This window comes from Poecile atricapillus, chromosome 1 (genome assembly GCF_030490865.1).
Source record: "Poecile atricapillus isolate bPoeAtr1 chromosome 1, bPoeAtr1.hap1, whole genome shotgun sequence".
NCBI classification, from domain to species: domain Eukaryota; kingdom Metazoa; phylum Chordata; class Aves; order Passeriformes; family Paridae; genus Poecile; species Poecile atricapillus.
In genome coordinates, this window is record NC_081249.1 from 162,901,604 (window position 1) to 163,045,782 (window position 144,179).

Genomic DNA, 144,179 nt, shown 5'->3' on the forward strand with positions numbered 1-144,179 from the left:
AGTTAAGTGTTAGACATTCATCAGTATTATAATAAATAAATTTAAAAAACACTAAAAAGAAAAACTACAAAGGTTTTCCTTAGCTATCATAAGCCCCCCTGTCACAACCATATTGATGAAATAGTCATGGAATCATAATCATAGAATCATAGAATCATAGAATCGTAGAATCGTAGAATCATGGAATTCTGGGTTGGAAGGGACCTAAACAGTGATCCCGTTCCAACCTCTCTGCCATGGGCAGGCACACCTTCCACTCTATCAGGCAGCTCAATGCCCCATCCAGTTCAACCTGGCCTTGAATACCTTAAGGGATGGGACATTCATGGCTTCTCTGGGCAACCTGTGCCAGTGACTCACCACCCTCACATTAAAGAATTTCTTCCTAATATCCAATCTAAATCTAATCTCTCATTTTGAAACCTTTCCCCCTTGTCCTGTCACTATATGCCCTTGTATATAGTCCCTCTCTGTCTTTCTGGCAGGCCTCTAGCCTTGTAGGTTCTCCAGCCCTCTGATCCTCATCATGACCCCATCTGGACTCCAACAGGTCTAAGTACTTCTTACACTGGGGGCCCCAGACTAGGATGCAGCACTCCAGTTGGGGTGTCACAAGTGGAGAGAGGGAGAGAAACACCTCCCTTTACCTTCACTTCCTTTGATGCATTTTGTTGGTTTTCTCAGCAGCAAGTGCATACTGCCAGGTCATGTTGAGTCATCAACCAACATCCCCAAATCTTTTCCCAGCTCAGTCTTTAATGCAGATGAAGGACAGTACTCAGCTTCACTGAGGAGCTTATTTATTGATATTTGACAGCATAGATAGCATGACAGTCAAGAGCATCAGTCTAACTTTTCCTCAAACCAAATGAATCTCCAGTAGAACCATGAAAATTATACCTTTGCAACACACACATGCACCTTCCCCACAAGACAGAAGTATGAACATGGTTAAATTTTCTTATAAACTGAAATTTGAATACGTCAGCTATATTATAATAGATTTCATTGTCTGGATATATCAACCAAATTTCAAAGTCATCTTTGCACTTTTAATCATGATTGATAATAAGTAGATAGATATGTAATAATTTAAGTATTACAATTTTCTCTTTAAATACAGAAAAAGTGTTTTGAATTTAGTTTCTGAAATCTACATTAATTTCTAAATTCTTGTCTTTTTCAATCCACTCAAACAGGCAATAAAATTCCTTAAGTTTCAGACTTAATTCTCAGAGGGAATTAAGTGATCTAGAGGTCAGCTGAAGCCAATTGATGGAATGTGCTAGTTCACACCATTATAGTCACCTTGTTGAGAAGCAGCATTCTTACCAGGCAGCCCAAAGAGAGGTCAAAGGATCTCTAGAGAAAGAAATCTCTTTCTAAGCTGATACTTTGTTAGCCTTTATTTTTAAATTCTCATTGACTCCGTTAATAATAACACCTGCAACAATTCTGTGTCTTTCCAGTACCAGTTTGGCTTGAGAACAGTAAGAGAATATAAAAAAATGGACCTTGCTTTAGTTTTGCTGTTTCCAAAGTTTTATCTGAAACTGTAATATTCAGAAGTATCACATAGAAATATTAAGAAATCAAATTAATTATTTCAGTGAGAAACATAAGATCTTCCCATGAGAATTCCCAATACTGTTTGAATTGCTGATATCTTACATCTGGTCATGTCCTGTATCTTGCTACTTTTAAGGGTTGCAACCTTACTCTGAATTGTATATACATGTCTTTAAAAAAAAAAAAAAAAAAAAAAAAAAAAAAAGAAGATTTATTGTAGCTGAGGAAATGATGTACTCAAAAGGAAGAGGGCCAAAGAAGTGAAAATGATTTTGCAAGCTAAATGACAGGATTTGCAGTCTCCTTGCAATAAGTCGCAATCAGGGTATAAGTTTAATCTCTTGCTTCTTAGAATATACATGTCTGTCTTTGGAAAGTACAGCTTTGTGACTTTCTACTTATAGCTGTCATTAATGATTGACTGATTATTTCTCCATCAAGAGAAAAGTTATAGAAAAGTTATTTACAATTTCAGGATATTTTATGTAAATAGATGTCAAGGAAAAGAGTAGTTTTGTCTCACAAACTCTGTGGCTGTATATTTAGGGAGTCAAATATGTGATATAAAGTTTTTGTGATTTCATGGTACATGGGATTGAATTCAGATCTCCAAAAATGTCCCACATTTACTGGATTAAAATATGCTTTGTAGTAACAGGCAATTGAAACAGTCAATGCAGGTTTATATGTTCCAGATTTGCCCTGTCCAGTTTTTAGTCTAAACCCAGGGTATTCCTGATTTTTTAGGTGTCATTAATTGTGATCTTTTAAGTATCTCATGTCTTGGAGTCAGATGGGCCAAGCTAGGCAGCTGAAAGCCAGGGATGAAGCCTGCACCTGCCTGCTCCTACTGACAACTACGTAGTTGTTATCAGTTCATTTTTGTTTGCAGCACAAATGGGAAAACTTGTCCATGTTGAATGTCACTTTTTAATATGCTGTAGCACAGAGACTGCATAATTTTAATACGTAAATGAATGAAGTTTTAGGGCAATTCTTCAATAAAACCCAACTACCCAAGAAATAAGTACCAAGAGAATTTTCATATAAAAACATGAAAGGAAACAATCCCTGCAAATTGTAAAGAGCAACTGTTACTTAACTTAGCTTAAATCTGTCTTTCACTGTCCAGAAATAAATAAAATAATTAACTGGTTTGTAATTACTTTTTGTGTACCATTGTGTGTGGCCAAGAATAGAGCCTTTCCATAACAGAAAAGATCCTCAAGCACACATAATTTGATTCTGATTGCACATTCAGGAAGATTGATATACTTATATGTTAAGATTGTGTACATTTTTAAAAGGAAACACTACTAATAAAAGTATTTGCAGCAGTTATGCTTGATATTCTAGTTCCTAAAATACAATATTTTAATGTGAACAAAACATATCTCATTTGAAAAATATTTCTCAGCCTTGCATAGGGAAATAAAAATGCACACAAAGACATTAAATGAGTTATTTTTCTTTGCGTCTTTCCGTCAAATTTAGCAATTTAAATCACAACTACATCTTTTTCTCACACTTCATTCCCCCTTCTTACCAATGACTTTCATTTAAAACTGGAGAAAATTATTTTTAAAAATATTTAGATAGAGTCTGTATAGCCTTCAACCTTAGAAAATGACAGGTAATTTTAATGCCATGTAAAAAAAAAAAAATCACTGATTTAAATGTGATTATAATTAAATTCCTGTTATATTTTTAAGTTTCACTTTAAGTAGAAGATTATATTGAATATCAGTGAAAAACAACAGAAAATGCTTGAGCCAATTATGAAATTGGTCAACATTAATTACTTTTGCATTATAGTAAAAATTTACACATTTTGTCACACTACCACAGCATTGTGTGCCAGTCTGCAACTTGAAGATCATTAATAGTCATTGCAACAAAATGACACCATTTTATTAATTTGTTTATGTTTGGGTGTTTTTTTAAGTTCTGAAGTTTTCCTACTGCAGGTAAAAATGATGGGCAACAGTATGCACCAAAACCAGATGCTATTACCTAATATTTTCTAAGATTATTCTCCCTTCTCTGTGCTCCCTTAAGCAATGCTAATCAGTGCAAAAAAATTGAAATTAGCTAACCGTAGAAAATCAGAATGAAGAGAAATAACTGAATGCTTACCCTTTCCTTCCCCTCACAAATGACATCAGAACAGAAAGCTACTGACTCCTGATTTACCTGTTGGATAGTGACTACCTGAAAACTCAGTGCTTAGCTGGTGGCTAAGTTTATAAACCCATTCAACAATCTACAGGACCTATGCAAGACCCAGTACTTAGAGAGCATTGTGGCTCCTTCTGCAAACTCTTTATTTTTGTTATCACCCCACCTGTTCTCCATGAGGCTGCTGCTCCATCAGGAAGCAGGTTTTGATTCAGGGAGAATCCTACCCTGCAGATTCCAATGCTGAGCCGGCTGTGAAGTGGGGGCAGTGTATCCCAACTCATGTGTGGGAAGCCTGGAGGCACCCTCCACTGAGGACTAAGTTACAGAGACACATATGCTTTACACATTAATGTCACTGATAAAAAACCTTGCTCTGTTTTTGATATGTTTTTTCTATATGTTAGGGGACCTTTATTGCTAGCTGAATATACATTATTTTCTCCATTACCCCATAGGTGCATATGACAGATTGAATCAGACCCATAAAATATAATAGTGTCAACTGTTCAATGGCTGGGGGTTTGGATTAAAACAGTGGAGCCATTTTTATTTTCAATAGGTCTATCTGGCTTCTGCTGAGAACGAAGTCAGTCAATTTGCCCAATGAAGAGAATCCATTCTGACAAAGAAAAAGTGCCTAAGAGGCTTTTAAAACTCAAGGAAAGTACATTTATCTACACCCATATGCAAACACCTGATAATGTCCCATTAAGAAGTACTATATTTATGTTCTGTTGATATTTAAATCTGCTAAGGCAGAAGAGTAGGCTAACTGGAAACTGCAGTTTTGTGAGTTTTCAGCCATTTTGCACTGAGTTTTCTTTGCATTCACTCTTCTATTTCTCAATATGGAAAAAATATCACATGTGCATCCAGCCCAAAATCACTTTTGCTTGTCATATATCACTAAACTACTGATGCTGAAAAATGTAAAGTGAATTAATGAATCATATCTAATCAGTTGGCACTCCTAATTTATTTTTTTTTTCTTTTAAATTAGTTTTCTGCTTTTGAGATTTTTTGAAAGAAATAGGTTCCTATCTGGAAATTGTTTTCTATTGTTTACTATTACTAATAGTTACTAATTTGAAGGCAGTTTCTTACTTGTTGGAAACAAAAAGAAGAAGGCCATTTCAAAGAATTTGCTATGTCTAAACAGTGTTACAATAACTCTAATACACTTGCTATGAAAAAACGTGTAGACACTGATTGTACTGAAATCTAACACAGAGCCTCTAGATCAAAGTTCTCAACCTTTTAAGTATTCCTGTAGTCCATGTGTCACTTTAATAAGCTTCCTGTGGAGTTGACTTTCCTGTGTCTGATAACACGAAGGAGTTGGGATGCAGTAGATCCAGAGAAGCGCTGCTATTTTTTAATAATCAGCATGTATTCTGTGTGGATCTAGGCTTTTATGTCTACAGGAGAGGTAATAGTTCAACACTTTGTTGGCCATGCAAAGCATAGAGATAAGGAGAGGGGATTTTGCACTGACAACAAAGTAATTCATTTTTCTTTCATTTGACAGTGACTTCTGTACCGACGTATGCATTTCTCTGTATGCATAACAGAACACACAGATCTTTGAGAATAATGAATTCTAATGTACTGTATCATTAAAACTGCATCTTTCAGACATGATGCCTGTTTCATATGCTTCAAAGCAGAACATAGGATAAACTTCAGTATAACCTTTCATTCAGTTTTACAGAATAAATTTGTATTAATTAACCAGCACATAAATGAAATTCATTCCACGGTGCTGTGGACAAGGACAATAGATTTATAGCAATGATTCATTCAACTTTCAAGCCCCCTCCCCACCCAAAAAAAATCAAGTATATAAAAGAGAGTTGGAATAATCCTTGAATTAGGAATTTTCAACCTCATTTAAAATAAGTGATCATAGAGACCGGTTCTCAAGTAAGACTTTTGTCTATTCCATGCCACAGCCTCAACAGGAAAGACTTCAGACTTTTTTCCATCTGGAGCAGACAATGCTCATTGGTCACTGAGCTCACCAGAGTCATCAAAAACAACCTGAGAATCTAAACCGTCACAGTGGGTGCCCTCTTTTTGATTTCCATTTATTATTATAACACTTAGGGAGGAAAAATCAAGCAATTTTTCATGTGGAATTGAAGTGTCCAATACACAGATTGAAGGCTCTTCTGCCTGTTTTACTGAGGGTACTGCTAAGCTTCAGTTTTCATGCCTTGACACTTATTGTCAGGCTTTCTTAAAATAACAAGAGGGGATTCAGAGAGTGACAGCAGGCTGCCAGTAGCGATTTGGTTTCCCATCTCCTACAACAATTTAGGAAGTTGAAAAAGCAACAGTTGTAACAACCTCAATAGTCTTCTGGTCATCATGTGTACAAAATAATGAAGGTTATTAAACATAGCATGACTTTTCCAGGAAGTGTCCATTAAAAACCTATTCTATTGGGTTTTTATTTTCTTTTAGAAAAAGATCCTCAAAGAATTATCAGCTGATATTTTGCTTGGCTGAAGACGTACAGAACTTCTCTTTGGTAAGGACTGATGTAATCTATTTTCTATACATACTGGGCCTTTTTTTATAGAATATTCAGTAACTGCTAGTCTTTTGTACATTTTTTAGCACAGTTTAAATCTCCTTAAATGAAACGTAAAGTTATAACTGCATAACTGAAAGTCAGCTTGTAGACAAAAAAAAACACCAAAGAAACATAGCCAAAAAAGCTCAGGAGAATCTGAGATTTTTATTGGTTTTAAAATTGTTTATGCCATCATAAATTAAGAATAAATCTACAGATTTCAGTGCACTTTAAAGTAAGTGTTACATTAAAAGAGTGTCAGTATTTAAAGTAATCAGCTTCTGAATAGCAGCTAAAATGTGTGATCGCTGAAAAGATCATTCATTCATTCAGTTTCATGTTTCATTTAATAAGAGAATGTCTGGTTCCCACAAACATTTATGGTATGATTGGTCTTGAAATAGTCTTGTTATTCTCAGTTCAGGAACAGATTTAGTGGATTTTTTCGGGTGTGCCCAGCTGAGTCCCATGTCATGAGTCCTGGTAATGATGCCACCCACAACGTCCTTTCACCTTTGTGGACTACAGTCAGCCCAGCTCAAGTTTTCTCCTGACCTAAAATGCTGAAATTTTGGGTATTTCCTGACTCTTGCCAGCACAAAAATGAATGTTGTGTATTGCAATGGAAAGGTGTCTAGCAGTGGTCACAGCTTCACAGGCATCATCTTATTTTCAGCCCCTGTTAGATGAAAAGGAAAAACCCTGGAAGAAGTAGTAACCATGAATCATTCATCCCCTCAAAGTAGAGTTGGAGATCTGCTGTCCCCAGGATTAACTGAGCATAGTTCACATATTTCTGCATATTAAAAAGGACAGCTTTACTTTTATTAGATATGGGTTCAAGTCCTTATTCCAAGTAAAAATGTGTAAACATTTATATTTCAGATTTATGGACACCTTTTTATTTTTCATACTTTATATTGTATATTTTTTGTAAGTATAATGACCTTCAGAGCTGGAGTGGGAATCTATTTAGCCTTATGCTTAATCCAGTCTTTCCTACAGGTAAGCAGAAGTTATTTCTGGAACTGCTCCTCCTGGCTTATTCATATACAATACTCTACTATATTTTCTATCGTCTCAAATGATTTTCCAGATCTTCTGGCACTCCACAGTGTTGTTTTAATGCTCTGTTGGCACATTCTTCTCAGATGGTTCCTTCTGTTTCTAACTCTTTAAAACAAATTCCTTTTCTTGATGATGGCGTTTGTTGAGTGATATCCTATTTATAAATACACATCTTTCTCTTCAATTTTAACAGTAACATTTGTTATACCAGATTACCATGAACTAAACTGAAAGATGCTTTATGCCTACTGACAATGCCTAGAAAATTTTTGATTGTATATATAGTAGTCAAGGACTAATTCTAGTTAACTCATGCTACAGTCAATGATAAATATACAAGGAAGACTAAAAAACGGCATATAATCCTAGTGCACTTATGCTGAACTACAGCTTAAAAGTAATTAAAATAAAATATTAGTGGGTAGGATGGTGTAAATATTATGTAATGCATTTAAAATATGTAGCCCTTTATTATGACATTTCTCTGGCTTTGATTCTATATTCAGGTTATCTGGGTTGGTAAACAAAAGGCACATTGACTGCAATGGATTGAAAACACTCATCTATGCAGTAGAAGCAATCTGGCATACCTTGGTGCATGTCTTTGGAGACATATGACCCCGGACATATTTTGGATGGATCAGCAAATTGTCAGGAGAATAACAGAAGTGGTAATATAGAGCCACCAGCTTATCAGTTGCTAGTTCAAATTTGGCTAAGTCATGTCTGACAGCTTCAGTTTCATGACTATATGATCTGACCTGCTCAAAGCCTTTCATGTAATTTGTTGCTGATTGCAATCCAGGTCCCAGTGGAGCTGTGTCCAAGTCACAACAGAGATCACTCTAATTGACATTAAGTGTCAGTTTCCTTGGCAGGCATGGATGGCAGGTCAAGGATTAACTACAGAGTAAAGACTGAATTCCTTTCACAAGAAAGTGTTGACAAAGGATACTTTGAGTGCTTCAGGGGAAGTCTCATCTTTTGGCTTTTGTGAAAGATTAGATCATTTATATCAGCAACATGTTAATTACCAGATAGTTCATCCAGCAATACATTACGTTTTAGGAGATAAAATCACCTGCCCTCATACACGCAGTGATATCTTCTGATTTTGAATCACTGTTTTTTTTAAATTGAGATGTTCCCCAAAATCTATATTCTCAGTTTCTTGTTTCAAATGTTTTCTTTGATATATGTCTTAAGTTTTTTTCTCATTTACTAGGATCTTGGAAGTCACATTATGGGGATTACTACAGTATGCTTATGTACAGTGCTTTTGTACTTTCATCTAAATATGTAATATATCGAAGAGATGTTATTTATATTGAAGATCTCATGTATATATTGTCACATTCTTTATAAGTTCGTATGCTTTGAAATTTAATTAATGGTTAGCCATGTTGTTACTATTTTCTCAAGAAGTAACATATCCTACATAAAGTGCTATGAAGTCAGAAACCCAGGAATCATTAAATATCATTAAAATTGTGATATTTTGAAATAAAATATATAACCTCTTTTTATTATTATGAATTTTATTTACACTTTCATGTATGTGCCTTTCTGAGATAGTAGGTCATCTTTGCAATTTTTTTCCTCTCTAGGAAGGTCAGACATTAATCCATTCCTTTAAAAGGATTGTTCTTTCTGTTCCTGTGTCTGAAGAATGCAGGTAACTAAGATCACTAATGATCACCTGAAAAAATACTAAAAATTGCTGTCTATTGCTCAAAAAGCTATAGTAAGAATATTACAGAAGCATTTTTAAGCTATTTGCTTTTCTTAACTTGCTACTTTTTGTTGTCTCTTTATTGCCACAGTTCACTTAAGTTACCAGAATCTGTTACTGCCTCCTGATAAGATGATAGGAGCAAAACACATCCTTGAAGAAAATTGCATAAATATATTTTTGTGATAATTTTTTATTAAAAAATGTAATTTTTTTTTTACAGTAGTCAGAAAATCATGCCAATGTATAAACATTCATGTTTCAATAAACTGCATGTTTATTGGTTCTTTCATTTTCGTTCATCCCTCCACCCTCTTGTCTTCCCACTTGGGACTTTCAGACCACGGTAGCAGTATAATAGATTTTCCAGTTCTTTATCTCTTGCTTGAAAGCCTGACATTCCTTACAGTACACAGCTTCTCATGGCATGTATGCTTCTGCAAAATGAGCTGGAGACTTTTTCCAAATGGATAGTCACAATTGAATTGTCATGTGAGCACTTCGCTGAAAACTGAGATGTTTGCAGGTAAAATATGGACTAATTGCCTCTGATTTCTGTAGTCATATGACTTCATAAAAATGTGATGGGAGTTTAAAGAGGAAGAGAAGGACATATAAAAATGTGTTGGGAGCAGGGAAGCTGCAAGTTGTGAATTTGTAAAGCCCTTTCCTGGTTGCTTTGCATCTGCATATCTTCAAAAACATCATGTATCTCTAACTTCTTTGTGCTCTGAGTACAGTGGGTCAAAGAACTTGATGTAATGACACTAAAGTAAAAGAAATTATGTACAAGTTGAATCCATTTTTTGTTTATCATATACTATTCCCTCCTATTTCATTTGCAACTCAACACTTTCTGATAATTTTTTAAATATTCTTACTGGAATACATAAATATCAGAAAAATAAAGAATGTTCTTATTACTATATTTCACAACTCTTATCTCAAATTTTCTCCACATTCATTTTATGAAAAAAATAAATTTAAGAATTCCTCAGATGAAGAAAAGAAGACAGACTCAATGAAGTATGAAAAAAAAAACCCTGAAATGAAGTCTATAAACGTTTTTCAAAGATACGGAAGAATACCCATATAATGTACACATCTAAACTGAAAAAAAAAAATAAAAATCAGGTAACAGTCTCACTGTGCAGCAAAAAAAATATAGAGGAAGTTTGTTACTAGTGCAAAGAGGGAAAGTGTGTCCAGTACCTGAGCTGACAGTTTTATAATTACATTTTTAATGTTTATCTGTAGGCATCCTAGAGGCAGAATATTAGTGAATACCTCTTAAAAGCTAAGCCCCAATTTTTTTGCCTAGTTTCCTTAGAAATATTTTCCTTTCATGGAAATTTTTACACTCATTAAAACTGAAAAATTTATGGGAAACTATGAGTTTCAGCAGATCTTTCAGAGAAACCTCTGGGTTTCACATCAGCCCTCCCACCCCATGGCTTCTTCAGTCACACCACGCTCTCCTCTTGTTAAGCACGGCCCAGCCGCTTTGACAAAGAGTTCCCTGTGAATTTCAGCCCCAGCTTTTAGCACATTTACTTTCCACAATAAGTAGAAAAAAGACAGCTTCTTGGTCTACAGGCATCTTAAAAAGTCTTATAGATTTATATTTTCCTTTTTCTTATACCAATGTTTGAAAGGCTGAGGATTAATTTCAATGCAGAGAACTTAAGGCTTGAAGATTTTCTATGCTACAGAGTGCCAGGGATGAATATCCTCAAGCAATCCTCAGAGCCTTTCAAACATTTAATTCCAAATGCTTATACTTTTGTAACATACTTTATTATAATCCTTTTTCATAGTGCTGCTCAGAAGAAATGGCACTAGTTTGCTACTACATGCAATTTGAAATACAGTATCCTGTATTTTCAATAGATAAACTTTACTGTAATATGAAATCTACTTTTCCAGGAATTTTTGTTTCTTTTCATGGTATCTCACTGCATATGGTAGAGAAGTAGAAAAAAACTAAATAGACTGCTCTATTTTTAAAATTATTTCATATTTCTTCACTTTCAACATGAGTGCCACCATTTGTTATTTTTCATTTATGTTTAACTATTTCAATTTAAATTCTTGCAGTAAATACTTGGACTCTGGGAAGGATATTTTCCTGAACAGAATTTGTTTTTCTTACTCTGCTTGCTTTTTTTTTTTTTTTTGGATACCAGTAAATCTGTGCAATTTCAAACACCCTGTGGTCCATTACTCTTGGGATGTACACAAATTCCACTCCATGCTTCTGGCTGCTTGAAATGAGACTCCATGTGAGGAAATTTTCTCTCTAATACCCACACTCAAGCAGAATGTGAAATGGGAGTTTGAGTTCTTCCTGGCCCACACTGCTCATGCTGTTCTTCATAAATTTTGTTGTTATTTCTAGACCAATTGTAATTATATTTTCATTGGCCTTCTTCATGTATGTTTTGTTTCCACATAGTCCTTAATTTGGTGTGTTGGCTTACCTTTTCATGTAAAAAGAGAATACTACCCTGTTTTTTTTATCCTCAATCAAATCTCAACAGGCTTCTCTATCAATGGATAGACCCTAAGAATCTACTCTTGAGATACTTCATATCGTAACTAATCTATTATTTGAAGTAAACATTTCAGAGATCTAATTTTTCACTTCTGACCTAACAAGTCATTGTTAGGTGATCTGATGTATTGACTTGGAAAAGAGCCGCAGTGCTTTGTCAGCCTTTAATAAATTTAAATATATCTGGATCCCAATGCTGCGCTCATGAACTCTCGTCTGTGTGCCAACTTTCAGCACGATGCTGAAGCTGCTTTGCATTACAGTGCAGCAGCAGTACCCCATGGAAAGATAAGAAGGTTAGCTTTTGCAGAGTGTAGGTTTTCATGTCACAGTATATTGAGAAACATTAATCCTTCTCACTTGAAAGAAACCATTCCTCTAATCTGCATCTGTGTCATGTCAAGATTTTTATTTTTTTTTTTTTTTTTTTTAAATTTTGGCATAAAAAAAAAAGGCTTGAGTTACAAGGTTTCCTACAGCAGCTCCTATCAGCCTGAAAATCCAAGATGCAGGAAGGAGTAATTTTCAGGGTCTCGTAGTATTTTAAATCTCTAATTTAAAATTACTTAATATTTAAGTTAAAATGTCTTTAAAAAAAGGTGTGTTTTTTTTAATTTCTAGCTAGATTCAATCTAGCTACTTAAAAATTCTACTTATTAGAATTTCCTATACTTTTTGAACTGTTACAAAGTTTTTTCCAAAGTAAATCCTCAGACCACTCATGACATTTCTCTTGAATTCTCGTTCTAAATTGCTCTGTATCTTTGCTGTCTGCTATTAGAATAGCTGACAAATTTGACTCCAGAATGCACTTCAGTGATACACGAGGGAATGTTCCCATGAACTGGATTATGCTGTATTCCACTATAAACTTGGCTCAAGGATTTGAATGCAAATCAAAATCTTTCCTACAGCTTAACAGGCTCATGCAAAAAGTAGGAAAAAAAAAATAAGGCAAGTTTTTAATGATATAACAGAACTGTTTGGGAGATTTTTTAAAAAAAATTCTACTCATCAGTCTGGCCAATGTGTAAATCAGTAGTCATTTGGGTGTAAGTCTGCCGCATACAGCTTTCATTTCCACTAGAAAGGTCTCATTGTAGGTAGCTATTCTTACTTGTGTCATTCTTTGTTAATATATTTTTTTTTTTAGCAACACATAGTGAATATGTTTGACATATTTTGGTCTTTCTATGTAATAATTTATTAATTATGTATTCTTGGAATTTATAGATTCTTGCAGTTTAAGCATGTAATTGGAAGAGATAACCCCAAGACTCATCTATTCTGGGGCATATATATATATAAAGTAGAATGAAATTTCTAATTTTGAAATTTATTTCAGAAAGAGAGATCAAATAAAAATACCATCACTTATCATGGTTGGATCATATTGATTGAAAGTGCAAGTATTATCTTAATTGTAATTGTAGAAACATTAATTGTAGAAAAATGCAGCAATGGTCAATATGTTATAGACAGTAATCTTGACTGTGGAGTGAACTGAGGTAATTTCTGAATACACTTAAATTCTGCCTGATGGATGAATTGCCTTTCAGTTCTATGGCTTTAAAAATTCAAATAGAATCCTGAAGAAGTTACCCTAAAGCCAACTCTGCAATGTCCAAGACCATGCTTGCACATGCAGCCTAACAGTGAACTGGAGAATGAAACCCCAGGGGAGGACTAGTGGTCAGAAAAGAGAATTTGTGTCCAGATTCAACAGATCACCATTGACTCCTGTGAACATTAGCTGACAATTTGCGTGTGTTTTGGTTATCCACCTAGGGACATTAGTGTGTGTCTGGTTTTTTATTTAACATTTTGTCTCCAGTATTCTTTCTTGCAGTTGAGGGATAATTATTGAAAAGTGAATGAATTCAGTTATGAACAGACATCTGGAGGACTGAGAAGTGCCTCAATTAAATTATTTCTGTCAGCAAAACTCTATTGGTCTGAAATCTAAATAATCTGTAGAGGAAGAGAAGTGCAATGAAACACAGCTAGTCAAAAAGTTGATCTCAGGAGATTCTTATTAAAATATTCAGAATTTTGTGAAAGCAACATTATTTAATCTTATTGATTGATGTATCAAAACACATCAGACAGAGAAATAGTGTAAAGAACAAACAGCTATTTTACTTTGATATATTAAGCAATTGCAAAAGTGCCTTTAAAAACTGCACTGTGAAGAGTTAATGGAAAAATTTGGTGAAGGTAGAATATTGAAGCGTGGCCTTCTCTGGTAGGGAAAGAAGTAGATCCATTAACATGACAGCTTAATGTTCAAGTTAACATCTCATTCCAACATATTCTGCCCTGTTTCTGTCTATGCATAAAGAACAGACATAGATTTATTGCTTCACTGCTCTCTTTGCTGGAAGAAGTGAGTTTAACTAATCAGCAAAGTGAATGGACAGAAATCTGTGCCTTACTGTTTTGCACAGATGAGTCAAGGGACCATCAGAAACTTTTCTCTGTCTATTCTCTTCCGTGAATCCCATACATGTATCCTGGTTTCTGACTGTAATTGTTCATTGATTATCTTTAGAAAAATCAAAAAGCTGAATCCCACTACACTATTTCCATCAATGCATCAAAAATAAGAAAAAGCTGTTCATTTGGCCCAGAGTCTTCTATTTGGCTAATTTGAACAAGAATTTTCACTGTGTTTGGGAAATAGTTATGCAGAAAGATGCACTTCCTGTTGCTGCACAGTAGAGCCCATATTTTAGTCAGACAAGATTGATAGAAAGCATTAGAAAAATACTGCTGTTGCCATTTTTCAGGTAGAAAGCTGAGGCAAAGAAATATTAAATTTCTTGCCCAGGAGGAATTCTGTAGCACAGCCAAGAACTGATACATTTGGAAAATATTTGTATATGTTTGTTTTTTTTCTGCAAAAAGGTATTTTTTCTCGTTGTAAACTGAAAACGTTTTTACTCTATGTCATGGTATTACAAAGCACCATACTCAAACAGTTTTAAGTGTGAACAATAGTTATATTCCAGGAGACTGGAAGAAGGAAGACATTGTTATGAAGCATGATTGCAGTAAGACAGTTTTGGGCCAAATTTTAGGGTAACATATATCCATACCACTCTCCTGATTGAACAAATATATCATGGTATTTCCAAGTTAAGAGTAGGCTGAAATGTGACTACTGCAGTGAGCAATACACTAGGAAAGCCTTGCTTTGACAGTCTTCCTCAAGAATTCTGGACTCCTAACAATATGTTTCCTGTGGTGTTTGTAGCAATTTTATCAGTTTTTATTCATAGGTGATAAAATTTAAAATAGCAGGTGCAGACAGAACAGAACATTAGGAAATAAGAAAAACACACCAAAACCTAAGAACCATGTCTGGGAATTTTACAATTAACAATGCTATATGATAAAGTAGAATTAACAACTTGTAATGATGACGAAAAATGCAAGCCCAGATTCTCAAAAGTGAATGACAGCTTGTCCTTGTACACTTGTTACAGGTTAATGCTTATGTCTTACAGCTTTTACAGGATCCCTTCACTGTGACTTCCCTGTCAATTGATCATGAGGTCATTTGGTCAGAAAGATATTCTCCCACATCACGTGTATGTCTGTACTTAATCATATGTCCAGTTACTCACCAGAGTGAAGTACATTAAAGAAAGCATTTATTAACTTAAAGAGTGATCTATTATGTTAATGGATTCACTTCTGGACATGCAAAAGAGGATTATAAATTAATAAATCATAGCAAATGCGTTCTCTTAAAAAAAAATGCAGCTACTATTTAGTGCATGGTCTCTATTGCTCCAATTAAAAGAATAGTCATTCCAGGCTGGCCTGGATAGCTTTTCTGCTTTAACAGTCAGCCAGCTCTAGCATAAACTAAACAAATCTATTATTTGCACAAATTCAGTTTAGAAATGATTTGTTTGTTCAAATTTTAGAATAAAAGTGTTTCTATATAAAAAAAGGTAGAATAAATAGATTATTTCTAATGTTTCACTGCTTTAGTCATTATTATTCAGACAGTAAAGGGTGGGCCTGAAAAAGAACCAGGGCAAGGCTGTCTTCATAAATCACACAGTTGGTTTTGGATTGGGTTTTGGCAATGAAAAAGTAAAAAAAAACCTGCAGCTAGCAATTCTCTTTCATTAAAAAATGATAAGCGTTTTTCTTCAAACTGGAAATATTGTTGGTTAATTTAATTTAGCCAAAAAACATCATAGACCTAAAAATTGATATGAAGAGGAACCACATTCAAGAAAAATATTGGTTCAGATCCTTCACAGTGGAATTAACACAGAGAAACTTTGGACAAAAATTATTCCTAATTTATGAGACTGCACCATATGTATGGGTGTTGGCAGCCTGACCATTTGCAATAGAGTCAAGCACTTTGGAACACCTAACAAGTACAGCTTGTGACATAATGGGATAACATTTGTGATTTGCTTGAATGTGCACGTTGGCATGTCTTTGAGATATTCATGGCACAAACACACGAAGGATCGCCCTTTCAAAATGTGAGGTCATATGTGTAGATGATTGGCGTGCAGTGTTCAGGCATTGGAGAGGAACAAATGGAAGTACTCTAGAACTTTATATGGTTACTGAGTCTTTCTCTGTAATGTTTCCCAGCTGTTCCCTTTCCCAAAGAGAATGCATGACCCAAAATCAGAGGCACTCTCCAAAGATGCCTCTTCAAAAAGGGAGCCCTACCTCACTGCTCCACAAAAATCTTCCACATCCTGAAAGAAAACCCCAAGTCAAAATCCCAAGGAAAACAATGATCTTAGTATTTGGTCCAAGCATCGTGCAATACAGAAATATTTTATTATTAAGACGGAAACATTGCTGAGGCAAGCTGTTGAATTTTGAGAGTGTTTAAAATTTTAGTGTAGCTCACTCCCTGACCCTGGTCATTGGCCTGGGTCCAGACCAAAGCTCCAGACCATGAACTTTGGAACGCAGACAATCCTGTTGCAGCTCTGCACTTCACATGTTGGGGTTTTTTTTTTTTTTTTCATGAAAACTTTAGCTAATTTAGGACAAATTTAAGGCTAAATTTAAATACATTAACACAATCCACAACTGAAATACAGAAGTTAAAGTTGATTTGAAGCTGATTTGAAGTTCATTGAAAATATAGGACTAAGTATCTTAGTTTTCCTAAGATAAACTTTCAAATTATGCTCTGACAGAATGCATAGTATGAACCTGTTTATCAACTTGAGCTAGCATTAATAAAGTGATTTAGGTAAGCAATCAGAACTACTCACTGCAGTTTAAATTGTGATTGCAAAATACTTAATAAATTAATGACAGAGTGCAGAGTCTGACTCTTTTCAATTTTAAATTATAATGACCACAGTTAAAAATGAAATATTTTATAAGCATCTTATGAGCCAAATAATGATTTTAAAAGTTTTATTATTATTTAATTTAAAATATGTTGTATGCATTTTAATAGATTTATTCTGCTCTTTGCAAACATGGTGTAATACGTCAAAATTAAACTTACAGTTTTCTATGATTTTACTTTCATTGTGCCTAATAATTGATCAGAAACTGAAACAATACTAAAATTTGTATTCCTCTACAGTTGGTACAGCTGCACTTTAAAAAGCAACTAATGAAGTATTTCAAACACTGAAGCTAAATTTGATGCTTCCTTATTTTGTATCATATTAAAAATATTACAAAAACTCTTGGAAATAAGAAGGAACTGACAAGGTATACAATGAGTGCAACCGCTTGAAAATGTCTACCAACAAATTTCATGTAACATGAGAAGTGAGGACCTGTTCTTTAGCTCATCTCCAAAAACACATGTAGGTAAATATAATTTTTTACCACAGATTCTAATTTAAGAACTGAACAAATAATGGAGATTGAAATGAATCAAAGCATTATTTCTTTCATGTGTTATACTTGAAACTTTTTTATAACTACCCTAATAATCCAAGAAATCTGGTTAGATTTGCAGAAATATTTTCTAAAAGCCAAAAGTGATTAAAAAAAAAAAATTTAGTTGGAAAAAAATTTGAAATAGAAATTTCCTTATATAATTTCATTTTAAATTTATAAACAAGATATTAAGAAGAATTAATAATTATTAAAATTATTGTAATTCTCTGCAAATAAAGTTTTCTTTTTAAAGAAAACCTTGCTGAACGTAAGTTTGAATTATAATAATTTGTATCATGTTTAAGTAAACAAATAGAAATCTTAGGGAAGATCTTATCAATGTCTGTAAATATCTGATGGCTGTCCGTAGAGACTGAGCCAAGCTTTCCTCATTGATGTTCAGTGGTAGGAAAAGAGGCAACTGGCATAAATTGAAGTACAGACTATTAAATTTAAACATAAGAAAAATAAATTCTTTTAAGACTTTCCCAGAGAAATTGTATAGTCTGGCTCAGGGATATTCAAAACCTGGCTGCATCTGGTCCTGAGTAACCTGTTTTTAGCAGAAGAGTGGGACAGGGCACCCTCCAGAGCTACCAACCTTCCTCAACTGTTCTCATATTCCATAAACCCTGCACAAAAATTACAACAATTTTTCTTCTAGTCAAACATATTTAAAAATAAAATAATTATAAAATTACATGTGCATATTTAATTTCCACAGAAGCCAAGAGAGCCTTCCATCTCCCCTGGTACCAAGATCTTACTACATAAACCAAAAACTACAAGCTCACTAACAAAGACAAGTTAGTTTTTCTTTCCAACTTCATGTTCTGTGTATAGGTAATTTGTTTACTTTTGCTGAAATATTTAGAAGTTCCCAGTGCCTATTTTCATACCCCAAAATGCTGATCTATGTGGAAAAGACAGAAAGCAGAAATATTGTTGTCATACCTAAGAGTTTGAAGGGCCGAATGTTGGAATCATGAGGAGCCAGCTGTGAATCTGTAAGTTTCCATAATATCCGTGAGGTCTGAAAGTCATTTGTGAAATTCTCACTTCGTATTCACTGCCTAAATTCCTACAAGAATCACCCACAACAGATAGAATGGGCAAGAACAAATGTTTTCTGGATCTTTTTCTATCTTTATGGAAGCTTATTTGAGTCAGGTTTGATACATCAATATATCTTTACAGTAGCTTAAGCTCACTAAGTTCCCCATACACAGAGAGAACCTTTCCTTGAGCCACATCTGTGTAGACATTAATTTGATTTGACCAGATCCTAGGTAATCAAAAATGTTATGTGAACCTACTCTGCATATTTTATTTTATTGTTTTAAGCATAGACACCAGTAGGCTTCAAAGGTCTGCATTTTATAAGGGTGTGTATTTTGGAAGTCACAAGCATATATATGGGAACAGGAAAGCAGCACTTTAAGCAGCATAAACCTGCAGCTGCTCAATGAGCCAGAGTAAATAAAGTTCTGAAGATAAGTCTTCACTTCCTTATCCTCAAAAGATGGGTCCTCTTTTTTTGACTTACTTTGCAGCTGACTGTGTTTAGTTCTGTCTTACACAAGCCTCACAACACTTTCTAGGTCACTAGAAAAGCATTTTGTTTTTTATCACTTTTGAGAATTGGTGTTAGATTTATTTGTTGCCAGGAATAAGAAAGACCCTGTCAGGCTGGAGCTGATCCATCCAGATCTAAATAACCACCTCCCTTCAGCTGTCTTTTTTTATAGTGGAGACACCTCAGTGCTTTTACAGTGTGATTCATGTCCTTAGAGATGGGATTCATCTATACATGGTTAGAATAATGCACCACCTTTAAAGACTGTCTGTTGTGCTCTGTTTATTTTAAAGAGAGATGAGGGTACAGAGCTCATAAGGCTCTATATGCATCCCAGATGTCTAAAACCAGACATAAGGAATATATATATTTCAGCCTGAACTTCTGCTGCAAGCTTTCTGCTTTCCTCAAGCTTACCTGTATTTAAATGGTGGTCCCACTTCCACAGCCTTATTGCCCAGAAAAGCCCAAATTTTTCCTCCTCACAGAAGGTTTCTGTAGAGCTGCCTGAAGCTCTCAGGACAGGAGAAGCCCCAATCTCATTTGGTGCTGCCACCTTTCCCTCCAAGTCTGGGAAAGCAACACCACAGCACATCACACCACAGATTAAATGATGAGAAACTTCTAAAACCTATCAGCCATCAAACATGAATTTAATTGTTCTCCATTGCATCTGCCATCACATGGTAGTCTTTACTTTATTAGATAGATATTTGTGCCAATTATACATTTGCAGTTACCTAGTGGTTTATTACCAGCTCCATTTTTTTTGGCTATTGCTGAGTTCATGAACAGAATAGGCAGAATTATTAGTGTGTCTCTTGACAGAAGCTGACTTGTTACAAGTTTTTTCTGGTCTATTAGATCATACAGAAATGAGTTTTAAGATTCTCACATTGATTTTGGAATGTTTATTGACAGAAATATTTACTGATATACTATTTAGTGGAAATTATGCTCATATATCTTGACGCTAATTTTTTTTCTCTTCCTCTTTATTTGTACAAAAGAGCACTCCCATGAAAATGGTTTCTTTTTTCTTTTCATGAAACACATCTGAACTTTCTACTGTTTCCCACTAAATTTTCCATTCTCAATACAGTATTTTAGTATCAGAGTCTGAAATCCAGCAGAAACAACAGCTTCAAAATCTTTACAATGCCAGACCCTAATAGAAGAGGTTGGTAATATTCCAGTGAACATGTTTGAGGATATATATTAGGAGACATATTGGATTCTCTAAGTCTCCATCTGCTCCAAAAAAAATTATTTTAATTTTCCTTCAAAGATACCTTAGCAACATTTCTGCTGTTATCTCTTTGGCTTTCAGCTGCCTTCTCTGCTTCGTATTTTTCATTAATGGAAACATATGGTTACACAATAAAATAAATATGCATCTTGCTTTTGAATTTTAAGCCCTGGAAAACTCCCCAGTCCACATACTTCAAGTCTTTCTCTGCCTTTGTCATAATGTTCTTTCATTTGAGTAATTGTTTCTGTTGTATTATTATGTAAAAATTGATAATGACATTTCTTAATTTAGTCAAAAAGAAGGCTGTTACTTGAACAGATTAATTTGCTTCTTTCTTTTTAAAATGGACACATTTCTACAATGTCATCCTAATTGAAGTTAGGTACATGTTCTGTCAGAACCACAGAATCCTGGAACAGAATATGCTAAGATGGAAGGGACCCACCAGGATCATTGAGTCCAAGCCCCAGCCCTGCACAGGACACCCCAACAGTCACACCATGTGTCCAAGGATATTGCCCAAACGCTTCCTGAACTCTGTCAGGCTTGGTGCTGTGACCATTTCCCTGGGAGTCTATTCCAAGGCCCAACCACCTCTGGATGAAAAACCTTTTCCTGATATCCAACCTAAATGTCTCCTGACTCAGCTTCAGGCCATTTCCTTGTGTCCTATTACTGGCCATGAGATTGAAGAGATTGATATCTGCACCTCCACTGTCCCTCATAAGGAAGTTGTAGACTGCAATAAGGCCTCACTTCAGTCTCCTCCAGGCTGAACAGACCAAGTGACTTCAGCTGCTCCTCATACAGCTTATTCTCCAAAACTTTCACCATCCTCATTGCCCTCCTTTGGACAATCTTTAATAGCATAATGTCTTTTTCATACCGTGGTGCCCAAAACTGCACACAGGGCTCAAGGCGAAGCCACACCAGTACAGTGCACAGAGGGAAAATTCTCTACTTGCCCTGTAGGGTGATGCTGTGTATAATTCACTCCAGGATATGGTTGAACCTCCTTGCTGCCAGAGCATTTTTCGTTTTTCATATATTTGTCTTTTTTCCCCTCCTAGTCTTTTCTCATCCCTCTCTAAAAGAGGTTTCTCTCATTTTCTGTTATCTAACAGAACAATCAAAGATGCTGGAATTTAGCCTTAACATTTAGTCAAATTTTCCTTTATCTCCCAGGAGATAAAATCTAACTTTTCATGTCTTTCTTTCATAAAGGTTGAGATGTTACCCTGACTTCAGGTAAATGACTCAAATCTGCCCAGACAACCCAACCCACTCTGTTTTTTTCCATCAGGAAACTTTTGAATATGATCATATTCATTTTGAATATGCATCCTGTACAATTCCTTGATTACAGGCACCCAGCCAACACAATATCCTCTGGAAAATGCCTAACATTCAAAGCATGTTATCCCTCAGATTCATGAAACTCTAACTTCCTATAAAACCTTCTGTCATCTGCATGGGCCTGATGAGAAAGGATTTCCACATCTACACTTCCTTTTCTCTAGAGAGTATCCCAATAGGGAAAAGTCTAACTTCTGAAGTTGGAGATATTATTGGTTGTATAACTCTGGGTGTCTGAGTCAGGGTGAGGAGAAAGGGACAACCAGCATAGGTAACAGCCTACCAGAAGTACCCCAGACAGTGAATTTATGTGATTCATGAAGTTAGAAGTAAATAATTAAATTCTTAGCACCTTTAATAAGGCTGTGGTTTTTTTGCAATTGATAGACGGCAAACAACTTGTACTGAGCCCAAAATTAATTTAATAGTGTAAGTAGTATGTGTTAAAATACAAGATTATCCTTTGAAGTTCAGTATTGATAGTTGAAATCTAATGGTAGAAAATGCCATATGAACATTTGTTTTACTTTTGTAAAAGAAAAAATCAGAGAATCTGTTGAACAAATACCATTGATTTTACAGGGCCCATATTTTAAAGTGACCTGAGAGTGCATGTTTAACACACGCTGAAATACCAGTCCAGGCTGAGGGTCTGGATGAAGCATTTTGTAACCTCCTGTCTATTCACCCACCTGGCCAAACCTTACCCTGGTATGAGAGTCAGGATACAGGATGGCTGGGAGCCCAGAAACTCTCCTGGGTCTCAGAGTTCACACATAGCCTGAGACAACACAGAAATGCCAAAAGTGATCTCCAAGACAAGGGATATGCCACCTTCTCACCCCACAGAGAGAACTGAAAAAAGATACAATAAAATTAACTTCTAACAGATAACAGTAATGGTGAAAAACAGCCACAGTCCTTTGTCATTATATAGGGTACTTTCAGCCACAGTGCACAATAGTGCTCATGGCAAGTTTTTCCCATTTGGTTCTTTATTGTGGTGTGAATATTTTCATGGATGTTGTAGTCATTATATTAATATTTATGGGTCCTTTGCATTCTGAAAAACAAATCTGAAGGTGTTTCTGAATATCTGAAGAACATAGATGTATGTTCTCTAATGAAGAAGGAGAAATGTCAGAATCAGATTAGATCCTTTACAATCTGCCAGTATGAGTTCATAGTCTGGGCCAGATTCTAGTATCTTTACACCAGACTAATCATAAAACTTTGGTTAAAACATGTGGAAGGTGAAAAGAAAGTGAGCATTGACACTTAGGTGACTATTCCCTTTAAGCATCTGAGGTTAGGTTCAGAAGGCAGTTCACAGGTCCTATGTTAACCTGTTAGAGATGGTAAATCACAACAGGAGCTACGCTTTCTCCCTTGAGTGCAGCAGGAGCCCAGAGAATACTAACCTCAGTTAAACTGTGGTTATATGGTCACTTGAACTCTGCATAAATCTCCATGAATATAGACAGACTGTCTGTGTGTCTTCCCCAAATATTACAGAAGTCCACATCTGAGCTGGTTGAAAAGAAAACTGATCAAAGTGGGGAGATGGATGGGGAAGGGGGCAAAGTAAAGATTTGGAGGTTAGTTTTAGTCATGACAGTTCCTACTCTGAATCCTATTCTGGGAACAAGAACCTGCAAGGAAGCCTTTGCTGACAGAATCAAACTGGGAAGTACACAAGGATAAGAGGGAAGAGAGGCCTGCCTCTTTAGACAGCACCATGGTTTTATGGTTTTATAGTTCTGCGGATGTGTAAGACAGACTCAATTTACTTACAGGCATATGTAGCACTGAGTCATGCTAATAATGTACATCTTGTGGAAATGATTGTGGAATAAATTTCCAAAGTACCAGAACAATGCTGGTGTTTCATTACATTTAGGGAGTAGGGCCAAAACCTTGTCCTTGATTAAAGACTTCTACCTGGAACAGAGGCATATTCATTGTATTAACCAACCTTGCTTCTGACTGAACTATCAAAACACTTCATGCAAAGAAGTGTTTCTGTAACTCGAAAGAGAAGTGACAAAAGGTATATGAAATGCTGCAGTCTTTGTGACCCAGTTAAGAGAAAAATGTTCAGATGTTACAGAGCTGGGAAGCACTTCAATCCCTTAAATACAGTATTTGCTTTACAACTACTCCTCTTACTTTTGGTAGAGTGACTCAAAAAACATGCCTCGGTATAAAAAAGTATTTTACAAACTGTAACTAATATTTCACAGTGTGTTACAGATGTCACCAGGCTTGCCTTTGTTGTGCTCAGTTTGAGATTTTTGTGGTGGAAAGCAAATTGTGAGCATTTTGGCTTTTGTTACATACAGACATTAATCCACGAGTATGAGGTCCTAGTCTACTGTGTTCACAACACTTAGGAGGACTCAGATTACTACTTTAAATTCATAAAATAAATATCAGATACTTGCAGACCAGAATCATGCCTTGAATTCAGAGTATCCCTGTTTAGTTCAGGTATCCATACTTCTTTTCCTGCCACAAGAAACTACAGTTAGTATACATCCCTACATAGATATAAAAATAGATATTTTGGAGAAATTTTTCAAGCTTAAAAAACCCTAGAACCCAACATAATAATTGATGAAGGTCAATACAAGCAGTTTGTGTATACTTGTTTGCTAAGGGCTGAATATGACAAATAATATATGCATGGTGTAAGGAAAATATGGAGTTTAGCTCCTGTTCATCTGTCTTCTAGGCCACAAGTTCAACACCAGAATATAGATCTTTCATACAGATATTATGATTATTTATTGCATGTTTTGCACTGGTTTTTACTGTTACAAGCAAAATCTGGGCCTTGTAGTCCTTAACAGTTATGATCTCATGGTTAAAAATGGCTCCAGTCTCAAACTCAGCTGAAGAACCTTCGTACATTGCTGAACAATTTTTTATTATCCTCAGCATTATGCTTTTATGATTTAGGATTAAATCCTTGTGTTCTTACATTTTTTCCCTTTATTCCTTTTTACTCCCATTACAGAAAGTGTGATTGTTTTTCTTCCTGAGGGATTAAATTTTAAAATATACTGCTTGAGTTGGCCTAGCAATAACAATGTAAATGTTCACCCAGTAATGGAAGAATAAAACATTAGCCCTTTCTCATTTTCCTCAGAGAGTTCAGCAGTCCTAATTTTGCATTTGTACCTTGAAATCTTGAGCTCTTTCGAATTTTAGCATCTAGTGACTTTGTTCTATTCAGTCTTTTCTCCTTTACCTACTGCTGAATTCCATTTGTTTCGTTTATGGAAACTTTGAAATAAAATTTAAATTGATGTAGTACTCTAAATAAATGGCTATATTCTGTTTTTCTGTATTCTGTACTTACATAAATTTAAAACAAACATAGTCTAAACTCATATAAGCAGAAGAAGAATAAAATAGCTTCATGACAGATAAAGAGAGTATAAAATCAAATAAACCTTTAAAATAATTAAGTGTTTGTGTTGAAATATGCTGTTAGTGTAGGAAGCGGAATGTTAAATCACTTTAGAAATCCTTAGAGGTGAATTCGCTCAGAGCTATTGCAAAGATGGAGTAAAATACACACATGCACAAACACACTAAGAAATAGTGATTGTTATAGTAAGAACATAGATGTCCATGACGAAAATGCACCCTCTTATTATAATTTTTCTTTAAAAAATTCAAATAAATACAGACCTATCCAAATTCTGTCAAGACCAAAAGCTGAAAGTGTTTGAAGTCTTAACCTTTCAAGCTGTCTATTTCTAGGTATACACTGTCCTCTACTACTTTTGGAACCTTTAAGGTAAATGGTTTCCATTTTTTCCCAGGTCTCACACTGAAAACCTCAGGGTTAGATATCTGGCCAATTAAGATGTATGGAGGGATGGAAGGACTGTTGAATGGGAGGGAGAGACAGAAAAAAAGTGAGAAATGGGAGAGAATAAGAAAAAGGAAAATAAGAAGGAGAGGAGAGTCAGGAACAGCATTACATCTGTATTACTGTGGTTAAAATACGTGGACTCCTTGCCATGTGCTGCTGCATGCTAAGCTCAGCACCTTACGTTTCTGAGTGGGACGTTATTTACAAATTTGTTCTTGCTACTGCTTCCTTTTTCCAGTCTTTGCAGACCAAAATGAAGATTATTAATAAATAATCTGAAATGAGATGATGCAGACCATTAGATTGTCCTGTCAGTCTATATCTCTGTGTGCCATAAACATACAACTGTAAGATCATCTCTGTGAGCATCTGAATGGCATGCTGATATTTCTAAGTACGATATATTTAAAATTAGAAAGATTGATGGTGATAAACAGAACATTAATTAATATATTTTTATAGGGAATACTTGTTTCTGCTAAACACATATAGGAAATGTTAAGCTTTTGTATTTATATTGATATTCAAAAGCTACATAATCAACATAATAAAACAGGAACACCTGCAAAATCTAAACTAATTGCTAGTCAGTAATTTAGGATGTCAAGGCAAGAAGCTGTTTTATACAGTAGTTTTTGTGATTTTAAAGCAGCAACATGTTTGTGTCTTGCCCATGAAGAGAATAAGGCACCTAGAAAGTCCTCTCATTGCCTAACTCCATGAAAGTGGTGTAGAAACAAGGGTTTCTGCCACTTCACTGAAGCAGAGGTGTCTCCCCCAGCTCTGTGAGACAGGTGCCTGCATCATCCCTTTCCTCAGATACATAAAACTGGAATGCCTGTTCAGATAATAGTTACCAAGGTCAGTGAAGGTCTGGGCTGAAGTCCCATTTGTGCTTATTTGAGTTTTCACTGGCGTGAATTAGTCTGTACTGTCAGACTGCAACAAAACCCAGGCTCTCTGCACGCTTCTTCTGGAGGACGACTCATAGGACTGCATAATTAAAAGTTACTCTGTGATCCAGTGACAGGAGAGTTCATCAAAGATATAGAGGACAATTTAAATTATTTTCCCTTCTGAATATTTAATCATGAATATCTTTTTATATTTCAGGGAGTGACTCCTATGGGTATGATGCCAATGCAGAATAATTAAGGAGTTAGTGCACTTTGGAGGTCAGGAAAAGATTCCTCCCCAGGTTCAGGGTTAATTTAGGCAGTGACTTGACTGAATCCTAATCTTTCATATGCCCTGCAGGTTAAGGTACCATTGAACTGTGTCACATAAAACACAATCCTCTTGTTTAGTCCAAATATGCCATACTTACTGAAACTTAGCAAGCTATTATGTCTGACAAATTAAAGTTGATTTCTAACATAACAGGATATCTCATTTCAGCTATGATAAAAGAATCTCATCTTTCCCTATGTTTTCATAATGTTTTTTTCAGGATTTTCTTTCATGAGCTGTTTTTTTTGAACACTGTTTTTTCCTTCCCAAACATTCATTTGAGGAGTCTTCATATGCAATTGGGCATTGAAATCAAGAGATGTGTACATTTATTAGAAATTGCAATTTAGTTAAATAGACACTAGTTTACATTACATATAAACACTTTAAAGTATTCTTGTTGTAAGAGGGAAATGAGCTTACAGTTCTTAAAATATGTCTAATTTCCTACGATTTATGGAGAATAATGGAAGCTACTCCAAGAGGAGACATTAAAAGAAGAGTTTCCTGTCAAGGTGGAAATGCAATTGTTCAGGGCAGGCACTTGAAAATTAAAATAGATTTCTGTTCTTATCCACAGTGTTTTAAGCCAATTTTCTGCCATTTGACTTAGTATTTAACCTTTTTTATTAACAAGAGTGAGCTTTGCTTTCTATTTGATTTCTTTTTCAAAAATAACCCAAAGTGCCACAGTCATGATATAAATTGCTCCTTGGGGGGTTTTGCTCCTTAGGGGGTTTTGACAATACAATTGTATTTAGGATTCTGTTAGGAAGACTACAACACTATCTGAAGTTGTCTTCAACATCTAATGATCTTACAATCTGATTTCTTGATGAAAGTCAAAGCAAAGTGCTCCTGAAGCAGGCTTTATAAAAAAGCATTCCAACTTTAAATGTTCAGGGTTCATATCACTAAAATTTATTATCATGTTTGAGGTGATTGCTTCAGCTCCTTCAGGCACTTTGTAGGGAATGATGTGTCTAATACAGATATAGAAAGAACACAGATCTATTATGTGGTGGAAATTTCCAGTGAAACATCAATTTGGCATAGAGAGGGTGTTTGACAGCCTTTGTATGAGCTTATGTGAAGTGCTTGGCATTTTCATCGTAAGCAAATCCCACATTGTCATTCTTATAGAATGGTAACTTAGGGATTTTTTGTACATGGCAGATTATTCCTATTTTAACCTTATTCCTTGTTTATTCTTAATAATAGAGCAGGACTCTGATAGTCATTCCTAGAAGATTTTACCTAACTAAAACATCTGTTTTTCTGGTGGATTTCTGTTTAACTGTGTCAATCATGGAATTTGCATGCTTCTCTACTGTATAGTAAGGTAGGTTAAAAAAAACCCCAGCAAATATAATGTTAAGATCACAGGAGACCTTTCTAAGAAAAAGCACTTTGCTTACCTCCAGACGTTTAGCTACCTCTATGAACACATTGTGGGCTTTTTCCGGGCTTTATTTTTTGTTTGTTTGTTTTTGTTTATTAGTTGAAAGACAGTAGAGCTTTTTAATATATAATTCTACTAGAAAATCTTTAAGCATCTTAAAAGATAAGGAACCATCCTTAAACATTCAATCTCTTTTAAATTTCCGTAGAGAAACTATTCATTTTTCTAACTCTTTCCACAGACTTGTTTGAGATTGTTACAGATTTTGGAGCTGACTTACATCAGTTAAGTCAACAACACTCCACTAAACAGCACATGACAGCAATGCAAGAGGACCATGAATAATACTTCATATTGGATAATTAATTGCTTCTGCATAATTGTGCACTTAGCGATTTCAGCATTCTCATGTCGTCTGTAAAATCTGGCTATTTGGAATAACTAAAAGGGAGTGTGGAATTTTCTTAACTTTGAAATCTTGATTAGAATATCTCTTCAAGATGTAAACCCATAAAAAGATATGGGAAAGTATAAAAATATCAAGTTGATTGTCCTTACATGTAAATTTGGAAGTAATTATAAATTTAATAGAATTATATAAGAGATGTCCCAGTCTAAATATTCACACATACCTAAGTAAATAGATTAAAGATGGGGCCACCCCTTGCAATAGTATATTTTTAGATACACAGTAAAAACAATGGATAGCATTACAAAAAATGACAGAGCATGTGTACAGAAAGGCTTCATTTTATTTCTTAATGAAGAGATGTGAGGATAGGTCTGAAATTGGTGTGAACTTTCTAGTTTGTGAGCTATTCATTCAGGCTCTATCACCATCAGCTAAGCAGCTTCTTTCTACTTGCTATTGTGGCCTGTATCACCCAACACTGTATTTACCCAACGCTGTGAACTTACCCTAAAAGTGATAGACCTGCCAGTGCCCTAAGATCAATCTGGAAATGATTCAATTTCGTGAAAAGAATTTAATCTCCTGGTGTTTAAAACACCTTAAGAACCTGGCTAATAAAATACCACATAAGGGTCCAAACTTCAACCACTTTTGGCATGCCCACATATGGATAATGATATCATCTCAATTCATTCAGAGGCAAAATAAAGACTAGAGATGACACTCAGGCACAAAGGAAAGTGACCACTCTTTTCTGTCTCAAGCAGCCACTTACAGACATATAAAGGAATCATAAAGTGACTGAAAAACAGTGTTGAATTACCACATTTTCCACTGACATAATGTATGAGATTATGGGATTTAAGACAGCAAAGAGTCAAACCCTCTGTCTTTTCTCATACTTTTTTGTTCTTCCATCCCTTATATTAGCAGGTACCTGCTCCAGGCAGGACTCTTTTAACCCATTTCTAATTAATACTTCACCTAATCTTCTTGTAATACTGCTAATTGCTCACAAACAGGCGATTTAATCAACACTCCGCTAACAGGCGAAGCTTTATTCTCTCCTCTGTTTTGTGCTTTGACACAGGAAGAACTGAGGCAACTAGGTCCCAATTGCTTTGTTTCCATGTAATTTAACAGCAAGACATTATTTTCTCATAAGAGATGCTTTGAATTTTTACTGCTAATGAATAAATTAACTAAAAAGGTTAATCTGCCTACATGTTTATGAAACATTATGCAAATTGCTCTCAAAAAGGTTTAATGGTAATTGAAAGCAATTGAAAACCATGGTGCATTTCACTCAATTTTAACTTTTTTTAATTTTAAGTATACAAATTGCACTCACTTTAGATTTTACAGATGCGTAGGGCAAAAGATCCTTTTAGTAATTTAAAGGAGCTTTCTTATAAATTTTCAGCTTTCTAAATTTGCAAGGTTATGGACATTCACCTGAAAGTAGATGAATGAATACTGAAATACGATTTTCATTTATTATTTTAGTCTACAAAATCACAGAATATGCTCTGTTGTTACTAACCTAATTATATCAATTTAACACATATTAAAGAAAATTTAAAATTGTCATACTTTTTTTTTTTTTTACCAAGAGATGGTGTAGGATCTACTATCTTCTCCAGAGTAGTGTGGGTTTAAAGAGGCTGAGTCTTGCAACTGTGAAATGGCAAGTCTTTAACACTTTAGTTGTTCAGTTTCCATGGCACTATTCTAAATTCAACAAGGGAATATATTATATGAGTTCTCAAGGAGATGAGACATGTTTAAAAGTACAAAGCAAGCCTAATTTCTGTCTTTGTCAACAAGTGGTTCTGTCCTTTGATTGAAAAATAATGAAGAAATAGGGAGAGGGACAGGACATAGAGAAATATATAGTTTGATCCTCTAATTGATTAAAAAGGCACTAATGGAAAACAAAAAAATAGGTCTATACATAAAGGCTTGTATTCCAAAAAAAACCCTAAAACTAAACCCAAGAAAAAAGAAATACTATTCAAACTGTGAAAGGAGATAGCCCCATGGCTTTGGGAATTTTTATTTGCGGACAAGTTTCCTCCATTTATTTCATCACTGAGCTTCCTTGTTAAGTTGAATTTCAAAACAATCTGAATATTTGTTCTGTGACAGAATGAGATGCATTTCCTAAAATTCATAATAATCTTACCCGAGAAATTAATATTTGATTTTCCCAGCACTTAAACTATTTTAAGAGTTTATATGGGCGTTATGTTATCGAAAAAAGATGAACATTTTTTCTGCTTGGGTTTTTTTGGGGGTTGAATTTTTTTCAGGGTTTTTCTTTTGAGATTTTTTGGGGTTTGTGTTTGGTTTTTCTAGTTTTGGGGGAGGATGTTTTTGGTTTTGGTTTTGATTTTGTGGCATTTTTTGTTTAGACTTTCCCAAAATTGTATAAAGACACACTGATTCTAACAAAGATTTTTAATGTTAACAATGTTCTTTCATTAATTTTTGGGTGACTACTTTTCTTAATCTGCTGTGCTTTTGAAAACATTCCCTTTTTAAATTTGATAATATTTTTTTATTTAACCTTTGTTTTTAGTTATCATTTCTTTTCTCTGCTTCTCCTTTTTTTGGGCAGGAATTGGTGAATAAAGAAAGTAAATAAAAGACAACCAGTAGCTTGTTGTGAATAAATTCATTGCTGTGCAAAGCGAGTACGTCTACATAAAAATGTATTTAAAATTTTTCAGCCAGCTCTGTTTGCAGCTATTTACTTCTATCATCCCTGATGAGTGTAGAAGATTAGTTAGCTGCATTGAATGCTGCTCAGACCACTGCCTTGGATATCTTTTGGAAAGTGAAAATAGTGCAGAACGTGTTTTTGCAGCAGATGCAGTCTGTGCTGACTGTCAGCAGACTGGACAGTGAGGGTCCCTCCTGGATTCAAGAGTTCTGGCCTTGGCGTGGCTGCAGCAGGAGCCAGCAGAGCCCTGGAAGAGAGCACAGCGCTGACACGGAGAGCCAGTGGCTGCTGCTGCTGTCCTGGCCTGGTCTGGCAGACCCCTTCTTCCATTGCCTCCAAAGCTGCCAGCTTCTGCATTTCAAAACTTAGTGCTGCTATGGCATCATAACTTTCACTGAAGGGCAGTCTTGCTTAGAAGCTCAAAGCATCTTTTGTCCTTTTACTTCTATTGGTCATTATTATTTGAAGAAGAGAACAATTTTTACTTTCTACTATCTTAGTTAAGTAATGAGGGTTCTTTAATTTTTTTTATACTCTAGTATGTCTAGTATACTCTGTCATGGGGTTACTTTACCTTTAAGGAAGTTAAAGTTGCTGGGGACTGAAAGGATTCTCTTCTCCTGACCAATTATTGGTCATTACTGGAGATTGACAGCAATTTTAGCCATTGGAAAGGGAGATCAACTTGTGAACCCTACCTTAAGATGTAAAGTCAGGGCAGTTGGGTTCTCTTTGTTTCCTGGCTGTGAAAGGTAACTGAGCTCCGGCCTCTCGCTCTCTGCCAGGCCATGCGGCCGGGCGGGGGCTGGGCTGGGCCTGCCGCGTCTCCCGGCTGGGAGATGGGGCCTGCGGGAGCTTGCTCCGAGCTCTGGCCGGGCCAGGCCGGTTCCTGGCTTGGCTGCAGGTTTTGCTGTGATGGAATTCACCAGAGACTGCTGAGTGAAGAAGGAGAGAGGCTCTGGACCTGCAGCGGGCTGGGGCAGCGACTACACTCTCCAGAGCAGCTATGAAGAACTTTCCATCGCAGACGGCTCCAGCTCCTGCACCTGCCGAAGCTACAGAACTATCTACAAAAGCCTGGGCAAGATTTTAACTCTTTCATTACCCAGATGAGACTTGTGGATTAATCTTTTTATCCAGAGAAAGAAAGAGAGTGATCAACATGAAAAGAGACTTTATAAACTACCAGTGACAAGAAAGAAAAGAAGCTTCAGGAAAGGTAGAGAATTAAGAAGATGCATTAATTAAGATGAAATATTTTTCTGTTAAAGCTATGGAGATGGACAATGAAGTCCTGAAAAGAACTCCTTTAATTCATGACGGAGTATGGGGAGGAATAGAGTGTTCAACGTGTAAAATTTGAGTAAAAAGTAGAGTAATTGTGATATAGTGAAGTGCTGGAAACAGTAAAGCGAAAATTGGAAGCCTTGGGGGGGGCAATGAGAAAAACTGTTTTCTGGTGAAGCTCACAGAAAACAGATGAAGAAGACTTTTGCTTTTGAATAACTCATCCTTAAAAATGCCATCCCTAAACTCATGACCCATACACACCTCAGGGTGATGTGAAATGGGAGAAGTGGGCTCTCATAACAGCAGCTCTGGGTAGCTGATATCAGGGAAAAGGAAATCTATAACAAAAATAGTTTTCTTGTGAGAAACTCCATAAATTAACAGAAAGAAACTTCTGTTTCTCTACAAAGACTGGTGAAAAGACTGTAGAAGGAATTGGGACTGTTTAAACCATCAAAGTTCTGAAATTTTTGTCTCTGTTGTCATGTGAACGAAGGAATGGTGGGTAGTAAGAGATGAAAAGGTTTTTCTGGAAGTTTATTCTGGTGGTCTTATTATTGTAGTTTGTTAATAAACTTTCTTTATTCCTTTTAAGTTTTGTGCCTGTTTTGCTCTTGTTCTAATCCATATCTCACAGCAAAAAATAAGCAATTTTTTTTGTTAATTACTGGTTTAAAACCACGACAACTCTCATAAATATCATATTTGCTTAAAAGCAATTAACATTCCTCCTCGTACTTCTCCTGTGTGGTGACTTTCATATCCAAACCTCTCTGACAATGTTTTTCTGATATCTCCCATAAATGTTTTCATGGATATTTTATAACCTTTTCTTCTTGAACTTCAATAGGTTTTGTAAATCACTGGTGTACTCTGATTCCCTCCATGTAGTTATAAACGTAAATCTCCCTTCCTTAGCCTTTGCTGGCTGCTTTTGTTCTGCTCTTATAAATTTTGCTGTACTGTACCCTGATAATTCCAAAATGAGGCTTTTTGAGCACAAGGAGTTAGAAATACTTAAAAGAAAATAAAACCAATACATTTAATATTAGTAATACTTTCTTTAAATTAACTGAAGTTGATCAGCTGGTGCATAAAATCTGTACAAAATAAAAGTGAACTTTGAGTAGTTTAGAGATTGGGGAGCAGATCCTCTTCCTTCTGCTTGGGTAAAAGTAGGTTCCTCCATTCCCCACATTGCAAAGCACTGATCTGTCTGTGAATACAAATGAGAGAGGGCTTAGATATGCTCAGAGTCACAACATCTTGTTGTGGCAGGTGGTGAAGATTGTTGGTACACTTCCCACTTCGGCAATCATCTCATACCTTATCCAAAAAGATAGATGCAAAATCAAGGTGCCTGGGAATCAAACCCCAGCTTCTTGTACAGTCAATATATTCCTAAAGGCTGTCTTCAATACAAAGGCCTTCATGTTTGGGGTGCAAACAGCCCCAAAATATTTTTTTCCTCATAAAATTTACATCATTTTCTACTTCTTTCTACTTCAGAGAAATACCATATGAGAAAATGTTCTTTCAGCAATTTTCTTCCCAGAACTGGCTTGGAGCCAAATGTTCACAGTTCCACATTAGTGGGAAAACAAGCTGCCAAGCATGTCTCCTGTTTCAAGAGGGGGAAGAGAAGTTTACTTAATATTTCTGCTTTTAATCTGGACAACTCTTGACTGATCATAGAGGAGTTTGTCACCTGGGTACTCCTACCTCTTTTACGACTGTCTGGGAATCTGGCAGAAAAATATTTACCTGTTTCCAAATCATGAGCATGATTTGTGGTTTGTGGTTTATACTTTGTCTTTTTACACTAGGTGCAATATACAACAGCTCTCTGTGCTTTCCCAGGAGTCAGTTGTGTCATTACTCATCTCAGTAGCAATGTAGCCCAAGGAGCAGTTAAAGGGTTTAAAAGCAGTATTGCTCAGAGCAGAAGGATTGTTTTCCACCCCATAACAGTGTTTGGCACACCTGAAAGACATGGGAGGACATGGCCACTTTCCACCTAAAGACCAGGGCAGAGGACCAGACCAACCCACAGTTTCCAGCTTGGAGAGCAAGGAGAGGTCATGGCACTGGTTAACAGTTCCTAAAACACACAGCAAACAAGTGACCTTGTGGCTGTAATATTTCTTTGCTTCCTATAATGTTTCTGCTTCCAGTATTAAGAAACCCAGACAGCCAACAAAAATCTGCCAGTAAGGTTTGTTGTGTAATGATAAACACATAACATGTGCTCTCAAATATTTAATAGGCCTGAACTAAAATATCAGAATTTCCTCATCACTTCTGATCTAATGTCATACCTCAAAGGCCTCAACAAGACCATAAATTCAGTTGGCTGGGACTTTTTACTACCAAAATGTTATTTTTACTAAATTAAACTCTTATTTCAAATTTGCAGAAGCAGACAAAAAAGTGATTGCTTTTTCTGTATCTTCTCATGTCTCAAAGTATGTAGAGAATTTGGATGCTTTATTTTCTCTCAGATCTGAGAAATCTTATGCCAGCTTACCCCAAGGGAGAATTTTTACCTGTTGTAATGGGAAACCTGGCAGCTTTAACACATTACTCCAGTGTTTGCCTTAATTATATCTTATTTCTGTGGTTACTGGACACATTTCAGATAGTTCTTGACCATCAAACCCTTATAAACTCACATTGCTCACAAAGTTACCCAAGACAATATTATTGCAGAATGATTTAGCTGTCTCCAGATAGAGCACATTAGCAAAACATGATTTATACCTTTATAGGCATTAAAAAAGCGACTTGAATAAAATAAGAAACAGCTTTCAGTTCAAATTTTCTTTTCAGATTTGAAACTGGTTAGTTAAATTTCCAGGAATTTTGTCATTTTATTCATACTTGTAACTCTCACAGGCCTTCTTCCACTTCAGTGGAATATTGTTTGAAAAAAAAATTGGTATACAGAGTGACATAAAATATTTTTCAAAAAGAACATCCATAAATATGCTGGGCATAAACATTAAACCTTTCTATACATTTTTTTCCTATCTGTAAATGATGAATTGTCTAAGTTCAAACACAAGTAGGGATACTAAGAGAGAAATTTGGATAACCCAAAAAGGGACCCAAATTTTAATGCACATAAATTGCCATTAAGAATACAGAATACCTGTATACAATACCCACTTCCAAACTTTGGTTGATAACTCCAGGTCCAGGCAGTTTCACCCAAACCAGTCAAGTCCTTCCCCTAGACCTGACTGGGCTGTGGATGGCAGGTGGAGTCGAAAGTAAATTTCTTAATTGTATGAGCAATTCCAACTCATATTTTTGTCACTGAGTTTGAAGTCTCTCATCTATTGTCACTGAATGTTGATGGCAGCATCTGTCTGTCATTGAGTACTTTGATAACCAGAGCCCTATAGGTCAGTGAAGTTTTCCTCCCTGAGTTGCCTAAGAGTGGATATCTCCCACTTCCCAGAAGGCAGGTAAGCAAAGGAGTTCTAACTTGGATTGGATTGGTATCTAAGGGTTCTGACCAGGTTTTTGCTCCTGCTTTAAGGCTTGAGCATCCATATACAGGTTAAATACCAAGGAGTTAGATATAGCAGCAAATCTTTGCTTAACTCAGACCTGAGACACAAACTGCTTGGACTGTGTATTTATTGTTCAAAGACTGGATCTCGATCACTCATCTTTTTTTTTAAAAAAACAAATTATCTTTCCTTTTGTCTTCAAATCCTGAAAATGGACCCAGCTCCTCTTCTCCTCCATCTCTATTACTGTAATTCTAGAATCAACTTTGACTGAGCTAATGTTATGGCTCATAACATTACAGAAAACAGGCATGGCATAGAGATGGAACTCCCTGGAACATAATTCACAGATAATCAATGTATGGAATTTAACACTAGTCTAAAGTATGCAATTAAGCACCTTTAAAAATCTGATGTGCAATTAGTAAGCATTTCACAGTAACAATCAATAAAAGTAAATGAAGCTAACAGTTCAGAGTAATCATGTATCAGCAAATCAAATGCAGACTGACATGCTATAGCAGAGTAATTTATTTCTGCTATTGATTTCAGTGGAAGTTTTGTCTGATGACCTACATATGCTATGTAGAATTTAGTCCACAGAGATTAACAGCCATATAGGTTGACATAGAATCAAGTAATCAGGTTCCAAATGAGCATCAAGGAGTGAATCTTTATTTCTGAATACTTAAGTACTCAGGAACATATTAGCAGTATATTAATAATGGAAGGCCACTGAAAATAAATTTTGAACTTTGGATTTCTGTTTTCCAGGAAGTCATAATCCCAGAACAATTCTCCCTTGCAGCACTCCATGTGTTAACACAGTGAAACAATTTGTTTCCTTGTTTGTTTATTTGTTTGTGGGTTTTTTTTCCCCGCTATCATATTTGATATTTTGTTTGAAGGTAAGTAAAAGAAAAACAGAAAAGTCCATCACCTTTCAATTGAAAATTTTCAGAGCAAATTATGTTTTTGGTTCTGATTTCTCTTACAGTAAAGTTGACAGGCAGGACTCACTCTCCTCTCACCCTAAATAAAGGAGTATAAAACTGGCCTAAGCAAAATAACACTTGAAATGAACTATGTTACTTTGCACCCTTTCTCTCACCCTTTGGACAAGAGGTAGCATTTTTAAAGTAAAAGAGATTAAGTATAAGGAAGAAATATTTTACAATAAGAAATTTTTTACTAGGTGAAGCTCTTGCACAGGTTGCCCAGAGAGCTGGTAGGTGCTCCATCCCTGGAAACATTTAAGATTAGACTGGATGGAGCTCTGAGAAACCTGATCTAGCTGAAGATGTAGCTACTCATTACAGAGGGTTTGGACTCGATGGCTTTTATAAGGGCCTTCCACCACAACTTGTTTTATGATTCTCTTTTCAAAATCTCCCATTTTCCTTTCATTTTATATATAGGCTATTATCCTTTTAGAGCAGAAAACAACATATATAAATATGACAAAAAAACTTGTCAGAATGAAAAAAAGTTTATAGCTGCTACCTTAAATGTTTACTTGGAAAGGAAATTTTCTCTTTGATGTGCATAACATTGCTGTGCTGTTGGAATGGAATTCCATGGAATTTAAAAATAATTGCTCCAAGAGGAAACCACAAATTATATTTGGAACTTCCCTTCCACATCCTAGTTAACTAAGGATTGTAATTAGTACTGTCCAAGCATTAGTCTTACATGACATTTAATTGTCTTTTATTTAGAATATTTTTTTTCTGTGTAACCCACTTGCAGGAACATTTAAGTGCAGTTATAGAATATATAGGAAAGCAAGAAAAAGGAATGCAAACACTTTGAAGACACTGCAATGCAATAGCATCATAATAGCCTTTTTCACCTAATAAGAGTACTGTGCTGAACTGTCAATGGCTTGATGTATGAATCTAGAGCCTAAATGGCTTCTGGCTACTTGAGGATGAACCTAAAAAATTTTTAATAAAATATGTGCAAGGGATAGAGTGGAAAACAATATAAATTATAAGATTTCCACAGCCACTTAACAGCAAATTTTTGATTTCCCTGAAATTCCAAACGGAGAGCAATTCTACTCAGACTGTAGGATGTTGCCCTGCAGCATGTATTAGAGCTGCCACTCTGCCTTTTCACTTTCAGTGCATTATATATGTGTACAATATAGCTCTGCTCCCTGAGGTTAAATTTTGCTCATTGTACAACCAAGACCCTGAGGGCTAACACACAGTTGAGAAAGTGCTATTTTGTCAATTTTGCTAGGGAAATCTATCAATATAACCATATGAAGAAATTCTTGGTTTACTGTTTTTCTTGTCCAGAGGTTCTTTCTCTGAAACTGATTATTTTAATATTGTTAAATTTGAAAGGCCATTTCAAATTAAAGAAATTGAAAATTCATTTCTGAATAGCATTTTCATGCTGAATAAAAAAAAAAGGAAAGACAAAGGATGATGGAAACAAAGATCAATAACATTCTGTAATGTACAGTAGTCTTCCTCATGACTGAGAATGCTGTCAGTACTAGAATTCTGAAGTCCATATTCATTATACATATGAGTTCAGTTCAGATACACAGATTCAGCTGTTCTGTTGTTTCTGGCGTAGCTAAACCCTTTAAAATTAAGAGTATAGACTCCTGTGCACGGTATTAAACAAAATAGCTAGTTGGCACTAACCTAGCCCTCAGCTATGTTCTTTGACAAGAGTTTATGTCTTATGCCCCAGTGGTAAACAGAAAACATCAGACCTTCCAAAATGATATGAAAGGTTAGCTAGTGCTACATCAACAAGAGTAAGTCATAAATAAAATAAAAGGAACATGATGGAAGGCATCCATCTTTAAGATGAAGGGGCAGCAGACTTGTGATATGTTCAACTGAAGTACAGACAGGGGAAATGGGGCCTGTCCAACACAGGGCCAGGAGGTTTTCAATATTTTATGTGTAACATCTGTAATTCTATTACTGACTGGACATAAAAGTTTTCTTACCAACCAGAAGTTTGGTAAGGAGTGTGTCTATAAGAGAAGGAAGGATTGTATTAAATATTAATTTGTTTCAGACTTTAGTCTATAATCCAAGTGTCCTAACCTGAGGCTTTGAAAGTTTCTCATTTTAAACCTCTCCTTGTTCCTTTTATCTTGAGTGAGCTAATCTTTTTGTAAAGCACCCTGAAAGCTTGTCTTGAACTGTATATTGTACATAAGATGTCACTATAGAATTTTTCTTTTGAAAACCAGTTAGTGGGAAATAAGAAAAGTCAGATACAACAGTTGTTTGGTCAGTGTTATTTCTTTGGACTTCCAAATAAAGCATTTGCTTCCATAGAAAGAGTTAATAGTGTTGCTATTCAAAAGCATTTCACATGGTCAAATGATCTTAAGAAAAAACTTCTATTGTATCCTAAAAAGCTATGGCTTCTGTGAAATTGATGAAAGGGGACATACAAAGGGAATCAAGTGTGACAACAGGCTTGTGGAGGAGCAATGAAATAGTTTTTACTATCTTATAACCTAAACAACTCTTTGCAGTATTTAATATTACATGTTTGAAGGTCTGAAAAAAAATAGTGAGCAGACTGGACATAGACTATAATATATAAGAAGGTTGACTCATCTGTGCTCCTCACTTTGTTTCACAGTAGTGTAACTTCATATAATTGCTAAATTTATTTTGAATCATTTACAAACTTCACTTTAAGAAAGCACGAAAGGAATATAGTGGAATCAAAACAACTTTTTTTCTCTACAATGTATTTGATATGTCAACAGAAATTCCTCACCAAACATTACACCAAGGGAGTAGGTTTTCATCACCTCAAAATTTACTTTCAGTAGTAAAACAACATATGTGATATCAAAAATAATATCATAACAAACCTTGAATAGGTTTCCAACACCTAAATGCATGTCAGAAATTCTTTGCTGCTGTATATCTGTGGGAGGCTCCACCATCTACGCCTTGTACACATGGAATGCAAAAAAGTCTGTGATTACCCTTCCCTAGATTATATTTTTTCCATCAGAAAATTAGCACTCATGAAATGCTCTTTGATCCTCTATCTTTTGATAAGAATATTGTAATTAATAAATTAACGGCTATTTTTTAAACATAATTTACTTATATCTCCTTACCAGGGGATATAAGTGAAGTCAAGGAGCCTGTCAAGCCATTTAAGTCACTGTTATTGCTCTCTTTGCCAGTGGACAGCATGCTACCTGTCTGCAAGCTTGTGCCTGGAAAAATACTTCCATAGGGAGAAAAAACAAACTATTTTGGCTTTTCTCATTAGTGTGCACGCATGAATAAGTCAGAACATATTCAAAACAGAACAGAAACATTCAAAATATATCTCTTTTTCAAAAGACATCCATGTTTCTTTAGGACACAGAGTCAGCTGAATACCGGTATTTACCAGCAGATAAAAATTAATTTTGCAAAATGTTAGAATGATATTCAGTATTATGTTGATTTTGTAATTGCAATTAAAAACACTAAGGAAAAAGATTTGTGTGAAACAAGACACTGAAAGAATCAAAAAGGCACTTCATATCCCAACTCTTTAAACTATTAAATATTACAAAGGTGAGAATTTTATCAATTAAAGTCCCTAAAGAAATACTATTATCTCACCAAACTCTTCACTCTGTCAGTTCCCTCAGTGAACTGTCTTGTAAGACATTTATTTTCAAGACAATAATCACCACTTAGGTGATTTTAAAAATAAAAGTTTATTTTAAAAATAAAACTGAAATCAACAAACTAATGATTTCAGGGCCATGGAACGTTAATTAAGGCCTGAAGAGATTACAAATAGTAGTGGAAGCTGTTGCTTAAGATAGTGGGAAAGGTAGGGAAAACTACATGGATGACAAAGATAAAACCTTGCAAAATTAAGAAAAAAATTACAAAGCCTAACAACCATTGTGATCTGCTTTATCTGTTGGTTGGGTTGGGATTGTTTCTTCCCTGGTATGACCATGTTTTTCCCCCCCAAAAAAGCAATCCTTGGAATAAGTACTGGTGCATAAGAATGCTAACAAGTAGGTAATGTTTGGTGGAGTAACTCATGGTTTCATTTTGAGATTCATGATGGATTTTTAACTAAACTCTGGAGTTACTCAAATGTATCTATAAAATGTATTTTATATAAACTTAACATATCCAAATGCAGAAAAAAGCTTAAAAAAATTTGATTGCTCTATGCCTACTGTACAGAGAAGAACCTACAAGGTATTATTTAGAACAAAAGCATGAGGGGGTTTTTTACAGTGTTTTGGAGTCAGGAGTTTTGTAATTTTGCTCTTCCAATACATGATATTTATAGAAGCCCTCAAATCCCTCTGGGTCACCACACATTGAGCTGGGTCACAAGCACTGGTGCAAACAATAGCTTATGCGAAATTTATATTACTTCAAGCTGACACCTTCGGTCCTGAACCTAGGACAGGCAGAATCGGGACTAAAACTGACACAGAAGTGGCAATCTGGGCAAAACCTCTGGTGACCTTGTGAATGCCTAAGTTTTCATATCATTCTCTATCTGTCAGAGCAGTATGGAAGCATAGCTATAATTACATAATTGTTATAGCAGTCACCTTAAGGTCTCTTTTTAGCTAAACCTGACACCAGGTTTGCAGATATGTTCCCTGATCATATCCCCCTGTCTCTTGGAATTCAGGATTTCAAGAAAATCCTTAACACTTAGATTTTTGTTACTAGCATTGTTGATAGCAGTCTATTCACATGGATTTAACACATTTCAAGGTATGTTATGTAAGGTATTGTAATTTGTTCATATAAAGTCAATAAAATCTCATTATAAGAGCTGTTGATTTTACCTAATGTTTATAAATCACAGCATAATGGAAACTAAGTCATAACTATAGAACTTTTAAAAAAAGTCAATATCTCTTTTTTATTATTAATGATTTTCAAGAAAGAAAAATATTTTCTCTAGACTTATTAATAGACCATTATTTTTTCCCTCATTTAATGTTGCTGCTGCCTTTGAATCATTAAGACAATTCTTCTGCTGTGTTCCATCAGACTGGTCCCTAATTCTGTTGTAGTTCTCAAAAAAACCAAAAAAAAACCCCAAAAAAAAACCCAACAGCAACAAAGAACTTCATTAATTCAAAGGTTTAAAATTACCACCTCTGCTACAAAACATAATTATGGAAATTTTCAAAGTTTCCAAGGGTGGCACAACTTGGGTTTCCTTATTGTTTTTCCATATTCTGTGTCAATGTCTCTGAGCATAATTTCATACATGTACTCTCTGCTTGTTTCCTGTTGATTTGAGTGACATGAAACACACACTGGATATAGCAACATTCTCTTCTCTGGTTTTTATTGTCAGTCTTTGTATAGAATTATGTTGGACAAGGACTCTCACTGATGTACAGAATATCCAACTCAGGTTTGCTCTTTTTCCTGGATCAGAGATCAGATATAAACACAAATCCTTGTGTTCGAGATAAGTGGGTCAGCTGGTAAAAACTGGTAAAATATTTTCCCCTGTATAATATTTGAGAATAATTTCTGAAGACCATATGAAAGGCATGATGATCCACTGATACAGTTAGGTGAGAAAAATGAGGCAAATGTAAATTAGTAATTCTGGCAGAAACTCTAAGAAAACTGAATTCCAAAACACAGACATCAGAGAAAAAAAAAATTGGTACACAGAAATAGTCTCAATGTTCTTTTGGCAATGTGAAATTCCTAAATTTCACAGAGGCATTATACCTTATTTAGATTATTTTACATTTGACTGTAAATGTAATGGCCTTTGATTGTATTAAAACATATCTAAGTCCCAAAGAGTTGCCAATCTCAAATATCAAGAAAGATAAATTGAGAGTGATAGGAAAGGTTATTATATCTATTGGTATATGACTGAGGCACCAAGAAATTGCATGAAATGAGACCGGACCCTTTAATGATAAAGTGGACTGATCTCAACATGTCTGAAGCCCAGAAAAGTATCTTAATGATAATCACATCCTTTTTTTTGGTTTGATTTTTTTGGGTTTTATTTTTCACTATGACCCATACCTTTGCAAAACAATTTACCTGTGCATTGGTAAACTAATTTAATTTTTTGTCAAATTATTGTCAGTGCATGCATGCATATTCCTTATATAATTTCTATGTAAAGTTCTATGATGCACAGAGAGTTCTATTCTTCCTTTTTGATGTAAATATTTACACACCAATCTACCATTAATGTCAATAAGGAGATATACATGTAAATCTCCCCTTTTCCAAGTACTGATGGCAGAACTGATGCAAAAGTGCTCTATTTTTCTTCCCTTAATGATTCTGTTTCAGATGTAACATAAAACAAATCTCTGGGACTGGAATAAATCAAAACAAAATGAAAAACCTACCTTTTCCAAATAGCTACTGGTCTGTTTTACCTTTTATCTATTCTCAGAATTACTTTTTTGTTTTCCCCAGGGAGGTAAAAAGCACAAAGCAAAAAACAAGATATGCTTTACCCCACTCAAAATCACCTCTTGAAGTAAAGCTTTACATTTCTTTTATATTTGTAGAGTTTATAATGAAACGTTTCCTTGCACAAACTTTCCTCTGAACCTTTCAAGGTGAAGTTCATGCTATGCTCCACTAGATTTATATTTAACTTCTATTTCTTAAATATGACATTTCTCCTAAAAGTAATTGTTTAAAATCTTATGCTTTACAAACTCAGTCACCACCTTATTTAATTTCACCCTATTTTGGGCCTTAATTTAATGACTGATTTCATGAGTTTTCTACATGAGACAACACTAGTGGATGGATTTTTAAATCATATCTCCTGGAAATGAGTACCCTTCTTTCCCTCTTGTCCTACAGACTTAAACACTGCTTAGATATATCTTCATGAGAGCCTAGGGATTATACAATGTCTATAAAACAAGGGATACTCATGAGATTCATATTTATAAATAACCAGTTGTGTAGGTAGACCAAACCCAGGTGGAATTTAAGGCTCAGTTGTCTCCAGATCTTGTAATGTCACAACTACTGTTGATCATATAATATTTCCAAAGGGACAGTTAGGTGGAGATGGTCATGTTATATAACCTGGTGTGAAGGCAGGTCTGGAATACTCTGTAAGCACAAGAGAATCTGAAAAACACTTCTCATAGATCTCCTACATAGATCTCTGTGCAGTGACCAGTCCTGTTGCCTTACATGTTGTGTCAGGTGCATAGATTTCCAGCCCTGTCAGAAAGACTGGCTTTGCACAGCAGTGTAGATGTACCAAATTATTTCCTATTATGAGCACTTTTCCAGTCTATTTTGGAAATGAATTAAAATAAGCCATGAAGAAGTTTGGAGAAAAGTCACCAGGGAACATAGCACAGAGGAACTGAATCTTGCATTTTAGCTTTCCTTGGAAATGTCTTATTCTGCTACTGGCCAGATAGCTAAGTATTTTCTGAAGTTGTGCAGAATACAGAATATCTGCAGGCTGATCACAGATTGTCTTCTTCAAGCATTTTAGAGGCAGCTATTTTCTGCAAACTGTATCTCACCTCCCAGTTGACTCTTTTGTTATTCTCTTGAGATCTTCAGGTTTATACTGATATTGAATCATTTGTTATAAACTGACATACAAAAAAAACCCCAAACAAAACCAAAAAATGCCTCTAGAAGGTCATTGGGCTGATAAACTCTGCTTTGTTGAGAAAGGTGAACTTCAGCTCATTTGTAAAGTACCACTATACAGAAAGCAATAGAGGAAGTGAATTCAGCTGTCACTTGTGAATAGGAGTTTAGGCATCATTGCTTGAAGGCTGAACAAAAATGCTCAATACTGATTAAATGACCATAATTCCTCAAGGTTGTGACATATCTGAGAACTATGGGAAGCTACAATCAGAAAATCCAAGCAAAAGAATCTACAATGAAATGGGAGGTTCAGAATTGTTTTACCCTCAGCCAACCCACAGAAAGGATAAACAAAACAGAATCTCTAGGCATTTGAAATGTCTAATTTCTGATTGTGTTTTGAGATAATGTCAGTTCATTTAAAAAGACATTTTATTTTCTATTGCTCTGAAAAAGAAGTACTTTCCACCAATTGCTCATTATTCTCATTAGCATCCTCAGAAATGAACTGCTTGCAGTGGAAATTTGGAGCTGGCATCATAACATATCAGGTGATTCTTCCTATTGCTGCTGGCCTCCAAGCCTTCCAGGAATTCTGGATTTGCACCTAAAAACTCCAGCCAGAAATTAACGTGACTCAAATCAAACAATACTGAATAGTCACATTGGCAGCACTGCTGAAGTGAAGCTTTGCTGCCAGTAGGAACCGAGCCAGTGGGCAATCACAGAGACAAATGCTGGCTTTAAATCTTGCCCTTGAGGATTGAATGAGTCCTTTTACCTTGGGAAGATTATGTATATTTTTTACACAAATGCCTTCCTAGCAAAACCAAGAGAATCCTAATAGCTCTTCCACTTCACATAGCCCAAAGCTCTAAGCATTTAGTAATTATCTGAGATTAATTCTTAACAGCTTCTAAATTTCCTATTTATAAGAAATGTTGATTCCTATCCTACTTGCCCTCATTTAACAGTACTGCTCTGATTTAGAACATGATAAAATTATTTCTTTTTTAGCATGTGTGTGGGAATGTAAAAATAGGTTTAAAAAATAAATCAAGAGTACGGGAGGAGATAGTAGCTGGGCTTAAATTTATGGGTCCCTGGTTGATCCTGAGTAGGTCAGAATAATCACAGCATCTAAGCACCTGCAGCTCATTTGTACTTTGCAGTAACAAAGCTTTGGTGGGTAGTGGTTTAGGGAGATACCTTAGAGAATGGAAAAGCCACAAATTAATGTAATAGCTTACTGAAACACAGAACTGAGTAATTTTCCCTGTCTTTCAAGAACTGAAAGAGCTTGCATAAGGAAATGCTTTCCCTTTAGACAAAACTGCTTTAGAGCTGTTACCTTAGAGATTACTGATGTCAAGGCAGCTAAGCTCTAGAAAACTCTACCAAGTTCTTTGGGGCAGAAGAATCTTCGAAACCACTGATTGAGAAGGATAATATGTTATACATGGATATGGATCCACCTACTTAAATCTGGTGGTGGTTCTCAAGCCTGTCTCTTGCATTGCTCTTGCAGGCAATATCCATTGGTCTTGTTAACTTGAGGAAATGAAACTTACCTTTCAGGAAAATATACATAATGCTAGCTTGTAGGAATCTGCAATCTTCTTTCTCCTTTAAGACTGTATTTTTTAGAAATATGGAATGATAAAGGGAAAGGAAAAAAGGCAACCTGATCTTATCACCTGGAGTTGTATGTGTGAAAATATCTGTTTTCCAGAAAATGCTTGTAGGTTTTCAGGTCTTTATAGAGCTCTTTCATCATGAAACTCTGCCCAGCCTCTGGCAAATGTTGTTATCAACACCCTTCTGTGTTCATTTTGCTTATTAGATTGTATGATCTTTGTAGGCTTCCTGCACTTCCATTTTGAGGCATCTAAATTATACCCACTGAAACAGCAAATGAAAACTATAGATTTCATTAGACTGATTTGGAATTTTGGATTCTCAATCATAATCCCAAGTCCAAGTGTCACCCACTTATATTACAGGAATTCTTCTTTTTACCTAGATACAATTTAGTGTACGTAGTAAGTAAGGAAGGATCACAGCTTTAGAAAATCTTAGCATGACATAAAGCTACACTGTTATCATCATTGGGTCAACTTGAAAAACCCATCTCTTTCACTTCATGACATACAGGGTGACAAGTTGGAAGAATGGTCCCACACCATGTCATAGAATCAATGTATCTTAAATGCTCAAATGTCTGGCTAAATGTGATGAAATAACATAATATTCACAAACTGTCTGAATTCACAGTTGTTTCTTTGGGGTCTTCTTTATGGCTGACATAAGTCTTGTTTCAAATTTTCCTGAGCCTGCTTTCCCCCTTAAGCCTTGCCAAGTAATTTTTTCCATCTTCAGATCTGTTAGAGGGGTATGGTTAACGCAAGGGTACTTATGGTGAGAGCAGTCTTCTCATTCCCAACTTTTCCCAACATGTAATACAATGCCAGAATCTCTGGGTTTTCATGTAATTTTTAGGGAATTGTGTCTCTCCTAAGTCCTTCTTCTGCTTAGCAATGCTGTGATGATTATATTCCTACTTCTTAGAGAGAGATTGTATTCCTTTATGCTTCTGTTTGTGAGGCAGTCTTCTCTCTCTGCCATGAGCCGGAATGTATTCCAGCAAGAATCCGTGAGTCAACAAAAGTACTCCAGCTCTGATGGCATGATCAAACCCGACATCCTGTCACAAATGTGAGGTTTAGACAAATGACACCTAGTACTGCCACTGCTGCAGGTGATCTCACTATTCTAAAAGAAAGTAAATAAAGAATTGTTTATAAGAAGGGATAAATCTATGTCATTTGGAACTTCCTTGACCTGAGAAAAATTAAAAAAAAAACAACTGCTCCAAATGTTTGACAGTCATGAGAAGACAGGTCTCTGACAGAGAAGCAAAATGAGCAGCATAAACTGCCCTCAGGAACTGCAAGCACTAAGAAACGAATGTCCTGGCTTTGCTGCAATGGAAGAAGTTTCATGACCAGAAAACACAAATTCTCTGTGTATCTTCTTGCTGTGTTGGAAAGATTTATTCTGGGTAGTATCTGAGGGAGCTGTGCAATTACAGTCCATCAATAATTTGGGAAATGCTTGACAGCAGCAACCAAATAATGCTAGAGATAGCAATACTCCATATTTCTCTAGCTTCTTTAATTTTCAGTTTTTAAAAGTGCTTAACATAGTAATACTTTAATTAAACCTCTGAAATGCCTCCTAAACAAATAAATAAACTGAGCCAAATTTTAGAAAGGGATAACTAGGATCAAAATATTTGTATGATTTACCAAGATCATACAATTTATCAATGCAGGAAGAGAACCAAGGTCACTGAATCCCAAAGGTTTGTTTTTATCAGTGGTGCCTGTGTCCTGTATTATTTTTTATCTATTTCATAAGCTCTATTTGAAATGGTTTCAGGAACCACTGGAACCAACATTACACACGCCACAGAAATGTAGTCAAAATGTAATTTAGTAAAGGAAGTCAGCTGGAATGAGTCAGACCACAGTTCTAACTCAGCCTAATTACCTGGGTTGTTTTCCTCTGTTAGCAAAGAGCAATGATAGGTTTCACAGGAGTCAGATGGCAACTACAAAAATAGACCTTGGAAGCTGGAGTCAGAGAACTCAGTGTGGCTGCCACGAGATGGTAAGGAGATTAAATGCTGCCTGTTCCTGTGGGTCTGGCTCAACAGACCCCCAGCTCCTGCTGGGGGAATTGTTACACACCCGTGGTACAAGTGGTCCTGTGCCTAAACTGCAGTGGGATCCTCTGGTGTACAAAGAAAAAATGGAAAATGACTCGCAAAAGCTTGCAATCAAAGCATTGGAAACTACAACATGACATACTATGTTGATCTAACACAATTATGTGCTTGATATGTGTAGCCCAGACATGCACAGAACTTGTGCAACTAAAGCTCAAAGTGAGCCGAGTGGCACCAATGTTTTTTTCTTAGATTATAGGTTGAGGGCTTATGCCCAAACTATCTCAGATTTCCTGTGTAATGTTTGTCACCCTATTTACATGTGGACACATGTTTTTTTGTAAAATTCTCAGCTTGATTTAATGGTAGTCAAACCCTTCATTTTGCAAGTGGCCTGTTTCCAAGCCAATGCTGTTGTGAACTAAAGCTTGCAAAAAGGTATTCTAAAAAGAAATCAAATGAAAAGCTGATTAAAAAAAAAAATAAACCCCAAACACACAAGAAAAGAAAAAAAGACAGAGAGAGAAAAAACCAAGAACATTCTGGTATTTTTTAATGAAAGATGAGATTTTGAATACTTAACAAATAATTTTGTTATCTTAAGGAAAGAATAGAAAGGATAGAAAGACTCTCAAGCTTCCACTCTCAGAATCTGGTAATTCTTTCAAACTGTTTATATTTATATTTCTATACAAAATCCAGCTGTACTATTAAAATTGAAGGGAAAAGTAAGGTTTTTCCCATTCTTTACAGCTTATAAGTGGCAGCAGCATTCTGAATCATAGTAGAAATAAATTCTGTGATCCAGCTCAAAATTTCTACACTTCCCACCACCCTCAATGAATTTGAAGATTGAAGATCTTTCATAAGCCTAATTTATGGACTACTAAAATGCATATCAGAGCCAAAAGTAAAATATAGAGAGTGAGAATCCTTTGGCAACTGGTGCCTACCTAAAATGAATAGAGTTTTGGATACAAATCAAATGCAATCATTAACTTTTAACATCAAAGGACAAGACAATGTTGTCTTCTGATCAGGAAAGTTGTGGGCTGACCATATTTATAGTACTTCATATCTGTTTTCTTCCTGGATTGACTTCTTCCTCCACACAGTTGTGTCATTTTTTTCTTTCTAGCTCTTAGGCTTGTTTCTCAACACCACAGTTTTTTCCATCTCTCCCTGTCACCTTTAGCAAAATTGTGGTCCTGCTGAAGGGTCTCAGTAGGAAGAGTTTGATGTCTAACAAGGACAGCAAGTTCTAAGTTGCTTAACACAGAGAACAAATCATAATAAATACAGAACAAATCATAATAAATACATAATTTTCAGTCAATTTTCCTGTGTCTGTTAAGCTTGAGGTACCTGGCTGATTCACCATTCATACAAACAAGGAATGGAGAGAGGAAATGATGGCTGAGCAGCCACTGTCTGTGACAGCGTGGCAGCAATGCTGGAGCTGCTGATGCTAAAGGGAGGCAAGCGCTAAACCACACTGTTGGTAAATGTGCATCCACAAAGACAGCATTTCATAGGTGCAATTTATATGCCTGCTTTAGACAATGATAAAGCAATACCTTCCTTACCAACAATGAGAAAACATAAATGAAAGAATTCACAGTAAGCATAATAGCCTCAGTATTTGCTCCCAATCGCTCTTTTAGCTTCAAATTAAAAAGTGAGATTTTTTACTGCTTTATTCTATCACTGTATCTACCTGTTTCCCTTCCCTTCCCTTCCCTTCCCTTCCCTTCCCTTCCCTTCCCTTCCCTTCCCTTCCCTTCCCTTCCCTTCCCTTCCCTTCCCTTCCCTTCCCTTCCCTTCCCTTCCCTTCCCTTCCCTTCCCTTCCCTTCCCTTCCCTTCCCTTCCCTTCCCTTCCCTTCCCTTCCCTTCCCTTCCCTTCCCTTCCCTTCCCTTCCCTTCCCTTCCCTTCCCTTCCCTTCCCTTCCCTTCCCTTCCCTTCCCTTCCCTTCCCTTCCCTTCCCTTCCCTTCCCTTCCCTTCCCTTCCCTTTCTTTTCTCTCATAAGCAAAGTAATAAATAACTGGTTCTGCTTTTTTGATTTAAATTTCCATTTAAAAATTTAAATTTAAAGAAAATTAAATTTAAATTAAAAGAATGTGGTCTCCTGGCTAGCTTCTGAGACCAAATGTCTAGACTTTTTTGCTAATATTCAAAATGTTTTCTCTGACATATTGTTACTGGATAGGTCTGTTTCTATCTCTGCTTTATCTGTACAATGAAGATAGTAATATTTCCTGGATGCATAGGCAAACTATAATGCTTAGACCATTTATTAGAAAAGTACTTTGAGACCCAAAGCAAAATGTAAAATATTCCTCTTCAAAGTGACAGTGTAATTTCTTCCATCATTATTGATGTCTCTAGAGATATTATAAATCAATAGCTGAAAGGGAAAGAGTATGAGAAAAAGTTCTAGGAAAATAAACATTGGGAAAAAAAAGGTAAAAAAGAAAGAACAACAAAATTGTTAAATGAATAGAGAAGGTTTACTTGAATTCTTAAAGTGAACTATCTGGACTTATGTGGGTGTTTCATCAAGGGGTCAAGAATAATATGAAAGGAGCAAAGACAAATTGGAACTGTAGAATACTAGTGCAATAAACCCAAATAAATCAGTTTTAAATGACCAGATTTGTGATCCTCCAGAGAGCACTGTTGCAAGAAATCCCAGTCTCATCTCTTCCTGCCCACACACATTCTTTCTAATAAGATCAAGAAGACACAGGCAGCTCCATGGCCTATTTGAGATTTATGCAGCTATCCGATAGAACAGGCCCATTTTTCATTCATTTTAACCCTTCCCCTGCCCTCTCCCCATTCCACTCAAATAAACCCAAGCAACACAGTAACAGCTGCATCTGTCATGCAGTTATACAGCATGAGATCTGGAAACCTTTGCTTTCCAGGTGCCTATCTCCAGAGCAGAGCAGAGGTCTGGGATTCCAGATGCTGGGCATCATCATCATTATCATCATCAAAGTAATGTAAGATCTGCCATATGCTAGACTTTCTAGACAATTTCTCAGACATTCAGTGACCAATTATATCTAACACTAAGAAGAACCAAGCTGCTGTTCACCTCTAAGTACTTTTTCATAAACATTTTTATTCTTATGTCAAAGAATCAATAGAACTAGGTAATATGAAAGTCAAATTCTTTGGAAATAATCAGGATATCTAAGATGGTTCATTTCTGTGAAGATTAAGCAGGTTATGCAATTTATCTTACCAAGCTTTTTAGACACCAAGTATTTTTTATAACCTTATTTTACCAGGAATTATTCATCACTTTATTGATAGGGAGCATATATGGTTGCTAATTTGCATTATGTCAGCTGGTGGATCAAAGTGTAGGACCATATTGGTACAACTGACTTAAGCCAAATTCCTCAATATCAAAACAACCAAACCAAACCAAAAGAAGATAACCCTGATTCTAAAGTAAATGAAAGACAAGAGACTGAGAACTGTTTCAAATTGAGACATAAAAGTTTCTAATTTAACATGTCTTTCTCTTTAAGCAAAAAACTTTTGCTTTATGTCTGATATTTTTCAGTGTTTTCTCTTCCTTGAAATATACTGTTACAAAAAATGAAAAATCTCCATAGCTAAAGTCCATTACTAATGGTGGTGTCTATTCAAAGTGAGAGATTTCTTTTAATTTTAACTAAAACAAAACCTTGCCCAAATTACTCATATAGCTTTGGAAATGCTTATTCCTTCCAGTTGTTTCTTTCTCCTCACCCTCCTGATATGTTGTTCCCCTTTTTCCCAGCAGTATCTGATTAATTTGAAAGAGCAAACACTGAAAAAATCCTGCTCTTATCATATCATATGACTTAAATGAGGCCCTCTCAGCCCTTTGTGTTTCATTTGATTCCAAATTAATTTTGGCAAAAGACAAAATTGTTTAGCAGAACCTTACTCCATCCACTAAAGTTCTGGATACCTCAGAAACAGTTCTGGTAATAATATAATTGGTAATTTATATTACTGTCATATTTATGTATCTCTCAACCTAAACTTCTTAGCTTATGGAAATGACAGCTAAAAATATGAACAAAAGAAAATAAGGGTAATTAGATCAAGATGCATCCATGGGCAAAATCCATGGAAAAGACTTCAAGTTCAAATTCAAGTTTTGCAAAGCATGTATAATATGGGAGAGAAGAATTCAACATCGAGAATTAAAGATGATTTATTCACCAGGCCAAGAGGGAGGCAGAAAAATGCAGCAGCTGTATGTTGTACTTTCAATGACTGTGAGACAGCTGGAGAAGAGAGCTAGCTGGAGAAAAGGGTTTATAGAAATCCAATTGAGAGTAAAAGTACAAACTCATGAACATAAGTGTCATGTAATTAGAAAATAAAGAAAGACACTGATGTGGCCTACTCATCAGAATGAAAGAAACAATCTCTCACCACTGTGGGATTGCTATACGCACATTGTTCTGTCAGATATGAGCAAAATAGGATGCTCATACATTTTGCTGAGCTCTTCTCTGTGTCAGTGTATACTGCAGACACAACACATTGAATTCTTGGCACTGTTGTTTCCTTCATATCATTTCCAGAACTACATTCTCTTCTCAACTACATATATATATTTTTTTTTCTCACTCCATGCTTCTATTGCATTGGGAAAGTCCAAGTAAGAGTTTTCACTTGAAATACTGAATTTACATGTTTTCAAGGCTTCCAGTCCATGCAGAGATATCCTGCCACCACCACTGTAGATATTTCTCCTACCTCGTGGCTTACCACCTACATTCTGAAGCACCTATTAATGGAAAATGTGCAAAAAATCATGGTGAAATTTAATAACAAATATATTGGGACAGTCAAACAAGAAAATTAATATAGACATTAGAAATAACTTCGAATGCACACAGAACTGGAACTATTGTTCTGCTTGCAGAGCTTCAAAGTTTTATTCTTTTAATATCTGCCCCACTGGGTGTCTTTCTCAAAAGAAAGTTATAGGTACCTAGTGTGCTCAGTGAGGCAGACATTTTACTACCATGTGAAAACTCAGACACAACCTTCATTGCAACAGGTTAATCTTCAAACATTCAGAGATTCAGTGCAGATGTTTACAAAAACAATCCCAAGCTTCTGGTTTAAAGTTTCTAGCAATCCTGTGGGTAAAAGTTACCTTGATTGATTTACAGTATTTCACATTTTCATTATGTTCAGAAATACACTGAAGATAGCAGCATTTGCTTTCAGCTAAAACCAAAGCCAGAAAAACTGGATAAATCTCTCTGTGAAAGCCATAAAAGTCAGAGTTCAGTTGTGTGAGGTACTGGCTCTGATGGCTTCCTGTGAGATATAACATTCCCTCAGTGTAGTCAGTGGGAACCAAAGAACTCAAAGTCATTTGGTCTGATTTTCAATTGCAAACATTGCAGATTAAAGAAGGTAAAACTCCATTACATCCAGGCAAAGATTTCTTTGTGTCAGATTACTTGAAGCCACTGTTTTGAATGGCAACTGAAACAGTATCATTTTTGTGATAAAACAACACATCCTGGGAACATAATGGTCTTTTCTCATATGCCCCAGTTCTCAGCCTTCTTGAAAGTGTACTTTTCATATATGAATATTTCAAATGAGCTCTTCTCATATTAGTGAAACATACAGAAATATTTAACACAATAATTTCAATCTACAAATAGTAATGGAAACTCATTTCTTTAGCTTCAATTCTATACAACACACACAGAGGTTAACTGATGTTTAACAACCATGTTTGGTCTTATTCTGTGTAGTTTTGTACAATCACAGTGGATCCTGAATCCATCCTTGGAAATAAAGTAAAAGGGAGAAAAAGCAATATTCAAGTATTTTTTTAGAAGATAATTTGTGTTATGACTTAACGATTCAGGAACCAGTTACTGTTTCCTGATGACACCAAGATAAAGAAGATTTCTACAATGAAAGTGAATATATAGCAGAATTACTAAAAAGTATGTCAAGGAAGACCCTAAAATTATATGTAAAATAAGAAGTGCAGGTATGTATAACTTTTGGTACCTTCTTTTTTTTCTTTTTTCCAAAAGACACTATTTATCACTGCAAATTATTCCACATCCCACTTAGACGTGAAAAATATTCACATTCCACTTAGACTTGGCTTCCAAGTCTAAGTTTGCACTTCAGTAATGCTGGGAGAAAAAGATAGATCTTTGTCTGTGATGATGAATAGAGGATTTAAGTATGAGCACAGACATGGGGAAACCATTTATTTTATTAAGAGGTCATTTTATGGACCATATTTCTAGTGTCCAGAAAAAGTTTAATGCCCCAAGCTCTGTAACTTGTATTCAGCTCAAAGAATTTCAAAACAATCTACTATTTTCAACACATAAAATGCTTAATTAAAATCTCTAAAGACATGAGAACTCAGATGTGCCAGACACAATACATGCTTGTGATTGAGATTTTCCTGATGTATGACAGTATTCTTGATATGTATTTGCTATTGAGAGAACACTGGTCCTAACTGTAAATGTATCCTTTTTCTTCATATTTGTAATTCATACTGAGTGATACATTCTGATTGGGTAGTAGAAGCTTTAGCTTAAGCAATTTTTGTTGTCCTACGTTTAAAACTCCATGAAGTAAAGGAGACAGGAGCTCAGAAGATTCATCACAAGCAGATCAAGCAGACTGGTTTTCCTTTTATAGTGGTACCATGGTTTTGGACAACTTTTTTATTATTCTGACCTAGTCTTCACTTTTCAGCTCTATCATTTCTGATCAGGGTAACAGATTTTTTGACCTCTTGCTGTTTTTATTCTTTCTACGTAAGTGGAACAAAACATCTTTCAGGCAACAACAGTATATTACTCCTTGTTGAACAATTCCACTGAGGCTGAGGTAATATCCTCAAAGATTCTTGAATTAGTCTTAAGATATTTAGTTTATAACTAAGTTATTGAGTAAGTTTGGCAACTGCCGAGTCTTAACCATAAATGAGAGAAAAACACTGCTTACAAAATACTGATCCATTGATCTTTGTATTTGATCGAGATTTCTGATGTCATTTGCAAATTACAAGCTTTTTGTGTGTTTTGCCCTAATTCACTGTAGGTGGTGTTTAATTACAAATTCATGAGATTTCATTAAAAATATGAACAGTTTTTCAGATTTATCAAATTACACCTGAGTATGATTTGCAGATTAGTATAGAAATTAATAATCAGTTAAGAAATCTTCAATCTTTTTACTGGAAAATATATTCTACTTGGACATTTTGTTACCACTTAAAAGTGGATAAGGAAAAATTTAGTTTCCAAGTCTGTTCAGGTAGTTAGTGAAGTGGTAGATGTTCAGAATAGAAATCAAATGTAAGGGAGAGAATATCAATAATGTAATTTTTGTTATAACCTATCACTGAGCTTTTTCTCCTGTGCTATAGTTTAGTCCTAGCCTGCCAAAGTGATTTCAGGTAGTTTCAAGTGCAACATTAGGTAAAGTGCATGCTAACAGTTTGGCAGATATGTTTAAATAATTTAACATAATATTTAAAATTTAATGTCAACAAATGTTTGTCCAGAAATATTTGAAAACACTTTGCATGAGCATTTAACCAGCCTTAGAAACTGAGCATGAACATGCTACAGCAAATCTATCGCTGCAGGTGTAGCTGTTCAGGGCAAAATGGATTTACCTGTCTTTTTTTTTGAGGTCTGTTGGAGAAAGCTCATTTTTATAACTTTATCTTTTCTAGTGCTTGTCTTTCTCAGCTCAAATGTTTTTATGATCTATGTAATGCCCCTGATGTTTATCTCAAATGGAATTGTCTGAGCACTGCCAGAACTGAGAGACTCAGAAAAATATATGGTTACTTGTTTCCTCCACACCCTTTTCAAACTGAAACTGAACCCTGTGTCATCTTTTAGTGGAAAGTTTTTGGTTTGAATTTGTTTTTTTCTTGCTCAGTTGACCACAGTGCATTCACCAGGTTATAAAACACCTTTTAAAAGAAACATATGAGGCTATATCCACTGAACTCCAGCACCATCAAATATTTATCGGAACAATAGTGCACATTTCAGTGTGAAATAAACATCAGGCTCTGCAAATTTAATAGTTTGCAGTGGAGGAAATAAAAAAGACCAAAAAAGAAGAAAAGAAAGGAAAAAACCTCCCAGAGTTTCTGTAGTCTCAAGAACTTGCCTTAACAAATAAATAGTTCATGATGTGCCAAAACTGAATTGCCAAATGATTGACCACATCCTATATTGCACAAGGAAAGGCTGCTGTTGTTTTTACAAGTGTGTTTCATTCAGAGTTTGACTTCATTGTGTAAATACTATGGAGCTCGCTTTTCAAAATTAACCTTTATTATAGATTAACTGTAGACAGGGTTGGAGGGGACAGGAGCACCTCAGAAAGTCTTAATCCCATATTTCCTGAAGTGGAATTGCTGAAGTCTAAAATAATGTTCTAGGGGACTTAGAACAAAGAAATATATTTTAAAAACTGCTTGCTCTTACATCTGAAAAACAACAAGGAAAAGAATCTTTCTCTCTCTCTTTCTCTCTCTCTCTCTCTCTCTCTATATATATATATATTTTTTTTTTTTTTTTTTTTTTTGCAGGCACTAGATGGAATTTCCAGGGTAGTAGATAAATATATGTTACTAAAATCCTACTGCAGTGGAAAAATTTCAGATTCATTTTTTCCAATCAAAATGTTCAAAGGATACTTAACAGTTACTTAAAAAAACCCTTAGATTCTGCATTTTGGTGATAATTTCATGGTGAACTCTTTGAACTGATATTCACAAAATCATAGGAAAAGATCTGTAAGATCACCAAGTCCAAATATTAATCTTACTCATAATTTAAACTACCCCAAAGCTGTGTCCCTAACTGTTGCATCTGCCTGTCCTTTAACTAAACCCAGGGGCAGTGATTCAACCAATTCCCTTGAAAGCCTGTTTGAATGTCTGACCATTCTGTCAGTGAAGAAATTTTTCCTGATATCCAATCTAAACCTCCTTGGGTGCAACTAGAGGCCATTTTCTCTTGTTCTGTTTCTTGTTACTTGGGAGAAGAGAACAACCCCCACCTGGCTACAGACTCCTATCAGGCAGTTGCAGGGAGAGTTACGGTCCTTTCTGAGCCTCCCTTTCTCCAGGAAAAACAACCCCAACGCCCTTAGCTGCACCTCATAAGACTTGTGCTCCAGACCCTTTCTCATCTTCATTGCCCTTCTCTGGACACCCTCCAATGCCTCAATGTCTGTCTTGTATTGAGGGGCCCAGAACTGAGCACAGGATTTGAGCTGTGGCCTCACCACTGCCAGGTACAAGGGGACAATCACTGCCCTTGTCCTGCTGGCCACACGATTGCTGATACAAGCCAGGATGCCACTGGCCTTCTTGGCCACCTGGGCACAGCTGGCTCATGTCCAGCCATGACTGTCTGCCAGCTGGATGTAACTCCATCCACCACCACTCTCTGGGCTCAGCCCTCCTGCCAGTTTTCTACACAGCAATAAGTGCACCCATCCAGGCCAGGAGCAGCCAGTTTGTCCAGGGGAATGCTGTGGGAAACAGAGTCAAAAGCTTTACTAAAGTCTGGGTAAACAGTATCCACAGCCTTTCCCTCATATGCTGAGCAGGTCACCTTGTCGCAGAAGGAGATCAAGTTGGTCAAGCAGGACCTGCCCTTCATAAACCCATGCTAGCTGGGTCTAATCCCCTTTCCACCCTTCTTTTAGATGGGTGTCACATTGGCTGACAGTCAGCTGGAAGCTCCCTGGTCAGGACTCCTGATCAATGGTGGAGTGGCTCAGTGAGCACATCTGCTGGCTTCCAAGTAATCTTGGGTGGGTTCATCAGGCCCCACGGCTTGTGCAAGTCATATTAGTGTTGCAGGTCATGTACAATTTCCCCTTGAACTGCTTTATTCTGTTCCTCATCTCTATCTTCTAGAACATGGGGAAGAGTGCCCAGAAAACAACTGTTCTTGTTATTAAAGATCTGAGGCAAAAAAGCTTTAAATAACTCAGCCTTTTCTTCATCTTTTGTAACTATGTTTCTCCCTTGCATCAAATAAAAGATGGACATTCTCCTTAGCCTTCCTGTTGTTGTTAATTTATAGAAACATGTTTATTGTCTTTTGTGGAAGAAGCCAGATTGAGTTCTATCTGGGCTTTGGCCCTTCTAATTTTCTCTCTGAATAACCTCATAACATCCTTGTAGTCCTCTGAGCTGTCTCCCCCTTCTTCCAAATGCCACAAACTCTCTTCTCTTGAGTTCCAGACAAATCTCCTTGTTCAGTCAGGCTGGTTTTCTCCATCAGCTCATCTTTTGGCTTAAGGGTACAGCCTACTTCTGAACCTTTAAGTTTTCCTTCTTAAAGCCTTCCTAGACTCCTCTGACCTTCAGGACTGCCTGCCAAGGGAGCCTCTCAAGGTCTGCAAATAAGCCCAAGGTAGCAGTTCTGCTAACCACCCTCCTTACTTTTCTGAAAAGTTTAATTAAACATTAAAAGCTTCTGAGACATAGGGGTGACCTTTCTGGAATCTATGAATAAATTTGAGAAAAGTGGGGAAAAAAATTATTCTGAAATTTGTCATTACATTTGAGCCAGAAATATCAAAAAAGCATATCAAGTTCCTAAAATTCACCAGGCTTTCAAAATCTTTGTCTGTTCCATGTTCTTCCTGCTTTAAAAAATTAAGGGCATGAAATAGCATTGAATGGCTGCAAATAGTTCCTTTCCTGACTTTAGGTCTTACAGTCTGCTCCAGCCAGGATGGATTACAAACTGTAAGGAAGATGGGGACTTCTTTTCCTCCCCTTCTTTGCTAGGAGTAAATGTTTCCTATTTTTGGGTCACAGACCATAGCCACAGATCACAGCCACAGATCACAGCCATTCTCCCCTTCCCCTGATTCCAGCAGATAAGATTCCCTTTCACCCAGGCAATTTAATTATTTTCTTTCTTAGAGAACCATGAATATAGAACTTAGCATATTATATACAATGGATTAATTGCTTATTATAAAGTCAAAGTGGAAAAAAAATGGTATAATCATTTTGGGTAATTCCTTGTTTTAATGTAGTATTTGTTACTTAAAGAATTACTTTTCCTATCCTTCCTTTTCCTTGAGTGTAAGATCCTTGATAGAAACCAGAACTAATAACACTGCCTAATGTCACAGACTATGTATGAGTATTAATTAATTAATACATAAAAACTGTTTCAAGAACTCAGTTAATAGAAGTGAGGGAACCAGCTATTATTGTTGGTATATGCTTTTCAAAATATATATTCTCATTTACCTGGCTTTTGGGAAATCTTTTAAGGAATATAAGGAAAATTAAATCATATATTATGTACGTGCATATTTTATTCAGATGAATACATCTTAAGGTCACTGACACTATTCAAAAAAAAACCTAATGGAGTGAATTTCTGTGTGGAAATAATAACAATTCCTACATTCTGCAAGCAACCACACTGTGTTGATTAAGAAAACGTGCTGCTAATGGTATGCTTCACACAGGTTAACTACGCACAACAGTTCAGATCCCTTCTGAATTGTAAAGACTTTTCCTGTAGAAGTGTTAGTTTTTGGTTTGTTTTTTGGTGGTTTGGGTTGTTTGAGCTCTTTAGTCATTATTTGCAGGGCAGAACTTTCATTTGTGCAACATTGTTCTTTGAAAATGCAGAGCTAGTATCAATTTCAGTTGCATATAACAACTTCCTCCCCTGGGTTCAGCTGTGATCCAGTGATAAAAAATTGATGATAAAGGTAGAGAACTGCTGGAAACTGTAAATCATGTTTGGTAAATAGTGAATGGGTGTCAGTTCTGAAAACAACGCAGGATATGATAGAAAAACTAACTTACTGGAACTGGGTTGAATGGTAGATGACTTACTGTATATATTACAGAAAAAGAAGATAAAGCTGCAGGGTTGGAATGTATTTGTAAGAAGCGGAATCCTTCCTCAGAGGCACCCAACTCACACTCTCATTTTGTTAGTTTTTGCACCAAGATTAAAAGATTTGAAGGATTGAGGCGTCTGATATTCTGGCATGGGAAAGCTGGGGTTGAGCAGGTAAGGAGCTCTTGTCTGAATGTGTGAGTGTGTATGGATGCTAGCTCTGAAGCAGGCAGCAAAGTGCCTGTGAAACTGCAGGCCTGAGAGCTAGCCTGAGAAATTCATGGGAGGATTTAAAAACAATCCTCAGAGACAGAAAACAGCCGTGCCAGGTGCTGTTTGTCTGTCCCTTGTTTTCTTTGCAGGAGAAGGTCAGAGGGTGGTGTTCACCACTGACCAATGATGGTGATATAGTGGTTTGCTAACCAATAGGAGTTTCCTTTCTGTACTTTCCACGAATCAGTCTATAAAACAGAGGTAAACCAATAAACTAGAGAAAATTCTCCTGTTCTGACTCCATGAGAGTCTGTGTCGTCTCTTCCCAGCTGTTCCTTAATAGAGCGACAAGTGTGGGGTGCGTGGGGAGTCAGATAAAACTGACCTCCACTAGAGGACTGGAGCCAGACTCTGCCAAGCAGCTTTGGTCCTTGCTCAACTGGTGCAGTTGTGACTGCCAGTGTCTTCCGGATGGTGAGATAGGAAAGTTTCCTTAACACAAATGATGCAATTTCTCTGTGTTTATTTTGCTTTCTTGCTAAGTGGTAATAGTTCTGGTCATCAATCTTCTAGTTCAATTGAAAAAAAAAATATTGTATGTCTATTTATTTGCATAATTTAGAATTTATTTTAAATATATATATTTAAATGTAATGTTAATGGACTTTTGCTTCAGCAGGTTTAGTCGTCTTTCTCCTTCATTTTCCCCCTTGTCCAGCTTTTTATAACACTTTAATCTAAATTTTCTTAATCTCACTATGGACATATAGGTTTTATGAATATGAGGGAACAAAATCTTCCTAATGAGAGTGGTCATTGGGAAAGGTTTCTAAGGAGTCAGAATATCCATGTGGATACACAACTGGATAATGACCTGACCAGCCTAAGGCAACATTAAAGTTGGTTCTGCTTTTTGTGGAGGCTTGGAATAGATAATCTTCAGGCAACATTTCCAATCTAAATTGTTATTTTTTTGTATTTTAATTAATTTTCCTATATGCTTAGTGGTTCCACCAGTCCATTCCTATAAGACCACTTATTTAAAAATAGTTGGTCTTGAAAGCCAGTCCCTAATTACAGGAGTGATAATTAATTTTTTTTTTATAATTTTAATACAACTTGATAATATCCCGAAGACAGTACTGAATGCACAGATTTTGTGTGCCTAGCACCATATGTGATAAAATCTAAAGTCCCTGTTTTCTCTGAGTGCAATAATAATCCAGCTGCTGTGTAGTCCGTGGCCAATAACGCCCATTATAATATCCAGAAGCAATATTCAGTCAGGAACAAGAAGACTGTATGAGATTGTCACAGTTATTTTTTTCTGGTAAATAAATTGTTTCTTCAAAGGTGATGGAGGTCCATTTATATTACATGTATCTCGTCATGGTTCAGCCTATCTGAGTCTAAATTAAATCATTTGCACACAGTGAAATCTGAAGTTTTCTCTAAATTCACAAATAATGTAACCTTGTTCATCTTGCAAGACTAAAGCAGTAAAGGCCAGTTAAACCACTCTGTAATTTAACAAAATTCTTACCCATGCAAATTTGACCCAAGATCTGCATTGCAAGATTTAAGCTGCAGTGTTAGAAGGAAGACTCGAGCATATCCCAGTTGTGAAGGATTTTCACAGCTTGGTAATCTCTTGGTTATGTTTCCAGAGTTTTTCATAGATGTAAACCAAATTTTAGCAAACACTGAACCTAACTAAAACCTACTTGTGTGTCTCACTCCATTCTGTTCAGATTGCCTGTCCTCATGCAACAATGGAGTGTTTGCACAGATCTCCACTTCCCTGCAGCCCCTGTAGAATAGCTGTTCTGCTCTGACTCTGGCCAACATAGGAAACAATTGAATTAAAAACAATAACCAATGTCTCTTACACTTCTGCTCACAATAATATTACACATGAAAAAAGTAATCGATCTTAGCAATATGAGTGTACAGCACAGAAGTCTGAAAGAGGCACCTCTAAGTATCAAAATAAAGTAAAATGTAGTAAAAAACATATACATACTTTCATATAATTTCTCCTTTGGCAATGTCCCCATTTTCAGGACAGAATATGCTGTTTACATAATCAAAGCTCCATGGAGCATTTCCTTTTTCTAAAGGTTACAGTCAGTGTGACATATTTTGGTAGCTGCCAAAGGAATTTTTTTACTACAACACCTCACTCTAAGAAGAAAATATAAACTATCAAAGTACCTAGAGACTGCAGCCTGAAGAAAAAGGGGGTGTGTAGGGGCAATAAGGGAAAACTTCAGTAATATAAAGCCATGAACACTCATGTTTTCATTTGAAAGTACATGAACAAGAGTGCTTATTTTAGCCACTTAAAACAACAATAACTAAGTCAGGAAAGATCATTATACTGGAATTAAGGAAACTATGCATTTATAAAAACAGTCTCCAATAACAAAGTCCCTTCTGGAGAAATGCTACCTTCCCTGCTGAATGCTAAGCAATCATTTTGAGCTCAGCTAATTATTAGTAGCTTCAAATGGACAGAGTTAATAAAGTGCAGCCCTATAAAGTTTTTCATTGTTGCTGGTAGTTACTCTGTTACTCTGTCCCTAAATATCTGGAGATTTTCTTTCCTCCCCCTGCTTTTTCTTTCCAATGCATTTTTAGAAATAGGTACATTTGACTTCTCTCTATTTTGTATAGAAATTAAAAACAACAAAACAATGAAAGCTACTGCCAACATAGAACAGGAGTAAATCCCATCAGTGAATGACAATCTTCCAAAACGAAATCCTCTGTGCTTAGGAAAAAAAACAAGACCAAACACATCACCCTCCCCCAAACAACAACAAAAAAGCCAACAACACCGAAATGTCTTTACAAAGTAAAGGCATAATTGCCAAACAGTGGATAAAGTTTTACTGTATTAGTTTGGCAAAAGTCACCAACATTGATAGATGATGTTTCATGTAACACCAAAATTCAAACACTGGTCCTGCTGAAATCTTCACAAAGCCAAATTCTTTGCAAAAATTACATAAAATGAGAGTTTTTAATTATTTCCTAAGAAAACTAACTAACTGTTAGCAAGCAATCTGAATGCTTTTGGAAGAAATATTTCAATAGGAAAATTGTTATTTCATGTAACCATGGTAGTAGATTTTCCATCACAAGTAGCTTAAGCATTTTGGTCATCAGTCAATAACAAACCATAGAAATTATATACATTTGAACATAAGCATGTAAGTTTATGCTTCTCTGAATAAAGATATAGTCAAATATACATGTCAAGTTAAAGACATTTCTGAGTCATACCTGAATTCTGAAATAAGAGATTTAGATGTATCTTTACATTTTCAAAGGGAATCAGTACATATCAATCCAGATGCCACTAGTTGCTATTTTTATGTAATTTATGCTTGCTGGAGAGTTTTATCTTGGTGTGTTTTCCAATATAATTGCCTTGCTATAATTTGCTTCTATTGAAAACATGCTTGTTCTGGTTTAGTGCCTAAATAGGAATTAAAGCTCTTATCCAGAGGCACATATGTGTGAAAACACCAGCCTATGTAATTTCCACATTGTAAAGGTACTTGTTTTCTCTGGGCTTGTAATAAATTCTGTAATTCACTTTAGAAAGTGTTTTTCCAACTTTTTCAGCTATTTTAAAACTTTTACTTGAAAACATTTTTTGAACTGCTAGTAATAAAACTGCTCAAAAAGACCTCTATATTTTTTAAGAATTCTACTCACAAAGCCCAGTAAATGGAAGCCTGCATATTGGTTTCTTGCAGATAATGTAGTAACAGGTAGAAGTGCACACACAGCGTAGGTACACATATTTTATACATTATGAAGAACAAATTTTATATTTTATATGTTATACAGTAAGAAATATTATCGATTTTATTAAGCTGGACACAGGTATGAACTGGGAGAAGAGTGGCTGGAGATCAGCCCTGCAGAGAGGGATCTGGGGATGCTGGCTGGCAGCAGCTCCACGCGAGTCAGCCGTGTGCCCAGGCAGCCAGAGGGTGAACTCCGTGCTGGGGTGCATCAAACCCAGCACAAAGAGCTGCTCAGCAGAGATGGTTATCCCTCTGTACTCAGCGGTGCTGTGGCCTCACCTTGTGTCCTGTGTGCCTTCTGGCCTCACAATTTGAGAAGGATGTGAAACTCTTTGCTTGTGTCCACAGGAGGACAAAAAGTCTGGTGATAGGGCTGGAAGGAATGTCCTGTAAGGAGCAGTTAATGACTTTGGATTTGTCTAGTTTGGAAAAAAGGAGGCTGAGGGATGACCTCATTGCTCTCTACAGCTTTGTGAGGAGAGAGGTGAAGAGGGAGGTGCTGACCTCTCTAGAATCCAGTGATAGGACTTGTGAGAACGGCTCAAAGCAGTATCAGGGGATGTCTAGACTGGACATTTAGATGTCAAATGCTGCAACAGGCGCGTCAAACACTTCCTAGAAAGGTGAGCAAGGCCTGTCGGTGCTTAAGAGGTATTTGGTCAAGGCCCTTAACAACAAAGCTTTAATTTTTGATAGCTCTGAATTGGCCATGCAGATGAACTAGATAATTCTTACAGGTCTCTGCCAAGTGAAACATTCTACTCTATTCTATTCTATTCTATTCTATTCTATTCTATTCTATTCTATTCTATTCTATTCTATTCTATTCTATTCTATTCTATTCTATTCTATTCTATTCTATTCTATTCTATTCTATTCTATTCTATTCTATTCTATTCTATTCTATTCTATTCTATTCTATTCTATTCTATTCTATTCTATTCTATTCTATTCTCTATTCTTTGTAGAGTTATATTCATTTCACCTTGGTCCCAACCATAGCTTAAAGTCTAGTCCCCTTCTCCCAAGAAATAGCGAGTCATCTCCATCCTCTTACAGTATAGTTCCTTTAGCTCCTTCTTTGAAAGTGTCTCTTTGGGTGTGCATTTAGTGGATGAATCTATCCACTTGCTGCTCAACGTATATGCATGTTTCAGAGATTTCAATATCTCTATATCATACTGGGCATTTATGTGCTTAAAGTTGAATGGAAATGGAAATGACCTTCATTTCTATCTTCATATATAAAAATTTCTTTCAAGATGACAGGAAAAACTTTTAAAGCAGGCTTGTGCTGAACAAGAATATGGAAAATGGTGTTACAGGACAAAGATGGATTTCTTTGTTTTGAAAAGCAAGGCTCAGATTCATTAAGTACTCTTCTGGTTAACAGTAGGAGCAAATTTAATAATTTTAGTGATCATTTCCATGCCCTAGAATTAAATAATGTCTCTCTGTGACTTCTGTATATCAATTTCAGATTTTTATGTGTGCAGGCAGGGAGGTGTACAATGCTTAAATCTAACCCCACCAGTAGAAAAGAGAACTTTTCTATTCACTTTGCTCAGTTTAGGATCAGCTCTTTGCGGCCTTTTCCCTTCAGCCAGAAAGTGTTGTCATGTCCTTAACAACAGAAGTTGGTACAAGTCTTGAGCAGAGACAAAGGCCTTTGTGTGCCTGCTAGATTTGATTTGTATCACATAGTACCACAGAGATGGTGTTTAAAAATGTCATCACTCTTAATGAAGCCTGGTAGTGACAAGCTTGAGTAAACACAGCCCTAGTGTGCTCTGCTGCTTGGAGGCAGCACTTTCTCAATGTTTGTTGACACGTTTGTCCAGTGTCAGAACTTGCCAACACTGGATTTCTTTTCAAGAATGATGAGAGTTTTAAAGATCCATCTGGCAGAGGTTTTCAAATTCATTGCCAGTACAAGGAGAAGAATAAAAGAGAGAAGGAAAGTGACCCCAGGAGGGAAAGTTTTGAATTCTAATGTTTCATTTCTAAGATGTGGTAGGAAGCTTGCTCCTAAAAACAGAAGCACAAAAGGAAAACCAAGCTTCCTTAACAAACATTTTACTTTTATTACTTCCTTCTCATCAATTCATTCCTAGATTCTCTCTTCCCTGGAAAAGATGGCAGAAAATCACACATTTGCAACAAATTCTGCCTTTATTTACAAGAGACAGAGAATTCTTTAAAACTCCTCAGAGCTTGCTACCAGTTTGTGCATGGAAATCCTATGAGTTGTCTGAGGGCCTGAACTACAAATATTTAGCCTTTTTTTCCGAGCCACAAGAGAAGACTGAATATTTATATTCTAAATATATTTATTTTAATTAAGTGGATATAAAATTTTATGCATCCACATTGCAAAACTATACTGTCAAATGCATTCTACCTGGAAGAATATTATCAAATAATGCATTCAACCACAAATGCTTGAAAGTTACACAACTAATCAACAAAAAAGCAGATTCTTAAATAGCTTTATAGTTTATTTTGCTCTTTGAATATCAAAGTAAACCAAAGTCCATTCTCTCCAACTGTATATGAATATAAGCAAACAATTCAGTGAATATAAAAAAATATCTAGTTATATAATTAATTATTGTATGACTGATCAATTAAAATGGATTAAATCTCATAGTGACTGCTATTCTGCTTTCTTTTGCAGCTGCATGGGTTGTAATGTATGACATATTCCATCTTAATTCTAGTCCCACCTCTGACCAGCTATTACTTTCCAGAAAATTTTGGTTTCTCCATTCTTCTACCTTATCTAAATGGTCTGTCACAAAATAATTACATTATATTTTCTCCAAACCCATTCATCACTGTTGATCAGCAAACTTTGCTCTTGCCCTTCTGTGGCCGGGATATTTATGTCTCTTAATGTCTACAACACAATCACAGTTGTCCCTCTGCCTTCTATATTAAAATAGTGGTTAAACTATAGGTTTTCTCCAAACATCACTGTCACTTTTTCAGAAAAATTCATGGCATCGTTTCCTAAGACAAAAATTTTAATTTTTGTTTGTGAACTTGTCTAATTTTCTAGTTTTTCTCCCTTATCTCCATCATTGTCTGACACAAACATAGTGAAAAAACAATAATATTTATTCAGAATTGTTTGCAAACAGTTTTCAGACAAAGAGTTATATATTTAAATAAATTTAAAATAGTTTCTAATTAATGAATTTCAAAGGATTAGAATTAATGAGATTCTAAGGATTTCTAAGGAAGCTTGTGGATATTTTAAGCTGTCTGACAGCTGACATATAGCCCCGTTTTTTAACCAGCCAAATCTGCAAAATAGGTTTACTAAGATAAATGCTCTTCTAAAATACAATAACTAAAAAGAATGTTTGTTTCAAATTTGTTGTTATCATCATCATCATCATCATGAATGAGATAAAGACAAGAGCTGTATTGTGAAAAATAAATGGCCCCAGCCCAGAGCTCAGGAATAAGTTGTAGATAAGGGCTTAGATATTATTCAATATCTTGGGTGATTGAAAAGTTAAAGCTGGGGCTGTCAGTAACACAGCTGAGATCTATAGAGGCAGTGAGTGTTTCAGCAGTTTTTTAGTTGCTCAACATTGTTGATGACAGGCTACAAAAGACCTTATCCCTTGAATTAAACAACACAGCTGAACAGACCTACAATCTCTGTCTTGAGAGTCTATGCTCTAGAGAGAATGGGGAGGAAAAAATATATTTGCACATATAAACATACTTTCATTAGAAACATCCATGGTTTTGTTAATAGTATCTTCTTTTTGTAAGTAACTGCCTGTTGTTGTTATCATCGTCAATGTGCATCAGGTACTGATGCAGTCCCCAATTGTTTCACCACTGGCCAAAGGGCCACTTGCTTACATTATAATCCTGACTTTCATTCTTGTTATAAAATTATCTAGAAAAAAACCAATCATGTTTCTGTTTTACATCATGAAATACAAATGTTTCAAGACACTTATGGGGTGATTGTCCCCGTGGTTAAGAATTACAGCAATCTGCCCAGGCAGAAATAAAGTAGTTTTTCTTTCATGCAGAACATACAATACTATCCCAGGCTTTGTGCTATCTTGTCGTATTCCTTTTTTTTTTTCTCAGAATGATCAGTCTATAAAGGTAGTGTAGTTTACACCCTCAGCTGCACTACATAACCACGAAAAAGTAGGACAAAATCAGGCTGTCAGTTAAATTCATAAAGGTATACTGGTGACAGGAAGCATCAAGGACTAGTGTTTGAATTCATAGGCTTTACAATAGGCTCTTTAATATTAATCATAATACTGTTTTAAAATTTCACATTTTTTTTCTGTAGTCTCACAAAAGGAAAGTGTTTCTCCTTTCCTTACACTCATAGTTATTTAACATCTTAATGGAAATTAAACCTTTATGTATATTCAAATAATTTGTAAAAATGATAATTTTGGTTAGAATTAATTCAGTTTCATATAGCAAGAGAGAGGAGAAAACAGAAGAACAGAAACCTCCATCAGTTCTTTTTACCCTGTAGTTTTCAATGTCATTCAAACCTGAAAACAATAATTCTCAGTAATGGGACACATAATTTGAAGATAGAGACAGGGACATACACCATTAAAGGTATTCACTGGCCAATATATGTTTGATTCCAGATTGAAGCTGTATTCAGTCATTGTCTATATATTCTAGTTGATATAAATTTATTTTGGGTCACAGATTCTCTTTGGTGTAAAATATATTTTTTTAAATCTGGTGTAGCTGACACTTACTTTAACTTAATATCTATTTTCATTCTCTCATGTTGCAACTACTGTTGCATTTGCTTTTATTTTTTTAGGTAATTCTAGCCAATTATCATATCCTCATCACACCTTCCTCATTAGTGGCCCCAGTTGCATATATTCAGCCTATTTAAAGTACTCTTGTAAATAATTCCTTCCAAATCCTAAATAGTTGTTCTTTTTCTCTAAGCTACTTCCAGTTTGCTGACAGAATTTGAATGAGGTGCCTCAGGTTCAATAAACTAATTTCAGGAGCATCTCAGCAGTACTCATCTTGCTTGGCAGTTCATATTGTAAGCCAAGTATTCAGCTATATTTCATATTTCATATTCAAATTTCCTAAACAGAATTGTGCAAACATGACCACAAAAGAAATGGGAAGAGTGCTCAGATGAGCAAAAAAATTATTTTACTAGCAGTTATGATCATCTGGGATGGTATCTGGTATGAAACTGAGCAGTGCTGCCTATGAGACATATGCTGTAGTGTGCTAGGTGTTCAGATGCATCTTGCAGTGAACTGCAGTCATCTACCTTGCTTATCTAATGTAGCTGGCTGGCAGCAAAACTTGTTTGTGTCAAAATATATTAACATGATTGTCAATGTTAAATTAATTGACAAGCCTGGCAACTGGAAGAGCTATCTCTTCAGGGCTTGGAGGTTAAACATCTCTGTGAAGTGATGTTTCCTGAAAAGCTTTACGTAACTGCAGCAGTATTCTGGGAAAGCATTTGATGTTTCAGCTGATGGAAATCAGCAATGAAGAACAAAACACAGACACTTGGGTGAGTGTGCTGGGTCACAGCTTGCTGACAACCTCACCCTCATACCAAAAGGGTAGAAAGCTCAGGATACACAACCTGTTAAGATCTATCTTCGTGTCTGTAAATGATTGCATTTGATGCAAGGTGTTCCTGACCCAGACAATTTGTATCATCTTTAACTTGAGTAGTCTTTGTCTTGAAATACTCATTTATTACACATGGGTGAGAAAGGTTAGGTCAAACTCTTAATCAGCAATTTTTGTCTGAGAAGAGTGGTAGGAGTCTTCAGTTTTTAAGACTCTATTATTAATTCACTACAGTTGTAGTGCAGTATTTTAGCCAAGAAGCAATGATGGTTTCTTCATTTGAACTGAACGTTTTTTCTGACTAAAAATAGTTTGTTTTTTTAAATGAAAAAAAGAATGTGTAACATGTATAGGCATTCGTAAACCATGAATAAAATGATAATGTGTCAGAGCTCTTGTTTCTCCTCTCTAATTCCTATTTCAATTTAGAACTGTAGCTAAAGATCATACATATCATAAGACAGCTCATCATTTTTAGTTTGCTGCGATGCTGTTTTATAGACACTTCAACCCATACCTCCTTTGAGTTAGAAAAAGTATATGCTCTTCTGAAGGCTCATTAGCTCAGAACCATAGGTAAAGCCAGAAGCCATACCTATGTCCAGAGTCTTACCTTGAATCATATAGAATCACACAACAGTTTGGGTTGGAAGGGATCTTAAAGATCGTCTATTTCCAGCCCCCCTGTGCCATGGGCAGGGACACCTCTCACCAGAGCACCTTACCCGTGCCCTGTCCAACCTGGCCTTGAGCACTGCCGGGGTCGGGCAAAGGGATGATGAGTCCAGGGATGAGGCATGCCCTGTCAAAGGTCCCTTCTCGAGTAACAAGGAAAGCAGGACTCTATATGTTCTGACCCTGTATCAAAACCTGATGACATCCAAATAATACACTGGTGTTTATTTCTGACATCATACAATATGTTTAGTGCAACAAGGTATATGAAGCAGTACCTTCAGTGTACATCCTCACCCATTCTCAAGCCAGATAAAACACACAGCAAAATAATTATTGATTACACCAAGTAATTCTTTTGCATTCAAGACTGTTTCAACCATCAGAAATACTGTAAAATTGCTGAGCTTTGAGCTCAAATGGAGTCAGAATTTGAAAGCATTTTTAAGTAGTAATGATGATTCAGGGATTTTTAAGGCTAAGAATCTTAATTTGACTATATCAGGGTTTGTATTTCTTACTCATACACACTTGCTTATATTTTGTAAGTCTATGATGGCTTCTCCCTAAAGGAAGACTCTAAATGTCCAAAGTCTCAGATTGCTTTTTTTAAGTCTCATTCTGTTCCTTCCAAGTCTTACTGTAGTCTTAAAAGGTTGGCATGCCTTCCACAACATTTGCAGTTCCTCCATTTCAGCTTGCAGATCACTCAGCATCCCATCTTCCCTGGAGAAAGGCTTATAATGTGAATTCATGTGGGATAGCAAATCTTCCCATCATTAGAATACATATTTTTATGAAGGAAAAACAGATCATGGATTTATGGCCAAGACATAAAGTCCTAAGTGCGATGCCTGTGGGAAAGCAGAGTAGGTTGTAGTTAGCAAAAATCAGTCTAGCCATCAAACTTAATTTATATTATATTATATTATATTATATTATATTATATTATATTATATTATATTATATTATATTATATTATATTATATTATATTATATTATATTATATTATATTATATTATATTATATTATATTATATTATATTATATTATATTATATTATATTATATTATATCAAATATCATATCATACCATATATCATATCATAACATATCATATCATATATCATTCTCAGTGCAAAGACAAGATCAACTGAAGTCAACTCAATTAATTAAAACCACAAAAAATGTCATGGATATCAAATTATGATATGGTATATTAATTTTTTTAACCTATTGTTACCTCAAGACAGCATTTCTGCTGGTTTCTATGTTTCCAAAAATCTTTTAATTTTAAACCCTTGAGTATATTGGCAGCAACTATGTGAAAGGTTGTTAATTTGAAGCATAAAGTAGTAACTACACTAGGGGATGCAGTAAGAAATATTAGCTTTATGCATATGGCAGTAAATTATTATTTGTATAAATAAATCATATATATAGTAATCCTGAAGAAATTGTTATTTTCATTACCAAAGAAATCAAGTACTTCTGCCAAAAACCTTTATTTTTATTTATTGAATATTAAATAGGGCTGCAGAGGAAAACAAAGAGAAAAACTAAAAGTTCACTGCCAATGGTCAGTGCCTAATTTCTAGGTATCTAGAAAATTCAGAGTTTTAACCTTTGCCACAAGGGAGATATGAGCACCAAGGGTAGAAATTCAAAAGAGTCTCTTTACATCTGGTCTGGCTAGCAGATGGCTCTAAAAAATCAACATAGAAAAGTATGAATATATACTGGAAATTCTGTGAGAAGATGTGTTACCCCACTGCAAGCTCAAAGAAAGCAGCTTTCCAACACCTGGAGTGTATAATCTTGCACTGGTCTTTCTAATCTACCACCTTTCTAAATGTAAGTGGTAAAAGAAGGACTACCTCTAATTTTTGGGTGGAGACTATAGAGAAAGACAGTGAAAGATGTCAGGAAGGTGGTTCAAAGCATCTAATTATTCTTTTTCTGTGATTAATTGACCTTGTGTAGAGCAAAACTGGTTTTCAATGGTCTTTTTTGTTGTTGTTGTTGTTGTTGTTGAACTAGAAAAAGAAAGTAGACTATTTTAATCTTTTTTCAAAACACAGATTTACGGGCATTTTCAGCAACAGTTGTTAACCTGTCAAGTAACCAACAAAATGAAGGTCTGAGAATAGAGACCAATCTGTTACGTGAAGCCTTGCCTTTAGAAACTCAGGAACCTCAGTACCTAAATACTAATTTTTTAAAGAAGCTTGTTGCATCTGACATTTAAGGCATTTTGTTTTTTATAATGGCCTTTGATGGTGAAATTGAGCCACAAAGTGCATCAGAAAGCCTAGGAAATAATTTGAACTGTGACAACAGATCAACATTTGAATCCTGTCTGTGTCATAATGTGACTTGATGAGTGATAGGTTAATTTTTCAATGTTCAGAGGCTTGGATTAGATAAAGAGAAGAACTGAGTGATATTCTGGCTGTAGTAATTTGAATTTACTGTAGCCTGTCTAAACAAACTTGTCTCTTGGAGCCAAACTCAGACTTCATTTGTGAACTAATCCCACTGTGTTCATTTGGCTGCTGCTCATCTACACCAGAGTGGAGCTTAACCCTATCAAGTGGCTCTGTTGGCAGGTGTAGTACTTTCCTTGTCCCTTTTAAGAGTAACTATTCCTGAAGCCAGGAGGGAGTCACTGCAGCCTCTCTGCCATCCTGAGCCTCCAGAACCTCCTGCCAGTTGTGGTTGTAGCTACACCAAAGGGGGAACTGCTTAATGGGTGGGAAATTTCTAGTATCAGTTTTTTGGGTTTGTTTGGGATTTTTTGTTGTTTTGTTTTCCTAACTTTTTGTTATTGTTGTTATTTGTTTGTTTTTTTGTTTGTTTTGTCTTGTTACAGAAATATATATATTCTAGTAATGAAATACTCTCCCTTTTCCCATATTTTTGAAGTCACAATAATTTGGAAGGAGATGTTGTCTTTCCTCCTCAGGAAGGTTTCCAGCTTCCTTGGCAGACATTTGTCTTTTATACCAAGACAACGTGACGAGGGATACTAAATCCATGTGCTTAATATATGGAAAATTTTCATAGATGTGACACAACTGAAGATTAAATAAAGGGCAGAAGTACCCACAGCACTACCTTTCCCATCCTTAATTGTGTGTCAGTACCTTCATTCTAAGTAAAAAAATCATGGAAGTATTTCGTAATTGTATTCCTCTCAGTTGCATATAGTAGCAGAATTTAGTCCCCATCTGCACTGGCCAGCATCTTTTCTTCTTTCTCTTTCTCTTTCTCTTTCTCTTTCTCTTTTTCCTTCCTTCTTCTCTTTCCATTAGTGCTGTTCACGAGAGGCACACAGTCTTGATTTAACGATCTTCTTTGCTTCAGTGTAATTGTTTCAATGTGCTCACTATTGCTTTAATGCTTCAAGCCATAAAATTTAAAGACTTCAGAGAATTCACCTGAATGGAAAGAGTTTGTTATGGTTGAAAATGACATGCACTGCTGTTAATTTAAATAAACACAAATAAACCCACAAAAGTGTTGTCCAGATGGTTTGTTTCTTTAGTAGAAATAATGTGGTGGGTCACAAATCCAGAGTTCATTAAGATTTTAAAAATCCATTTGCTAAAGAGAAAATGCAAAAGCTGCCAATAAAAGCTTTTGCACAGCCACAAGAATACTGCTTTCAAACTTCTTGAATTTTTAATGCATTTGGAAAGAAGGGAGAATGGAGGAAGAGAATTAATACAGACTTTTCAAGGTGAAATATTTCAACATTTCTAATGGACTCCAAAATGTAATCTCTGAAGCTTCTGTGTCTATTGCAGAAGCAATGCAGTTGTGTCATTTAAATTCAGAGAGCCCTTTTTCATTTCCAAAGAAAACATTCTCACCACAAAAACTTAGAAAACATTTTAACAGGCTAAAATCTTCATCAAATATCAAAGAATATATTTTTGAACCTTCTTTTTTTTTCTTTCTTCTTTTTATCATAAATTTTTGATGTTTAAGGGTATCTTTTACTGTGTCCCTTCTAAATTCTCTAACATGAAGACTATCCAGAAAGTTATATTTGACAAATCATTTTCTTACATACCAGCACACCTTCTATAATAGTTTGTTAGAAAGATATATTCTTCAGATGTACTTGTAAGCCTGGGTGGCACAAAACATGATGCTATATTCAAAAAACAGAAGTTGTATTTCCCTTGGTGTTGCTTGATTTTCATCAATACTTAATAGTACAAGAATTCATCCCTTTTTGACTTGTGCAGCATTTTCACTTAACAGTTCTCTCACACTTTTCAATGAAACATTGTTGTTTTGTTTTGTTTTTCCTCACTGAAACTCTATCTCATTATAAACTTCAGTACATTTGACCTTACATTTAAATCATGGTCTGTCCCGGTATGACTGTTTCCCAAGTACTTTTATCATTAGATATGATCTGCTTTTTAGATCATTTCATGACAGATTTTGTATGAGCTCAGCTTCTTCTAGGATCAGTCTAATTTTATAATATTTTAGGCCATGATCCTTATTTATTCTAGTTTATTTGATTTATTGCCGCATTTTCCCTCATATTGAAAAAATCTTCCAAGTTATTATAATTTGTAAATATAACTGTAAACTTTGAATTTCTTTTTCTAAACTTTTTTTTTATGTGTGTTACATAAGACAGACACTATTACTGAATACTACAAATAGAAAACATTGAAAATCTGCAGGCAACTAAATTGTGTACAGATTTAGTCAGATATTTTTGATTTGGGCTCTTCCTACTGTTATGAAAGCAATGTTTTAAAAGACTGATATGAAATACTGATATGAAATACTTATAACTTCCTAAAATATTCCATGGTTGCACACATACATATCTATCTATGTATGCATGTCTTTATGTCAGTCACTTCAGAAAAATGCACTTGTGACAGGAAAGATGGAAAAATAAAGACGTGATGTTTTAAGGAGTTGGCAGTTGATCAAGCAGTTATAGCTGAGAAAAATATAATCAGGCTATTAGACATGGACTGATGTGATTTACCATGCATACTCCCAAAAAATTCATGGTCATGAAATTATTTCTATAACACAAATCTGTGGGTTTGCATACACAGACAGATGCTTGCATGCATTGTCCTTAAATATTTAAGGAAGATCAATGAAAATCTGACCTTTCAAATAATCTGACCTCCTAATATAATGGCAAGTATTTTCCCACCTCTAAGAGAAGATTATGAAGGTGGGTTTCCTAGACATCATGTTTCTCAAAACGTTATCACAGTCTTGTTCTTTCCTCTCCTTCCCCTAACACTTTCTCTTGACCCTTTTGGTCAAGATGTTTATATTTTTAGTCAAAATCCTAATCTTAGAAAATTTTGAGTCCCAGCAGAGAGGTAAAATGTTCAAATGCCTCCCTGTTGCACCTTATTTTTCTGTGAACTTCATTTTATATTGAGTATACAATCATCATATAAATACAGAGGGTTACTCTTTCTTAAGAAACTACATTTCTTAAAATTGGTTCACAGAGCAATATATGCTCTTGTAAGCGTAAGAGGTGTACACAATAAGTAAACTTTAAGCTTGGGACTTTATTTTTAATCACTTTTCAGTTCTTTCTTATAAACTTCAAAGAATATTATATCAACATCAAGCATAAGGCAGTAGGCCTTCTTTTGACAGTGTTCAACTATTTAAAAGCTGAACTAGATATTTATTGCCACATTTTTATTCATAACACCAGGCAGGTATAATTTCCACATCCATATACCTGATAAGACAGACAAGATTTTTTTACAGCATTTTCATAATGTGTAGATTTTACTATGTGAAATATAAATATTGTCTGGTTTGTATGAAATAAAATTATATCATCCTCTCCTGAAATTACCTAATTAATTTACCTGTGGGATTAAAATGAACATGCATTGATTTAATTCCAAACTGTACTGTTTCCACCTCAGGTATTTATGATGTACTAAATTTTTAGTTTATATAAGAATGCATAGATATACATAAGGAATAAATTTGATAAAAATTGCAATATTTGTTTTAGCTGAGCCCTGCAAAGCAGCTATTATCTTAACTTCAAACAGACAAGTGTTTTGAAAAACAATGTTGGCATCTTTCTTTATTTTATAAGAACAAGTCTGTCAATATATATTTTAAGAGAAAAATGTATTTGCCAAAAAATCTTTTCTTAGCTAGAATGAGAATGTGTCCTACAAACAAGAATTCCTGCTGTCTCCTTCTATTAATAAGTAATCAGATATATCTTGACTCTTCCTCACCTCTTCCCTTTGCCAAGCAGGCTAATCCCTGAAAGTTGTTCTATGGGAGCATCCATTTTTCCTGATCAGCAAAGGAAAAGTCTGCAGAAGAAGGGGCTCCTTTATTAGTCTGATGAAGCATCCTCCTAATGAACTTTTCCTTTACTGAAACTGTAATGTTTGATGCATTTTGACAATCTGGAGCAGACTCTGCCCAGCCAATGACATGGGAGCAGCAAAACAAGGACTTCTTGCTCTTGCAGAATGTTCATGCTTATTCCAAGCACACTCCCCAGCCATGTATAACTAAAGACATTCTTTGTTCTTGATTACTTTTGTGTATTGCTTTCAAAAACACACTTTTCCCACATATTCAGCACTGGTTTGGCAGCCTGAATAGTTTCACCAGAGCATGCTACAGGACAATGAAGTATTTATCTTGCTCTATAAATATTACTTAAATCCTGCTGGGAAAAAGACATCCCTAGTGGTGAAACTTTTGACCAGACTTCAACATATACATACATAATATCATTGGCAACTCTTTATCACAGAGAGGTTAATTTTAGGTTTTATATTCCTGAGCCATCTGAGACAATTTTTTTTAACATTAAAATATACATAGTGCAGTAACATAAAATAGAGCCTAAATGCAGAAAAAAAAGATCTTTGCTATGATTCTTTTTACTCCATCTAAGACCAAATTAGTTCATTTGACCTTCCTTTATTTCCATAATTTCATAACATTCCAGTGTTACTCTCACTTCTTCCAAGTACCAGTGTGTCCTTTGTACCCCCAAGTACCTTGCATAAACCTTTATATGGAGATATATAGATTCTTTCTTTTTATTTTTCTTTGTTTTTTTCTTTGACTTTTTTTATAATGTCATATTAAGGGTGCATTAATAAAATGGGAGAAATATACAGAGGGTTGTAATATAGTGTGTAACATTTCTAATATTTCTCAAGGTAGACATTTCGAAATTAAGGCAAAATAATTCTAAAAATCTCACAAGAAGTTTTATTTTATTCTTTATTTTCCTAGCAGAAGAAAATATCACAAGTAAATACCAGTGAACCAAAGGGGAAATGCACAGTATTTCCTATTGCATGCATCTTAAACAAGAGTTGTGTCCCTTTTCCAGGTTTATGAAAGTGTTAACTATCCTTTCTTTGAGAAAGAAAAGTGATAAAGACCAGGACTGGGCTAACCTCTTGCTACAGAAACACAGCTCTGGAATGAGCCTTTATCTGTGGCTGATTCTGAATCAACATTAATGAAATGCTCCTTTGAAGGACTAAAGCTGTTCAGACTTCAAAGTGTCAAAGAAGCTAGTGTAAAATTTTACAAGTATTAGAGAGATAGATAAATAGATAGACAGATAGATAGATAGATAGATAGATAGATAGATAGATAGATAGATAGATAGATAGATAGATTATAGATAGATAGATTATAGATAGATGAAGGTAATTCACTTGGATCAAATTTTAGAACTAATAAATTAACTTTTCTCTGAAGATATTAAAAACCCGCTTGGTCACGACCCTGTACCACCTAGTCTAGGTGAGCCTGCAGGGCAGTTGAAATAGATAATTGCCAGGTGTCCCTTCCAACCCCAACTATTATGTGATTCTGTGATATTTAAAGACTATTTGAGGAGAGTAATTTTCAGATAACAAGTACAATTGAGAAATTTTAAATGAGATGGCAATTTGCGATTTTCTTAATTGCAACTGACATTAGTCCCACTCCTATACATATATTTGCTTATCTTCTAATCAGGATACTGATTATCTCTCCATGGGTTATTTAGAATGCAGGAAAGGGCACAAGTAGGAGAAAGGGTTAATCACAGTGTAAGAGCACTATTACAGAGGTTCTCAAAAAGAATGAAGACTACTAAAAAGTAGACACAAATATAGTCTATATTTAATGATCCATAGAGTTGCACTAGCATTGCAGGTAGTGCACTGAGCCATGATATTTTCTGCTCAGATAAATCACATTTAAAACTTTTCTTTGAGTGAAGCTTGTTGCTGGCCTCTTTCTCCATATTGTATTTCCATTTAGTTCATCTGCCATAGTCTATTAGAAAACAATGTTTTTAAAATGATGGTAATTAAAAAAAAAACAACTGATAGACAGGGAATCTGGAAATCTTCCATTTCTTCTGTTCCTTAGATACTTCAGTGCAATTGTTCCAGTCCACAGCAACTAACAGAGGAAAAAGGAAAAATACCATACATTGACTAGATGTTATTAGATGGAACCTGAAAACTGAGCCTGAAAAAGCATTTGGCACAATAAGAGTAAGAGATATGAGAGAATCTCTAGAAATACAGATGGAATTGCCATGTTTGTTTGCAAACATGGTATTAGAGCTTAAAAATTCAATGTTTTGTTTTGGGGTTTTTTCTGTTTTTTCCTTCTAGAAGTTTGCCTAGGGTCTTTTCTCCTAATTTAATGCAGTATTTTATGTTCTTGCAAATGTTGTATAGCTCTACTATAATAGATCAATACCTCTACCAGCCAGTGAAGCCTACTCTAGCTGTATCCAATATTCTCTCTGTAACAGCTCTCTTGAAACTCACCTGAAATTTCCACCTTAACAAGTTATATCTGTGCTGTTGTACTTGATTTTTACGTAGATAAATAGTGCCTGGATTATAGAAATTGTTTAATTGAGTTGACATTCAGCAATTATTTAGCTGAAATTAGTAGCTTTAGCATTTTTTCTCATAAAGTGTGATTTTTGTTTCGGAATTTAACATGATAGCCTGCTCAAGATCAAACTTTATCTTGGAAGAGGACAGCTGCTGTTTGGGAAGCACGTTTGTAGTTGCTTTTTAACATCAAAAAATTTGCACTTCAAAGTGGCACGGAAAATAATTCATTGCCAGCTAGAGGGGCAGCTGGAAGATAAAGTGATGGATACGCAAAGAACTGTTGCTCCCAATCTGTTTTGGTTTGGTTTTCTTGTTTGTTTTTTTTTTTGCGGGGGGAGGCAGGGTGGGAGAGTATTTCTATAGAAAAAGAAATATAGAATTGGTCAACACTGGACAGTTCACAGTGGACTTTTAATAAGATCCCAGAATGGGGTGGGTTGGAAAGGACTTTTAAGATCATTTACTTCCAGCCCTCCTGCCATGGGCCAAGTCGCCTTCCACTGGACCAGGGGATCCAAAGGGAAAATTAAAAGAGCAATATTTACTGGTACAATGTCTGAGAGAGATGGATGTCAACACATGGAACAATCAAACATTTACATGCCTTATGATCATTTTTACCTGCAAATGAAAAGGCAACAGATGCAGAATCAGAGAGCATATTTTTTTCCGGGGGTGGAGGGGTGGGGGAAAATAAGAAACGAGCATATGTACTCTGAGTTAGCTGCTATATTTTAATAGTATTGAAATATAGAAATGAAAGATGCATGATAAATTACAGTACTTTGGTTTGTGAGAAAACAAACATAGCAGCTTTTAAATCTGTAACCAAGAAAAATACCATGGACCATATTTCTGAAGACAGTTAATGAAGATACTTCAGTAGCTCAAATGCCAGACTACCATTGAGTCTAGGTTTATCAGTCTTATGGAAAATTCTAGTGGAATTACACTCTAGGCACATAAATGTCTGCAGAAATTCGTACTGTGACTTTTTGTTTTGCTGGTAATGCTAAAAAACCCACACGAAAACCCTAGGAGCTGCTACTGGGAAAGTATCTCTGCATTTCTAGTATTTCAGCAGTACATTACAGTTCTATTGCTTTGTTTTGTTTTGTTTTGTTTTGTTTTGTTTTTTGTTTTGTTTCTAAAGACTTCTGCCTATTTCTGTATGCTTATTGCATTGCATAAGAAATAAAAGCTGATATAGCCAGAGAAGTATATTTTTCTGTGGGATCATCTTGAACAAAAGACTACCTTTTCCTAAAAATTCTGCTGAAAAATTTCATTTTATGTTTCAGACAGCTTCTTGGATAATCACTTAGCTATAGGTGATAGTCAGTTATAGGTCAATCTCCAGAGCTTTTACTAAAAATGAGATGTTGTTAACTTTAAAGGAAGAGGTAATATCATTGGTGGGCCTGCTGTGGACCCACTACTCCAAATCATGAAGGATTTTCTGTCTCTTTTGTATAATTTTTGGATATTATTCTAAAATATTAAAACACAAAATTCATAAAATCATAGAACAATTAAAGTGCAAAAAGACATTTAACTTCATTGAGTCCAATTGAATTGTATTTTTCTGGAATCAAGAGACCCAAATTCAAATCCCTGTTTTCAAATGCATACTAAAAAAAAGGTGCAAGGAAAATCTGATTTTATTGTGAGGTATTGAGTGATAATTAATCACCCTGAAAGAGCAATGAGCTTAAACATGGAAAGCTAACCAAAAAAAATTATTAATAACAACTTCTAAAAACTGTATGGCAACTATTCTTACTTTCAGTGATGCATTCAAGGTGTATTACTAAAAACAGTAAGAGCAATAGAAGAGGGACTAAAGCTATGTAATCCATTATTAAGTTGACACAAGGATATTCCTCCTACAGTTTTGAAACCTAGCCAAAATCAGCCCAATTATGCCCCTTTTATGCTCCTTGACTGATCAACTTCCTTCAGTGCTATTAACTGAGATCTTCCTGAAAACTTGCATGATTTTCATTTCTTGACTCTCTCCTTTTCCAGCCACTCTTCACCTAAGTAAAGCAGTCTTTCAAAGAACAGGAAGTGCTCCTTTTCCTTCCATCTTCCATTTCCAATTCCTTGCTCTTGTTCTTCCAGAGCCTTTTTCTACAGAAAATATGATGCACAAGAACAATTCACAGTCAAATTACTCTTTCACTGCTTATTGTTTCAGCACAGCTTTCTTACCTGACAAATGAAAGTCACTCCCATTACATCACCCCTTGGTAACAATCCCAGCAGGGGCTCTAAAGAGCTGATAATACAGTGCCATGACAGCAGCTCACTTTTAAGTGCCATTTTTTGTCTTTTGACATACTCTGGCTCTTCAGAGCCCAATTTTGTTTGCACTTGTTTAAGGTGTAGTTTTTTGCAAATTACAGAGCTAAAGATCTTGTCTAGATACTTATATAGTGCTTTCCAGTTAAAACAATGTTTTCTCCCTGGTTTGACATACACTGATAAGTCCTGACCCACTTATATTCATCCATTTACTTCTTACTGACTTTTACCCTCCCTTTTGAAATTTTCCCATCAGCTACTTCTATTTCATCATCACTTTACAATCAAGCATAATACACTTCCTTCATTTTTAAGGACCTTAACAACCTTGAAATACCCAGCTATCATATCTTATTTATGATAAAATGTCACCTCATACTTCAGATGGATGCGCCACTATTTGTTATATTTTCAAATAAGCCTCTTGCTACCTCTTAGGTATGGGAGGAGTTTCTCAGAAATAATTTTAATTTTTCAGAGCAGCTAACTGCTACCATATTTCATCTCTCCCCTTAAAATTCTGCATCCTGCAGAATGCTTATAAAAAATATTGGTATTTGTTTGGTGATGTACTCATTCTTACTGCATATTGATTTGAGATTGCATATTGATTTTGAATATTGTCTCAGAGGTTTTTTTATTTATCTACTTTCTATGACCAGTTTTATTAATAACAAATTAATCATGGCAGGAATTGTCTTTTATCCCTGTGTTTGATGTGTTTTGGAGCTTGCATTATGGTTGTGTGAAAGCAAAATTCAGCTGTGTTTTTAGTAAGACATGAGAGGGTATTATTCTTTTAGTAGATTGTATTAGATCTTTGATATTCTGTTTTAAAAGTAGAAACTGTATGAATTTAGAAAGCTGAATCTCAGTTTTGTTCACATGTTTTCACAGCCATTGCTAGTGAATTTTCTGGTCATTCTCGTTCTTTATAGCCACAAACATTTTCATTGTCTTCAGATTGAAAATATTTGTTACTTCCATATTTTTCTTCATTTGGGAAAAGAAGAAAAGTGTTCCTACTTCTTAAGTTAATTGGGGTTGTGATGCAAAAGGATTAAACAGAGGTAATAAAAGTGTGAAAATTACAAGCAGCTTCACAACTGCCTTCAGGCATGAAAGCTATAGAGAATGATATATTCAAGATACTGATGAAACACTGATTTGTGTAATGTGTTTATAATATTGTTATTTTATCCTTCATTATTTAAAAATACATTCTGTCGTCACTTGATTTCTTGTAACTACTGCTACAAGTTGAACATGTTTCCATTGCACTGCATGATGTAAGAAGTGCACTAGGGAAAGAAAAGTAAGGTTGAATAAATAGTAAGTACCTAACTTTAATATACATGTGCAGCACGTACATTGCACTCATCAACAGGCACTGCCAGGCCACGTTGCTGTGCCCAGCACGAGTTCAAGGTCTAATAGGCGGGAGTGATGCATTTGGCAAACAAGCAAAACTCCAAGCACACACAAGAATGTATTGACTGTAGTCCAAGTGATCAGACAGCATCCAGTGGGCCAGAACTGACCACACTGAGTGGTCCAACTTAGATCAAAATGAAAATGGAAACAAATTGAAAATTTTCAACACGAGACGCTCTTCTCAATTATTCTGATAGATGTATCCTTCTATTTCCTACTGTCCAGCAGGCTAACAGACACACGTGGCTTTGGCAAAGCCTCATCAAATGTGGGAGCATCATGGTCTGAGTGAAAACCATAATAAAGCAAGAAAGAATTTTATCACAGTAACATCAAGGCTTGGAAATCATTTAAGCTGGATCTTTCACAGAAAACCACACTGAATCAATTTATTTTGAAGCTGTCTTCAGAGACAATATGAAAAGGTAGCAGAGAGCAATTTAGCAGGTCGCCGGATGAACAGGCAACAAAAATTATATGCAGAATTTCTACTTTGTTTTCCTAAAATGGCATTTTTGTAAAATTTTATGGCTTAATACCAACAGATTCATCTACAATACCTATATTTAAAGAGTAGACTAGCCTTAGGGATTAAATACCAGGCGCAAATACTATCCAGGAACCTTCCATTTTAGCAGGATTCTTTACTGTCACTATGAGATTAACTTCAACCACTTAATATCCTTATAAATGTTCTAAAACCAGTACAGTGCAACACAAGTATAGCCTCACAATTTATGCATATCAATATATTGGATGAAATATTCTCTCTGAAAACAGGATTCTTGTTATAATATCTTTTTCCATAGGTCAAAATTCTTTGAGCCCTTGTCTCTCACTTACTGAGAAAAGAATGTAACTGTTTGTTCAGAGACCAAATGAGGCATTTTACGTCTTTTTTTGAGTCAATATGGATCCAAGAATGGTGGAGCCAAGGGCCAGAAAGAGTGATGTAACACTGGGCATGGCATGTAGAATCATAGAATAGACTAGGTTGGAAGGGACCCATCAGGATAATTGAGTGTAAATTCTGTCCCTTTACAAGTCGCCCCAAGAGTCACACCATAGCCTGAGAGAATTGTCCAAATTCTTGTTGAGCTCTGTCAGGCTTGGTGCTGCTGGCACTTCCCCGGGGAGCCTGTTCTAGTGCATAGCCACCCTCTGTGTGAAACACCTGTTCCTGATATCCAGCCTAAACGTCCCCTGACTCAGCTTCATGCCATTTGCTCGAGCTGTGTCAGTGGTCACAAGATCAGAGAGATCATACTTGCCCCTCCACTTCCCCTCAGGAGGATGTTGAAGACCAGCTGGCTGGTAATCGCTCTCAATTTCTGTGTTCCTCCTGGGATTATGACAGATAAAACCAATAAAACTTGTATTCTCAGACAAGAACTGAACAGAAAAAAAAGAACAGCAAATGTTTCAATACCAATAGTTTGTGTGAGAATAAATAAGAGCACAATAAAACCTGTGCAAGGTCTGCAATTACTTCCTAACAAGCACACATAAATTTTGAAAATACAGGGAACAGAAGTATCTATATTCATAAATGTTGTTGTTGCTGGTTCCACCAACACACAGAAACTACAAGGCTGTCATGCCAAATGTACTTCAGTAATTTCAGCGAATAAAGAATACTGAAGATTAACATCTCCGCATACATGCTTGCATGAAAAATGAAGAATACTGATTTCTAATTAAATGAGAGATTTAGGTATAAGTGTAATAACTAGAAACAGATCAGATTAACAGATTAAGAAGTGTAAGGGGCACTGCAGTCAGACTGAGAGGTTTCTTACATCTTTTTGATTTTTTACCTATATTGGATGCACATACCTGAGAAAACAGGCATTTCCTGGATAAGTACATGATGTAATGAGTGAACAGCTGCCACAAAGGGTTAAAATAAATGGGATTGCATCAGGCTGGAATTTATCACTAGTGGGATTTTGCAGAGCTCCATCTCAGGGCTAGTTCTCTTCAATGCCTTCATTTAATGACCTGGATGAAAGACTTGAAGTGTTACTAAGTTTACAGATCATAGTAAATTTTGACAAGCTGTTGATTCTTTTGAAGGCAGAGAGATCTGGACAAATTAGAGGTCTGGGCAATCATCAGCTGTAAGAAGCTTAACAAAGTGACAGATTCTGCACCTGGGATGGGGCAACCCTGGATGTATGGACAGACTGGGGATGGAGAGGCTGGAGAGCAGTGCTGTGAAAAGGGACCTGGGGGCCCTGGTCGATGGCAAGCTGAACATGAGCCAGCAGTGCCCCGGCAGCCAGGAGGGCCACCTGTGTCCTGGGGGCACCAGACACAGCATGGCCAGCTGGGCAAGGGAGGGGATTGTCCCATTCTGCTCTGGGGCAGCCTCACCTTGAGCACTGGGGGCAGTTCTGGGCAATGCAATATCAGATGTAAACTTGTTAGAAAGTAGCTAAAGGAGGTGGTTGGGAAGATGGTGAAGGTGGTGAAGGGCCTAGAGGAAGTCATAGGAGGAGTGGTGAGGTCACTTGGTCTGCTCAGTCTGGAGAAGAGGAGACTGAGGACTGACCCCACTGCAGTTATACGTCCTCATGGGGGGAAGAGGTTCTGCCCTCTTTTCTCCAGTGACCCAAGGGAATGGCCTGAAGTTGTGTCAGTGGATGTGTCAGTGGATGTTCTGGCATTAGGAAAAAGTTCTTCAGCCAGAGAGTGGCTGGGTACTGGAACAGGCTCCCCAGGGAAGTGGTCACAGCACTTCTGTCTGAGTTCAACAAACATTTGGACAATGAACTCAGCACATGGTGTGGTTCCTTGGGCTGTCCTGGGTAGTGCCAGAAGCTGGACTCCAGTGGTCCTTGTGGGTCCCTTCCAGTTCAGGTTATTGTGATTCTGTGATTTATCACATCTGAGAAAGAAATAAAAATGGGTTCCAGAATGAGTGGATATAATCTGATGTTATATTTATTAATTACATAATAGTGGCTTGCCTATTTTATCCAAGTTGTCATCCCTGCAATGAGAATGGTAAACATCTCACAGTAGGAAGCCCTTTATTTCATGCTCTCATCAACTCTGATCTTTGATGCTTATCATAGTTTCCTGTTGAACACTGAGACACATCAGGGGCATATTCTGCCAGAATAGCAACCTACTGTGGTTTCCTGACCAGAATTCAGATCAAGTATGCAACAGTTGGAAATTATATGACAGTGCTGTTCCTGCCAACATATGATCATGCTTTGATTTATTTGTCAGTGCAGAGGTGAATATTTTTACAGCACTTTTGTTTCACTTAGCCTTTTTCTGAGAAGAGAGTACATTCTTCAATAATTTTCCACATTTTTAAAAACATTGATAGATGTCCACTTGAACTATGTGTTTTTGAGTTAGCCAAATACTAAAAATGAAAAAAAAGCTAAATCTAAACTTTACATCTGGTTTCAAATGCACACCCATAGATTTTAGAAGCACAGATGTGTATCCAATAAAACAAAGGATGTTTCTGAATCTTCTATTGTTCTAATCCTTTCATTTCCTCCATAATAACCTTTTTGTCTTTTTTCCCAACTCTTGGGTTTACTGGCAATGATCTGTTTGTGCCAGGGAATCTGTGCTGATTTATACTGGCTAAGAAATGAAACCCCTCTTTTCCAGTAACTGTATTCTGTGGGTCAATGTTTTTATTTTTTTATTTCGTTTTAGTTTATATTTCTGAATTAATTTTTTCCCTTTCTTTGAATTAGCTTTTTTTTACTGCAAATTCTGGACATTGTATTTTCACTAACTGCAGTTCTAGTTTCACCCTATATTCCTCCATGAAAAAAAAAATGGTGTACTACATAGCAAGTTGTCAGGGCTTGGGTGTGTTCCTCTGCATGTCTTGTGGTATTATACTGAAGTTATTTCTTCAGATTTTCAGACCTTTTTCTAAGTAAAAGAAATTCAATAGGCTTTAAAAATTTTGGGTCCAAATCACCATGACTTTACCCCCAGTAAAATATCAGTGTAATACTCTTGGCATCTTTAATATTATTCCAGCATAAACCTCTAACTATTATTTTAGCAAATTAGGTCTTTTATTTTTAGAGCCTTTTGTAAAGCAAAAAAATTGTGAGCTTGTGGAGTTTGTGCAATTTAATTGAATATTCATGAAGAAAATTTAGAGTATGAACATTCAGTGCTGATCTGTAGAGTTTTCATTTGAAGTCTTCAACTTTTTTCTAATTATGTGTTCCTCATTTAATTAAATATAAAATGAATTGCTATTTCTAAAGTAATGTGGGTAAAAATCCATCACTTGAAGTTCCATCCAGTACCCACTGAAATAAATGTGGATCATGTAATCTACATTCCAAAGTTTTCATAAAAATGAGTTATGATCTTTTGTTCTCTGTGTTAAATCTAAATCATGAAGTTGACATATTACAAAGTTAAGAATCTTGGGCATAAAATTAAGAGTCTTGTTAACTTGGAGTCAACAGAAATAAAAAGTGAAAAGACATGTTTTGTAAATGACTGTTTCTGCTAAAGACTGCATCATGTTTCTGTATAGGATTGTTGGAAAATGTTTTAGATCTCTGGCAATAGATTTAAAAATTGGTTAAATGATATGAAAACAGGATAGCTAACTGGGTTGGAGACTTTTATTCCTTAAACACTGCTGGTGATTCTATCCCACAGCTAAAATACCACTTTAGAAGCTGCATAAACATACTGTTTTCTGCTCCTCCTGTGACAATAACACACTGGTACACAGTGGAGTGTGCTGTCTTTTCTGTGAAATGGTTGCCACAAGAGTAATAACTGTGAACCCTGATACTAATAGCATTTTTCAGATTATATCTGACACCTCCACATGGGCAACTAAAAATGTGTAGGAGGGTTGGGATGCTAGAGAACATGCTCTGTTGTGATTCTTGTTTTTTAACGAAATGCAATGTAAAAGTAGAACAATAAAAAAAGAAATATTTGCATTCTTATATGGCTGTAACATAAAAGAAAACTTTACCCTCAAATTCCTCATATATGCCAGCATCCAAACACAATGTAAAGTTTCTATCAAGGCATAAGTTCAGTTTTTATAAGCTACATTATTTATCCAGTGGTGTCCTTTAGGCATTACATTTGCTGTTTCTCTCTGTGAGAAAGTTATCCATTTATGAGGGTTTATACTACCATCTAGTGTAATCTTCTTTCTTTTTAATAAAATATTGTCTTACACATAAGCAAATCCCCAAACCCATGGCTGTGGATATTTCTGAATATAGTTTGCTGAAAATACATTTGTCCATGTGTTAGAAAAAGTGATCTTTCCTTGAGGTCAAATATTAGTTAAGTTTATGATTGCAACTTTTCAGCATCTGAGACATGTTTTATTAATTACAGAAACAAATTTGGATTAAAGGCAAATGGCTGCCCTCCACAATCTTTAATTCAATTAGTGAAGAAATTGCCTGTCTTTACCGAGATAACAGAGGCTTAATTGGTGCCCCTACCTTCCTTCCTTCAGTATTCTGTATTAAAGAGGGGGAGATTAATGTCTGCCAGGAAAGGATGCAGAAAGAAACTGCATCCTTGTTTCTTCATCTTTCTTTCAGAAAGAAAGATGAAGAAACAAGCCATTTTTTTAAATGCCGGACCTGCTATTTGACGCTTGAATTAAGCAGCTTTCATGCACACTTTGCTGTTTTAATTTTCAGAAGGCAAAGAAAAGGAGACTAGTTTACCCAAGATACTTCCACATTCCAGTGGGACTATTTATAGTTTGCCTGTGAGCATAGGTAATACACTGGGACTGGAAGAAGAAGCAAGAAAGATTATGTAATGAATATATAACATATGTAAGGAGGGTTCTGGGAACCAGGATTTTATCTTCCTAATTGATGCACATTCAGACTGGACTACTACAGTCCCAGGAGGAATTAGAATGAAAATGAAAACTGATTTCAAAGGAAATCAGCGGGGTGTATTCTGAAGTAAGATACACATAGAGGGATGGGGTAAATTTACTTGTTGACCTATTCATTACCCCATCTAAATCTCATGTAATAGGAATCATAACAACACCCAATCCAAAGTCTAGTTAAGCATTTCTTCTACTTGAAAAAGAAACTGTGGCCAGTATCACATAGTGATTAATTAGATAATCAGATTAATTTAGATACTCCAAAATCTAAAAGATTATGGAAAAGAAGGAAAAAAAGAAAATAAAGAAAGGAGAAAAACCACATAGTAAAAAAACCACCCCAGCTTGTTAGCACAAATCACTCCTTCAAAACAAAGGGATAATATCTTCCATTCTAAATTTCAAATATCTGACCCTTGCCATCCTTTTAGGGCAATTATGTCACCCAATCTTCTATGATGCAGTCATTTTAGAATCTAATAATGACAATTATTTTTTGACAAGAAACATCTGTTTCCTGTCTGGAAGAGGTGTCTGATCATCCTCAGCATTATGCACCTTCCCAATGTTCATCCTAACAGGCTTTTTACAAAACCTAATCTGCTGATGCATGTGTTTGCTTGCTCTCTGCTAGCAGTTTCATTGATTTGTGAAAATCCACAAATTAAATACAGAAACTGTGTCCAAAAATTAGGCAGCTCATCATCCTTCTGATTACTTTCAAGGCATGATCTGGCATTTTATTGTTCAAGTGAATTTATTCAAATTCTTTTTTACCAGAGAGCACACATGCTTGTAAAAGTCATATTTCCAAATTTTTATATCTTATCTTTAAACTTAGAAGCTGACTTAGGAGTTGCATATGCTAGCTTCTGACAGGGAACTGGAAGACATAAATGCAATGCTGAAACTCCACCAGATGAAATAAGTGTGCAACTTGGAGTTTTCCACAATTTCAGTTTCTCCTGCATTTCACACTCAGGAAAGTTCACAGTATTGCAAGGATGGAATCTGAAAACTGAAGAGGAAAGACTTACTGAAAAAGTTTATTCACCTCCTGTGGTATTGATCTAAAACACAGACTGCATCTCCTATATGACATTCTGTATACTGACATTATAGAAATGCTTGAAAACTGGTATTTCTAAGGGCCAACACAACAGCACAGAAATTTTACAGTAGCCATGAGTATAAATGCAGGCTGCTTACACTGTATATTATGGTAGATAGGAATAAAGACAATCTGATATAGAATATTTTAAGTCATTGCAAAGAAAATTGGATTTTTAAATTCCTTCATTTGATGATTTTCAATAGAATACGTACCTATTGAGCAATTTCTTTCTTTTTGAAAAATGTTCAGAAGAGTAAATTAATGTGAACAAGGTGGATGTTCTGTCTTTAAAAAGGATTAATTCTAACCCTTTAATTATTGGAGATTATCTTTCTTTTAGAAAAACTAATTAATGCCAAGGATTTTCTTTCCAGTAATTTTTAATTAGAAATGCTCCAAAATTAATGAAAATCACCCCTTACAACATTTGTATAGTATTGACTCTGGTTTTTATGCTCCCAATATAGTTTTACAATCTTTTCCTTACACTTCTATTTTACTTTTTTCCTTCATTTTACCTCTTAATGACACCTTTTATAAAATATATCTATTTTAATAGATTCATTTGCTGTAGGTATTCTAGTGTTCAGTATGTGACCTCTTTATTTCTTACTGTAACTACCAGAGAGCTCATTACTAAACCAGATTTCTTCGAAGTTCTTCTGAACTTGCAAGACAATGGTTGCTATTAAGAACTCACACATGAGAATGTGATTTCTATGTATAATGATAGTATTTTGGTCTAGTTCAGCATCCTATCTAAAAGCATAAAACTTGAATTAGTCCAGGTGATTTAGGTTTCATTCTCTGAACCATTGTTTTCTAGCTTTGTAGTATCATATGGGTTTATTTTGCTGGGGTATTATACCAAGCGGTTCAAACTAAAGATGATATTTCCTTGTGACATGAGGTGATATGTGCCAGTGACTTTCTGACAATAATTATTATCACTTTCAAAGTGGAAGACACATTTTTTTGAAAAAGGCATGCAAACTTCTGTAGTTCTCTTACTATAATTTGAAGTAAATCTCAAGTTTACTGTATGTACTCTAAGAAAAAAAAGTAGGCACAGAGTTTACAGAGCTGTTCCAGATGCTGCTGAAGTCTATAGCTTGTGATACAAGAAAAACACACTAAAATTAAAAAGAGTAAAAATCAGCGCCTCTCAAAGAAACATTTTTCACTCAAAATGAGAGTTTGTTTTGTTACAGGAAACAACAAAAGTCATGGTTATTATTAGATTGGATGCTACTACAGATATTAATGGTATTTGGTTATCAGACTTTAATGAACATAGTAGAATATGGCTAGATGTAATGGTAACTTAACAGCTATAATTTTTGGTGTTCTGCTGAAGGATGTGGTCTTGTTCTCTGCTGGATATATGAGAAGGCTCAAGATAGATCCACAATAATTAAGCCCTTGGTAAATTCTGAAAATCATTTATATCTCAAAATCACACTGCAGAAATAAAAGGTGGCTAAAACTCAATGATTTGATATTAATAGAAGATAGAGTGAAAAAAAAAATCTATCTATGGTTAGATTCATCAGGAAATTGCAGGGGGAAAAAAAACTTTTTTTTTTTTTTTTTTAAATACCCCTGCCAAAAAGAATTTGTTCTCATGGAAAGCACTGCCAGTTTTATGACCTTCTCTGAAATATGGCTTTGGGAAGCTGCATGGTTGCATGACATTTGATCAGGTAGGACATTGGAAGAGCAGCACTGTGAAACGTGTGACTTCAAGAAAGCTCTGCTGCACATGTGGAGCATGTCTTGTAATCCCAGAGCCTCCTACTTTCAACTCTAGATTCAGCACGAGGTGGCTTTGTCACTTGATACATTTTAGCTGCTCTGTCCTGATAGTCACTGGAGGAATCAGTTTAATAAAAGTGTGAGATTACTGTATTATTGTAGCCCTCTTTTTGCTCTGATTAAATATTTGAGACAATTTGTCTCTCAGAACTTCCTGTTTGGTTTTTTTTGTTTTGTTTTGTTTTTTGGTTTTTTTTCTCTTCCTGCTTTTTTCAATGAATGCATGCACTAGTATATCTTAGTCCTGTACCAGCCCAAATAACAACAATGTTTTTTCTTACTCTATTAATAGACAACATCTGCATACAAGAGCTACACTTGCAAGTACTCAAATCTTAAGTCTTGGGAAAACAACTCTTTTCATACAAGTGATTTGCGGGGTTGATAAGCAGACAACAAAACCCAGCTAAAAAGAAGGAGGCTCTCTAAATGTTGACTGCTGTGATGCAGAACTACACTATAAACACTGTATATGATATTACCAAATATTGGACAGGTTTCTTCAGTCAAAACTGATTTATTTAGTAACATGCTTATTAGGTCTCTTGATTCTTCATTTCTAATAGAAACTTGTGTGAAGAAGGGTGTTCCTAAGGCATATGGGACCAAATCCATAACAAAGACATACAAAGATAAATACAAAGAGTATTTATCATAAAGATATTGTCAATTTTATATACCAAGAAACTGAAAAAAAGACCAAAAAAAATGATGCTTCATAGGATTCAGCCAAATGCTAGGTCCAGGATGTATGCAAGGTATGTAGAGAAGTGATTGATCTGCTTTGGGAGTCTGTTGAGACTGCATGCTTGGCTGTCAGAAACATGGAAATTGAGTTAAGAGAAAAGACAGAGGGGAGAACTTGTAGGTGTTGGCTGCCGAGATTGTATGGAATTCTACGCATTAAACTGTATACAATAATAATAAAGACATCTCTTTGAAATACTTAAAAGATTTCAATAAATCCAGATGACCTAGGAAGAGAAATAAGAACTAATTACAATAAAGTCGTGAAGATCAATTGCATGTATGTTGGTAGCTTCACTTTATTGCCTTAACTTGAAGAGCCAATCATAATAAGGAAAGATAAAGCATAGTTAACCTAATTCTGATTACAGAATCCTTCTTTTCAGCATCAGAGAAAGATTTTCCATCATTTCCACAGTAATCTTTATCTTAAGAACTTTACATTTTTGCATTATGAATTATCTGAAACCAGAATTAAGCATCCAGATTTCTCATATGTGGGATGGATATCTTTGACCTATTTAAACAAGGACAAAACATTACTCTGGAAAACTTTGAGCTGCAGATTCCAAAATGGTAACAGCATGATCTGGGCAGGCACCAGAGTTTAAGTAAAAGCTATACACTTTCAAGTGAAATATAACAAAGATTACCTTATGGCCACTTAAATGACTTTATTTATTTTTTATTTTTTTTTTAAATCAGACAAGATTTAACTTTTAATCAGAATAAATCAGTATAAATAGAGTTTTCAGGTTATGCTAAAAATGTCTTTGATTTGAGCATTTACCTCCTCTGCAGTGTCCAAGCTTACTATGATAGCATTAAACAATGGCAGTCAGTTACCATTTGGAGAAAGCAGTATCATTCCAGTGCTAATATGTTTAGTTTTGTGTATGCCTATCTGCTAGTGCACATCTGCTTCTGTCTACATGCCATTATTTCTGTCCAAAAGAAACAGAAGTTTAATTCTGCCCTGGATCCAAAATATCACTTATGTTTTGTCTGCCTGGCACAATGCAGAACTGTATCAGACTTCACCTATTTAAAAGCACAATGAAAAAATAAAAATTACAAAAAAAATGTAAGTACAAACAATAAACACACCAAAAAAAAAAAAAAAAAAAAAAACAAACCACAAAAACCCCACATCAGCAGCCACAATGTTAAAATAGATTGGTCTTACAGATAATATCTGATTTTGGCATCCTAAACAGTTTATACAGCTCTGTCTTAATATACACCTATATGACAATTCCTTACATCATATCAGTGCACTCGTTATTTCTTTACACTTAAGTATTTATCCTTCCAAAGGAGTTACTTAAGGTGAAATATATAACATGTATATCATGCAGTTTAATTAATTTCACCAAATATTTTAAAACCCTCCAATGGAAAACAAAAAAAACAAACAAAAAAAAAAAAAAAAACAAACAAAAAAAAAACCCACCATGTAGATAGAAAATTTAAAAACATTTATATAAATATGGTTAATTTTTATGTAATTGCATGAAAGCTTTCCTAATATTCAGTAGATTTAAAGCTGGTGTTTGTACTACTTGTGCAATATCATATTAACATATAACCTCTTTATTGATGGTCTCCAGTAAAAATAATGATGTTTCTCAAATATTTTTGTACTTAGAACTTTATAGGAACTGAAACCTATAAAGACTATCAGACCTGTAAATTGCATTATATAATCAAATTTTTATACACAGAATGATTTTACTTGATGCAATGGAAACTGAACAAAAATTGATAAGAACCAATGGTATATTGGCTACAGTTTTGAGTGAAGTAAAATTTGACTTTTTCCATGCACAACTAGCCAGAAGATTCTCATGTATTTTTGTTTCATTGCTCACACTGAAAGTGAAATATGCATTCCATACAAAAGGAAAGTTATACTTCTTTAATTGAGCAGAAAAAATCAAAAGAAGAATCAAGTGGAGTTTTAGAAATTGAAGACACATTTTGCTTTTACATGTTTAAATGGAAATAAGAATAATTTTATGATTTCTTCTTGCTTTAAACAATTTTTTTCTTTGAAATGCAACCTAGTTATTCTTTTTAATTCAAATGATGACATTACAAATCTGACAAGAAAATCAACAGAAAAGCATTAAACTAATACAGGTTGCAAAATACTGTAAATACAAATTTTTCTCTGAATTTAAAAAGTAATAATGTTTGTATATCCACCTCTATCTATTGATGCACTATGCAAATATCATCCTTTCTACACAGTCATGCTCCCCTTATGTTTTCTGTATTGTTACCCTGCTTAAAAATATTTTCTATTAAATTAGGTTTCCTGTACAGATATATTTATGCTTTTCCTACTTGATCATGGTAATAGTTTTTTCTGACTAGAGAACAGATGCACCAACTTCTTTGCAAAACAATTCCATGCATACTGTATTAATATAGCCTGTATATGCCTATATAGAAGGATCACTTTAGTCACTTTAGCTGTGTACATTCTGTGTATAAAAATTCTTTATTTACTTTAGCTGTACATACATTCTGTGTATAAAAATTCAGCTTTTTGAAAAACAATCTGTTGAAAAAATTGAGAAAAACCACATCTTATTGGAATTGCCTAGGAAAATCTGTAAGGACAACAGGTTTAAACTAAATAAAGAAAAAAAAAAAGGGAAAATAAAAGGCATAAAGCTAGCTGTCATAACAGGGTATTTATAACATAATATCAGAGGGGCTGAGGGCGGCATGAGTCTCAGAAGAAAAAGAAAACAAAGCTGACTAATCACAACACCTTTTCTTTTCGTGGCTGGATCAGCATAGCTGATCTGAGATGACCAAATATATTTTATATATTTACTTGGCCAGTGTCAGAAGGAAAAAAAAAAAATCAAAACAATGGCATAGTGGTCATTACCCTAAAAATTCAATCTTTAATTTTCAGGTGACACAGGTGGAAAGATGCCAAGACAGGTCTCACTCTCCCTCCTCACCTTATACTTCCTTGCCTAAATTCACCTTCCCATCCCCACCCCTGCCTTTCTCTGCTGTGTGATTTAAGAACTGAGTGTCAGCCTTAATTCTGAATTTCCTGACTTTTATGGTTTAAGTCAGTCTCTTAATGTTATCTAAACATACTTTCTTGGTATTTAATATAAAGAAGCTTTGGTTCTAAAATAAAAAGGCTTTGATCTGATGCACTAGAAGGGGGGCTGCTGGGGGAATGTGGTGTGATTTCCATTATTTCCCGGCTCTTTCCCACTGTGTTACTTTTGATATAATTTTCCTTTCATTTCCCTTTAACCAGCTTCCAAAGATTCACGGTGAGGACCACAAAGAACCCTGTCACATGAAGGATAGAACTGACTTTGCCAGGCTGCCTTCAGTGATATTAGCTTTTTTGGTTCTTTATATATAAGTGAAAAGAGTAGATCTTCCTGATTAATGTACAAACACTACATTTAGCCATATTTTACACTCTCTTCCTCAATGCAGAGTTAGGTATGATTATGTCTTCAACAATTTATTCAAGTATTGGTTTAAATATACTTTCACTGACAATAGAATGATGTATGAGTCAATATAGATATCCGGACTAGCAGATATCAGATCTGACATGTCCATACGGAAATCCTAAATGATGCCTAGCTCAAGTTTGGAAATTACAGAGCAACTTAGAGTAGGCCAGTGGGCACTACCTCTTTGAAAGAGATGATTAGTGTGGATGCAGCACTGAGCAAATGGGGTCACAGTTCTGCCTGGGTTGGGATGTTTCTGTTGATATTACAAGCAGCAGATCCAAAGTCATTTATGGTACCTCTATCACTATGGGACCAAAAAGTCTGAGGTGTTAACAAATAAAGTTGGGAAGTATGTAACAAAGTGTTCCAGGTGAGAAAATACAAAACAGGCAGGGTTCCCTACAGAACAGCTTCTTAAATCATAAAATACATTGTAAGTAAGGACAAACCTAAATACTGGGTTTTCAGCTTCCTTTGATGAAAAGAGCTTTTGGAACTCCATGGAAACATTGAAAAAGATAATTAGCAGCCTTAGTGATTGAGTGACATGAGCAGGATAAAAAAAAAAAAATTACTTATTTACATGTCAAAAACGTCCATCACAACCCGTTGGTATGGGAACATACTGCCTTTCTTTAGGAAATGAGAAAGTGTTAAGGAAAAGTATATGTTCACTGAACACTGGATGAATATGTCCTCAGAGATGTTACCCTGAATTTACAGCATTGAGAAAGCATAATCCAGTCTACTGTGTACTGCTCTTGTTCTGCTGCCATAGATGGAAGAAGAACATCACAGACCACAAAGGACACAAAAAAAACTTTGACATACATTCATAATCACCAGCAAACAGGTCAAGACTGCCAGTCACAAAATGTGCAAAACCTACCAAAACTAGGGAGAAAGGAAATATGAGAGGTAAAACTTAACAAAAATACTTGGTTAGGTCCACAAAGAAAATGAGAATAATCTTTTGCAGAAGGTCAGCAATGATGCAATGTTCATAACAGCAAGAAATCGTATGAAGTGCTGTGAGAAAGAAAAAGTAAACACTGCATTTGGTTTGCCAGGCAAGAGTGGGTTGCAGGAATACAGATGGCAATATGCCTGATTATAAGGGCTTATCCATTACTAGCTGCCCTTGATAAAAGCCTGCCATCAATATCAAATAGAAATAGAAACAGATATTTCATTCAGTGAAAACTAAGTGCTCTTGCAAACTCTCAATAAATGAGTCCTGAAGCAATATCTGGGTTGATTAGACAATGAAAAGCAGTCATCACTCAGTTGATTAGCAAAGGCTCAGAAAATGAATGATTAGGGTTATAAATAGAGTTGATAGGTGTGATCAAACCATGGACCTAGACAAAACACAACAGAGACATAGGGACAAATCTTTAGGTGTTTGCTGAAAGCATTTTTTGAAATATCTAATGCCTAAACCACTTATAGAAATGTAGATGTCTTTTCTGTGAGGGAGATGCTAAACACTGCTGTAAATCTAGCCCATGAGGCCACCATAAGGATAGTTGCTTTAATCAGCAATATTTGTTTTGTTCACAGGGAGCGAAACACTTGAATTAAGTTACACGGTCACAGCATGGAAAACTTCTTAGGGAAACAATTGCATTCTTGAAAAAAAAATCTCTAAGTGAAACGCATCATGAAATAAGAAAGTTGTTTTGCCACTCTCAAAGACAAATTGCAGGTTTTAATAAGAAAAGTAATCAGAATAGGTGTTCCCTATTCTTCCCCCTAAACATTCACTAAAGCTTGCAAAATTACTTTTGAACTATCCCAGTCTTGTATTTAGTATTGTTATATCTTCACCACAATGAATTGCAGTTGGATAAAAATACAAAGCTCAATGTGTTATGTACAAAAGAAGCCAAAAACTAATGTTGGATTTTTGCAATGTACACGTTCCTGCATATTTACATCCCTAAGGTACTACATTATATTCCTGCCTGACTTTTTACTGTGTAAGAGTTCCCTCTGCTGGCTGAGCTACTGGCCTTGATTTGCATTTCACCTTGCTGACTCAAAAGATTCCAGAATCCAAGTCTGACATTTTTTCTTGAAGTTTCTCCAGAACTCTACAACAGTTACACTGAATTTTTTTGCAACTGAGGAGCTTTTGTGAAAACAAGCATGCATCCCACCAGTATACACTAAAAATTCTCAGAGCCAATACAGTGGTGACAGACAGTCCCTAGCCAAAGTTGATTGATCAAAAGAAAATTCAATGCGTAACTAAAAATATCAGGAAAAATTTAAAATGCAGGATTCAGTGCATTGACTTAATTTTCCAGTCCTTAAAATGGTCGAGTTACAAGACTTAAATTGTATAATACATTATAGAGATGGTGTTTTCTTCAAGCTGCTCCAAAAGCTATTCTCATTAGTCTTCTTTATCCTAGCATCTTACACAGCTGTGCACTGGGTGAAAGGAACTCAAATGAAGATATTAGGTTGTGAAGACTGATCCATGTCTATTCCTCTCTCAAGGTCCACTGATGAAATTCCAAGATTTCCTTACTTAGTAAAATTGGTTACTTGATCTTTATCCACTTTGAGCACAATATTCTTACAGATGACTAATAGAAATTCCTGAATCCTCTCCAAGAAGTGTATACCCTTTCCTGTCTTGACTTTGAGGAAGCTGAGCAAATCCATCATGCTGTTTTTACCTGAGGGAAGAAATCTTTCTTGACCTCTTAGCAAAGGCAATTACACTGACTCCTAAGTTCTTCAAAATCTATACCCCATCAATGAAAGGCAATGCATTACTGAGTGGAAAAATGGCAGAAGATCAGTTTAAATATTAGAGAGAAAACAATAAAACAAACTGTCATGCCCCTGTCACTAGTAAACTGGAGAAAGAAATTTTGAAAGGAAAGGTTTATCTGTCATTCTATTCAAGCTTTTGTGATTAATAGAATGCTCAAATATTCCTATCGTGAAACCAAATCGAGACATGAACATAGAAAAACTGCCGGATATTGAATAAGATAGTGTACTCCATTTAGAGTGGAATAGGTATAACATTTCAGAGGAAAAAGATAGATATATTATGTTACTGTTTTGTCACTATGCTTGGAAATCAGGAATTCCTTTTTCACTAGAGAGTAATGAAGGTTGTCCAGAGGGTCAAGATTTCACTGAGCTGTAAATTTTTGTCACCATAATTTCATTAGAGATCACCAAAAAAAAAAAAAAAAAAAAAAAAAGAGTTTGAATTTTGAATGATTTGAACACAAAAGAAAAAAATTCAGGTTCAGAAATGCAGTCTTCTGACACAGTTGTCTAATAACGAAGAAGCTACAGAGTTTGTTTTATAATCTAACCAATTTCCTTCAAAGGACATCTGTGAGCCTATTGAAAATGTATGCTGTACCATTTTATTTATGTACATTTATGAAATGTAAAAGTCTATGGCACAAATTCTACTTTATAATGCACCACTAGTCATAATTTCAGACCTATGGACAGAACCTATAGGACAGAAACACTAGTTCATAAAATCTATTGCACCTCTAGGTCAAGATATCACCTTAGTATAACGTGTGTATGCATTGGTTTGTCTCTTTCTCCTGCATCACTCTCATAGTGAAGTCTGAAATTTCTGCATTAAATATAGTGTGTTGTCAGGTTACAGATTAGTCTATACAAATAAGACAGCTAGAACACGGCACTACAGTGCAATAATCTCCCAGCTTCCAGAGGACATCTATTATTGTTTCAGCGTAAAGGAATTAAAGTTTAACTAAAATATTCCTTTCATTCTTGAAAGACAGCTAATTCATACTGTTAAAATACTCAGACTGAATTTCATAAGTGAAATAAAACATGGTCTTAAAAGTTTCTCACTAGATGAGGTTAAATTATTATTTTATACTGTTTCACTTTAATAAACATAGTTTTACCGTAGAAGTTTTACCCATTCTACTTAAATCAAACTGTATATAACACAGTTGTTTCATGATGCATATATACTGTATCACAGTATATATCATGATGCTCTAAACTGCAAATTTCCCATCTTCTAACAAATATATTTTTGTTTCATTATTAATATTTATTATAAATCTCTTTTGTATTGCCTAGAACCCAGCTGAAGCTGGAGTCCCATTGTTCTTGTTTAATAAAAACATGTAATTTCAGTGGCATTTTACAGAACAGTATATGATCTAAAATTATAAATACAAATAATTCATTACAGAAAATTACATAAGCTTTATTCCTACGTTACACAAGGGGAACACACAATGCAAAAGAGATGAAGTGGAATGTGAGACAGGTTCTGAAGTGAGAAAGAAAATGCATTTGCACATCCTACTTATTGGACCAAAGTATCTAGGCAAGAATTGAACAGTGGCAAAACACAGCTGACAAAAACCACCAGGCTCTTTTGCACAGTTTAGAAAAAACATTGGAAGCCAACACAGGAGCTGAAGTCGGATTTTTCAGGACACAGTTGCTTTTTTAAATCTAAACTTTCACGGTAAATGGTTTTTAGCTACATACCCAGATATCTGTTCTGTTTGGATATCATGAGTTATAAACACCAGTAAGCTCTGGCTGCAGCTGGAACGCTCTAAAAGATACAAACGTACTTCAAAAGATTCCATGCACTGAAGTCAGGAGACACTGTGGCTCTCTCCTGGCCCATCAGACATAACTAAAAATTGCCAGACTGAGGATCACCTGGTCCAGCTCTACTGGAACTGTTCCAAGGGGGTGTGTGCACTGTGGTCTGGAGAAGCTGCTCCTGGTGAACCTGAGGCAGAAGTGGCAGTGGGTATACCTTTGGAGGAGTTTTGTGGCTCCTAACAGACCATTTAGACATACTAAAGAAAGCCCTGGGAGCTGAAATATGAAAGCCTGCTGTGAGCTGGAAAACTTTTCATGTCCTTTTTTTTTTTTTTTTTTTTAATGGCTGTGTGATTCATATTGAAGAGAAATTAATGTGGATTGGATGATGGATAAAAGAGAATGTCAGATTAGGAGAGATAAGAGTTGGCAATGATTAGAAGCTAAAAGCAGAAAATATTGCAGATCTTAACATTATTCAGCCATCTGCAATATAGTCAAATAATGAACACAATTCATTAGTGAACAAATGCATTCATCAATTAGTGAGGGAGAAGCAAGAATCAAATAAACAATTCAGAAAATTATTTAGCCATATCAAGAACAGAAAAAAATTTTTATGTTGAGGAAATATATTGCCACTGAATGCATTTCTATAAAACAACTGGAGTACAGAGTGCAGATAATTAAGGAACTGTCCTCTGGAAAAGGCCTTCACTCAACAAACCTAAGAACATGACATCTTTATTGTCTAAGTAAATGTTCACAAAAAATGAAATAAAATGTATTTACGAGAAATTAAACAGAGGACAAAGTAACCTAAAACAGATGTTACTTTGAACAAATGTATTTTATGAGAGTCTTCCCACTAGATTAATTAATCTGAGAGAATCAGTGGTGCTGTACTGGTGATGTTAATCACAGCAAGCAGATACAAAATGGATGGCCATTTTTATCTCTTGTTGACAGCAAAATCTGTCTCCTTGTCAGATTTTGTTTACCTCTGTATTGACATCTCCAGCAATGCTTCTGTATCCATCAATGTCACCAGAACTCCTCTGACCCATTGTAATCATTACGCTTGTAACTCACAATTATTTTATTTATTTTTTTTTTATTTGACATATTTCAGCCTTTTTTAAAGTAGATTTTTGAAAAAAATCCTTTACTGGGGCAGATTTTGACTAAAAATATAAAGGAAGGAATCTTCTATATAAACATGCATTTGCATACAGTTTATAAATATTTCATCAACAGAAGTCTCTAGCAGATATGCAAATGTACCATTGTGTGCTGTAAAAACATGGATGTGTTTAAATTTCTTACACTCACCTTTTGAAAATAGCTTCCACATTTTTTCCCCATCCATATGGATGGATTTAAACACGTATTTGTTTGCTATTCAGAATTAAGGTCATAGAATAGCTACTCCTTTAAGTGAACATAATTAGATGGAAGTAACTGAAAATTGTAAGTCATCACTAAATTTTCAGTTATTTGTAATGTAAATGTTGTGTTCACTGTCTTCAGTTACTAAACACAGACATATTTTTTGAAAATTATCAATCCTTAAATGAAAGAGTGCCCTGTTATAATTGAAAATATTTTCTCTCAAACTCATTTACTCTTCTTAAAAAACAATAAATAAAGCTAAATTTTTAAAAGTGTAAACTCATAGTAAAATAATTAAGTTTTTTATAATTGTTTTGAAAAGAAAGCAAACCTGTGAATATTATTTAGAACATACTCTTATCACAGACCTACTACACCTAGTCCCTCATTCTACCTCTAAGAAACAATAATCTAAACTCTGAGGAAAAACTGAACATCAAAAAAAAGGCCTCCAAACGGATTAATCACAAAGATTCTCAAAATTCCATTGGATGTTTGTTTTAGACTGTGGTAGTATTTTGCAACTATATACATTGTTAATCTAAATTTGTCTTGGTTCTGATACTTAGTTTCTTACATAAGACATAGACATTACTACTCTAATATCCCATGTTTAACCTTCACCTTTATATATTAAACCAGTACAATCCATTCAACTTCGCTCCATTTTATGTTTATCCGGTTTATAAATAGCAGATTACAGCAGGTAGTACTAGGCTTAAGGTGCACTAACATTAAATAGAAAAACTCAACTAGTTTCTGTGTTTCAGTGAGACTCATACCAATAATTAGGAATACCATTTTTTTCACAGCTATACCTATGCCTGCTATGTACCAATCACTTTCCCGTAAGGCTGCTCTCAAGTCAATTATTTGCCAGTTATTTGCCCATTTTAAACTGGATCTTACTTTTCTTTTACCTTTTTTTTTTGTTTGTTTGTTTTAAATAAGTGTAGTACATTATCCATTTAAATTTATCTTGTTGATAGCAGCTTATTTCTCCACTTTCTTGAGATCATGCTGGAGTCTAATCCTGGCTTTCACTTGCCCTGCATTTCTTTTGAGTTTGATGTTCTGCACAATTTCCTGATACTCACCTAATATTACTTCATCCATTTCCTTAATTAAAATATTGACCAAATCTGCACGACAAGTACATGCCATGCAGAACACAAGCACTACTGGAGGTTGGAAAGCACCTCTGGAGGTCAGCTGGTCTGTCTCTTCTGCTCAAGTAGAATCACCTGGAGCAGGCTGATTAGGCTGATAATGGTATCAGGTATCATCTTGTGAGGCAAGGCAGCCTGGCTGATAATTCATAATTATGACAATGCTGTATTGGTGTGGCCCTCCCATTTGGGCATGAAAACATTGCTCTATCTCACAGCATTGTGGTAAGATGAGGGAAAAAAATGTCAAAACCAGAAGGTTTAGGAGAAATATCTTTGTATCAGACAGATTGCCTGTGACAACAGATTCCCTTGGAATAAAATTGCTCACTTATCCCGATCTCTGAATGATGTATTTTGTGTGGCATATAAATATCACTAAGATCATGTTGTCCCATCCTAAAGCCAAGTGCTGAATCTTCAACTGAACGGCTTGTAAATGAGGTCTAAATGTAGTTTAATGCAAATTTGCCAATAAGCTGAAATGTTTCTGAATGGGCTGGCATGGAATCTAAATGTATATTAAATTTGCTTTGATAATCACAATGTAAGCATACTAGCTTGCCTTGATTTTCTTTCAAACTCAGAATTGCTTTCTCCAAACTCAGTGGCAACATTAAAATATGGCCAGTTTTCAGGCATTTAGTGAATGATTTAAAAATTAAAAACTGAGTCAAAGAAACATTGTTTTATCACAAGTCAGTAATGAAAAAATAGCATAATAATGTTCTATAAAAAATCTCTCCTGAAGCAGTCTAAAGTGGCTGCTGATAAGCCTCAGGCTGCAGCTGATATTGTGTGCATGTATGTATTTGTGCGTTCACAGGTTTTCCCCCAAGGGGAAAGGAAAGGAATTCACCCTGCAGTTCTGCCTAAACATTAATTTGAGCAACTGTGATATATTTTTGGCAGGAAAATGTGAAATGGAAAAGGACAGATTGTTTACTAAAAGAAAGTAAACAGAAACAAGACACATTTATACTGGGCTGAAAATGACAGAGATTTGCTGATTTACAAGCCCCTTGCTTTGTAAAAGTTCAAGGTAGTTCATAGTATCATATCTTAATGAAGTGAACTGTGCAAATAAACAGCCAGTCCAGTGGTAACCACAGGGCATGATCTGGAAAGGTTAGACTTGACTTGAGGGTACTGTCTGATTAATAGGGAAACAGATATCTTTCTCTACAGAAGGTCTAAATAACTTTTCCTCCCAAATTGACCATTTGTCCCACATGAACAAATCTGTTTTTTGGATTTACTATTTTTCTAAACAGAAGCAAATCCTGCAAGTGCATTATGGATATTTTCCTGGACCCTGAGTGATTGTATAAGGGCTGGGAGTCAAGGTGGTAGTAATGATGCACCAGTGTAGTTCTCCAAAGGGGGAAACCCCTGCTGCATGCTGCATTTTCAAACTATTTTAATTTCTCTAATAGACCAGCAGTCCCACTCAGCATGACCTAAGGAATTTATATCCTTTGATAAATGACAATTCTATTTTGTCCATTTAAATGTAGGCCAAAAGCTGTATCACCCTAGCTCTGTGCTATCTAGTTTAGATAGACAACATGATTTTGACAGCTTTATTCAATAGGTTTCATTCTCCACGGCCCATCTCTGGGCAGTGACAGTCAGTCCCACATGTTGCTGTAAATTGCCTATTTATTCTTTAATATTACAGTTGCACTCCTTTGGCAGAAATTCCATGTGAGCTAAAGTCTCCATTTTCACAAACAGACCCTTAGAACTAGTTCAGGTTGTCTTTGCATATGAGTTCATACAACACAACCCAGAATATCTTCATTCTGTTAATAAGAATACTACCCTTAAATACTTGAGAAGCCTTTTTTACCATATCTAATGCATGAAGACCTATTCAATAGGGATATTCAGAAGTAAGCAGAGAAAGTGTTGCCAGAAACTGTCAGCAGAATCCATTACTACCTGAAAATTTCAGAACGACTTAGCTTGGGAAGAATGTCTGGAAAGGATCTGTGCCAAGCTCCAGACCAGAGCAGGTATAATCTTCATTTTTACTGCTTCCTCACACTTTAAAGGTTGTGTATACACACACGCACATGTGTATATGCAAAGAAGATTCTGACTAAAGAATCACATATGGAAATAATCTTAATTTGAATTTTCCTGGTAGTCTAGTGCACCAAGTAGAATTGACTGTTTAGACTGAACTTAATCCTTTGGTGTGATCATCCTAGACACTGCCTAAGGTGAAATAATGAGATAATCTGAAAGATTCTGTTGTCTTTAACAGAGGCAACTCTGTTCCTAAAGAGTACATTTTTACACATGTAAATAGCTACAGGAAATATCTAAGATTTAGAAATACGATATGAAAAAAAGCTGAGAAAGAGACAAGGATCCCAAATAATTGTGCTTGTATTACAGAAGGTCAACCAATGTGCTGCAGCAAATAACTTAGATTTCTCTATTTACTGAAAAAAGTATGGGGAAATGAAAAATAAAAAGCATGCATAATCTAGTTACAGCTGACTTAGTCTGCGATGCCAGTGATAAAAAGTGTGAAAACTGAGGCAGACTGGCAAGAAATTAAAAACATTCATGACTGCTGATACCCACTACTGTCTTTGAAAGAAATGTTAGCATTTTAGCAGTGGGAAAGATATTTTTCAGTCATGCATAATGAAGAGGTCGTTGGATCCAGGAAGAATGTAACAAGGGTCATACTGAAAATGTGGAAACCAAATTAATTTGTTTCTCCTCAGGCAAATCGCAGTTCAGGCTGACCAGCTAATTACCCTAACCTTGACCCAAGTGGCAGTCTGACTTCTCAATAACTTACAGGTGATTCACTCTTTTCTGTTACTTGAGCTGTTTCTCTTCCTGAAACCAAGGCTATCCATTTGGATCAAATTATGCATGACAATTTTGGGATGTAAGTTAAGAAATGAATAGGAGCCAAGCTAAACCCATTTCTTTCTACCAGCACACACTGAGGTTTCACAGGTGAAAGGGTTTATTTCCCCACTTAATTTTTTCTTCCTTTCAAGATTATCCTTTGCATTTTTTGTTTACACAGTTGCTAAGAATTGAGAGTAGCAGAGATCTCAGATGTTTATTAGAGTGAAGTGATGATGTACAGCATCAGCACAAATGGTGAGATATGAGATGTGATTCTGGATGCCAAGCAAGTAGTAATTGGCAGCCTGGGTAAATCAGCAAAAATAAAAAAAAAGCAGATCTCAGCATTCATCCAGAATGTAAACTGACCCTGAAATGGCAAATGTTCACTTAAGTATTTTTAAAATAGTTACAGGTGAGTAGCCTGCTTAGTCTCTGCCTACAGGATTAATAAGGTTTACAAAATGAGGGAATTTCACCTGAGGAAAGAATATTGGTGAAAAACAAAGTTGGTCTAGTTAGAATGTGTAGGAAAATTGGGAGAACCCCCTCAAAAAAAACTATGGACATATCAGTTTTCCAAAGGACTTAGTTATACTTTCAATTTAATGAATGAATTATATGTATATATGGTAAATTTTGACAAAAGCAATAACATCAGCAGTGCTTTGACCAATACATATTTAGAAATAATTTATTTTCTTGAACTGCTGATTAATCTAAAAATCTTTAAAGAAATATATGTTAACAGGGGGATTCTAAAATCATTTTGCAGAAAATCACAAAATGTTTTGTCTATATTTTTACAACAGAATACTTAATCATAACCTTAATATCTATCATCTTATCATTAGATGTTGGCTAACACTAAACTAAATGCATGGTCAGAAAAACCCTTTAGACCAATTCTGGTTTCTTACCATTTCTTGATAGATGATTTCTTCAACATCTAAGAAATTATTGAATGTATTTCATTTTTGTGGTACATATGTGATGATCATTTTATAACCATACATTACATAAGTGAAAACGTGATTAAAAAAAGAAATACTGTGGTGTCCAGACACCTGCATATGAGTATTTTAGATTGTATATAAATATGATGACAGGACATTTTCAGCCTGGAAGCAAAAGATACTAAGAATGAGATTATTTCTTAAAGGAGTAAGAGCACCACTGCTCTTTAGCACTGTTTGGGGCTGCCTGGTCTTTGCAGTGTCTTACAGCAGGGAGCTCACAGGCAGGCTGTATCTAACCTCATATACACACATTTACTGCTAGGCATGGCAGCAACTCATATTTGGTTTCTATGAAAAATCACTGCAACATTTTTATTCCTTCATTATGCTTATGAATTTACACCTTGAGGTTTACTGAAGAACAGGGAGATCATTTGAATAAATTTGATGTAAAAGTGCAGTTAAGGCAGAGATTCACATTTTTCCAAGGAAAATTCAGAGTAGCAGTACAGCTGGAATTCCAGCAGAGAGGCTGACTCCAAGTCACTGTCTCTCAAACTGAGCAGAAATCAAGAATAACCTCCTCAATTAACTTTCTTAAATAGGGTGGTGGTCACATTATTCTTGGTTATGGACTTACATAAGCTGGATGGGAATTTTTATTTAAATCATATGTCTCTGTCTGTTACATTTTATGCTTTGTATCTTATTTAATTTACTACACAGAAAAAAAACCCTCACCATTTGCTGAAATTTTTGTTAATAAACAAATCAAAGCTACTAAAACAGGGTGATTATTTATTTTCTTATTTATTGTGAAATAGCTCAAATAAAGGATCTCTCACTTCCCCCTCAAAATGTCTAAGGTTTTATAATTTTAACTTTTCAAAATCACCCTGCAGCTTCTATGTAGGAAGCTTGAGGCTCTTCTGGGTTTTCATTGACCTCCTCAAGCCACTTAAATGATTTAACAGAGTAAATGCTCCTTGAATGTTAAGCTGCTGTAGAGACTGCAACATTTAAGCATTTAATCTTGTAGATTTAAGATTCAGGGAAGCATGGGGATAAATTAAAAATCTTTTGTTTTGCTGTCTGTAGTATATGGTGATTAGACAGCACTGGTATCACTGGTTCTCAGCTGTTTTGCATAATTAGAAATCTAGACAAAATATAAATAAGTATTTTTTGATTAAAATTAAAAAGGTTCCCGAAAATAAAATGCTCAGCTTTGGGCCAAGGTCTCAGTTTTACAGATCATCATAACACTAAAATCAATTGAATTACATTGATTTACCTAATCTAAGAAGCTACCCTTTCATGGAAAGTTTTATCTTACCAAGTAAAATAAGCGAATCAATACAACCAAGCTAAAATCAGATCTGCCTGAAAGTCAAGGCAAAACCAAGTTTAAGCTACAGAGACTTACAAAGCAAACAAATATTACCCTCTTTGAAACAGCTTTTTTTCTTTTTATTCTAGATGGAAAAGTTCTTTTGTCAATTTGATACTGACCAAAAAGCAGAATTTATGGAAATATAACATAACAGTCTCAGGTAATATGTAAAATACAGCTATTGGTTCTTTATTATCAAAGAAGTGAGTGATTCTTTGTAGAAAAAGACAAGATGTTTTCCTTTTAAGAAGTTTTGGGTTGGATTTTACCCCAAATCAAGAACTTTCATTGCTCCTTTGTGGAAAAATAAATACAGACATTTTAAAAAGATGTAAGAGTTACAACTTCATGTAGAAAAATATCCTACAAACGGGTCTGAGGTCTCTGATCCTGCGAACAGAATCTACTCTCAATAACCAAATTACATTGGGCTTCTGCTCAGTCTAAGTAAAATTAGGCAATTCAGAATAGGACCCAAATTATATAACAAATTATTCAGTGGGAAACCACCTTTAGCAGCCTATAGAAAAACTGAGAAAAGCCATAGTTGTGCTAAATTATGAACTCTGTGCTACTGAGATGTACTTCTACTCCCCAGGCCTTCTTGGTGTATAACATGTAAATGGAAAACGAGTCTCTGTTTTTTCTAGGAGATAGCTGGAGGAGGGTGTGTCGCTGTGATCTGTCATTTCATACTGCAGCATCAGAGAGCTCCTAGAGGACGTGAAAGTCCCGGGCACCAAAGCCCACATCTCGCCCTCCCACACAAGTGCCTACCAGCAGGCTGAAAGCCCTTGCTGGGGAGGAGCACTCTCACTTCCAGACACTTGTCATGAAGATTTTGTTTCGTGTCAGAGGCAGAAGATTCACCATGCCCATGGGAGCCTACCCCTCCATCTTGCCTCCCACACACACCTCATTTCCTCTGAGACGGGTATGAATATATTTTCCAGTTTATTATTTCAAATCTACAGCTACAATCAGTTCTCAAGCAGGTGAGTTTGACCCAGTGGATCCAGAGCCCTTTAGAAGAATGGTGGATGACATTTCAAAAAAGCTTAACTTCATGGTAATGATCATCAGAAGATCGCAAATACAAAAGTCATAATTAAACCCAGGTCTTTCAAGTTGCCATATAACCTTTGAAATGCCAGGTACATGGGGAGAAGAGAGAAGTATGTTCTCTTCTATTCCTCTTTTATATAACAAATTTGCATACAGCAACTTAGGCAAATAAGTGACACAATTTCTGTCTTATAAATTCCAATATATTTTATGCACATTATTTAGTATGATCAATCTTTCCTAGTCAGATGTCAAAAGAAAGCTTTAAAATTTCTCTGGTGTAAGAATAAAAGTTAACTCCTACCACCCAAATTTCTGGGCTTGAAATGTGTGGAAGGTTGAAAGTAGTTTTGAGAACTGAAGTTTTGGGGGTCCAACTTCTAACCCTGCCAATGACTGTAAGTGCCAAAAGCCACTGTCCAAAGGACTTGTTCTTCTCATCATTTCATGGGGTGGAATGAGAAAGATATCTCAGACCCATGTGTAAATAAAAGTCGATAGTTGTCTTTCTGTGTTGCTCTATTGGGAATGGCGAGAAGAACGACACAGACTCTCTTGTGAGTTCAACAGGAGAGTTCCTATATCATTTATTATTTCAGATTTTCTTTTATAGACCCATACGTGAAAGTACAGAAAAGAAACTCTTATTGGTTAGTAAACTAACACATCACCATCATTGTTCAGTGGGGTTCACCACCCCTCAACCTTCCCTTGCAAGAAAACAAGGAACAGACAAACAGCACCTGCCAGGCTGTTTTCTATCTCTGAGGATTGTTTTAATTCCTCCTTATGATTTCCCTGGCCACTTTCCCAGGTGAGACTGAGAAAGTTATGTGGCCTGCTATTCCACAGACACTGTGCTCCCTGCTTCATAGTTAGCATCCATATTTCTGGAGTTTCCAATTTTAATAGACCAAGAAAAATGAGATAATCCCATCCTGTTGGCTGTCTTGTTACTAAGCAATGTTGTAATGATTCTTGTCATTCCCTTAATTTATTCATTTTTATTCAAGTAATTGCTGATATCAACTGCGTCAAGTTAAAGCCAATTAAGAATCATTGCAAAAATTTCCCCACCAGCATTTTTCTGATCAGAATACTGCAAAGAGCCTCTTCATGCATAAAAGAACAAACATGTAAAAGAAAGCAATAGGCTATAGCTTCGTGCTTCTTGCACTCACCATTCTCATCAAAGAATTTCTCATGAAAATCAGTTTCTAAGAAATTGTCAAAACAGAGCTGGAACTGATCATTTCAAAGGAATACACAGCTTGTTTACTGAAGAGTCTCTGACTGAGACCTGCTAACAGCAGCTTATCTAGACATGCAAGCAGCCTTGACTTTAATTTCACTCTGGAGGCACAGGCAGTCTTAAAACCTCGACAAACAAGCCGAGAAGTCAAATCAACAAGGTTCACATTGGATCAATACTGAAAATGTGATAGAAATCAGTGTGTGCTATATCATTTCAGAAACAGATCCTGCCCTGATCTTAAGTGCATATTGATCTTTTATAATGGGGTATTATATCCTTTAATTATTTTGCAGCATTCAAACCTATAATGTTATCTATTTAAAACAGCACTTCCTTATTTATTCAACCTTAAAGTACATTTATCTCTGTGGATTAAAATTATGCATGCGACAAACCAAATATTTTTATGCAAAGCTTACAGATTCATAATTTAATTTTTTAATGTTTATTGTATTTTTTATTTTATAATAAACTAAGCATTTTCTGTTATTTGTAATGAAAACTCTAGAGATGAATTCTCTCAAGGATTTATTTTAGAGACTTGCCCTTTCAATTTTCTTCTGTGCACTGCATTTTCAGTCAAGACTTCTGGGGCACCTTTGGGGCTGGTTGGTAAAAAAGTGTTCAAATTCACAAGGCTGAGAATTCTACACAGCAATTTATTTACCTCTTTTGTCATTTACCATTTTATCATATTCATCAGACTCAGAGCTTTACATTTTCTTTCTTTCTATTTCTTTATGGGGTTTTTTGGTTTTTTTTTTTTGCTACCGATCTGATAAAAACATAAACAGGGCCTCAAAATATATGTTTGTGGAGTGGCTGCACACTTTCAGACATTTGAGTACTCTTTTGTTATTTTTCTTTTTTTTAATCAGTCAATGACTTACCAGGCACTCTTATCCCAAACTGTATTAGAGAAATGCTGCACTTTGGACTCTGAAAAGACCAGGTGAAAGTTAAAAGCCATAGAAAAAATAACAAGCAGAATTAAAAGATTAAGATGGAATAAGGTGCAAAAACTCTCCACAGATACAAGAACCTTGTGTAACAAACCACGTTTAAAAATATCTCAGTCACTGCAATGAAATTATGGCCTTTGCTGAAAAATATGCACCTATGCAATGTGTAGGGTGGTAGACAATGAGCATCGGCCATTCATTGCATCTAAGAATCCAGATTATGATTTTGGGTTGTAGCAGAAGCAGGAAAAATATCAAATCTGTCAATGTGATGTGTAATTAATATCAGCTAACTGGGTGTGGAAATATATCTGTCTCCAAGGCAGAAGCAATGTCAATGCTATTTAATATGAAATAGCTAAAAGGTCTTCTCAACAGCTCCTGTGGTATTGGCACATTTGCTTGACAAAGATGCATTCAAACACACCAACAGGAAATTCTTGTTTTGCATACATAGAAGCAATATTTTCATGGTTATGTTTACACTTAACTGTACTGACAATCCAGATTGTGTTACTGCTGTATTCTTGTGACAAATACCAAGGTAATGCCGTTCAAATTACCGTCTAAAACTCAGTCTTTTACATAAAAAGAACGGGACTAAATCTGCTACTGGGACCTGGCAGTGAGGTTCTAGCCAACAGATTTGGATGAATATATCTTTACTATTATATTAAATATATTCTGTAGTGTCGTTCTAATTAGGAACGGCAGAAAGAACAACACGGACTCTCAAGGGAGTCAGAACAGAAGAATTTTTTTTAGTTTATTGCTCCAGGCCTGTTTTATAGACAGATACGTGGAAAGTACAGAAAGGAAACTCTTATCGGTTAGTAAACTGCTACATCACCATCATTGGTCAGTGGGGCTCACCACCCCCCTGACTTTCTCCTGCAAGGAAAACAAGGAATACAAAACAACACCTGCAAGGCTGTTTTGCATCCCTGAGGATTGTTTTAATTCCTTCTCATGTTTTTCCCAGGCTACTTTCTCAGGCAAGCCTGAGGAGCTATGTGGCCTGTAATTTGTACAGGCACTCTGGTTCAGATTTAGCATCCATACTGTAGTACAGCAATTCTGTATGATTTGATGTGAAAAAGATGTCAAAGAAAATTAAAAATTATACCATATTTTTTTTTAAAAAAACCAAAACTGATCAAGACCTTTATGTACCCTGTAAAGCACACGATTCCACTAGTGCCCTGCTCCTTAAATGTTGCATTGTAATTTTTATGCCACTAAAATTAGAGATACAAGAACATCAAAAAATAACATCACAGACTTTGGTGAAAATCACTACTTTAAGCACCAGTGTCCCAAAAATTTTATCCAGTCCAAAACTCTGATAGTACTTTTCTTAATATTAGATGTTTGATATTGGATATTTGACTGATATTAGACACAAGATATTAGACTGAAAGGAAGTCAGGTTTAGAGCATGACTTTTAGCATATCCAGGAATTTGGGGATGAGATAAATGCAATGCTCATTTCTTTATTCTTTCTGGTAAGCAAGCTGTTAGCTAAAGAAAAAGAATCAAACACCTCAAGATGATATCTTTGTCGCAGTGTTAGTCTCTAGGTAAACCCAGACACAACAATTTTGATAAGTTGACGTGTAGATGAAGGGAAAGGTGAATCAACTGGAAGAAGTAATTTAGGTATCAAAGATAAAGACATAGAAATGAACTCTTCCTTAAAAAAATAAATTGCTCTAAAGGATTTTTTTGTCTTTTTAAAAAGTGAAAAAATGGTTGTCAATGCTCTCACCTTGTGCAGAAAACAAGCTTCAGCCTTGGGCCAGGTAATGGGGAGTTTCTCACCAGACCTCCACCACTTCCCTGATTCCTGCACTCACTTTTCAATTTATGGTGTTCCCAATGTTCCAGGGAGGTATCTCGGCACAACTTAGTCCAGGGAATTTTCATACAGCCTGAGCTCCACAGGACTCAATGTAGTCAGGATTTATAATCTCTTCTATTTCAGCCATATCTCTACTGCTTTCTTTTTTATATTTTTTTTTTCAAAGTCCAATTGTATACACAGCTAAAAAACTAAACCTGATTTTAAAATAATATTTATTTATTTGATTGTGGTTTCTCAGGAAAAGGGATTGTACTTCATAACAGTGGAATAATTTTATATTGGATTAATTTTTATCTGTGGAAGAATGGAAATTAAAAATAAACGGGGGAAAGAAATGTAAGAAATGTAGCACATATCCAATTAATTCTGAATTTCCATATATCTTCTTCTCCTGTTGACTGACTGTTTTATTTACAGAAAATCAAGATAATGTTTTTAAAGCATCGATGTATGTAAAGCTACATGTGGATTATGGAACTAGAACTCCAAAAGACTCTTAAAACTGCTTTCAGTAAAGACACAGATGCTTTGATCTGGAGTGTATTCATGCATTAAATTTTCCTGGGAAGTTCTCCAAACTTGCTGAGTGGTACTTCAGCATCAACAGAAATGAGCTTGAATCTGCTCAGTGAAGATGCTTCCAAGAATCTAACTTACTCCAAAACCCCACGAAGATTCTCAAATGAATCTTTTTCTGTCTTACTTGAATTCCTTTAAACCAATATACTTATAAACATATCACATGATTGTCGAAATATTATTCTACTTTTAGGCAAAAGGGAGCAAGTGTTACTAGATTATCTTTCTTTGGAGTCACATGTTGAATTCCTGGTTTTCCTTCACTTTGGTCTCCTCACATTTGTCAGCATAACTGAGGCCATAAGCACAGCATCCTTCAATGAATCAAAATTATTTAGAAAAAAAAAATAAAGGTTAAGATATGTTTAGGAAATTATTCAAATTAACTGAAATTTTGTTGATTGAATAGAGGTGAGAAATGATTACAGGTTAGTTTTAAGTGCCAGGTCTGAGTGGGCAGCTACATGTTGCAATCAGTTGGAAAGAGCAAGCTCCTCATCTGGCATTAAACAACATCCTGCTGAGTGTACCATCTAGCCCTGCTCTCCTCCTGAGGCACTGAACATTCCTGGGAACTACCCGAGGCACCAGACTCATCTGTGTACCCCATAGCAAGGGGGTCACACTTAAACAGTGTCCTTGTCCTTCTAGATTCAGATTCAGAAAGGTGTTCAAGGGCCAAACTCTGGTTCTACTCAAGTTAGATCCTTACAGATAAAGGCATAAATAAGTACACAACACATGATCCCTGCAAAAACAGTGGGGTCTCCGTGGGTTAGGGCATGTTTCCACAGTCAGATAGTGATGATTTACTGCCAGTGGGAAAGAAGAGGTGGGAATATCTCATTCTACCTGGAAGATCTGCTTGTTACTGTGCTGCAAAATTCTAGTGGTATCATGCAAAGATAAGGAGAATTAAAACAAATTAGATACAGACAACTGGTCAATTAGAGAAATTATTATCACAGCTAAACCAAGTAAAACAAAGCTGCAAGCACCATGACCTGCTGCTAGCAATGGCAACACCATATCACAGGGCTACAAGTTTGCTCAAACAGGTCAAGGTTTGCCAAAGCAGCCTTAGTGGAAGGTGTGAAAAAACTGAGCTAGGAAAATGTTTGATAATTACATTGCCTTTCCTGCAAAGGTATTATCATTTCCTTAAGTAACATTCATGTTCCTTCTAAGACATGGCAACCTTTGATGTTAATATTAGGACCTGTCACATTTTAACCGTACCTTCTTTCCCAAAGTCTTATGTGACTGTAACTCTTGATAGCGCCTAACATTTAAAAGTAATTATGGTTTGATCAGACTTACTCGGTAAATTGACTGTGATCTGCTCTTGTATTAATTAGTTCCCAGTGCTCTTCTTGTGTGCTCTAATATTCCATTTTGAAAGTGCACCAAAATAAGCAAAGCAAAGCACATGCTACAGCTATATATAATATGCTATATAACCAGATCTACCTGGTTTCTGAAACTAGAGAAATAATAAAATATAGCACTAATATAAAATAATGTAGCTGATATAAAATAATGTAGCATTTTATTTTTATGCCTGCTGAAAAGCTACAAGGGTACTAACACACAAGGAGGTAAACTTACCTCCTTGCTAAAATATATCCATAAAAAAAAAGTCAAGCCTAATAACTGATATTGGTGTAAAATAGAATTCAGATATTAATGCATCAAATTCCTGGAGAAAAAAAAAATTAAAAGTATTTTTTGTAGTTAAGTTATAGATTTCATAAAATATATCTTTTAGTTTATTTTTACCAGAAAATTTACACAGTTCTTAGTTATTGATTTCTCTCTTGAGATTTTTCTGGCATTACTATGTTGGTCTTAATACTGAATCTATAATATATGTGTAATTTTGTGATAAGATAGTTAGCTGAGAATACCACCATTTTTTTTCTACAAGAAGAAATATCCATGTGCAAGTGACATTGGTAAAATGTGATGAAAAGAAATATATGACATAGTATAGTCTTCTGTGAAGCTAATAAATAAACAATGTAGTTTTACTTCCAGGCAGATGAGTAGAAAACACTGAATAGAGTTTATGAGCACATCTGATTAGTAGTATTCCGATTTTACAATACTGACAATTTTAATTAAAACATTTATGTACAATTATAGGATTAACACAAATGTATTAACTAGTTATTTTTATTGCCTTCCCTTCTCACTGTTTGTGTGGGAACAGGATAAGAAATGAAGTTACCTCTTAGAGAAAACCATAAGTTTTTATTTTGTTAAGATGTATCAGCAAGTGAAGCTCATTTAAGGCTTACTGCAGTTGTGGTACTGATTCAGTAATTTTGTGCCATGCACACAAAGCCTAAAACACAAGATTTCCAAATGAAGGCACTACATGTCTGCCTCAGTGTCTGTAAATCATGTCCAACACATTATCCATCTTTTCACTGCTTACATTTGAACCACTACTTAAGCAGAAACATACGAAAGCTTCATTTGTTTTGGTGAGCACCTCCTGGTTAGGTTTTTTCTTCAGCAAAACTTTCTACACCAAGTTTTCTTTTATGACACAAATATAAGTTCCATAACATTGTGATTTGGGACAGGTATTATTCCGTTTCTAATTTGATTATATGTGTAATTTGAAGTGCTAAATTAGTATTTTGGTCCATAGTAACTTCAAGTTTTTTATCATGCCCATGAACTAGTAAGTAATTTATATATGATTACAATAGCTATTTCACTAAAATTAACCCAGCTCTATTCTCAAAAGGAAGTTTGAAGCAGAATGCTGTGAACACACAACAACTGCTCAAAATTACTGAAGTAAAATGAAAACTATTTTGTCACATTATGAAAAAGTGATGGACAGTTGCTTCGTGAGTGTTCTTTTCATCAAGCTATTCAATTTGGCTTTGAGTCATGCTGATTATTTCAGCAAGTTAAAGCAGTTAAGTGAGAAACAAATCTCTTAAACATATGGCAGTTCTGATTATCATATGAAAGCCAGGCATGCCAAAGACTTGGAGAACACATTGCTCTAAACTGACAACAAAATGAAAATTAAATACCAGTTTCAAAAACTCTACTGGAAGAAGAGACACCTTTCTTAAGGGCATATGCCAAAATTCAGGAATCATATAAATATTTTTGATTTCACAAAAATCAAAATTTTCACATTTGTTAAAAACAGTGGTTGAATCTCTATAATAGATAGCTTATTTGGTAAGCTCTGACAGCCATAGCTGCTGAAACAAGGGAGAAGAGGAGAGGGGAGGGGAGGGAAGGAGAAAGGAAGGCAAGGGCAAGAGCATTGTTCAAGTTCTCTATTCTTAAAATCAAACCACCACTTACTATTGCTCTCTATGGAAGGACTCGTGCTCATTGTCCAAAGAACAGCCTGTATATTTATTTCCACAAATTTGTTTGGTAATTCTCAATGTCCAGGGTTTACTTAATTCATGGTCAACAAGGAATGCTCAATGAATATACTTAAACTCTGAAATTTAACAATAAAGTATATAACTCCTTTATTTACTAGAATTGGAAAAGTGGGATAATATGAATAGCTGAGATCCCAATTGCCGCAAAGTGCTAGAATGGCACAAAAGTCCTGAGTCTTCCAGAACAGGTAATTAAGCATACCAGAGCAGATACTTGGACATACAAGCTTTGAAAGCCTTGTCTGGAAAATGAAAACCAGTCCAACAGAATTTCTAGTGATGAAGGTACATGTACATGGAATCTGTCTGGACCTAGAATTTTAGCCGTGAAAGAGTATTTTGAATTAGTACTATAGGGAATTTTTCTAATAAAAGAATTCCAAACTTTGAAAAGAGGTAATATATGTAAAAGTTTACACCCATATATTTGAATTTTGCTAATAGATACTGATCAGGAGTAGGTGACACAACTAATCAATAGAGGCAGTGAATTTTCATTTGTTTATATAATTACAAAATACCATTGATATTTCAAATACTTGAGATCTTAGTGAAGAAAACTTACATAGGAACTACATCTGTTGTGGTAGGTAAATGTACAATTCAATCTTTAATCATAATTTATACTATCTGCATCAGTTAAAAAAATTCTCTAGATTTCATTTTTGCTCTTGGGTGTTCTGTTGAATGCAGAGTTATCTTGAATGACAGCAGCTGTGGAAATTTTTGCAAACATTTTTTCATATTGTTGAAGGCTCAAAAAGAGCTGGATATATATGGTGCTATAGAATTAATAATTTTTAGGGGTCATAACTTATCAGTTATTGTTTTTTTTGACATGCATTCCACAGAAAGTGTATTTTTAATGGTTAAGAACAAAGGAAAAAAACATCATTGTGAACACAGCATCATTAACAACATTTTGGAACAGAATGTAAGAAAAATTACATATTACAAGAAAAACAGAAAGAGAATAACAGGTAAGCAGAATGTAATTACCCTTTTTAGGAGATGGCCAGCACACGAAATTTGGTGTCTGTGTCATCCAAAGGATGATAACCTGTACTATTAATTAATTTCCAAGACAGGTATGAGCTTGTTTTGCATTTTGTGAGCCTTACAAAGATTTGTTTTCTTTCTCTTTTTCTTCCAAAAGAAGCTTTCTGCAGAAATGTTACATAATTTGAAATCATGATTGTTTAGGGTAAGGCCTTTCATTATTTTCAGCCTACTGAAAAGGTTTATTTTGTCATTTTTTTCATCTTTTGTTATATCAAAGGAATATTTGTGTGAAAAGGAAAGTACTGTAATCAAAAAGTGTTGAAATGTTTATTTTTTAGATTATTATAAATATTGCCAAAAGCTTTTGGCATATTCCCGTGATTATTTCTCTTAAAAAAAAAAATGTTATTGCGGAAAACTTCTGATTAATTCTTGTTCATATAAGCCATGTTTACACCATTTCAACTTCCTCAACAACACCAGTTAATATGATAATAAGTGATTGTAAATATCTTCCTGGATTGTCACCGACCTTAAATTACTGGATCATATAGATTTAAAGGCAACAATATTTTCTTTCAGAACACTAATTCACCTTTTTCATTCAGAATTCCTATTCTAATTCCAAACTACATAAATTATGTATTTCCACATGTAAAGATGTCTGCATGCTCCCTATTACTTTGTAGTCAAAAAAAGGTAGACACTGCTGCTGCTCACTTATGTAAGTGCCTCCCCTACAACTCTGGGAATTTATTGATGATCCTACTTGCTTCTTTTTTTCCTATCAAATTCTCATTAAATTTTCAAATCTATGGCAACACTTGGGTGGTGTAAATCACTATAAGATTTATTCCTCTCACTCGCTTTCTCAGAGATTAATCTATATAAATATGAGACTCTGGCAATCAAGACACCTCATTTAACTACAGAACTCACTCAAAATGGAGAAAAAAGTTATAGCATCTTGAGTAGACTTGAGCGCCACACTTTTCAAAGTGATTACAAAAACAACTGAAACAACTGGAAGTACTGAGACAGGCTGATAATTATTTGGGTTAACCATATAACCACTTTTGAAAGCACAGATTAGCTTCAATGTGCAACTAAACAGCAGAAAATGAGGGGAAAACTAACTGAATATACATTGGATTTGTAAATCAGCTTCAGAGTAGGATAACTCTGGGTTTTGGAAATAAACAAATCTAGTGGCAGAGGCTGTGATGGGCTTGGATCCTTCGTTGTGCTGTGGATATTATCTGTAACTGCTTCCTCTGCTGATGAGCTTTATGCTCTATTTCCTTCTGCTAGCCAGCCATCCAATTTTCCTTTGAAGAAGAAACAAGCAAACAAACAAACAAACTAACAAATACATCAGCTGAACCTGCATCTTCATAGTTGTTATTTTACAGAATCAACCTACTTGAAAATAAAAAAAAATCTGATGGACAGTAATGTTGTTCAATTGTCCCTAAGCATGTAGGGACAACAATGGGTGAGCTGTCTTTTATTTCCTGTCCTTCCTAGCCTTCCTTTCCTTTCCATGTGTAGTTTTCTGATTCTGGAAGGATCAAAGACAGAAATGGCAATCAATTTTACTTGTCTTTTAGTTCAGTATGCAAACCTTTTATTTGCATGTGGCTCAAGTACTTGTTTGCAACTTCTGAGGTCAAAAGTTGAATTCTTATAAAATGTTTCCTGATGAAATGTCATACTGCCTAGAATTCAAGAGCAAATAACTATTGCTGTCTTCACTAATTTGAAGCAGTGTGACTTTTAAATCTTTATCTGCAGGAGATTTATTAAGATTGCAGTTTTCCTCATCCTTCCTTCAGTCCATCAAGGTAGGTGAAAACTGCATATTTTTCAAACCCATATTTTTCAGAATTCTTGCAGTTGCTGTGAATTCCATTTCTTTCATTCTTGTTATATAATAAAGCAGGGTTGTGATCCATCAAAAGTTGGAGGTTGGCCTAGATGATTTTAGAGGTCTTTTCCGGCTAAAAATGATTAGGTGATTCTGTCATGAGAGCAAGAACCCAAAGCAATAAATAAATGAAGAAGTTATCCATGAAAAGGATTTAAGCTTTAAGTTAACTAACTGTCTTAATTGATAATGTCACTGAGTTTTGACTTTGTAAAGGCCTGACAGATTCTGAAGCACAGTGTTGCTTACTGAGTTTGGAATTAACATTGCATTAGTATGATGAATTTCTTTTAAATTACTGAACATTCTTTGGAGCATATATAAGAAGATGTACGCATTTTATGTGTACATGAAGATTTTCTGCAGAGAATATTCACTGAATTTTTACTTCACTTATTTTTACTAACTTCCTGCCAATTTCATCTTTCTTCTATATGGATACAATTCCTGTAGCATGTTCTAGAGCAGTAAAACTTTCCTTCATAACAGAAGGCATACATTAATGAAATTTTTATTTTAATTCTAGAAACTGTTAATATTCACCGTTAAGCAGATTTATAACTGCAACCTTATCACTATCACACACATTTTCCTGTTGAAGCAACTATGAAGTGCTTATGACCACCCATTTGTTCAGGTTTCCTATAGGCACCTTGGTCCTAGGCAAAATACTTTTACTTAAAACTGAGTTACAAAAAGGAAGGTCAGAGAAAAAGTTCAGAGAACTTCACTGAGGTTTTTATACCTGGAAGAATATTATGCAAATGTTTTGAGACTTTGAAAAGACACCACTCACTTTGAAAAATCACCCAGTATTAAAGGCTTTTTAAAAACATCAGTTTTCTCTAAAAGAAAGGACATTTTAAAATCCGAATTTTAAATTGGTGTTAAAATTATAAAAGTTTTAAAAATCTGAGGGACAAAATATCTCTAATATATCCATTCACTCCTTCTTGTTGACATTATCTTGACTAAAGGTAGCTTTGACTGGGCAAATGCAACAAGTCTCAAGCAACTTTCATTTGTAGAAGGATCTTCCATCAATGATATATTGATGAAAGAAAAATTAGGAGTGTGAATGACTAAATGTGAGTTTGCTTTTGCTAGGATAGAGCCATTATATTACTCTCCAAATTTAGCTCTTAAAAAGAAATAAATTGAGAAGAATTCAATCAATATGGAGTTCTGTAAAGTAAGCATAGGTTAGATAATTTATTTTGTGTACATGTAATCCCAGTTTATTTATTACAGTCCCAGACTATTTAGGATTATCTAATAAATGCATTGACAAGGTCCCCTGCTACACCCTGGTGTATAACATTTCCTTAAGTAATTATTGGCCATTTCATATGATAGGATACAGATTCCTACAGATAGGAAAAGTGCTAATTTTGCATGATGTTTTTACCAAAAAAGTCAGCTCTAGTACAATAAAGAGTCAAATAATTTTCAATATAGAGGCAGATAATAAAGCCTTCACAATTTTTAGCTAGTGCATGATCGTGTAGAGAAACAGTTTATCCTCCAGGTGTTTGTTCTTTGGTTCAATTTTAGAATATAAGAATTAAAAAAATACAAATTAAATAAATAAATACTCATTCCTAAATTGAGATGAAATGTTCATCACTATTTCCTAAAATTTAAACTCTTGTCTTAGAGTTTTGATAACTAAAATGCTCGAAAACTTCAGTGATTTTAGGATTGATATCTGCAAGGAAATTCTTTGAAACTGAATTTCATAAGCAATATATTGTTGAAGTAGTTGGAAAGAAAATGTATTGGACGCCTACTGTAAGATGCCTACTTGGACTCCAGAAGAGATGAATGGTATTAATAGGCCTAAGTAAAAGATTTTCACCCAAATTACTCTAATGGAAAAATCATACTTTGTCTGTACAAAGCTCTTGACTGAGAATTATTTTTTTTCAAACTTTCCTTATAAAAACTTATTATATGTGAATAGAGAATTTCATGCAGTTACCAGTAGGTCTGCAATATGAAGAAACTTGCATTAAGGTGTTTCTATAGAGACTGATATGAATAAAAATTATTTCCTGAACTAAGACTTAAAAGCAGGTGTTGCATTCCTCCCACTGACATTTCCTGTAAGGGCTAGCCATCTACTTGTAACACAGGATTGTGGATATCCATTTTAGTAAATGCAAGTCAATACAGGCGGTGGAGCTTAAAACACATAGCCATCTGCTGGAAAAGTAAGATGGATTCCTGTCTCTGCTCCATTGACTGCATTATCATGATCTCCTAATATTAAAATGTGAATTTAGATAGCTCCTTCAAGGTACCAGTGCTCTGTAAAGACCAGAGTCTCAGTTCAGCACAATCTACTTTGGAGTGAGCTGACAAGTATTCTGCACATCCTTGGCTGCACTGACTTCCACCCCATGGACCACTGTGCCAGCTTGTTTGTCTGATTCTCATGCAAATGCTGAAATTTCAGTATCAAACTTCAAAATGATACCTGGATTGCTTTTCCTTTTTTTTTTTTTTTTTTTTTTTTTTTTTTGGGGGGATAAAGTTTATTTTCTTCATACTGTCTAGTATGGAGTTATTTTGGATTTGTGCTGAAAGCAGTGTTGATAGCACAAGGATGTTTTTGTTATCACTGAGCAGTGTTTGCAGTCACTGCCTCACCCCAGCAGTGAGGAGATTAGGGGTGCAGAAGGAGTTGGGAGGGGACACAGCCAGCACGGGTGACCCCAAATGACAAAAGGGATATTCCAGACCGTATGATATCATGTATAAGGTGGGAGAAAGAAGGAGGAAGGGGACCCATATTTGTAGTGATGGTGTTTATCTTTCCAAGTCGCCATTATGTGCAAAGGAGCCTTAGTTTCCTGGGGATGGCTAAACACCTGCTTGTTTGTAAGAAACAGTGAATTAGTTCTTTTTGTTTTAGTTGTTTTTGTGGCTTTTGCTTTATTTCTGAAACTGTCTCTCTTTCAGCCCATGAGTTTTCTCATTTTTACTCCTACAATTCTCTTCCTGTCCCACTGAGTCAATGAGTGGCTGTGTGGGGTTTATTTGCAATCTAGGGTAAAACCATGTCAATGCCTCTCTATGGATTTGATTAATTGTTATTACATTCATGCACAGTAGTGTTTGATATGCCCCAAAGCATCCAAATCCAAAAATCTGCACACAAAAGACAGAAGTGACGATAGATTAAAGGGAGTCCTGTGTCACTCTGGAACAGCAGCTGGAGGTCAGCAGCAGATATTTCAGATGGCATTACACATCCATGTGTATGCATTTGCATTGAATCCCACATGTCTTAATTTGAAGATGGAGCACATCCTGCAAATCAGACAAACAGAATCCCACAGTATATTTTACTTTTTTTAGATTACCACCCTACAGTTATTAAACTACATGAACTGTCACATACCCCTTTCTTTTTTTAAAAGTGAATGATAGACATAGTATTTGTCAGAATGAAAAATAAAAGCAAATTTTGAAATATCAAAACTTTTCTTGAGATAGATTTTTCTTTGTCTGCTGTGTTCTAGCTGGAAACTAGCTAGCTAGAGAGAGGATTCAGGCACAGCAAGCACAGAAAGTAGCTTTGTGCAAAGGAGAATAAAAAGAAGATCTTTGAGGCCAGCACTGGGTTGTTGCTATGATTTATTTTAGCACTGAAATTCTCTAAAAAATGAAATTGGTCCTTGCTATTTGCTCTGAATTGTAGGTGAAGGGTTTTTATTTGGAAAGAGTGGGCATAATGTATATGAAAACATTCGTGATTTGTGTTGCTTAACAAAGTCTCCACTCACCTGTTTCATTCTTACCTAAAGTAGTATTTCTTCCAGACTCTGGGTGACATAAATTATTCTTTTGGAATTTTAGGCAATGGTGTGTTACAAAAAAATTTTCTTCACATTTACTCAGATGTTTAATCTTTGAAATCATACCATAGTGAATCAGAGTACTTGGTATTCTGTGGCTAAAAATAGGGAAATCAATACCAAACCCAATATCAAGGACATTAGGTTTATTTTTCACTAACTGAGGAATTTAAGATCAAATTAATTATATCTCTATTTTTTCCTTCAACTGTTTCTTAAAGAACAACCTTGGTTGAAAAATAACTGGTTTTATTGACTGATTTATTTTGTTTTAATTTCATGTGATATAAATTAAATCTTTGATATGCATTTTTGATTTATATATTTTTAAAAATTTGCTGCTTTAGGAAGTTTTAAATTCCTAATTTAAATTTAAAATTTAAATTAGAAGTATTCACAAACAGAACAATTTTGCTAATGTTTGGTGGTTTAGTGATCAACACAGGAGGGAGAACTCTGGACTTTAGAAGTTTCTTATCTTTCAAGGTGGGTTTTTTTGGGTTTTGTTTTTTGCTTTTTTATATCTCTCTCAAGGGGAAAAAACATAAAAAATATGTGTTAAGCCTGGGCCTGATTTTAATCTAATTTAGAAAAACTACTGACACAAACTAAAATCTCTTCAACAATGTGAAAGGAAACTGTTCTAGTCTTTCTGAAGGCAGGTCAGAGCATAGACATTTCCATCTGTGATGTTTGATTACTATGTTGATTATGTTGGTTATGATGTTTGAGTTAAATTCCTTTTGAAATACAAATGATTCTCACTTTGGAGAGCTCTAACTGAGGGCAAATGTGAAAATAAACTCATTTAAGTTTACCATATATAGGTGAAACAGCCTTAAAAACAGCAAAATAAGGGCCAGATCAATTTGTATTTGAGGTGAAGGTCTGCACTTGGATGTGTCAATTACAACAAAAGCAAAACACGTGGTTAGCATCAATTAGCTGTGAAAATGCAATGTACGTCTTTATGAGTCTCTCCATTTCATTTCTGCATGTGTTGACAGCAAGCAGAGATTGAAAGTCACACTCCACATTTTGCTTTCGCTTTAGAATGATAGAATTATTTAGCCAGGTTTGTCAGCTGATTTCCAGCAGAGTGATTTGGGGCTGTTGTTTTATTCCCTAAGCAACCACTCAGCCATTTCCTCTCTCTGCAGCCCTCTCTGTTATTACCTTCAAATGTCTGTTTTGTTCCATTTCCCTCTTTTGTGGATGTTTCTACACATCTTCACTATTCTTTTTGTTTGGAGGAGCCACAGGAGCCATCACTGGCCACAGATATATTCCATCCTTATTTTCTGCCCAGAAAGGCCCTACTTATACACTACTTTGGGATTTCCATGATCTCAATGATGCCTAAATTCTGAATATGGTATAGAGGATTCCATACTCTTCAAGAATTTAGTGTTATACTTTACAACTTAAAAAAAAACCCCAGTAATTTCTTCTCTGAAGAATATATATTTTCATCTTGTGACTTGAGGAAGTCTGTATGTGCATCATTGAGCAGCACAGACAGTGTGACACAAGAACAGAATACTCTGACACTATTTAATACATCATCCTATTGCTTGAGCAACCAGTGCCACACTAGAAGGAATAAACCCCCATAAGGAACATAAAAATGCCTTTTGAAATTTTTAGAAAAATGTCTTTTACTTCTCAAATGGTAATACAACCTGGTTTTAGAGACAAAAAATGATACACTGCTCTTTTAGTTATAGTAGTGGCCATTGTCATGCACGGGCTCTGAGCTGCCTCAACTTCTCTTGGAAAGAAAATTGTAATTGTTGTCTCAAATTGGTTTCTGAAGTAGTGGAGACTGGGGCTAGACACTGCTTAGACAAAATCTGAAAACATCATGACAGAAGTGAGCCACGAGGGAAGCATGGAAGACTGAAGAATTTGAGAAAATGAACTGTCCTGGCCAAGAACCTGTTGATGTTTCCACTGGCTATTCCTGGTCCTGTATTATCCTATCATCAACAGTTTTCAAGGCTGGATGTTCTATAGTGTCCAGAGGCTGGTGCTTAATAACTTTCACATTTGAAAACTTTATCTAAATACTTCATCTGGAACAATATTATTAATAACAACAAAAACAATAGTAACTGTTGCAACTAAGGATTTCTGTCCCATGCTTTAGTGATGTTTGTTTCTTCTTTGCAGCAGGCTTCTACTTGTCTGAATGGTATTACAAAATAGCTCTCTGTTGCCTTCCATACAAACCAAACTCTTAAACTTTTCCCCTATATTGTATTTTCTTGATTTTTGATCATTGTTATTTCTCTTTAATAGGGTATCTCCTAACTTCTGACAATTCTTCCAGACGTGTTTATTTCAGTATTTCTTCACCTGATTTCCTATGAATAGGAAAAACTTTCCACATCTCTTCTGAAAAGGTCTCACTTTGTAGTGTTTTTAAATCAATTTTTCAGGATCCTTTCCATCTGATTCCTGTCACCAGTGTGCAGGAATGCATACAGGTTGATCTTCAGGCAGTAAACTGTCTATCAGGAATCTCATTGATGATTTATTCTCTACCAGTTATTAAAATAATGAGGCTGGGCTAGAAGAACATGGCACTGACTTCACACATACAGCAAGATTCACAGGCTCATTAAGAGCTGTTTAAGACTAGTGGACCAGTGTCAATAGCAGTGCTGGAACATGGGACTGAACATTAGTTTTATTACAAACTGCACATTACTTCCTTTTCAAATTTGATCAATGCCATGGGGAGTTTTTAAATAGAATGTTATCTTTTCTGTACAATCTGAGTACTGTACGGGAACAATTTCAATTTAATGGAATATCTTTTTCTCCAAAAGAAGAAATTGAATGAAATTGAACTTAGCTTCAGAAGGTTCAAAATATTTAAATTATCCAATATGGTTGGGGATTATTATATCAGCTTATTTTGGTTTTGTTTTTAAGGTACATTAATTTATAAATACTGTTTTAATTGAAACACTAGCTTTGGAGTAAGATATATCAGTTATTACCAATCAAAAAACAAAATATGAATTAAAGTATCTGACACACTCAAATGTATGCTTGCCTTTTAAAGACTGATTCTTTTCACCTGTGTGGGTGTTAAAAAATGTTGCAGGTGCGTTTCATTAGTCTTTCAATCTTTTATTGTTCTGTGCAAACAAATTGCTCAGCCTGATTCATTTGGGAGATACTCAACTCCCAGAGTAAATAGTCTTAGGTACTCAGGCAAGCAAGAGTGTTACAATTTCAGATTTCAGGACTATGAACTACATAGTCACAATCAGCTGCCTGCCAAAATAATATAAAGGTGCTTTTTTGCCTTAAATGTCACTTCACTATTCTGTTCAATAAAAGCAATTTGTGCTGTCCATGCTGACATTTTTATGGTATTACATGGTCTGCAGAGGAAGTGTGTCTGATCAATAGTTAGTTCTCAGGGATGAGAGCACCTGAATACTTGGATTCATCTCCTGCTGGAATATAATTATAACAGTAGATGACGTAGGACTGGGCTCTGTTACTGCAAATTAATTGATGACTTGTTTAGAAAACTGTCCTCATTGCTCTGGATACATTTCTAGTCTGAAAAATTTCTAAATAAACTTTATGTGTAATTGTACGGTAAGCTTTATTGTGGCATTGTTAGGAAGACAGAGGGAAGAGGCTAGGAAACACACAACTATGAAATAAATACCTGAAAAAGAATTATCAAATAAATACTTAATCCTTTCAGGGAGAACAAATGTTTCTGCTATCATAGCTAAACATCAAAGATTTGATCCTGTAAAAAATATTTTATTATAGGACTTTTATATTTTATTATTCCTTTGGGAAGCCTATGAATGATGCTAGAAAAGAATGCATAAGACCAAAAGAAAAGTAAAACATGTTGATTTTGTTTTTATCTTTTTTACTTTCTTCCTCATTTAAGCTTTAAAGGAAGAGCATATTTCAAACTGCACTTACCTGTAGCACTAAACTGGTTATCAATGCATTCACTGTCCACTGCAGCCTTTTCACTCATGGATTCAGTTGGCTAAGCTGATCAGAATCAACCATTAAAAGTATACCTGCAGATTTTATGTACAGAATTTTTCAAGCATTTAAGCAATTTCAACCAACTTTCAACAAGCGTTTAAGATAAACATCATATTCCAGAAGTCCTCGCTGAAGCAAAGCAGAATGTATGATCCTGTTTGATGACATGGTAAGAGGAAAATTATTCTGATAAGGCAGGAACCACAAGGCCCTGAGTCAAAATTACTCAGCCTTTATCTTCCAGGTTTCTCATAAATTTTTATCCTACTTGATATTTTCAGCTTGATGTCAAACAGACGATCAATCAATTTCTGTATTTCCTTTTCCCTTTCAAATATGATTCAGATGAAAACAATACTGTGAAAATAAGTAGGAAATTTAAGCTAATATTTGTCATAAAACTTTATAAAATATTCACCTGTGTTTTTAAACTAGAAAGGAAATGGAGGTTGGTTCTCCCGGTGTCTGAAGTAGCACATATTCTTCACTGATTAATTTATACCTTAAAAAATGAAGTGAAATCTTGACTCTTCACATTCAGCAAGGTATTTGACCTTTCATTTCTCTGCTTTCACATAGGAAAACCCAAAAATAAAAAAAAAAAGATTATACTCCTTTTTTGTGTGCTAATTTTAAATCTACTGGAGTAAATTGTTATTCCAAACCCTACAGAGTATCTGCCTTCATATTACAAAACACACAGTAAAAGCAGAGATTTGTCTCAGGTGCTTGCTTGCTGATATTTAAGCTATTTATGTGTCCTAAATAGCTCCTAGTATTCAATCACAGCAGTGTACCTCAGGGAACCCTGCTGCCTCAATTCGTAATGTTATTGATCCTCTTACAGAAAAGAGGTGGCCAAATACACCCATGTTATCCAAACTTTTTCTTTTATGTATGTCCTAATCTTCAATTAAACTGTACATGTAATATATATCAGCACAAATAGCTGAAAGATTGAAATACTTCAGCTAATGAAATACATTGGTGCAATATTATTTAAACCATCACCAAGTGAACCCTAACTTCCTTGGCTTTTCAGAAATTTATATTTTCATAAGTTTTTAACTGTCTTAGAATCTATAATAGGTTCTTGAGGAAAGAAGAATAGAATCTTGTACTGGAATAATTATGCTGAAGTAACTGTTACTTGTACATTTGATTATTCATACTTATTTCTTTCAAAGTTAACATTGGGAAAGTGAAGGCTGGGACTACTTCTGCAGTATCCTTTTGTTTCAGGTATGTAATTTCATGAGGACTTTGAATTATTTTCCTGGATTATAACACCTTTTTTTTGTTTGGATGCAATGTTTGTAGTTCCATGACAGCTTTTATGAGCCTCATTTGCACTCCTGTATTGCAATTTTAGCTTTGTCTGGTAAGAAGCCATATAATATTCTTGAACTTTTCTGCACTTTACATACAGATAAACTGTGAGTAAAACAAAGAGCCAGTCATGACAAAAGATAAATTTCAACAAGCTCCAGCAAAATTGGTTCTAGCTGTCATTCTTCTTAACAGGGTCCAATGTGCCTATAATGCCTGAACAAGATGAGGGTTTGTCACTGCAGAGGGTTTACAAACACTCTAGGGTAATTCTCTGATCTCTCTAAGTCATTCTGTGCTCTCAGGCTGACATGCAGTCTTCATATTCTAAGAAAATATATTATAATAACTGCTAATTTGTATATTGATTGTAGAAGTTTCTTCTGCTGGGACAGATACTGTGGAAAAACCACAAATTCCACTGATTTACATTTCTTTTGGTTTTCTATTTTTTGGAGGAAGCTCTCATAATCCCAGATGAAATATCAGCAAGGTGTAGCTCTACACACAAAAAAAACAGTGTCATTGAGCAGCCTTCTGAATACTAAATAGCAGTTTCTGAAAACAGAAATCCAAAGCATTTCTCCAAAATTTATGAAATCTGATCAGAATATAATGAAATTACACAAGCTTGTCCTATAATGAAATGTGACTAAACTATTGACAATTTTTATCCTTTGTTTTTTTTGCAATAACAAATCTTGCATACATGGTTAACAACAAATTTATAGGTATCAGACAGAAAGTATTCCCCAGGAGAACCTGTGGTGTGACTCTGATTCCCATACAGAGGCAACCTCACTCATCTGGGCTTAAAAAAAAAAAAAAAAAAAGCCAGCATTTTTTTCTTGCAATAAAAAAATGGATGTGTATTCATTCTGCTTAGATTGCAGCAACACCAGTGGATGCAAGCATTCAAAATGGATTCTACAAGTGTGTTACATCACATGGACTTTGCACAGACAATCCCTTAAACAAAGCCAGCAGCTCAGTTAGCTCATTTGGTAGTAAAGTCAGAGTTACTGCAGTTTACAAAATATGTAAGGCACTTCATGTTTCAAATACTGAAATGAAACTGACAAAGTTCAGGTGACAATAAGATGTTCTACAGATGATGAAAAAATCAGCATAACTCTTCTTGAAAAATAAGCCTTTTCCTATTTAAATTAATTTTTAATTTTTTTCCATTTTTTAAAATCAATTCAGTTTTACATCAGATATTCACTTGACTTCCTGTTGTCACATTTCTCCAATATACAACCATCAAACAAAATCATTCTATAATCAATTTTCTGTCTCAAATTGGGAAAGGAAATGAAAAATCCAACATATGCATTTTAAATACCAACAGTACACAAAATTTTATTTTCTCATTACATTATTTCCAACAGCTAGATAGAGTAAATTTATTTCTTATTTAAACAGGTCATCTTAATCAACTTAAACAGATGATTAATGTTTTATAAAAGCTTTGAAAATATGGAAGATCTTTTGTCCTATGGAAATGATGGGTAAAATTCCACTGTAACATTTGGTGATCCATTCAGTGGGATTGGTTCAAAGTTCCAGTGAGCAACTGATTGCAGATGGATAAATCTCAGCTTCCCAGTGTGTGGACACAGCAAAAAGGAATAGGAGTGATGCACAAAATTTAAAAATCATATTCTTATGTTTCAATACATGTATGGTATTTTGCAAAATATTTTATTTTTGCTCTTCTTTAGCTACGTTTCTTCTTTGTTTGGAAACCTCATCTGTTATGGCAAGTTACAAAACATCCACTAGATTTTAACTATGGATGCTACAGGTCTGGTTTGGGAATAAACCAGAGCTGGAGTAGAATGTTCCGTGTTCTACTAAATGCTCAAGGATAAAACTCATCCATTTTCCATTATAATTTAGTTCATTTGATAATATTTCTGCTATTCTAATTAAAGGTTTAAATCAAAAACATGTTGGGATTTGTTTCAATTCTGGGGGGTTTTTGGGTGAATTGTGGGCAGGATGTTTTCATCATCCAGCATAGCTTTAGCTTTGTTAAAAATATGAAAACAGAAAGATAAGGAATCAAAATAAAATTTGTAGAAACAGATCTTATACACATGCAAGCATATGCCCACAGGTTATGGGACAGTAAAAAAATACTGACTTAAGTTTTGTAATATTTTTTAAAAATCAATTACCTGGGCCCAGGAAAACAGGCATAAAAATCTGAGTAAGCTGACTTCAGAAATTTAACTGAATGTCTGTTGGAACTAATAACGTAAAGGTATTAGGACCTATAGAAAAGTAGCAAGAGGGACAGCTAGACCTCATTAAAAGTTCAAATGCATAACAGTATATTTAATTTTTTTATGCTAATAGATTGGGAAAAGTAGTTTAGAAAAACTGAAATATTAAATCCATATTGATCATTTTTCTGATTTCTATAAAGCATTTAAGGATGCACAATATCTGCTACAAATTTTTGAAATGAGGACAGTCTTTCCAAAAGACATTTCCAGGGCTGTGATGTTACCTGAGACATGTAGGTTAATCCAGTAAGCTTGTACTAGGATCAGACATCCATGAGATCAGACTGTATGCAGAACAGCCTGGGAGCTCACATGAAATTTTGTCATGCCCAACAGTTTGGTGTGACAAAATGTCAAATATGCATTTTGCTATTTGCCTCTGGCTGTATGTAGCTTGAAAAACTCAATGAAAATTTGTCAAGGACAAATTATTCCAGAGATGTTTGTGAACTGAGAGAACCTTCAAAAATCAAAAAAGGAGGATTTTTTTTCTTTTCTTTTTTTTTTTTTTTTTTTTTTTTTGTCAGCAATTTGCTGTGTTTGTTCATTCCCCCTACAAAAAGAGAGTGGAAGAGCTTGAAATTTAGATGTCAACAGTTTTCTGTACAATACAAACTTGTCTTCAATGATGAAAGAATATCAGCAGTAAACAGTACATCAAGAAAAGGAAATGAGACAGAAAAAATATAAGGCAAAAAGCACCAAGGAAACAGAAGAACTTCATAAGTGTATTCTGGAAAGGTAATATATACTGATAGCAATATATTCTAATAATAGAATGTTGAATGATAAAACAAAAATGCAATCATGACTCTGTTGCAACATGGATTAATCTGATCTTCACCTGTCTTTCTCTTCTTTCAACTCACGGAGAATTTACTGCTTTTCTGGATAGAATACTAATTTTTTCCTGCTAGAATAAATTCTGTTGCCTGGTTGTTAAAATTACCTACAAGGAGCTGTTCAATTTTCAAAATACAAACCTACTAGATTCAGAACAGTATCTTCTGTGAAAGGAGCTAGACACTCCTAATGCATCCTTCTGCTGAGGACTCTGAACTTCCTTTACAAACAAATCTATTTTAAGCTTGTGAGACAAGATATTTGATTCAACCATACACAGAAGAATATGTGGCCTGCGCTGCAAAAATAGGAAGGAGTTGCTTGGAGATTTTTTTTGATTTTTATATGTATAAGAATAAGACAATAAATATTGCAGTAAAATCACAAGAGGTTTTGGACTTCATTTTTTTTTTTTCCTTTTATATTTTTTATTTCACAAAAAGCCTAAACTATAGTTTCTGCTTTCATATGGAAGTCACTGAAATCTATCTCTAACTGTAGTTGTCCTCAAGTGTGGTACTGAGCATAAATGAGACATTTCCAGAACATTATAACAGAAATCAAGTCTTGTAACTGGTGAGTTATTTAAAGCATTGAAACACTCTATTTTGTTTAGATGACACATTTAGATGGCTCATTAACTAGTAAGAGGACCACATCCTGGAAAAAACCTAGGTTATATGAATACATTCTATTTCTTGCACATCCACAAGCTTTGTTGCACCATTATATTTTTTGTTTGTGATAGTGTTAAGAGATAAAGGAACATGGGAGCTGAGATGTCATTTAACAGTGAAGTTTCTAGATGTGACTCTACTGCAGAAGCAACTGCAACTAAATAACCTTGGTGACAGCCTGCTGGGCAAACACTCTTTAGGAAGCCTGATTCTCACTTACACCAAGGCCCTTTTCTCAGCAGTGGTATGGATTGGGGACTTTAAGACATGGTAAGAACAATTTTAAAGCCACTTTACATTGCCAGAGCAAATCAAAGGAACTAAAGATAGATTAAAATTAAGGTCCAAGCATTCTATGGGTCTACTAATTTCTCACAGCATACCTAATAGAGTAAGCAATTGCTTTTTAAATAAAATGTGTCAAATGGTTGTGGTTTCTAAAGCTGACTGCATCAGTGAAAATCCAGAGAGGAAAACAAAAGAAAAATCTATAGAAAAGATACAACAATTTTTTTTAAACCAGCTGACCAATCTATGGTGGTCTAAAGTGGAGACTTTTTTAAATAGAAGCTTCATTGCACCCTTCTCTGATCCAGTGATTATGCTTCTAAGCTCAATCAGTAAACATTTAATAGAAGACACCTTGCTTCACCTTGTAAAACTTATATATAAATAAGCTTAGAAGGGCACAAATAGAGAGTAATACAATACAGCCTTTTCCCATCCTCTCTTTCTGTTCATCATGCCCTATTGGTCATGTTTCTTATGCATTATACATCCTCTTTCACAGAGAATCTACAGTATCTGTGAGCAAACAGGGCATTTTACCCTCATTAAAATGTTTAGCTTTCCTATTTCTTTCTAATATTTTGTATTTTGTTAGTTAGTTAGTTAGTTAGTTAGTTAGTTAGTTAGTTAGTTATTTTATTTTTTTGTTTGAGAGGGGTGGTGAAGGGGAGGAGATATTAATCACCAGTGAAGAACGCTAATTAGGTTTTTTTTAACTGCTTTTTTAAGCATTAGTAGCTAATTGGATGACAATCATGAAGATGTCATCTCTTCAACAGCTATTGAATTATGAATGAGAACATTTACTGTTACCTTTTCACTATAAAATAGATTTTTTGCATTCAAGATTGAGAAAAAAAACTTTTCACATTTTTGACACTAGGAAGTTAAAGTATATGCTTTTAGAATTTAAAGGAAAATTTTGACAAGAAATATGAGAAAATTAGAACAGTTTGAGAGAATTAATGGTCTTTGAGCTAGTCATAGAATCAAACAGAACAAAACAAACCAGAAAAGACCAGAACAGTAGAAAACAGAACAAGCTAGGAGATAAAATCACACTGCTTCATGGAAGAAATTTTTAATTGCTACATTTTGAAAGGAAGGTTACAGGATAAGTGATCAGTGGAAATCCAATGCCAGCTGTTTAAATAAATGCATGGAAAGTACTAAGGCCTTCAGAGTGCAATCATTTATTCACACCATAACTGTTTTATTTTTTTTTATTAATTTATTTTTATTAATTTTATTTTTATTTTATTTCAATTTTCATGCAACTGTTTTGTAGATAAACTGTTTTGTTTATCGTTTTGTAGAGTGTTTCACGAAAGGCAAAACTGCAGCAAGAGGAAATGGTAAGCTTGAGATCCAATTGCATATATCGAAAGATACTTATGAGGTAAAATGAAGAGGAAAAAGTGTTTTCCTCTTTTTTGGGGGTGAAAGCCATTGTTGACTAAGATCTGAATAAAAAGAGATTACGCAAATATGTTAGGATTTTCTAAATGGTTGATCCTCATGCCAACAGCATAGCTTAGACCTCTTGAGACCCCTTGAGACCTCTCTGTGCAACTAATCAGCCTAATGTAAAGTTCAAATAATTTTTTAAAAAAACATATATACACATTGAGCTATAGACTGTCATAATGAGAGAAATAAAACAGATTTATCACAACTACTAAAAGACTCAACAAAGAATTGTTATCATAAAAAAAATATGTCTTTCCCTAATGTAACTTATGCCAGTATACTATGATTTTAAAAAATTTTAATTTTTTTTATGATTTTAATACAATAACTTTAAAAATTAAATAAGACAGAAATACCTTATGGGCAATATCATTGAATGATACAAAAAATACCTCATATAAAATAACATATGTAATATATGTATGTTACATGCAATATAGAGACATATCATCAAGTTCATCTAATAAACAAGCCAGGAATAATTTTTCATGAGAGAAATGTGTTTGTGAGTGAAATAGAAACTGTAGATTGTGAAGAAAAAATTACTCAAAATAAGAATGAAGACAGTAACTTACATTAAGGATATGCATTTAAAAAAAAAAAAAAATTGTTATTTGCAGTGGTAGCAGCCCAAATATCTATCTTGGAGTACTTTCTTGTTGGCCTCTTGACCATTAATTTGACATATAAGTTATTTGGATTATCTCATTGTTAACCATTCCACCTTCAAAATCTTTTTAAATGAGCATGATGAGGCAAAAGGTCTTATGAGGAATACATAATTTCCAATGACATTCTTGAAATATTTTAAGACGTCTTTAGGTTCTGAAATTATTTCCTTTTATTTATTGTCAAATCACTTAAAGTGAGTTTTGTGCAAATATCATAGCTTTAGTTCAATAACTGGCACGTCACAGAAGAGTAATGGGAATTATTAGTTCTCTTAAATCCTGATGTAGTTTTCCTTTCATTTTAACAGGGAATATTTTTGTCTCCCTAATATTTGAAACTAACAGCTGTGTACATCCCAGCAGTTTTTCAATTCACAGTTAACTCAGTTAAAATTAAAAACTTTGGAAACTTTTCTGAACTGACCTCAGCATTTGTTTGCCCTGCAGACGTGAGCTAATAAAACAGCCCCAGGCTGAAGGTGGTGTGCAAATTGGAGCAGCTCTGGGCATGATGAATCTGAAAACCTGCTGTTTTATCATGGTTTCCTCTTGGTCCCAGGAGACAGCCACTTATGGACAGTCTGTGGGAGAAATTGGAAGCTGCTAATAGCAGCTTATGTACACTATATGTTTGGTAACTTACTCAGCCACTTTCTGTATCAGTACATTTTGGGTTATTTTAAATGGAAGCTCTATGATTATGATTAAAGATGTAATGAGGGAAGGAATAGCCCAGAAGGAATAGCCCAGAAGGAACAGTTTTTCAGTTAATGAAGATAGGCCAAAGAAGAGTTTGTTCTAGCTCTAAAGTAATTGAACACAACCTGAGGAAGACCAATACCTTCATTACGATATGACTCAAAAAGTTCAGACTACTCACATTGCAGTGAGATATATTCTCATAGACTTTCACATTTTATTTCTTTCTCCTATGAATTTCAAATGCATGTTATTTTTGCTTAAGAAATACATCATTTTTATTTTGCAATATTAAATTGTCTGAAAGACACAAGAGGCCTGTTCTCAGTCAGTAATTAATATGCAATTGTGGTAACCAATGGCTAAGAGAACAGTGGAATTTTGCCCCAGATTATGTACAGGCAAAAGACATAGGACCATAAAAACAGATTTAGGGAAGAAGATGGGAGACAGGAATTAGAGGAAGTGCAGCAAGTTATAAGAATATAGCAAACATAGATAATTATTCTTTTTTTTTGCCTTCCTGGGCAAAGCAGTTCCTGAGATCAGTGAATCTTCTATCCAACAGGATTGTGAGATACTGAAGTGATAATACCATGGAAACCATCCATGAAAATCAAACTATATAATGTCTTCTTAAAGGCAGGGTTATTAAGTATTTTGTGTTTATCCTCTCTAATCAAGTAGGAGATCATTGCTAAATTTTAAGTGTTGGAATTATTTGGGGTGATTGTGGAAATGCAGGACAGAGTTGCTAATATCAGATATCAACTGAAAATTAAGACAGTCTGACAGACAGTTTTGAAAGAAGCTCTATCCTTATTCCAAGTTTTTTAAGCTCTTTTTTAAAGGAAAGACAAAATAATTCTGGATCATGTTGAAGATTACAAGGGAATACAAACCCTCAAGAAGAGTCTTACAAAATGAAAGTTTTAAACTAGTGAACACTGGATCAAAGAAAAATTTAGATTAAAAGAGGCTTTTGGAAGTGACCTGCTTCAAATTTCTCAGAGCTCAGCCAGCTTCAAAATTAGACCAGATACTAAACAGCCTTCCACAGTTTAACACTGAAAGCTTTTAGGGCTTGTGATCCTCCAGCTGCTCGAGGAAACCTGTTCCAATGCTTAAGAACTGACAAGGGGAGGATTTTTTTCCTTGTGCCCAATTGTGCTTTGTTGTGCTGCCACACACACTGCACTCCATCCTCTTACTATTCACCCAAACCAAGTCTGGTTCTATGTTTTCTAAAAGTTCAGTTTTAAATAGCTAAATTCTGCTGTTAGTTTTATAGAAGTATAATTAATTCCTACACTATTTATCCTTATCTCAACGAAGCCAAACCAATTTGGTTTTTTTATTTTTTGGTTTTTGTTTTTTTTTTTTTTATTCTTAGGTTACATGTTGCAGCTCCCTAACCATCTTGGTGACCTGTCACTAAAATCACTCCAGTTCTTTTATATTTCATTTGTACAGTAACCTCAAAATTGGATAAATTATTCAGGAGCAAGAACTGGGAAATAGAGGAGAGTAAGCACAATCTGGACTTGTGGGCTGCGCTCTGGCTAATTCTATTGTGTTTGCATGGCCAGGTTTTGGTAGTAAAGGAGAGCTACACAGGTGGCTTCTGTGAGAGCTTGATAAAAACTTCACCCAATTGTGACAGAGCCCATGCCAGCCAGATCCAAGATGGGCTGAGCCTGTAAGTGACAGTGGTAGTGCAGCTGGGATAACACAGCTAAGATGGGAAAAAGTTATTGTGCTGAAGGAATTGAAGCCAGAAAAGAGGATTGAGAATATGTGAAAGGAACAGCTCTGCAGGAGCCAAGGTCAGTGCAGGAGGGGCAGGAGGTGCTCCATACACCAAAGCAGAGGTTCCCCTGCAGCTCCTGGTGCAAGCCCAAGGAGAGGCAGCTGTGCCCCTGCAGCCCATGGAGGTCCACAGGGGAGCAGGGGAAGCATGGGAGGAGTTCTCACCCTGAAAAAAAAATGACAGAGAATACCTGTGATGAATAGACCACCACCCCTATTCCCTGTTCCCCTGCACTGCTGGAGGGAGAAGGCAGAGAACTCAGGAAAAAAGTGAAGCCTGACAAGAAGGGAAAAGTGGTGGAAAAGTGTTTTTAAGGTTTCATTTTATTTCTCATTATATGATTCTGATTGAATTGGAAGAAAATTAAATTAATTTCACTAAGTCAAGGGATTTTTGCCTGTTATGGTAATTGGTAAATGATCTCTCCCCATCCTTGTCAAGACTCATAAGCTTTTTGTTATATTTTCTATCCTCTGCCCAGCTGAGGCAGGAAGTGGTAGAGTAGCTTTGGTGGGTACCTGGTGTTCAGTCAGAGCCAACCCACACTAATGTAGCCCTGGCAGTGTGGGCAACCTTGATCAATGCAGGAACACACTGAACAGACACATTCATCTTACCCACCGAGGCTCACAGGAGGCTGCCTGCAAGATTGCTCTTTTCCCATACAGATGCATGCATTTCTTTGGTCTGCACTTTTCACTGCTCAGCTTCATGGAGATCCACTTGTTCTGTTCCTCTACTGCCCAACCCAGTTCATGTCACACAGCTCATCCCAAAATGACTGGGACAGCATGCTAATCAGTTCTTATGTGAAACAAACAACTTGGTGTACATTAGAATATTAGTGTTACAGATTTATCCATAAAAAAATAAATCTGTACTTGGAAGCCAGATGTGCTTAGTAAAAGAGGCAGCAGTTTTTCATTTAACATTCAAATGTTAAATACACGACTAAGAATACCTTTTTTCTTTTTTTTTTTTAAGACCTCTACTCATTTAGAGGTCTGTGAAAATAAAGTACTACCTGGTTTAATAGATTTCAGTCTCCCGTGTTGTCTGCTTGAGTGACATTTTGGAGTCTGTTAAAAGGGATTTGGGATTGAACAGAAGGAAGGCAGAGAAGAAGAGCACTAAAGGCTTCCTTTCAGATCTGATTTCTAGATTGTACAATGAGACATGTTGTTATTTCCTTGGTTGTCATGGTGTGTTGGTACAGCATATCCCACCCCTGACATGTAAATTGTGCAGACCGGCATGTATTCTCACTTAAGCAGTAAAAGCAAACAAATAAAGAACACAAATGAGACAGAAACAATGAGAAAGACAAAGTAGCAAAGAAAACTGCTGTGCAGTTTGGACAGATGCCTCATTTTGCAAGGAACTGTCTTCACTGACAACTAAATCTCTTTGCTCTCAAAGGTATCCTGCTGTTTATACTATAAAGCTAGAGGATACTCTGTTCCTCTTTTCTTTGTTTTTCTTCTTATTTTATCCAAATAAAAGCAAAAAAATTCTTTACAAAAATTAGCATAATTTTATCTGTTAATAGTACATAGGACAAGAAAATTTTCATTTGAAAATTATTTTTTTAAGTAGGTAGAATGTATATGTCCCTTTTTATTATATGTTTATAACATTTGCTGATATAATGCATGATTTATACAAACTCTTATTTATTAGAATATGATTGATCTGTAAGGAGAAGTAGTTTGGGATGTTTTTTATTATTGTTTTGTCAGAAATGCAATTAAAAATATGATGAAGAATTGTATTGTATGGCTACCAATACAGAAAGTAAATGTTTTTACATTTCCACAAATGTTGTTTGTTAATAAGTTTTATGTCTCTCTAATAGCATTTCCACCGTCCCAATAAAACAATTAGGGAAATCTTTGCTTATGAGATCTTTATTATTTTTCGTGGCATATTGGGCACACACATATTTCTAGGCAGAGCCTGTTACACTGTTCTGGGAGATAATATTATACAGAATCAATATCCTGCCATGCATGCAGAATAAAATATTTGGGGGATGACATGAAAACATTTCCATTTACGTGACGAAGTAAAAAAGATTTCCAGCAGAGAAAAGGGAACTTACTTAAGTTATAGATATTCTGCATTTAGATGTAAACAAATTAATATGGGAAATAAAGATACATATGAAAGCATAGTTGACAGCTTGATATTTTATTTCTGCAGGCTAATGTCTAATAACAAAAATATTTTCTCCTTATTTATTCCCCTTCGTCTGATAACATTTGTGAACATTAATTCAAACGTCACAAAAAGCAATAAGTATTATATTACTGGGATAAAAGAGGACACTGAAATAAGCTATTTCATGAACAACAATGTCAATAAAACTTGGATTTCAAAGTGCTCCCCAGATAGTCTGGGTGTTTGTTTACACTGAAAGGCTTTGATCTTGAGTACTGCTCTGCAGATTATCTAGCTCCTGGGCTTCATCTTGGGACTAAGAAAATAGTTTCTGCTAAATCAAAATCTGAGGGAGATTTCTGGGACAGGTGTAGATGCTGCTCCTGGTAAAGAAGGAATGACAAACTGACAGGTTTGTCTCCCCTCACCTTACAATGCTTTTCAGAGCTGCTCAGGCTGTCCTGGTGCCTTCAAACATCAGGATATGATCTCAGCATGATTCTGTGTGATTTTTTTAATGTACATTTATATATAAATATATATATATATGATCATACTCAATTATAATTGTCATAGGAAGATTACTTGGCTCCCAGAGGGCACTGAACTGAATACTTATATGTTAGACATGCTCTCATGGAATGTCTTTTTTCTGTCAGAACATCAGGAAACACTTTTTCCTTGTGAGGGTGACACTGATTGTCAGGATCAGATGTGGTATCTCCATCCTTGGAGGCACTCCCAAGCTGTCTGGGCACATTCCTGGGCAGTCTGCTCTCAGTGACCCTGTTTGCACATCCATTTGGGCAAGGTGACCTTCAGAGATTACTTCAAGATGACCTTCAGAGATTCCTTTCAACCTCAACCATTCTGGGATTCTGTCGATAAATGGAAACTAAGTTAGCAATCTGATGCAGAAGCACATCCATCTGGCACTGGCAGATACCCATCTGACAGCATAGGTGTGTCAGCCTGAGGGAAACTGAGAGATTTTTCCTCAATGGGGTCAAATTTAGAGGGTCCTTTCCATGTGGCACTGCAAAAGGGACAGAGCCTATGAAACATCAAGTATCTCTAATAACTCTGTTTCTATTTGTCCAATAGTTGTCTATTTCTAAGTTTCACTGTGGGGAAAGCCCACAGATACACAAACAGTGCTCTCCCCTCAGTTTCATCACTGCTGAAAAACAGACTTACAGAAACAGAGGGCGACTTTTTCCCATTCCTGTCACAGTGAGATGATGATGGAAGGCCAAGTGCTTCCCCGTCCCTTCAGGTACAGTCCACCTGCTCTCAGAAATGTTGTCTCTGCTGTCTCTTCCTTCGTGGGTCCTTTTTTAATTGTACTAAAGTAATCTAAACATTTTGAACTGAACTATCCTCATGCAGTCTACACAATTTTACATTAGCATAAAGTGCTGCTCCCCTAAATATGTTTATTTTGGTAACAACAGATTTTTTTACTGATCCATTCTTCATTGAACAGTTAGGCCACTGCAAAACTGTTTAATATAGCTGTGGGTGTAAACCAGGAAACCTTTACATTTCCTAAGCTGCTTCTATGGAAAAGATTTTACTTAAGGAGAATGGCGAAAGACATAGCCTGTTTTAATGCAGAGAAGCTTCCAGACATTCAAAGAAAAACAACAAATCAGAGCCATAAGAGCATCAGTGAAAAAGATATTACCTACACAGACCAGGAAAGACTTTTAAACAGTCTCGGTGGAGGTTTTGGGTTTTTTTAAATATTAAAACTAAATATTTAAATTATTTTCTCCAAGGTAAGTAATATAAATAATAACACAAGAAGAAAAAACGATGCAAAACCCAAAGCAACACAAGACCATAATCAATATTTCTGGCACCCTACCAGTTCACGCGTAGAAATCTCCATTCAAGATTCATAGGTCAAAATAATTTGCCCAACAATTGCTTTTCAAGAGCAAACAAAGGCAGTATATAAATGTCTTCAGTGGCATATCTGTAAGCAAGATTTTAAAAAGCTAAGAAGGACATAATATTTATTTCCTGTTTTAGAAACATTCTTAGCGCTGACAGGTTTGGTTGTATATAGAAAAAATAAGACTTATATATGTAAATTTCATCAGTGTTACATGTCAGCTTGCTAGCAGTTTACCATGTTAGCACAGACATAGAAAACCCCAAAATATTTATGCAGTATTTGACATAGGTTGTAGATGACATAAAATTGTCTCTGGAAATTTGGTTTCCAGAAATATCTTCAAATTTTCTAAACTTCTAAAACTAATGAATGTTGCAACAGTTGGAAAATAATTAAAATCCAGCTGTACATGGCCAATATCAGCCTGGACTCCTTAAAACCAGCATTTCACCTGACTTTACCCATCTCAGAGAAGGTCATCTTAACTTTGCTACATTGTAGGCTAACTTTAGAATTGACACAAATCAAAATCTCTCCAGAAAGTAGCTGGTCCTCCTTTTGTTGTGATCTTTCTGTGCCATCTATAAAAGTCACCTGTACTGCACACCTTAACCTTTTAATCTCTTTTTTCCAATGCAGAGAAGTTCACAGAGACTAACACAAAGAAATTATATCTAATGGAAAACTCAAAAAGCTTGATTCTATATGCTTTATAACTGAGATGAAATTTGTCATGTTGACATTAGTTTTTTCCATCTTCCAATGGAGTTTCTCTTCTGAACCACACCAGTCCCTTCTCTACCTTTACTGTCTCTCTCTGTCCCTTTTTCTGTCTCATTGTGTCATCTGTATCAGATTATACATCAGAATGATTCCTGTAACACAGGAATGAGATATCAAGTAGACACAGAATGATCTCTTTGATTTTCAGTATTAACGGGACCTTTGAGTTAAAATTCAGAATACAATTTTTACGACATTTGAAAATCAGTGTTTGCATGCATTGTTACGTCTGTTAAATAGTAAGTGGTGATGGAAACCATTTGATCACCCATTTTAAGTTATACTGAGTATAGTTCTGCAGT